Source organism: Lucilia sericata, unplaced genomic scaffold, assembly GCF_015586225.1.
Source record: "Lucilia sericata isolate MDLA Ls3-8-SP2 unplaced genomic scaffold, ASM1558622v1 Contig001294F_arrow, whole genome shotgun sequence".
Lineage (NCBI taxonomy): Eukaryota > Metazoa > Arthropoda > Insecta > Diptera > Calliphoridae > Lucilia > Lucilia sericata.
Window position 1 is genome coordinate 1 of NW_023995242.1, and position 125,847 is coordinate 125,847.

Consider the following 125,847-nt stretch of genomic DNA (forward strand, 5'->3'; position numbering starts at 1 on the left):
AGTTCTGTTCTAGTTCAGTTCTAGTTCATTCCTATTTCAGTTCTAGTTCTATTCTAGTTTTGTTCTTTTCTGTTCTAGTACGGTTTTAGTTCAGTTCTAGTTCACTTCACTTAAGTTCAGTTCTAGTTCTGTTCTAGTTCAGTTCCAGTTCAGTTCTGTTCTAATTCAGTTTTAATTCAGTTCTAGTTCTGTTCTAGTTCAGTTTTAGATCAGTTCTAGTTCAGTTCTAGTTCAGTTCTAGTTCTGTTCTAGTTCAGTTCCAGTTCAGTTCTGGTTCTGTTCTAGTTCAGTTCTAGTTCAGTTCTAGTTCAGTTCTAGTTTAGTTCTAGTTCTGTTCTAGTTCAGTTCTAGTTCTGTTCTAGTTTAGTTCTGTTCTAGTTTAGTTCTGTTCTAGTTCAGTTCTAGTTCAGTTCCAATCCAGTTCAGCTCTAGTTCTAGTTCAGTTATGTTCAGTTCTAGTTAATTTCTAGTTAAGTTCTAGTTCAGTTCTAGGTCACTTCTAATTCTGTTCTAGTTCTGCATTAATTGTGTTCTACTTCAGTTTAGTTCGAATTCAGTTCTAGTTCAGATTTAATTCAGTTCTAGTTCTCTTCTAGTTTAGTTCTAGTTCAGTTCTAGTTCCCTTCTAGTTTAGTTCTAGTTCAGTACTAGTTCTAGTCTAGTTTAGTTCTAGTTCAGTTCTAATTCTTCAGTTCAGATCTATTTTAGTTCAGTTCTAATGCAGTTCAAGTTCAGTTCTGGTTTAGTTCTAGTTCAGTTCTAGTTCAGTTCTAGTTCTGTTCTAGTTCTGTTCTAGTTCTGTTCTAGTTCAGTTCTAGTTAAGTTCTAGTTCAGTTCTAGTTAAGTTCTAGTTCAATTCTATGTCACTTCTAATTCAGTTCTAGTTCAGATTTAATTCAGTTCTAGTACTGTTCTAGTTCATTTCTAGTTCAGTTCCAGTACAGTTCTAGTTCATTTCTAGTTCAGTTCTAATTCGGTTCTAGTTTAGCTCTAGTTCAGTTCTAGTTTAGTTCTAGTTCAGTTCTAGCTCAGTTCTAGTCGTAACTCAGTTTTAGTTCAGTGCCAGTTTAATTCTTGTTCAGTTGTTGTCGTTGTTGTAACAGATTGGCGTAACTGGATGTTCTTCCCTGGGGAAAAAAACTTCCGGTTGATACAGTTGTTGCTGAGTTGACAATCTTTGGCCGATTGAGAATCGGATCGTTCCGGAGCGGGGATCCAATTGTCCTGGGAACTTAGTTCAGTTGTAGTTCAATTCTATGTCAGTTCTTATTCAGTTATTCTTGTTCAGTTCAGTTCTACTTCAGTTCTGGTTCAGTTCTAGTTCAGTTCTACTTCAGTTCTGGTTCAGTTCCAGTTCAGTTCTAGTTCAGTTCTATTTCACTTCTAGTTCAGTTCTAGTTCAGTTCTAGTTCAGTTCGAGTTCAGTTCTAGTTCACTTCTTGTTCAGTTCCAGGAGTTGTAGTTGTTCTAGTTCAGTTCTTCTTCAGTTCTAGTTCAATTCTAATTCAGTTCTAGTTTATTTTCAGTTCAGTTTCACTTTAGTTCTAGTTCAGTTCTACTTCAGTTCTAGTACAGTTCCAGTTTAGTTCTAGTTCCGTTCTAATTGTGTTCAAGTTATCTGCTAGTTCTGTTCAAATTCTGCCAGGTTCTGTTCTAATTCTGCTTTAGTTCTGTCTAGTCCTGTTTTAGGTCTGTTTTAGTTCAGTTCTAGTTCTATTCTAGTTCTCTTCAGGTTCTGTGCTTGTTCTGTTCTAGTTTAATTCTAGTTCTGTTTTACTTCTATTCTTCTTCTTCTTGTTCTAGTTTTGTTCTAGATCTATTCTAGTTCTATTTTAGTTCTCTGCTAGTTCTGTTCTAGTTCTCTTCTACGTCTATTGTAGATCTGTGTTAGTTTTGTTCTAGTTCAATTCTGCTCCAGTCCAGTTTCAGCTCAGTTTTAGTTCTGTTCAATTTCAATTCTAGTAATTTGCTGGTACTATTCTAGTTCTTTCCTTTCATTTCTTTCCTGTTCTACTTGTGTTCTAGTTCTAGTCCTCTTCTAATTCTGTAATTTTATATCAGAAGATCCTCAGCGGTCTTTTTGTTGTAGTTGCCGGAATATTTATATATTTTAAATAGTTTAAAATTGTAAAAAACATTTTCTTAAAATTTAATTTTTATTTTAAAATTTTCAACTTTTTCAAAACCTGATTTATTGAAACATTATATGATTTTGTGTATGTATTACTTGTGGTGTTATTAATTAAGTACTTAATTCGGTAAGTAGGTAATTAGCATCATATTTTATTTATTTGTTTGTATATATATACTATATGTATGTCCAATTAACAAGAGTATATTTTGACTTAAAAAATAACTCTTTTTTTTTTTTTTTTTGAGAGCAAATACTAATTATCTATACAAAAGTGAATTAGTAATTGCATTTATAATTTTAAGAGGCATATCCAGAAGGATATGTCACAAGACTAACTATAACGACTAAGGTAATGATAATTAAAAGTTTATGAAACAAATTACTTGCAATATGATTTTTTACTATTGTAATAAAATTAACTTTTTTGAAAAAAGGCTACAAATTAAATGTAGGGGGGCAATTATATATTAAAAATTAAAGAAAAACGATAAAAAAACAAAAAAATAATAATAAAATTCAAAGAAAATTTAAAATAGAATTGCTACCATTATTTTAAAAATTGGTTTTTCAGTTAAGAACATAAATTAATTATAAGGTTTAAGGGTTGGTAGTGTTTATGTTGGAGGTGTTGGTGTTGTTGTGGTGGTTGGTACAGGCTGCTTAAGCGGTAAGTATTATTTCAGCAGAACTTCCAGCGATTACCGCATTCATTACACATGACAAAAGTGGTCATAGGTTCATCAGATGAACGTGTTTGCAGTTGATTATAGGTACAATTACGTTTCTTACATTTGCCACACTTAAGCAGATCCGTTTTTGGTGCCCTGTACTGTGGCCAATTGGGCATCATTAATAGCTTCTTTGACAAATTTCTCTCTTAGCTTTTTCATTTCATCACTGGCCATTTCTTCGGGCGTCATTTTAGCCAATTGCTGAGCAGTAATGGCACCACACATGTAATTGCCACGCAAGGTGCGATTTTTGGGATCTTTCAAATTGGCCACCCGAGAGCGTATGCGATTTTTGTATTTCATATCGGTATTTCTGAATTCAGCATAAATGGCTTCCTCCAGCTCTATGGCCATTTCTTCCGGTTCCGGCCAACCCTCCATGGCTTCACCCACTTTCAGGGCATTGCAAAGCATTTCACGGCATTTCAAACGCACCGCATCCGTCATGCCCGACGAAGCGGGAAAAGAGGTTTGTGTCGGCCGACGTTCATCTTTGGTTGACGACGATGAGGAGGAGGAGGAAGATTTTTTCTCATCTTTTTTATCTTTGTCTTTAGAGGAGGAGGAGTTGTTGGAAGAGGATTTCTCTTTATCTTTGCTGGATGAGGAACTAGACTTGCTAGCCGAGGAGGATTTGCTGTCACTGCCGGATTTGCTAGAATCTTTGCCCGCCGTCGAACCGGGTGCAGCTAAGAAACGTTTCCAGTTTTTGATTAAAGTCTTAGCCAAGGCTATAACCTCTTCGTCTTTGCTGCTTTTGCGTAACTCATTGACGGTCATGCCAATGCGGGTTTTTGTCAAAATTTCCAAATTAATATTGAGCGACTGTAAAGCCTTTAGTAGGTCCAAGGCTTGTTCTTGACCCTAGGAATATAAAACAGTTAATATCTCATTTAAATTTATAAATTAAAACAAATGTTCTTTATAACAATTTGAAATTTAGTCTGGTTACAAACCCTCTACCTAAAACAGCATAAGTCATTATTGTTCGAACACACAAATTTTAAGAAACACCGGCTGCTGGCTGGCTGTACTAGGTTTTAGCAACAGCACAACAACAACAGCAAAAATAATAAAAGGCGCGCATGAGACTCACACACATTGTTGAACTCTGCTAATTGCATTTTTAGTCCACAAACACCTTTCAATGCATTTTACTTTTATTTCCCTAACATTTCTATCATCTTAGATTCCAAATTAATACATACCGTGCCATCATTTGTTGTGATTTTGCTCATTTTCTTTTGTATTTTAAAAACTTCCTCTTCTACACTCATTTTTGTTCACGTTTATTTTTAGCTGCAAATTATAATACAGTTATTAGTTATTTTCACTTAAAACTAAAGTTTATTTCATAATCTATCGATTTCTAACTTACTTTTTGAAAGTTTTGTTAATTTATTAGTTAAATTTAGCGATTTTTGTGAAGAAAAAAATCTGGTGTGTTCTCGTTGCAGAAAAATTACAACCTTTTTTTCTTATTTTTACTTTGCACTGAAATTCGCTTTTTTTCTGTATTGACAAGTAGCGGCCACAGAGTGATGCCATATCATGTGCTTAAATAAACAATGCAGGGTTGCACGGAAAAGTAGTAAGCACATGAAAAGTGTTTAACAGCAAGTTGCCATATGTGAAGAGAAATAATTTTTTTTAGTTGGTTGGTTAGTTAGTTAGTTAGTTAGTTAGTTAATTAGTTAGTTAGTTAGTTAGTTAGTTAGTTAGTTAGTTAGTTAGTTAGTTAGTTAGTAGTTAGTTAGTTAGTTAGTTAGTTAGTTAGTTAGTTAGTTAGTAGTTAGTTAGTTAGTTAGTTAGTTAGTTAGTTAGTTAGTTAGTTAGTTAGTTAGTTAGTTAGTTAGTTAGTTAGTTAGTTAGTTAGTTAGTTAGTTAGTTAGTTAGTAGTTAGTTAGTTAGTTAGTTAGTTAGTTAGTTAGTTAGTTAGTTAGTTAGTTAGTTAGTTAGTTAGTTAGTTAGTTAGTAGTTAGTTAGTAGTTAGTTAGTTAGTTAGTTAGTAGTTAGTTAGTTAGTTAGTTAGTTAGTTAGTTAGTTAGTTAGTTAGTAGTTAGTTAGTTAGTTAGTAGTTAGTTAGGTTAGTTAGTAGTAGTTAGTTAGTTAGTTAGTTAGTTAGTTAGTTAGTTAGTTAGTTAGTTAGTTAGTTAGTTAGTAGTTAGTTAGTAGTTAGTTAGTTAGTTAGTTAGTTAGTTAGTTAGTTAGTTAGTTAGTTAGTTAGTTAGTTAGTTAGTTAGTTAGTTAGTTAGTTAGTTAGTTAGTTAGTTAGTTAGTTAGTTAGTTAGTTAGTAGTTAGTTAGTTAGTTAGTTAGTAGTTAGTTAGTAGTTAGTTAGTTAGTTAGTTAGTTAGTTAGTTAGTTAGTTAGTTAGTTAGTTAGTTAGTTAGTTAGTTAGTTAGTAGTTAGTTAGTTAGTTAGTTAGTTAGTTAGTTAGTTAGTTAGTTAGTTAGTTAGTTAGTAGTTAGTTAGTTAGTTAGTTAGTTAGTAGTTAGTTAGTTAGTTAGTTAGTTAGTTAGTTAGTTAGTTAGTTAGTTAGTTAGTTAGTTAGTTAGTAGTTAGTTAGTTAGTAGTTAGTTAGTTAGTTAGTTAGTTAGTTAGTTAGTTAGTTAGTTAGTTAGTTAGTAGTTAGTAGTTAGTTAGTTAGTTAGTAGTTAGTTAGTAGTAGTTAGTTAGTTAGTTAGTTATAGTTAGTTAGTTAGTTAGTAGTTAGTTAGTTAGTTAGTTAGTTAGTTAGTTAGTTAGTTAGTTAGTTAGTTAGTTAGTTAGTTAGTTAGTTAGTTAGTTAGTAGTTAGTTAGTTAGTTAGTAGTTAGTTAGTTAGTTCATTTCATTATCTTATTTTTTAAAACTAATTAATTTAATTATACTACCTGAATTCCTCCTACAACTGCATCTGGCAACACTATTTTTTAACAAATGCAACCCTGCACCAAACTCACACAGCTGTTTTTTTCTTTTCACGTTCTTGCGCGAGGCGAATTTATTTATTCGCTTTATTTTTGTGTTTTCTTTTTCGGGCTGGTAGGAATTTTGAAATTTTTAACAAAAATTACAAAATTATAACAGAAAATACAAAAATTTAATATGAATAATCTTTGTAAATTAATACCCTCCACCTGGCGTCAAGTAATACCAAAACAACAAAGTCTAATCAAACGTTTTTATGGTAAGAAAACCTGCTGCCGGCTGAGCCTCCTAAAAAAGTGTTATTTAACTATTCCTTGTACAATTTTACAGCCTCACCACCCAAACGTTTCTATAAGAAAACCTCCGTGCTCTTCAATGATGGTAAATATGAAGTGACCTTAGATCATCGTAAATTGAAAACTCCCAAGGGAGCACCGTTTACCCTGAAAAGTGAACCCTTAGCCATAGCCGTTGCCACTGAATTTGAAAATCAAAAAGAACACATAGAACGCTCTAAAATGCATTTGTCCGCCTTGTGCTTTACCGCCATCGATAATCCCAATAATCATTCAAAAATCGATATGGTTAATTATTTGTTAAATTACATACCCACTGACACGGTCTTATATCAATATGATGATGAAAAGGATTTGCATGATTTACAGCGCAATGAATGGGATCCTTTGATACAGTGGTTTAATGAACGTTATGGTACTAATTTACAAAAGACCATGGATATAACACCTCCCGAGATATCAAGTGAAGATAAAATGAAAATTTCCAAATATTTACTCTCACACTCCGATGATGTTTTGTATGGTAAGTCTAAAACAAAATAAAGGAATATAATCTCTTCAACCTAATGCCCTTTTAAAGGTTTTGTTTTTGCTGTTGATACTTTAAAATCCATTATATTGGCTTTTGCTGCCATTGATCAGCGCATATCGGTGGATAAGGCCGTCACTTTGGCCCGTTTGGAGGAGGAATATCAATTAAAATTTTGGGGTCGTGTAGAATGGGCTCATGATTTGGCCCAGCAGGAACTGCAGGCACGTTTGGCTGCTTCTGTTTTATTTGTTCATCTTAATCGTTCGGAATATTTTGTTAAAGAAAAGACTTTAATCTAAAAACATTATTTTTAAATTCCTAAACATATACGTCTATAAACGCTGACTGCAGTGGATTTATTTATTGTAAATTGATAATTTAAAGTTGTTATAGTTAATCTACAAATATAAAACTTGTAAAATCGAAGGTAAGCAAAACTTAAAAAAAAAGTTTTTAAACTTGAAAGAACAATGTTAATAAAAAAGAAATTTCGTGAAAAAATTTACGACATTTTTAAAAACTAAAAAATACTGAAAGTTTTCTAAATTTAAACTCCAAACTCAATTTCTTTTAATTTTATAAACATTTTCTTTTTTGCAAAATTTAACATTTTTTTTAAATTATTTTCACTTGCATTTATTTAACTTTATTTTATTTGCCTTTAGATAATATTCATTAAAATATCGCCAAAAACTCATTACTATAACATTAATTTGGATCATTATCTACTAACAAGAATTCTAAATCGGGATAAAATCATTACAAAATAACATAAGATTACTAACCTACAATTCCATAGAAACTAAATAACACCAAGACAATCTACATTTTCAAAATCCATACATTTTCAACTAACTCTCTATCAGGATATCATTTACAGCAGGAAATGGAAAACAAGGTAAAATTTTTAAATTTCTTTTAGTTAAGCTTAAGATAAAAGAAAATGTGGAATTCTTAGTCGAGATCAGTTCTAGTTTAGACCTAGTTGAGTTCTACATCAGTTCTAGTTGTAGTCAATTTCAGTTTTAGTTCTGTTCTAGTCCTGTTCTAGTTCTGTTCTAGTTCTGTTCTAGTTCTGTTCTAGTTCTGTTCTAGTTCTGTTCTAGTTCTGTTCTAGTTCTGTTCTAGTTCTGTTCTAGTTCTGTTCTAGTTCTGTTCTAGTTCTGTTCTAGTTCTGTTCTAGTTCTGTTCTGTTCTAGTTCTGTTCTGTTCTGTTCTAGTTCTGTTCTAGTTCTGTTCTAGTTCTGTTCTAGTTCTGTTCTAGTTCTGTTCTAGTTCTGTTCTAGTTCTGTTCTAGTTCTGTTCTAGTTCTGTTCTAGTTCTGTTCTAGTTCTGTTCTAGTTCTGTTCTAGTTCTGTTCTAGTTCTGTTCTAGTTCTGTTCTAGTTCTGTTCTAGTTCTGTTCTAGTTCTGTTCTAGTTCTGTTCTAGTTCTGTTCTAGTTCTGTTCTAGTTCTGTTCTGTTCTAGTTTTGTTCTAGTTCAATTCTAGTTCTGTTCTAGTTCTGTTCTAGTTCTGTTCTAGTTCTGTTCTAGTTCTGTTCTAGTTCTGTTCTAGTTCTGTTCTAGTTCTGTTATAGTTCTGTTCTAGTTCTGTTCTAGTTCTAGTTCTGTTCTAGTTCTGTTCTAGTTCTGTTCTAGTTCTGTTCTAGTTCTGTTCTAGTTCTAGTTAGTTCTGTTCTAGTTTGTTCTAGTTCTGTTCTAGTTCTTTCTAGTTATGGTCTAGTTCTGTTCTAGTTCTGTTCTAGTTCTGTTCTAGTTCTGTTCTAGTTCTGTTCTAGTTTTTTCTAGTTCTGTTCTAGTTCTGTTCTAGTTCTGTTCTAGTTCTGTTCTAGTTCTGTTCTAGTTCTGTTATAGTTCTGTTCTAGTTCTGTTCTAGTTCTAGTTCTGTTCTAGTTCTGTTCTAGTTCTGTCTAGTTCTGTTTCTAGTTCTGTTCTGTTCTAGTTTCTGTTTCTAGTTCTGTTCTAGTTATGGTCTAGTTCTGTTCTAGTTCTGTTCTAGCTCTGTTCTAGTTCTGTTCTAGTTCTGTTCTAGTTCTTTTCTAGGTTCTGTTCTAGTTCTGTTCTAGTTCTGTTCTAGTTCTGTTCTAGTTCTGTGTCTAGTTCTGTTCTAGTTCTGTTCTAGTTCTGTTCTAGTTCTGTTCTAGTTCTGTCTAGTTCTGTTCTAGTTCTCGTTCTAGTTCTGTTCTAGTTCGGTTCTAGTTTGTTCTAGTTCTTGTTCTAGTTCTGTTCTAGTTCTGTTCTAGTTCTGTTCTAGTTCTGTTCTAGTTCTGTTCTAGTTCTGTTCTAGTTCTGTTCTAGTTCTGTTCTAGTTCTGGTTCTAGTTCAGTTCTAGTTTTGTTCTAGTTCTGTCTAGTTCTGTTCTAGTTCTGTTCTAGTTCTGTTCTAGTTCTGTTCTAGTTCAGTTCTAGTTTGTTCTAGTTCTGTTCTAGTTCTGTTCTAGTTCTGTTCTAGTTCTGTTCTAGTTCTGTTCTAGTTCTGTTCTAGTTCTGTTCTAGTTCTTTCTAGTTCTGTTCTAGTTCTGTTCTAGTTCTGTTCTAGTTCTGTTCTAGTTCTGTTCTAGTTCTGTTCTAGTTCTGTTCTAGTTCTGTTCTAGTTCTGTTCTAGTTCTGTTCTAGTTCTGTTCTAGTTCTGTTCTAGTTCTGTTCTAGTTCAGTTCTAGTTTGTTCTAGTTCTGTTCTAGTTCGTTTAGTTCTGTTCTAGTTCTGTTCTAGTTTGTTCTAGTTCAATTCTAGTTCTGTTCTAGTTCTGTTCTAGTTCTGTTCTAGTTCTGTTCTAGTTCTGTTCTAGTCTGTTCTAGTTCTGTTCTAGTTCTGTTCTAGTTCGTTCTAGTTCTGTTCTAGTTCTGTTCTAGTTCTGTTCTAGTTCTGTTCTAGTTCTGTTCTAGTTCTGTTCTAGTTCTGTTTCTAGTTCTGTTCTAGTTCTGTTCTAGTTCTGTTCTAGTTCTGTTCTAGTTCTGTTCTAGTTCTGTTCTAGTTCTGTTCTAGTTCTGTTCTAGTTTCTGTTCTAGTTCTGTTCTAGTTCTGTTCTAGTTCTGTTCTAGTTCTGTTCTAGTTCTGTTCTAGTTCTGTTCTAGTTCTGTTCTAGTTCTGTTCTAGTTCTGTTCTAGTTCTGTTCTAGTTTCTAGTCTGTTCTAGTTCTGTTCTAGTTCTGTTCTAGTTCTTTCTAGTTATGTTCTAGTTCTGTTCTAGTTCTGTTCTAGTTTCTGTTCTAGTTCTGTTTCTAGTTCTGTTCTAGTTCTGTTCTAGTTCTGTCTAGTTCTGTTCTAGTTCTGTTCTAGTTCTGTTCTAGTTCTGTTCTATTTCTGTTCTAGTTCTGTTCTAGTTCAGTTCTAGTTTTGTTCAGGTTCAGTTTGTGTTATATTCTCTTAATTTGACTTTCTTACCTTTTGTGACTCGAAAAACATTTCCATAATAAAACTCCTTGTTTTTTGTTTGCATTCAAATGTTTTTTAGAAAGTCTTTTTTATATTTCTTTATTGCGTACTCCGTTCTTCAATTTCTTAACGTTTCTTTTGTATTTAATCAGCATTTTATTTGATTTTTCTTAAAAAAAAAAGAAAAAATTAATATAATATTATTTTGCTAAAATATTTTTTACTTCTGGTTATTGTTGTAATGAAATTGGTTCTTTAAAAATGGTAACAACTATAATTAATTATTATATATCCCGTTTTGTGTTTAATTATTTCATAATATTTTGGTTTTGTTTTAAAAGATTAGAAATAAACAATTCCAAAAATTTATTTATATTATAATTTCATTAAAATAGTGGTATCCAAATAATGGGCGAGGTTAGTTTTGTTTATTATTGTTAAAACTTAATGCAAGGAAGGCCTAGCTATCAAAAATAAGCCAAAATATTAAAGGTCTGAAAGACCAACAGTGGGGTTAAGCAATAAAGCGAGTAATCGATTAATCTTAATTATAAAATTTTTGAAAACTCAGTTTGAAAATTTATTGAGAATAATGATTGATTTTTGGATGAAGGTCAATTAAAATGAAAGAAAATAAAAGAGAATGAATAATTTTAAGAATGAAGGTTAATAAAATGAGGTCAATTACAGGGTTTTTATGGTAATTTTTTCAATTTCCCTCTTTAAGGAATTCCGAATTTTCTGTTGCGAATTCGTCGGTATCCTCTTCTCCAACTGATGGTTTGCTTCAGATGTTACATATTATATGATAATCTTGTTGTATATTCTCTCTCTTTTTTGTGGTTTCAGTTTCCTTCTAAATGTTAATCGTGTAGATCTATTTCCACGCTCATATATGAAAATATTTTCCCCAATCTCTCTACTTTCTAATGGTTACGATTTTGGTGATTGTTTGTGGAAAAAAACGAAAAAAACATGACATTAAAATGAGTAAAAAAACGATTACTCGTTAAATTTTTCACTTTTTATTCGATTAATAAAAATTTATTAAATAATAGCAAAAAATTGTTATTAATTAAAATAAGAACAACAGTGGTTTTATTTATTATTACTTTTTTGTTTTGATTAATTAAAATAATGCGGTTAAGCACAGTGTTGCGCCAAGGTATAAAATATTGGGGAGAGGGGAAAATAATAAATCTTTTTAAAACAGAACATTTTGCAAGAAAATAACTGGAACTGAACTAGAACTGAACTAGAACTGAACTAGGACTGAACTAGAACTGAACTAGAACTGAACTAGAACTGAACTAGAACTGAACTAGAACTGGACTAGAACTGAACTAGAACTGAACTAGAACTGAACTAGAACTGAACTAGAACTGAACTAGAACTGAACTAGAACTGAACTAGAACTGAAATAGAACTGAACTAGAACTGAACTGGAACTGAACTAGAACTGAACTAGAACTGAACTAGAACTGAACTAGAACTGAACTAGAACTGAACTAGAACTGAACTAGAACTGAATAGAACTGCACTAGAACTGAACTAGAACTGAACTAGAACTGAACTAGAACTGAACTAAAACTGAACTAGAACTGAACTAGAACTGAACTAGAACTGAACTAGAACTGAACTAGAACTGAACTAGAACTGAACTAGAACTGAACTAGAACTGAACTAGAACTGAACTAGAACTGAACTAGAACTGAACTAGAACTGAACTAGAACTGAACTAGAACTGAACTAGAACTGAACTAGAACTGAACTAGAACTGAACTAGAACTGTACTAGAACTGAACTAGAACTGAACTAGAACTGAACTAGAACTGAACTAGAACTGAACTAGAACTGAACTAGAACTGAACTAGAACTGAACTAGAACTGAACTAGAACTGAACTAGAACTGAACTAGAACTGAACTAGAACTGAACTAGAACTGAACTAGAACTGAACTAGAACTGAACTAGAACTGAACTAGAACTGAACTAGAACTGAACTAGAACTGAACTAGAACTGAACTAAACTGAACTAGAACTGAACTAGAACTGAACTAGAACTGAACTAGAACTGAACTAGAACTGAACTAGAACTGAACTAGAACTGAACTAGAACTGAACTAGAACTGAACTAGAACTGAACTAGAACTGAACTAGAACTGAACTAGAACTGAACTAGAACTGAACTAGAACTGAACTAGAACTGAACTAGAACTGAACTAGAACTGAACTAGAACTGAACTAGAACTGAACTAGAACTGAACTAGAACTGAACTAGAACTGAACTAGAACTGAACTAGAACTGAACTAGAACTGAACTAGAACTGAACTAGAACTGAACTAGAACTGAACTAGAACTGAACTAGAACTGAACTAGAACTGAACTAGAACTGAACTAGAACTGAACTAGAACTGAACTAGAACTGAACTAGAACTGAACTAGAACTGAACTAGAACTGAACTAGAACTGAACTAGAACTGAACTAGAACTGAACTAGAACTGAACTAGAACTGAACTAGAACTGAACTAGAACTGAACTAGAACTGACTAGAACTGAACTAGAACTGGACTAGAACTGGACTAGAACTGAACTAGAACTGAACTAGAACTGAACTAGAACTGAACTAGAACTGAACTAGAACTGAACTAGAACTGAACTAGAACTGAACTAGAACTGAAAGAACTGAACTAGAACTGTACTAGAACTGAACTAGAACTGAACTAGAACTGAACTAGAACTGAACTAGAACTGAACTAGAACTGAACTAGAACTGAACTAGAACTGAACTAGAACTGTACTAGAACTGAACTAGAACTGAACTAGAACTGAACTAGAACTGAACTAGAACTGAACTAGAACTGAACTAGAACTGAACTAGAACTGAACTAGAACTGAACTAGAACTGAACTAGAACTGAACTAGAACTGAACTAGAACTGAACTAGAACTGAACTAGAACTGAACTAGAACTGAACTAGAACTGAACTAGAACTGAACTAGAACTGAACTAGAACTGAACTAGAACTGAACTAGAACTGAACTAGAACTGAACTAGAACTGAACTAGAATGAACTAGAACTGAACTAGAACTGAACTAGAAACTGAACTAGAACTGAACTAGAACTGAACTAGAACTGAACTAGAACTGAACTAGAACTGAACTAGAACTGAACTAGAACTGAACTAGAACTGAACTAACTGAACTAGAACTGAACTAGAACTGAACTAGAACTGAACTAGAACTGAACTAGAACTGAACTAGAACTGAACTAGAACTGAACTAGAACTGAACTAGAACTGAACTAGAACTGAACTAGAACTGAACTAGAACTGAACTAGAACTGAACTAGAACTGAACTAGAACTGAATTAGAACTGAACTAGAACTGAATTAGAACTGAACTAGAACTGAACTAGAACTGAACTAGAACTGAACTAGAACTGAACTAGAACTGAACTAGAACTGAACTAGAACTGAACTAGAACTGAACTAGAACTGAACTAGAACTGAACTAGAACTGAACTAGAACTGAACTAGAACTGAACTAGAACTGAACTAGAACTGAACTAGAACTGAACTAGAACTGAACTAGAACTGAACTAGAACTGAACTAGAACTGAACTAGAGAAACTGACTAAGAACTGAACAACTTTACCTAGAACTGAACTAGAACTGAACATAGAATGAACTAGAACTGAACTAAGAACTGAACTAGAACTGAACTAGAACTGAACTAGAACTGAACTAGAAATGAACTAGAACTGAACTAGAACTGAACTAGAACTGAACTAGAACTGAACTAGAAACTGAACTAGAATTGAACGAGAACTGAACTACAACCGGAAGTCAAAATTTATTGAAAATTCGAAAATTGAATAAAAATTTAGTATAAAATCAATATTTATCGAAAATTCTAAATAAGTTTAAAATTTATAAAAATTCAAAATTTTTTTAAAATTAAATTTCTGGAAAATTCAAATTATATCGAAAATTTGAAAAACTTCAAACTTTATCGAAATTTAATAAAAGTTCTAAAACCTGTTTTTTATTTTCCCCTCCCAACACTTATCCCTGGTTTAACACCTTAAAGTGTGTGTTTTTCTTTGGTTTTGAATTTTAAAATGAGTATTTTTTGTTGGTTCGGTTTTAATTTAAATGATTTTTCTTTTAATTATTACACAGCTTGTTTTTCTTTCTTTAAAAACTTAATGACATTTGTTTTTAAATTTTATTTTGTTTGTCCTACTTATAATAATAATAAATTTTGAAAATAAATTATAATTACAATTTGTTGTTATTTGGTTTTTCCTTATTATTGTTTTAATTAAATAAAATAATTTTTTTTGTTCTAAGCCTTTTTTCTATTTATACTTATTTTCAGATTTAATTTTTGCTTAAATTTTTAAAGGGGCTTTTTTGTTGTTGTTTTTGAATTTGTTTTCCTTTTGTTTTAAGTACAATTTTATTATCAATTATTTTTTTTTTTGCTTAATTTTTTAGCTCTTAATGGCAAAACATCATATTTATATTCTATAGAGAGGGATTTGTGGGTGAATTCTTTGATGTTTTCTTGTCAGGCTGGGCCTATTTTTATTTTAGATTTCCTTCTTTTTAGTTTCGTTTTTTTGTTTTTTTGTAATGTTTAGTTGATTTTACATAGTTTTTTGTTTTTATTTATTTTTTAATTTAATGTTTAACAAAGTAATGTTTACTTATGCTGATATGCTACAATTAAAAAGCTTAAAAACTAAAGCTTCTTAGAAGCTGAACTTAATAAAAAGCCTCTTCTCTTTTTTTTTTGGTTTTGATGTTTTTTTATTATTATTAATATTTTAAATTTGTTTTTATACAAAAATTAAAGGTGAGGAGTGTTTGAAAATTAAAAATGTTTGAATTTTTTAAGGTTATGCTTAACATTGAGAAATATTTCGGAAAGAAATTTTTAAGTTTTGAAGGATTCAATAGATTTTATTAGAAATTGACTTAACTACTACAACAGAACTAGAACTAAAACAGAACTAGAACAGAATTAGAACAGAACTAGAACAGAACTAGAACAGAACTAGAACAGAACTAGAACAGAACTAGAACAGAACTAGAACAGAACTAGAACAGAACTAGAACAGAACTAGAACAGAACTAGAACAGAACTAGAACAGAACTAGAACAGAACTAGAACAGAACTAGAACAGCACTAGAACAGAAACTAGAACCGAACTCGGACAGAACTAGAACAGAACTAGAACAGAACTAGAACAGATCTAGAACAGAACTAGAACAGAACTAGAACAGAACTAGAACAGAACTATAACAGAACTAGAACAGGAACTAAAACAGAATCTAAAACAGAACTAGACAGAACTATAACAGAACTAGAACAGAACTAGAACAGAACTAGAACAGACCTAGAACAGAACTAGAACAGAACTGAACAGAACTAGAACAGAACTAGAACAGAACTAGAACAGAACTAGAACAGAACTAGACACAGAACTAGAACAGAAACTAGAACAGAACTAGAACAGAACTAGAACAGAACTAGAACAGAACTAGAACAGAACTACGAACAGAACTAGAACAGAACTAGAACAGAACTAGAACAGAACTAGAACAGAACTAGAACAGAAACTAGAAATAGAACAGAACTAGAAAACAGAACCAACTAGAACAGAACTAGAACAGAACTAGAACAGAACTAGAAACAGAACTAGAACAGAACTAGAACAGACAGAACTAGAACTGAACTAGAACAGAACAGAAATAGAATTAGAACTGAACTAAAACTAAACTAGAACTGAACAGAATTGAACTAAAACTAAACTAAAACTGAACTAGAACTGAACTAGAATAGAACTAGAACAGAACTAGAACAGATCTAGAACAGAACTAGAACTAGAAATAGAACAGAAATAGAATAGAACTAGAACAGAACTAGAACAGAACTAGAACATAACTAGAACAGAACTAGAACAGAACTAGAAATAGAACAGAAATAGAACAGAACTAGAACAGAACTAGAACAGAACTAGAACAGAACTAGAACAGAACTAGAACAGAACTAGAACAGAACTAGAACAGAACTAGAACAGAACTAGAACAGAAACTAGAACAGAACTAGAACAGAACTAGAACAGAACTAGAACTAGAACTGAACTAGAACTGAATTAGAACAGAACTAGAACAGAAACTAGAACAGAACTAGAAACAGAACTAGAACAGAACTAGAACAGAACTAGAACAGAACTAGAACAGAACTAGAACAGAACTAGAACTGAAATAGAACAGAACTAGAACAGAACTAGAACAGAACTAGAACAGAACTAGAACAGAACTAGAACAGAACTAGAACAGAACTAGAACAGAACTAGAACAGAACTAGAACAGAACTAGAACAGAACTAGAACAGAACTAGAACTGAAATAGAACAGAACTAGAATAGAACTAGACTCCAAAGTCTAGAGACAATAGTCTCCATATATTACAGACTTTACCCTCTTTAGTTTACAGACTGTAGTCCCATAGATTCTATACAATAGTTTCTATATATTAAAAGTTTTATTCAAATCCATTGATCCCTTTAGTTCTTTCCGAAAATTCCTTCCAAGGCAGTAAATCTAGGCCGATTGCTTTAAAATGTATGATTTAGCTTAATTTAGCTAAAGTGCTGCCAAGTTCACTGCATGTCATCTAACATAACCTTATTTATTTAGAAATTAAAAGAGAACATTTTAAAATAAATAAAATAAAATATTACTCAATTGCTAGATTGCTTAATTGTTGTTTTCATAATTATATTAAGGAGCGAGCAGGTTTTGTTTTTTTTTTTGCTTTAATTTGCTTTTTAAGTATTTTGAACGAGTAATCGGTTTTTTTGTTATTAAACTTATGCGAGTAATTTTGTTTGTATTTTTGTTTTTGTTATAGAAGGGGGGAGTTTTCATTTCTTTTTTTTTTGTTTAAACAATGCAAATATATTTACATAAATTGCCTCAAAAAATTTGTTATTGTGTTTTGAAATTTATAAACTTGTTACAGTATTATTATTATTATAATTATTATATTTTATTTAATAAATTTGTTTTAAATTATTAACAATTTTTAGCTAAAGTAACTGTTATTGGTTTTTTGTTTTGTTTTTTTTTTTTTATATATTATTTATAATTTAATTATTATGCAATTTCAATTTTGAGGTTATAAAGTTACTTAGTTAAAAAATAACTTTTTTTTTGGTAATTTCATATAATTATTTCAATTATTTTATTATTATTTTTTTATATATATAAAACTAGCCTTAATATTTAATTAAATTTAGCGGTTTGTTTTTAACTAGGCCAAAAGAAAATCTTTTGTTTTTTCTTTAAATATAATTCTTTATACGTATAAGAGTTTTGTTGTTTTTGTAAGCAAAAGTAATCGTTTTTAAATTTTCTGGTTTTGTTTTTGTTGAGGTAAAAATAAACGCTTTTTGTAACTTTGAAGCCTTTTTTAAATTTTGTTGTTTAAAAAATAAGCGGTTTTTTGGTTACAATTGTTTTTATCATTTATTATTTTTATATTTATTGCTTGTTTTCAAAACAAACCGGTTTTTTTTTCTTTAAATATCAGTAATGGTTACTTTTGTTACTTTGTTGTCTTTTTGGGGGGGGCAAAAGTTTGAAAAACACTTGGTTTTCAATTTTTTCATTATTTTTCTTTTGTAAATGGTAATTTTGATCTTGTTTTGAGTATAGAGTTTTGAGAGATTATCTTTAGTTAGCCTTTTTTAAGTACATTTCTTTTTTTTTTGAGTAACCGGTTATTTAATTAATTTTAAATATATCCTATAATATAATTATTATCATCACTACTTTATCTTTATTTTGTTATTATTATTATTTTAAATTTATTTAATTTTATTATTAAATAACACGCGTCTTTATTGTTTTTGCTCTACTTTGTTTTGAAGATTTTTTAAATTTTGTTTTGTGGGGGCTGTTTTGAATACTCGGTAGTTGTTTTGAAAGTAGTGGGTGTACATTTGAATCACTAAAATCTGCTTCAAAAGTTATAGACTATACTCTCTATAGTCAGTAACATCTAGACTCTATAAACATAGGACTATGGTTTCTTTTAACCACAGTCTCTGAACAAGAACTGAACTAGAATTGAACTAGAATTGAACTAGAACTGAACTAGAATTGAACTAGAATTGAACTAGAATTGAACTAGAACTGAACTAGAACTGAACTAGAACTGAACTAGAACTGAACTAGAACTGAACTAGAACTGAACTAGAACTGAACTAGAACTGAACTAGAACTGAACTAGAACTGAAAGAACTGAACTAGAACTGAACTAGAACTGAACTAGAACTGAACTAGAACTGAACTAGAACTGAACTAGAACTGAACTAGAACTGAACTAACTGAACTAGAACTGAACTAGAACTGAACTAGAACTGAACTAGAACTGAACTAGAACTGAACTAGAACTGAACTAGAACTGAACTAGAACTGAACTAGAACTGAACTAGAACTGAACTAGAACTGAACTAGAACTGAACTAGAACTGAACTAGAACTGAACTAGAACTGAACTAGAACTGAACTAGAACTGAACTAGAACTGAACTAGAACTGAACTAGAACTGAACTAGAACTGAACTAGAACTGAACTAGAACTGAACTAGAACTGAACTAGAACTGAACTAGAACTGAACTAGAACTGAACTAGAACTGAACTAGAACTGAACTAGAACTGAACTAGAACTGAACTAGAACTGAACTAGAACTGAACTAGAACTGAACTAGAACTGAACTAGAACTGAACTAGAACTGAACTAGAACTGAACTAGAACTGAACTAGAACTGAACTAGAACTGAACTAGAACTGAACTAGAACTGAACTAGAACGAACTAGAATAGAACTAGAATAGAACTAGAACTGAACTAGAACTGAACTAGAACTGAACTAGAACTGAACTAGAACTGAACTAGAACAGAACTAGAACAGAACTAGAACAGAACTAGAACAGAACTAGAACAGAGCTAGGACGAGCTAGAACAGAACTAGAACATAACTAGAACATAACTAGAACAGAACTAGAACAGAACTAGAACAGAACTAGAACAGAACTAGAACAGAACTAGAACAGAACTTGAACAGAACTAGAACAGAACTAGAACAGAACTAGAACAGAACTAGAACAGAACTAGAACAGAACTAGAACAGAACTAGAACAGAACTAGAACAGAACTAGAACAGAACTAGAACAGAACTAGAACAGAACTAGAACAGAACTAGAACAGAACTAGAACAGAACTAGAACAGAACTAGAACAGAACTAGAACAGAACTAGAACAGAACTAGAACAGAACTAGAACAAAACTAGAACAGAACTAGAACAGAACTAGAACAGAACTAGAACAGAACTAGAACAGAACTAGAACAGAACTAAACAGAACTAGAACAGAAACTAGAACAGAACTAGAACTAGAACAGAACTAGAACAGAACTAGAACAGAACTAGAACAGAACTAGAACAGAACTAGAACAGAACTAGAACAGAACTAGAACAGAACTAGAACAGAACTAGAAACAGAACTAGAACAGAACTAGAACAGAACTAGAACAGAACTAGAACAGAACTAGAACAGAACTAGAACAGAACTAGAACAGAACTAGAACAGAACTAGAACAGAACTAGAACAGAACTAGAACAGAACTAGAACAGAACTAGAACAGAACTAGAACAGAACTAGAACAGAACTAGAACAGAACTAGAACAGAACTAGAACAGAACTAGAACAGAACTAGAACAGAACTAGAACAGAACTAGAAAATAACTAGAACATAACTAGAACAGAACTAGAACAGAACTAGAACAGAACTAGAACAGAACTAGAACAGAACTAGAACAGAACTAGAACAGAACTAGAACAGAACTAGAACATAACTAGAACATAACTAGAACAGAACTAGAACAGAACTAGAACAGAACTAGAACAGAACTAGAACTAGAACAGAACTAGAACAGAACTAGAACAGAACTAGAACAGAACTAGAACAGAACTAGAACAGAACTAGAACAGAACTAGAACAGAACTAGAACAGAACTAGAACAGAACTAGAACAGAACTAGAACAGAACTAGAACAGAACTAGGACAGAACTAGAACAGAACTAGAACAGAACTAGAACAGAACTAGAACAGAACTAGAACAGAACTAGAACAGAACTAGAACAGAACTAGAACAGAACTAGAACAGAACTAGAACAGAACTAGAACAGAACTAGAACAGAACTAGAACAGATCTAGAACAGAACTAGAACAGCACTAGAAAATAACTAGAACTAATATAAAACTGAACTAGAACTAGTATTCAGCAGACTATAGACTCTGTAGTTAGTAAACTTTAGTCTCAATAGTCAATAGATTTAAGTCTCTATTGTCGACATTTCATAGTCTTATACAGTCAGCAGACTATAATCCCTATAGTCATAACAATATAGTCTCTATAGTCGGTAGACTATTGCCTCTATAACTAACAGACTTTAGTCTCTATAATCACCAGTCTATAGTCTTTATAGCCTAGTTTCTTAAGACATCAGACTATAGTCCCTAAAACTTACAGACAATTGACTCCATAGTATGCAGACTATAATCTGCAGAGTACACTGACTATAGTTAGTATAGTGTTTATACTTTTAGACTATATTCCGTATAAGGGTTAATATTATGTTTAAGGTATAATCCCTATTGACTTTAGAATCAGGTCCCTATTATCTTTAGACTATAGTCTTTATTGTATTTAATAGCGCTTTTCGCAATTGAAGTTCTGTAGAAGTTGTAACGACAAAGACTTCAATAGGTTAACTTCATCCATATCTCGTGTTTCTCTGTTATTCTAAATTTATTCTAATCGCTAAGAAATATGTAATGCGACTAAATATTCTGTTGAATAGACTAGGGACTACTTAATCTACAGTAGAGCTTATGTAGTAGTCCATCTTCTTTCAAAATCATTTGAGTATAAAAGTGGCTTAAATGGGACATAGAAAGCGAATTAGCGCACTCGTGAAATAATGACCTTTTAGACAAAATCTCAAAAGAGAAAATTGCGATAAAATTCACTCAGATCAAAATTGTTATAAAATTTACTCGATCTCGAACGTGATAATTCCCTTTGGTTGGTCATTGTTTTGCTGAACTAATCGAAATTCTTTCTGCACACTTATTAAACCTCTACAGCCCCCTTTTTATTTTCTTTCAAATAATAAATATTTCCAATTTTTATAATAATTTTTAAGTGAGATTCTAAATATATTTGTCTTTCCGCCTTCTTAAGGTGTGTTTTTTATAAATTAGAAAAAAAAAATTGTCTTCTTTTTAACTCATTATATCCCTAATTATTCACTTTTAGCTTCATTAATTTAGTTAATTATTTAAATATTTCTTATCAAGTTTAAATACAGTTTACACTTAAATTTGTTGTAGTAAAGTTATCTTTAACTAGGGAGGGAGTACTTCATATTATTTTGTTGTTGTTGTTGTTGTTGTTTGTAGTTCCTTTTAAATTTTGTGTTTGGGATTGTGTGTGTGTGAGTGTCAATTACCTTTACACCTCTGTATCCAGTATATTGCCATAGGTTTCTTCCATAAATTTTGGTGCTATATAGTCTTCATAATAGTTAATAAAGATCTCCTTGTACTCATCGGGTATATATTCGAGGGCATGTAACATTTGCATAAGTTCCTTATCACCGCACTTATAATTGCTTAAAGCCATAACATCCCAAAAATACGACATATATTGAACATATTCAATGCTAAAGGTGCGATATTGGGCCGATACTATATGCAAAGCACTACGCATAATAGAGCCCAATTTATTAAGCTCCCATTCATCGAGTTGTTTTGAACCCTCTGTTTATAGTGTTGAGTTGAATTTTGTAAATAAAAGAGAGAAAGAAGGAAAACGAAATTAATATTTTAATGTCGGTTCAGTTATAGGTTTTAACTTAAAGTTAAAATTTGATATTGTATTAAATTTATTTTTGTTTTTTAATTAAAAAGTGTGAAATTTTAAAAATTTGTTTGAAATGATTCCACTGGCCAAAAGATTATAAATAACTACTAGACTACAGAATAGACTAGGGTTTTCTCTATAAGTAAGCCTTTAGAATATACTAGGGACTAGTCTATAGAGTAAACTAGGGTCTAGTCTATAGAATAGACTTGGGACTAGTCTATAGAATCGACCAGGGACTAGTCTCTAGAATAGACTAGGGACTAGTGTACAGAATAGACTAGAAACTATTCTATAGAATAGACTAGAGACTATTCTATAGAATATACTAGTCTAGTCTAAAGAATAGACTAAGGACTAGTGTATAGAATAGATTAAGGACTAGGGACTAGTCTATAGAATAGACTAGGGACTAGTCTATAGAATAAACTAGGGACTAGTCTATAGAATAGACTAGGGACTAGTCTATAGAATAGACTAGCGACTAGTCTATAGAATAGACTAGCGACTAGTCTATAGAATTTACCAGGGACTAGTCTATAGCGTAGACTAGCGGCTAATGTATTAGATAGACTAGTGACGAGTCTATAGTCTATAGAATTGACAAGGGAATAGTCTATAACATGGACTAGGGACGAGTCTGTAGAATAAACTAGCGACTATTCCATATAAAAGACTAGTCTCTAGTCTATATAATAGACTTGGAACTGGTCTATATAGTAGACTAGAAACTAGTCTATAGAATTTACCAGGGACTAGTCTATAGCGTGGACTAGCGACTAATGTATTAGATAGACTAGGGACGAGTCTATAGACTATATAAAAGACTAGGACCTAGTCTATATTATAGACTTGGAACTCGTCTCTACACTAGACTATAGACTAGTCTATAGATTAAACTATAGACTAGACTATAGATTAGACTATTGACTAGACTATAGAGTAGACTATAAACTAGACTATAAACTAGACTATAAACTAGACTATAGACTAGACTATAGACTAGACTATAGACTAGACTATAGACTAGACTATAGACTAGACTATAGACTAGACTATAGACTAGACTATAGACTAGACTATAGACTAGACTATAGACTAGACTATAGACTAGACTATAGACTAGACTATAGACTAGACTATAGACTAGACTATAGACTAGACTATAGACTAGACTATAGACTAGACTATAGACTAGACTATAGACTAGACTATAGACTAGACTATAGACTAGACTATAGACTGGACTATAGACTAGACTATAGACTAGACTATAGACTAGACTATAGACTAGACTATAGACTAGACTATAGACTAGACTATAGACTAGACTATAGACTAGACTATAGACTAGACTATAGACTAGACTATAGACTAGACTATAGACTAGACTGTAGACTAGACTATAGACTAGACTATAGACTAGACTATAGACTAGACTATAGACTAGACTATAGACTAGACTATAGACTAGACTATAGACTAGACTATAGACTAGACTATAGACTAGACTATAGACTAGACTATAGACTATAGACTAGACTATAGACTAGACTATAGACTATAGACTAGACTATAGACTAGACTATAGACTAGACTATAGACTAGACTATAGACTAGACTATAGACTACACTATAGACTAGACTATAGACTAGACTATAGACTAGACTATAGACTAGACTATAGACTAGACTATAGACTAGACTATAGACTAGACTATACACTAGACTATAGACTAGACTATAGACTAGACTATAGACTAGACTATAGACTAGACTAGACTAGACTATAGACTAGACTATAGACTAGACTATAGACTAGACTATAGACTAGACTATAGACTAGACTATAGACTAGACTATAGACTAGACTATAGACTAGACTATAGACTAGACTATAGACTAGACTATAGACTAGACTATAGACTAGACTATAGACTAGACTATAGACTAGACTATAGACTAGACTATAGACTAGACTAGACTAGACTATAGACTAGACTATAGACTAGACTATAGACTAGGGACTATAGACTAGACTATAGACTAGACTATAGACTAGACTATAGAACTAGACTATGACTAGACTATAGACTAGACTATAGACTAGACTATAGACTGACTAGACTATAGACTAGACTATAGACTAGACTATAGACTAGACTATAGACTAGACTATAGACTAGACTATAGACTAGGACTATAGACTAGACTATAGACTAGACTATTAGACTAGACTATAGACTAGACTATAGACTAGACTATAGACTAGACTATAGACTAGACTATAGACTAGACTATAGACTAGACTATAGACTAGACTATAGACTAGACTATAGACTAGACTATAGACTAGACTATAGACTAGACTATAGACTAGACTAGTAGACTAGGACTATAGACTAGACTATAGACTAGACTATAGACTAGACTATAGACTAGACTATAGACTAGACTATAGACTAGACTATAGACTAGACTATAGACTAGACTATAGACTAGACTATAGACTAGACTATAGACTAGACTATAGACTAGACTATAGACTATAGACTAGACTATAGACTAGACTATAGACTAGACTATAGACTAGACTATAGACTAGACTATAGACTAGACTATAGACTAGACTATGGACTAGACTATAGACTAGACTATAGACTAGACTATGGACTAGACTATAGACTAGACTATGGACTAGACTATAGACTAGACTATGGACTAGACTATAGACTAGACTATGGACTAGACTATAGACTAGACTATGGACTAGACTATAGACTAGACTATGGACTAGACTATAGACTAGAGGGCACTATAGACAGATTTAGAGGGTAGTCCTTTTAAAGACAAATGACTAGACTATAGACTAGACTATAGACTAGACTATAGACTAGACTATAAACTAGACTATAGACTAGACTATAGACTAGACTATAGACTAGACTATAGACTAGACTATAGACTAGACTATAGACTAGACTATAGACTAGACTATAGACTAGACTATAGACTAGACTATAGACTAGACTGTAGACTAGACTATAGACTAGACTATAGACTTGACTATAGACTAGACTATAGACTATAGACTAGACTATAGACTAGACTATAGACTAGACTATAGACTAGACTATAGACTAGACTATAGACTAGACTATAGACTAGACTATAGACTAGACTATAGACTAGACTATGGACTAGACTATGGACTAGACTATGGACTAGACTATAGACTAGAGGGCACTATAGACAGATTTAGAGGGTAGTCCTTTTAAAGACAAATGCCTTATGATCATAATGGTCATAATCTTGGCCAGTGTTATATTCCAAACAAAATATGTGAGTGTAAAAATCGAAACTAAAACTTTTTTTAGGCGGAATAACCTTAAAAAATACTGGTTAAATACTGTTTACTTGTAAACTAGCGAGTAGATAGTTTATTTTATTTAATAGTTTTAATTAATGAAATAAAATCTTATGAATAAAAAATGTTTAATTACAAGAGTTATTGCTGTAAACGAGTATGTAAGGAAACCTTTAACAAGATATATTTATATACATTTTTTTGATAACGAGTAGCGAGTAACGAATTATTACGTTTGTTTTTAATCGTACTAGTCTGTAAATAGTTATAAAATGGGGTAAAAAAATTATTTATATATTTTTTTTAAATATTACACCATAAAACAATAGATACTTTTTAAACTTAAGACAAAAAAAAAGAAAAATTCTAAAGAAATTCTTTAAATATTTAAACTAGCGAGTAGTTATTAGTTAAATATTGTTTAATAACCTAAACTATAGCTACAAGTAATTAAAAAATTTTTAAAAACTAGCAAAATCTACTTAATATTTTAAATTGTATTTAATACATTATTTTTTTTAATTTTAAAGAATTTTCTAACAGTTGAAAAATCTTTAAATTAAACATAAATATTTTGTTTGTTTTTTTTTGTAATTTAACCATATTTTTTAAAGGGGGTTGGGAGAGAAATAATATACGAAAGAAAATTTACAAAAATATAAATGAATTTAAAATAAAAAATATAATAAAAAAGAAAAAAAATAATAGACAAAATTAACCCAACCTACCTCTGTGTATTAACAAACATTGTTCGACTAATTGACGTGCTAGTGCCACTTTCAATTCGTGTGTATCGACGAGTTGTTTATCGGCTCGTTCAATCGCCGCATATAGTTTGCAACGCTCCTCAATTGTATCACAGTCCATCAGGGCAGCGGTGAATGTCCAAAACCATTCGAGTTTTTGGGTCTGTTCACATTCGGTACAAACTAGCAATTCGGAACCATTATTTTCGGGTCTTCGATAATAATCGGATTTCCACCATTGTAGATTACGGGTGCGTTTAAGATTTGATGGTGTAAAGATTTGTTTGCAATTCGGATTATCACAGCGGTAACGATGAAATTTATGCTGAAATTTTTGTGTCAAGTGGTATTGGTTGCAATATGTTTTCATTTCGATTTTTGTTTTGTTTTAATTGATTTTTTTTTCTTTAAATTTGTTTATAGTATGTATAAATTAACTTTAAATTACATTTAATATACAACAGTTAAATGTTAAAAAAAACGGAAATTATTTGAAAATAAAAAGCGTGTTAATGATAAATGATTTGAAATTTTTAGTTAAGAGTGTAAATAAAATGATTAAAAAGTGAGTTAAAGTTAAAGATTCATACTACTAACTTCATTATACCCGAAAAATGGGTCCAATTCCTGAGAGGCTTTACTTCAGACGATTTTAATTTCAAAAATGATTCAATTATTCTGCTATCGGTCTACAGCTTTGACAATAGGTCAGTCTATAGATTTAGCTATTGATCAGTCAATTGTCTTGACTAATGATTAGTTTATAGTATTACTATAGATCGGTCCATAGTCATGACTAATTAATAGTCTTATCTATAGATCAGTCTATAGTCCATGCTTTAGATTAGTCTATAGTCTTAACAGATTTATAGTCTATAGTTCTCGCTATAGATCAATCAATAGTATTCAGACGATTTTAATTTCAAAAATGATTCAATTATTCTGCTATCGGTCTAGAGCTTTGACAATAGGTCAGTCTATAGATTTAGCTATTGATCAGTCAATTGTCTTGACTAATGATTAGTTTATAGTATTACTATATATCGGTCCATAGTCATGACTAATTAATAGTCTTGTCTATAGATCAGTCTATAGTCCTTGCTTTAGATTAGTCTATAGTCTTAACTGATTTATAGTCGCTATAGATCAATCAATAGTATTGACTATATTATACCCGAAAATGGGTCCAATTCCTGAGAGGCTTTACTTCAGACGATTTTAATTTCAAAAATGATTAAATTATTCTGCTATCGGTCTACAGCTTTGACAATAGGTCAGTCTATAGATTTAGCTATTGATCAGTCAATTGTCTTGACTAATGATTAGTTTATAGTATTACTATAGATCGGTCCATAGTCATGACTAATTAATAGTCTTGTCTATAGATCAGTCTATAGTCCTTGCTTCAGATTAGTCTATAGTCTTAACTGATTTATAGTGTATAGTTCTCGCTATAAATCAATCAATAGTATTGACTATATTATACCCGAAAAAATGGGTCCAATTCCTGAGAGGCTTTACTTCAGACGATTTTAATTTCAAAAATGATTCAATTATTCTGCTATCAATTATTATCTGCTTTGACAATAGGTCAGTCTATAGATTTAGCTATTGATCAGTCAATTGTCTTGACTAATGATTAGTTTATAGTATTACTATAGATCGGTCCAACAATTATGAAGGGCAATGACCACAAAAATAACTCGTCCACCTTATAAAACATTTATTTGAAATTATAAAATGGAAGTGATTTTGATGTTGCAAATTAAAATAATCAAACTTAAATGAAGAATGACAGTTTAGACTTTTGACAGATGAAAAAATTTCACAATTTTTTACAACAAAATTTAACATGGATAGCTTAGAAGTAAGAGTATCGGCTGATATTATAGTCTTGTCTGACAGATCTGTAGTCCTGATTAGAGCGGTCTATATAAAATGGACTATAGTCTCGACTATAATCAGACTATAGTATTGACTATAGATCAGTTTGTTGTCTCTACTATAGATCAATCCATATTCTTGACAATAGATCAGTCTATAGTCTAGACTATAGATCAGTCTATTGTTTAGACTATAGATCTATATATAGACTTGACTATAGATCAGGGAATAGACTATAGTATAGACTATAGGTCAGTCCATAGTCTTGACTAAAGATCAGTCTATAGTCTTGACTATATATTAGTCTATAGTCTTGACTATAGATCAGTTTATAGTCTTGACTATAGATCAGTCTATAGTCTTGACTAGAGATCAGTCTATAGTTTTGAATATTGATCAGTCTATAGTCTAGACTATAGATCAGTCTTTAGTCTATCTATAAATAGACTCTATAGATCTATCTATAGTCTTGCCTATAGATCAGTGAATTATGTTGATAGTCTTGAGATTAGTGAATCTATGGTATAAGTTAGTCTATGGTATTAACTATATATTAGTTTATAGTATGGACTATATACTATAAATAAGTCTATAGTTTTGACTAAAGATCAGTCTATAATCTTGTCTAAAGATCAGTCTATAGTCTTGACTATAGATCAGCCTATAGTCTTGGCTGTATATCAGTCTTTCGTATGGACTATAGATCTGTATATAGACTTGGCTATATATCTTTCTATAGAACAGTTTGTAGTCTTTACTATAGATCTCTCTATAGTCTTGACAATAGATCAATCTATAGTCTTGACTATAGATGAGGCTATAGTCTTGACTACAGATCAGTCTATAGTCATGACTATAGATCAGTCTATAGACTATAGATCAGTCTATAGTCTTGACTATAGATCAGTCTATAGTCTTGACTATAGATCAGTCTATAGTCTTGACTATAGATCAGTCTATAGTCTTGACTATAGAGCAGTCTATAGTCTTGACTATAGATCAGTCTATAGTCTTGACTATAGATCAGTCTATAGTTTTGACAAAGAATCAGTCTATACTCGTGACTATGGATCAGTCTATAATCTTAATTATAGATCGGTCTATAGTATTGACTATAGATCATTTTGTAGTTTTGACCGTATACTAAAACAAGTTGTCGCCAAAGAAGACCAATGAAATATATATGAAATATGAACAATTAAACTTAAAACACAATTTAAAATAAAACATTTCCTTAGTGATAGATTAAACTTAAAACAAAGGGACACTAACAAATAAAAACCCAAAAACATTCAGTTTTTCACTACCTTTACTAAACAAATGACATTCGCAATTAACCAAAAAAAAAAAAAAGAAAGAAAAAACAACTGAAAACTTTTAATAACAACTTTCATTCCGTTTCCTTTAATAAAGTGAAAAAAAAACATTATTTATATTGGACATTTAAGTAACGAGTAAAGCATTCTTCCAACATTTTAATGGTTGTTTTGAGGTGTCTGTTGGAGGAGCATGTTTGTTTTAACTGTTTGCTTAACTGTGTCTTTGAGTAGCAGTGTTTAGTAAATATATTTTGAATATTTCATACAATTATATTGTTAAAGTTTACAAGAGAAAAATACAATAAACTAAACACACACATACACGCTTTCAAAACAAAGTTCCGCCACATTTTCCAAAAAAAAAAAATCAAAATGTATTTAAGTATTAGGTTAAAGTGGTATGAGTATTTAAGAAAATAATAATACAAATCCATCAATCAAAATCACAACACCAAAAAAAAACAAAAAAACAAAATTAACATTAAATCACAAGAACACCCACAACAACAATGAAATTGTAAAATTAAAAAGAAAACAAAAAATAATAATAATTTAAACTAACATTATTATAGCGTTAAATGAGGTAAATATTTTTTTTGGTGGGGGACGAGGGTAGGATGAGTTCTTTTGAGGAGCTATTCAAAAAAAATACTTACAAAATCCTCATCAGGATATGGACGAAAACATTTTTCGCATTTGCAATCAATGCCTCGTGTTGCCAGTTCCAATTTACGTTGACTGTACAGCGATTGTCGATAGTTCCCACTAACAAAACAATTGCAAATGCAAGCATCTGCTGGTATTTCACTTGTGGCATAGGCGGTCAGCTTGCAACCGTTGATCTTGCGATAGATCATATCGACACAGGAGTGACGACAGTGACTAAGGGTCTGGGGGAATACGGCATACGCTACAGTCGTTACATCACCGGCTATTAGATGTAAATAACCGCGACGTACATGACGCACCGTTTCCCACAGGGTAAACTCATCGTTGGGCGAGAGTACGTGCGGATCGGAGGGCAGCACAAAGGATGGGCAGTGAACGAGATTTTTGTGCCGCAACTGGCAAATGTGACGCAACAGCAAAGCGGACGCGAGCAATTCCCATTCCTGACGCGCTAGCTTTGCTGCTGCGGGCATTGTCAGCTCGAGTAGTTCGAAAAAGTCGGTGTACTCGCCCAAATAGATGGCAAGTATGTGTGCGACAATGGCAAAAGAAACCATACTTGGCTTTTCCTCCTTATCTAAGTGGGATTCTAAACGCAATAGGGCAGAGTACGATGTGGAGGAGGCAGCTAGCGAGGCGGACGAAGAGTTGCAATTGCGTTCGGTCAGTATGCTATTGAAGGCATTCCACATCTTGCTGACCGTGGGTTTTTTGCGACAGTGTGGCACCACCTGAGGTAGGCCGTTGATGAGCATGCGAAAGGCGAGCTGTAGTAGGCGTGGCTTTGAGAACTCAACACCGAACTCTTCGAAAAGTTCGATCTGATGGGCATAACATTCGAGAGCATGTATGGAAGCGTGTGCCGCACGGCACTTGCGTGAACAGTAGACGGCTGTACGATTAGAGCAAAAAATGCATGGAAACGGTACGAATTGTGTGACGCCACAGTGATCACATATGCGTGCTGCGCCACTGGGCACAAAAACGGCGGCTTCCTCTTGAAATATGGGTGTATTATTGGGTATATCAGCAATGGATCTAAGATAGGCGCTTTTTGTTGTTGTTATAACATTAGTATTGTCCAACCAAGCCCTAGAAGAACAAGCAATTTAATTCGTTATAACTAAAATAGTAAAATCATTATAAAAAAAACTTACACTTCATAGATTTTAGTACCATTAGTTATTAAATCGTTGTCTGTTTGTACACCCATCTCAATCTTTTCGGCTTTTTGTACTTCACATTCATGCCACAGCTCGTGGGTGCGTGCTTCAAAGGTTTCCGAGAGTTCCATGTGTAAGAGTTCATGCAAATGTTGTTCGCATAAAGAAAAATTACGCATTTTTAAGGCACAAGAGGCTTGACGCAGTTTTATCAATGGATGATACTCTTCCGGATAGCCTAAATCTAAGGCGCATAAACAATCATCATAGGATTGCTGAAAATAGGAGATATAAAGAAACAATTTAGACTTTAATATTTCACCAATAAAATTGTTCTTCTGTGTAATTAGTGTTAGTCATATTCAGTGATGTCAACTTTTTTTACACCATTTCCCGTCAAATCAAGCTTGAAAATCTACTAGAAACTAGACTATAGACTAGACTATAGACTAGACTATAGACTAGACTATAGACTAGACTATAGACTAGACAATAGACTAGACTATAGACTAGACTATAGACTAGACTATAGACTAGACTATAGACTAGACTATAGACCAGACTATAGACCAGACTATAGACTAGACTATAGAATAGACTATAGACAAGACTATAGACTAGACTATAGACTAGACTATAGACTAGACTTTAGACTAGACTATAGACTGGACTATAGACTAGACTATAGACTAGACTTTAGACAAGACTATAGACTAGACTTTAGACAAGACTATATACTAGACTATAGACTAGACTATAGACTAGACTATAGATTAGACTATAGACTAGACTATAGACTAGACTATAGACTAGACTATAGACTAGACTATAGACTAGACTATAGACTAGACTATAGACTAGACTATAGACTAGACTATAGACTAGACTATAGACTAGACTATAGACTAGACTATAGACTTGACTATAGACTAGACTATAGACTAGACTATAGACTAGATATTAGACTAGACTATTTACTAGACTACAGACTAGACTATTGACTAGAATATAGACTAGACAAGGGACTAGACTATAGACTATACTATAGACTAGACCATTGTCTAGACTATTTACTAGACTATTTACTAGGCTATAGACTAGACTATAGACTAGGCTATAGATCAGACTATACACCAGACTATAGACTAGACTATAGACTAGACTAGACTATAGACTAGACTTTAGACTGGACAATAGATTAGACTATAGTCTAGACTTTAGACTGGACTATAGACTAGACTTTAGACTAGACTATAGACTAGACTATAGACTAGACTATAGACTAGACTATAGACTAGACTATAGACTAGACTATAGACCAGACTATTGACTAGACTATAGACTAGACTATAGACTAGACTATAGACTAGACTATAGAATAGACTAGACTAGACTATAGACTAGACTATAGACTAGACTATAGACTAGACTATTGACTTGACTATAGACTAGGCTATAGACTAGACTATAGACTAGACTATAGACTAGACTATAGACTAGACTATAGACTAGACTATAGGCTAGACTATAGACTAGACTATAGACTAGACTATAGACTAGACTATAGACTAGACTATAGACTAGACTATAGACTAGACTATAGACTAAACTATAGACTAGACGATAGACTAGACTATAGACTAGACTATAGCCTAGACTATAGACTAGACTATAGACTAGACTATAGATTAGACTATAGATTAGACTATAGATTAGACTACAAACTAGACTACAAACTAGACTATAGACTAGACTACAGACTAGACTATAAACTAGACTATAGACTAGACTATAGACTAGACTACAGACTAGACTACAGACTAGACTATAGACTAGACTATAGACTAGACTATATACTAGACTATAGACTAGACTATAGACTAGACTATAGACTAGACTATAGACAAGACTATAGACTAGACTATAGACTAGACTACAGACTAGACTATAGACTGGACTATAGACTAGACTATATACTAGACTATAGACTAGACTATAGACTAGACTATAGACTAGACTAAAGACTAGACTATAGACTAGACTATAGACTAGACTATAGACTACACTATAGACTAGACTATAGACTAGACTATAGACTAGACTATAGACTAGACTATAGACTAGACTATAGATTAGACTATAGAATAGACTATAGACTAGACTATAGACTAGACTATAGACTAGACTATAGACTAGACTATAGACTAGACTATAGACTAGACTATAGACTAGACTATAGACTAGACTATAGACTAGACTATAGACTAGACTATAGACTAGACTATAGACTAGACTATAGACTAGACTATAGACTAGACTATAGACTAGACTATAGACTAGACTATAGACTAGACTATAGACTAAACTATAGACTAGACGATAGACTAGACTATAGACTAGACTATAGCCTAGACTATAGACTAGACTATAGACTAGACTATAGACTAGACTATAGACTAGACTATAGACTAGACTATAGATTAGACTACAAACTAGACTACAAACTAGACTATGAACTAGACTACAGACTAGACTATAGACTAGACTATAGACTAGACTATAGACTAGACTATAGACTAGACTATAGACTAGACTATAGACTAGACTATAGACTAGACTATAGACTAGACTATAGACTAGACTATAGACTAGACTATAGACTAGACTAGACTATAGACTAGACTATAGACTAGACTATAGACTAGACTATAGACTAGACTATAGACTAGACTATAGACTAGACTATAGACTAGACTATAGACTAGACTATAGACTAGACTATAGACTAGACTATAGACTATACTATAGACTAGACTATAGACTATACTATAGACTAGACTATAGACTAGACTATAGACTAGACTATAGACTAGACTATAGACTAGACTATAGACTAGACTATAGACTAGACTATAGATTAGACAATAGTAAATTTGGCCACAGTGGTCTTGTTATTTGTTTGAATTTGTCACGATGAAAGGAAATATTTATTCACACTCCACTCTCTTCTCCCTTCTAATTATTAATAACTAATAATAGGGAATTTATAATTATATACATGTTACTTATTTACACGTACCACTGCACTCTCTATACACTTCACTCCACTCCAATGCACTTCATTCGCTTTAAATAACGACAACATTGCTGTCATCAGCAACACCAGCCAAACTAATCACAGCCACATCCGTAAATGTAACTGCAGTGTGTGTTAGTGTTTATTTGATAGTGTGAGTCTGAGTGCAAGTGTGTGTGTGTGTGCGTTTGTGATAATTTTCTAGTTGCCTTACCTCATACATGCCGCAGTCATGCAATACTGTGGACCTATTTGCGTGCGCCATTGCGGCTGCTATACTATCTTGTGATGGCGCCAAAAATATTGCTTCCGTATAGAGGTCACATGCTTTAAGTGCATGTCGTTCTTTACGATAGGAATCATTGCCGGCTTCTCGCATTCTTCTCGATTCTTCATCGGATTTGAAATCTTCAGTTCTGGCGCGTAGCTGTTGAAACCATTCAATTACCAGTGATCTAAAGAGAGATGAAAAGAGAGAAGATTAGTAAGTTATAAGATTAATTGGATGTAAAATAGTTCAATAATGATGGTAACCCTAAAAGCATTCCAAACTTAAATTGCATCTTTACATTTGAAGGCTTAATTCAAAATTTTCGAGCTTTATTCGAGGAGTATTTTCTCTGATAAAATCCATTACAGTTTCAGACGTAATAGAGTTGAAGGGAGTTTAAAGCTGATAAACATCAATTTCTTCTGAGTAATTTTCCACATTATCAAACTTGTCTAAAAGGACAATGACTTTCTCCTTTTCTGGAATTATTAAGCATTATTATTCTATAATTTGTTGCCAGGGTTTTCAAGATGTTCCAATGACTTTCAATAATCTTGAAGTCTTAATAAAAATTCTTTATTAATCATCTAGAATTGATTTCACAAAAAAGATTAAGAAAAAGATGACAAACACTTGAAGTAATTAATTAATATCGTCATTCCGGGATGCAACGCCCTTTTAAATGATAATCAAAAGGATTACGATGTATAGTTCAGAAACTGACAAGTGTTGATGACCAAGATAATGACATAACCATGACAATAAAAAACTGATAGAGGAATTATTTGATTGCTTTTGTGGCAATATGTAATATCACAAAGTGTGGAGTCAAGGAAACAGTTATAGAAAGGATATTAAGGTATTCTTGAAAGATTAATAAAATTTTATTAAAAAAAAACACACCATACACAGGTATAAAGTGACAATTGCTGAGTGAAGAGGAAATCATATTAAAATACACTTTTAAGGGAAATCAGTTGGAATATGGCAAATAGAGAGGAAATAAAAAACACTTTTTAAAGCATTCAAGAGGAAATAGAATGCTAAAATATTAACGTTATATGTAAAGCTTTCAGAAATGACACTAACATGCTGATTATCCCTGTTATACTGAAACCGGGCAACAATAAGGAAATCACCAAGTATAGGAAAAAGGATAAGATAAGCAAGCAGATTACATTTAAAAAAAAAAAAGGAAATTTCAATAGTTTATAAAGATATTAATACATATCAGACATGGAAAGTTGAAATTTTAAAATATTAACTTACTATTAGTACTTTTTAAACTAATTTTCAAGACTATAGACTCGTCTAGAGTCTAGAACGCAGACTAGACTATAGAACAGTATATCACTCCCTAATAGACTAAACTATAGACCAGACTATACACTAAGCTATAGTCTAGACTATAGACCATATTATAGACTAAACTATACACTTGGCTATAGACTAGACTTGACTATACACTAGGCTATAGACTAGACTTTACACTAGGCTATAGACTAGACTATACTGGACTATAGATAGACTAGACTATTGACCAGACTGTGGATTAGACTATATAATAGGCTAGAATAGATTATGGATTAGAATATAGACTACACTATTGACTACTCTATGTACTAGACCATAGATTAGACTATAGACTAGAAAATTGACTACACTATAGACTAGACAATAGAATAGACTATACACTAGACTATACACTGGACTATACACAAGACTATACACTGGACTATACACTAGGCTATAAATTATGCTATAGGCTATAGAATAGACTATAAACTAGACTATAGACTAGACTATAGACTATGCTAAGACTAGACTATAGACTGCACTATATACTATAGACTAGACTTTACACTAGACTATAGACTATACAAGACTATGCCTAGACTATAGACTCGACTATAGACTAGACTATAGACTAGACTATAGACTAGCCTATAGACTAGACTATAGACTAGACTATAGGACTAGACTAAGACATATACTATAGACTAGACTATAGACTAGACTATAGACTAGACTATAGACTAGACTATAGACTAGACTATAGACTAGACTATAGAATAGACTAGACTAGACTATAGACTAGACTATAGACTAGACTATAGACTAGACTATAGACTAGACTATAGACTAGACTATAGACTAGACTATAGACTAGACTATAGACTAGACTATAGACTAGACTATAGACTAGACTATAGACTAGACTATAGACTAGACTATAGACTAGACTATAGACTAGACTATAGACTAGACTATAGACTAGACTATAGACTAGACTATAGACTAGACTATAGACTAGACTATAGACTAGACTATAGACTAGACTATAGACTAGACTATAGACTAGACTATAGACTAGACTATAGACTAGACTATAGACTAGACTATAGACTAGACTATAGACTAGACTATAGACTAGACTATAGACTAGACTATAGACTAGACTATAGACTAGACTATAGACTAGACTATAGACTAGACTATAGACTAGACTATAGACTAGACTATAGACTAGACTATAGACTAGACTATAGACTAGACTATAGACTAGACTATAGACTAGACTATAGACTAGACTATAGACTAGACTATAGACTAGACTATACTAGACTATAGACTAGTCTATAGACTAGACTATAGACAGACTATAGACTAGACTATAGACTAGACTATAGACTAGTCTATAGACTAGACTATAGACTAGACTATAGACTAGACTATAGGCTAGAGTATAGACTAGACTATAGACTAGACTGTAGACTAGACTATAGACTAGTCTATAGACTAGACTATAGACTAGACTATAGACTAGACTATAGGCTAGAGTATAGACTAGACTATAGACTAGACTGTAGACTAGACTATAGACTAGACCATAGACCAGACCATAGACTAGACTATAGACTAGACTATAGACTAGACTATAGACTAGACTATAGACTAGACTATAGACTAGACTATAGACTAGACTATAGATTATACTACAGACTAGACCGTAGACCATACACTGTAGATTAGAATATAGGCTATACATTAGACTTAATTATGGACTAGATTATTGACTAAGCTATAGACTGGTCTATAGACTAAATTATAGACTAGACTATAGACCAGACTATATACTAGTCTATAGACTATACTAGACTATAAATTGGAATGTAGACTATACTACACACTAACTATAGACTTGATTATAGACTTGACTATAGACTAGACTGTTGACTATTTTATAGATTAGACTACAGACTAGACCATACACTAAATATACTGTAGATTAGAATATAGGCATTAGAATATAGACATTAGACTTAATTATGGGCTAGATTATATACTAAGCTATAGAGTAGTCTATAGACTAAATTATAGACTTGACTATAGACTAGTCAATAGACTATACTAGGCTAAAAATTTGGAATGTATACTATACTACAGACTAACTATAGACTTGATTATAGACTTGACTATGGACTAGACTGTTGGCTATTCTATAGATTAGACTATAGTCAATACTAGATTAAAAAATATTAAAGGACGCAGTTTTCCATGTCTGATACATACACACATATTTAAGCTGAATATAACATTTTATAAGTAGGATGCTTGAGGAAAAGGAAATGAACTGCAATTCGTGGGAGAGAAGGTGAAAGATGGAGAGCGGAAAAGAGCCTAAAGAAAGAGAGCTTGAAGCATAAACTAAGCTAAACTAGGAAAGCAAGGATTATTTAGTAATAAAATCCTTATAAATAGTTAAGTTTACAATGAAAGAGGGGGAGGAGATATAAAGAAAACAATAATTTAAAGCAATCTAGACATTTGCGATAACACGAGCCAAATCTTCAAAATGAACTTCCTGCAGTAAATGTCAAATTTAAAAATTGGCAGTGATTCATTCTCTACTACCTGCTACTAGCAGTATAAGTAGTTTGTGTGTTTTCTACTCAAATTTACGCTAAAAAAGGAAATTGAAAAAAAATTTAGCTAAAATACACAAGAGGAATCAATTAAAAATTGTGTTCAACACGAAACCAACAACCGCCAACTATAGAAAAAATTTGAAAAAAAAAAAAAAAAAAAAAAAATATGATAAAGTCAAAACCATTAATTAAGTATCGAAATGTTAGTTTGCCAAATTCTGTTACAAGACACAAAATTTATTACACTGTCTTACTTTTTACGTTTACACGTTTTAAAGTTTCACCAAAAGAGTATAATAAACCTATAGCAAAAAGCGCCAATAATTGTGGTGGATGTTTTTGGTAAAGGCTACAATATTGTTGGATTACAGGCAACCAAAAGTAAAACGTATATCCTGAAATCAATTTTAATTAAACAAAAAAAAAAACACAAAAAAAAACAACACAAACATTAATGAAAAATTCAAAACACGCCAATGAATGCATGTGAAATCTACAATATTTTCCTTTTTATTTATGTTCGTTCACGACACACGTGACCTTATTTTAAAGGCATAACAAAACAAGGAAGAGAGAGGAAGGACGAGAGAGAGAGCGACAGAAAAAGAGTAAGAAAAGTAGTAAACTAAAGTCTAGAGAGATAGAGGAGATTGTGTGCTAAATGTAAAAAAGAGGATAGTAATTTGAAAGAGTTGCCAAATTAAAGGATTTATTTCAGATATAAAAAGGATTTGGTATTGAGAATATTGATTAAGGATAATATACAAAAGATTGCCACAGATTTAGCGGTAATATCACAAAATTATCTTTAAAAAATGTTTTACTGTTTGATTATTTGAATGAAATCTAAAACATTTATATCACCTGATCCTCCTCTGATCAATATATAAGCGAGGATCAGCAGTTCATCTCAGCATTCTTCATACAAGATGTTTTATTGATCGATCGCCTAGATCATCAGATAGCCATTATCTCAAATGTTAAACATTTAAGTTAACTGATCTTTACTAGACTTTCTACATACGGGATGTTTAAAGGATAATTTTAATTAATGATCTTTAATTTCTGAAGTAAACGAGGATCAGCAGTTCATCTCAGTATTCTTCATACAAGATGTTTTATTGTTCGATCGCCTAGATCATCAGATAGCCATTATCTCAAATGTTAAACATTTAAGTGGACTGATCTTTACTAGACTTTCTACATACGGGATGTTTAAAGGATAATTTTAATTAATGATCATTAATTTCTGAAGTAAACGATCAGTTGATTATCTGATTATCTCAAATTTGAAACATTTTTCTCACCTGATACTCTTGCATGATCCAAATTTCTGGATTCTCAACATACAGTTTGTTTTAATTAATCTTTTGATCTCTCAGTTATCAGATGGATAAACATAATCCCAAAAGTTTAAATTTTCAAGGCGCTTGATTCTTTTCCCTGAAGTATTTCACTTCAAAATTTGGATCAAGAGACTATCAACGATATTTCTATACTCTTCATACAGAATGTTTTATTGTTCGATCAATCAGATCATCAAGTAGTCATTATACCATATCTAATACCTTTATGTCATCTGATCCTCTTTCCTGATAAAAAATATCTGGAATCTCGACATGCTGAAGATTTTAATGGATCATTGCAATTAACGATCTTTAATATCCAGAAAATGGATCAGTTGTTAGTGTTAATGAGAACGTTCTATTATAGATAGGTACTCTAGGATGTCTTAAAAGATTTAAAGTGGCTGACACTGTCAAAGATAGGTGCCAGATAAAGTGGTAATCGTCGATACTGATAGATATCGGAACAGTTGCGGGAGAAGAACTGTTTTAAGTTTGTTTGCAATAGAAAACTTTGAAGTGGAAAAAAACCCTCACTCATCATTGATCGGCTCGATCTCTTGAGAGAGAGAGAAAAAGAGGGAGAGAGCGATTGAAACGTAGAACTCAACTCCTGAATATAAGTTGTCCTCTTTTAAGTAATCTCTCAGAATTTCTATAAACATTCAACCTGTTGATATCACAGTTTAACTGAGCATTTCTTAAGTTTAAGGTTTTTAAGGTAATATCCAATGATTTGTAAACTTGATCGATCCTTGCTTCAGGTTCTTATTCACAGTGTTTAAGAGAGACGGGATGAAATCATAGCTCTCATCTCCTGAATATATCATCCTGATGATACCACAATTTAGCTGAGCATATCTTAAGGTTAAGTTCTTCGAAATTTTAGTGATCTTTTCTAAAGAAATTTGTGTTGTTATTTAAGGAACTTTGAGACCTTTTCAAAGATCTTTAGAATCTCTTCTGAATTTTGTTAAGATGTTTTATAAAGATCATTGAGATTTAAAAAGATCATTGTGATCTTTTATAAAGATTGCTACGATCTTTTATGAAGCTCTTTGAGATTTAAAAAGATCGTTGAGATCTTTTATAAATATATTTGGGATTTTTCTAAAGATCTCTAAAGATCATTGGGATATTTTCTAAAATCTTTGAGAACTTTTCTAAAAATCATTGGGATTTTTCCTAAAGATCATTGGAGTCTTCTCTAAAGATCATTTTTAAATATCTGAAATTTCTGAAGATCTTTGCAATCATTTCTAAAAATCTTTAAAGTACTTCCTAAAGATTTTTGGAATGTTTTCCAAAAAGATATGAGGTTATTATCTAAAATCTTTGAGGACTTTTCTAAAGATCATCATGACTTTTTCTAAAGATCTGAGATCTCCGGAGTCTTCTCTAAAGATCATTGGGAACTTTTTTTAAAGATCTTTAAGGTATTTTCTAAAGATCTTTGGGATGTTCTCTAAAGATCTTTAAGATCCTTTCTAAAGATTTTGGTGATGTTTCTATTCTAAAGATCTTTGCAGATATTTCCCATAGATCTTTCCTAAAGATCTTTGGGTTCATTCCCAAAGATCAGTGTGATATTTTCTTAAGATCTTTTTGGAGTCTTTCTTGAAGATCTTTAGGATATATTCCAAAGATATTTGGAATATATTCTAAACATTTTAGGGATGAAGTTCAAGTTCTTTGGGATATTGCCTTAAAATATCAAATGTTTTCTAAAGATCTTTGTAATCTATCGGATCATTGGGGTATTTTCTATTCTTACAGCTCTTTGAAATCTTTTTACTTTGTTTCAAAAAATCTTTGGAATCTTTTCTAAAGATCTTTGAGATTTTCTGTAAAGATTTTTGAGATCTTTTCTAAAGATCATTAGAATCTATTGGATCATTGGGGTCTACTCTAAAGATCTCTGAGATCTGTTTGTAATATATTCATGATCGTTTCTAAAGATCTTTGGGATCTTCTTTAAAGATTTTTGAGAACTTTTCTAAAGATCTTTGGATTCTATTGGATCATTGTGGTCTATTCTAAAGATCTCTGAGATCTTTTTGTGGTGATCTTTTCTAAAGATCTTTTGGATCGTTGTGGTCTATACTAAAGATCTCTGAGATCTTTTTGTGGTAATCATTTCTAAAGATCTTTGGGATAATTTCTAACGATTTTTTGAATCTCTCGTGAAGATCTTTGAGAACTTTTCTTAAGATCTTTGGCATTGAAAGATAGGATTATGGGTTTCAAAATACGATCAGCAAATGCTCAAGTCTAAAAAAGTCTTTCCTTCCTAAGACACACCAATAAGCTATAGCAATAATACAACTTTTAATCTCTATAATATTTTTTTGATAAATTAAAGCTTAATTATTGACATTTAAAAGAATATTCATAATTTTCGAATAGATTTGTTGAATATTTTTCTAAACAAATGTCATCATAAAAAATAATCGCTAAAAACAACTTAAAAAAACATTTTAATCCATATACTGAACCATAATGGGATTGTGGTGATTTGTCTTCTTTCGAAATCTCACTACAAAGGCAGTTCGTTAACTCAAAAGGAAATAGTAAAAAAAACCCAAAGAGACTCTCTCACTCTACCCAGTGGTTAACTACGAAAATAAATGTGTAGCTAAGAAACAAAGTTAAAGAGCACAACATAAAAACAAGCAGAGAAATAGCAGTGGGAAAAACCAAAAAACGAAATGTCATATTATTTCTTTTCTAAACAAGAAAGAGAGGGTGACAGAGAGAAAGAAAGAGAGAGCTTAAGAAGAGGTGAACGAAAATGCAAGAGGGTTGAGTTGCTTTTTTTAGTAGTAAAAAAACAACAAGAACAATACATTTAGCTTTTAAAGTGGTTAAGAATTTACGTATAAAGTACTAAAAAAATGCATTTCATTATAAATGATTTAATGAAATTCCTTTGAAAGATTATGCAAATTTAATGATGGAATATATGGCGAACAGCAAAAAAAAAAAAACACTTTAAAATATTAATAAACCATGAGTACACATATACATACAAACATATGAGTGTATAGAAATTTGTAATAGAAAATATTTATTTTTAAAAATTTTTTTAAATAAATAAAAGGGTTTGTTTAACATTTAATTAATTTGAGCTTTTCAAGTGTTAATGCTTTTACAGAATAAAAAAAAAAAAAAATATTTGAAAAAAATTCTACAATCGCTAATGACTTAAGTCGACTTAAGTATATGTTTCCGATGATATTTAACTAACAAAACTCTTTATTAAAGTTTAAATCCCATTATTCGAGTTAACCTCTTATTGCTTATTATCACACATACTATGAACTTTTATTTTGTTGCTTAGTAGTTCAATTTAGTTAGATTTTAATTAGTTGTGAGTAAACATTACTACTTCTGTCGTCTTTACCACAATCTCTCTCTCTCTCTTCTTAGCATCATTGCTAATACACATCATGCATAAATGCAATCCCCTGAGTGCATGTTTCGATGTGAAAAATAATTGTTATTAATCCCGGTATTGTTAAAATACCGCTACAGTTCATTTCGAGATTCAAGATATTTTCTAGAGATCTTTAGAATGCCTTAGGAAGAGCTTTGAGATGTTATCTTAAGATCTTTAAAATATTTTCTAAAGATCTTTGTGTTTTACTCTGCAATTTTTTCAAATGATCTATTAGATTTTGTCTTAACATTTTAGGGATCTTTTCTAGGAAAATTTTTACTGGGATTTTTTCTAAAGATCTTTGGAATCTTTGTGACTTTTCAAAAGATCATTGCGGTATTTTCTAATGACCTTTGGTAACATTGGGATATTTTCTGGCATCTTTTTAAAAAGTTCTAAGATATTTTCTTAACACATTTGAGATCTTTTCTATAGACTTTTGGTATCATTTCTACAGATCTTAACTAAAGAATATTGAAATCTTTTCTGAAGTTTTTGGTATATTTTCTATGGACTTTGTGATTTTTTAAGAGCCGTGGGATGTTTTTTAACGATCTTTGGAATCTTTTCTGAAGATATTTTCCTAAGATTCTTCAGATCTTAAGAATGTATTCTAAACATGTTTCAAACTTTTTTAAGGATCATCTTCTAAAGAAATTTGTATTCGAAAAATTTTTGCGATCTTTTTTAAAAATCATTATTTTCTGAAAATCTCAATATGTTTGGAACCTATTTTAATCATCCTTGGGATCTTTTCTAGCTAACTTTCGAGTCTTTTCTAAATCTTTGGGGTATTTTCTAGTAATCTTAAGAATGTTTTCTTATGATGTTTGATATTTTTGTTGTGATCCTTTCTAAAGATGTATCGAATCTTTTCTAAAAAGCTATGATATGTTTCCTTAAAATAATTGGAATCTTTTATAAAGATTTTTTTTCTAACGAACTTTGGAATATTTTTTTTTTTTTGATCTAAAAGAACTTTTCTTATGATTTTTAGGATTATTATATTATCTAAAGATAACTGAAGTCATATTTAAAGAGTCTTGGTATCTTTTCAAAAGATCTTTAGCATCATTGTGGTATTTTCTAAAGTTTTCTAAAGACATTTGGCGTATTTTCTAAAGATCTTTGAGATATTTTCTAATGATCTTTGGAATGTTTTCTTAGAATCTTTTTTTTTTTAAATCTTTGAAATCTTTGCGTAATATCGTTGAAAAATTTTGATGAAGAAGACTTATATAGTGATGTAAGAATGATCGAGAATTTTCAAATCATTGTACCCGAGGAGAAGACTCCCGATCTAATTTTGATGAAAGCCTGAAAATGACAGAAATTGTTCTAGTTTCTAGTCTAGTCAATGCTCAAGTCTGTAGAAGACTATAGTTAAGTCTAGTCTATAGTCTAGGCTATAGTCCAGCCTAGTTTATAGTTTAGTCTATATTTTAGTCTATAGTCTTGGCTATATTTCAGTCTATAGTCTAGTCTATAGTCAAGTATACAGTCTAGTCTATTACATAGTCTATAGTGTAGTCTATTGTCTACACTATAGTCTAGTGTAGGCTAGACTAGTCTACAGGCTATCCTATGGTCTAGTATATAGTTTGGTCGATAGTCTAGTCTATTCTATAGTTTAGTCCACAGTTTTTTCTTTAGCCTCGGTTATAGTCTAGTCCATATCCTACTCTGTAGTCTAGTCTATAGTTTAGTCTATAGTCTAGTATATAGTCTAATCTATAGTGTAGTCTAGGCTATAGTCTAGTTTACTCTATAGTCTTGTCTATAGTCTAGTCTATAGTTTAGACTATAGTCTAAACGGAAGTCTGGTCTATTGTCCAACTTATAGTTTAGTCAATAGTCCAGCCTATAGTCAAGACTATAGTCGAATCTACAGTCTAGTCTACAGTCTAGTCTACAGTCTAGTCTACAATCTAGTCTACAGTCTACAGTCCAGCCTAGTCTTTAGTTTAGTCTATATTCTAGTCGTATAATCTATCTATAGTCTATAGTCAAGTATATAGTGTAGTCTATTACCTAGTTTATAGTGTAGTCTATTGTCTACACTATAGTCTAGTGTAGGCTAGACTAGTCTACAGGCTATCCTATGGTCTAGTATATAGTTTGGTCGATAGTCTAGTCTATTCTATAGTTCAGTCCACAGTTTTTTCTCTAGCCTCGGTTATAGTCTAGTTCATTTCCTACTCTGTAGTCTAGTCTGTAGTCTAATCTATAGTGTAGTCTATAGTCTAGTCTATAGTGTAGTCTATAGTCTAGTATATAGTGTAGTCTATAGTCTAGTCTATAGTCTAATCTATAGCGTAGTAAATAGTCTAGTCTGTAGTCTAGTATATAGTTTAGTCTTGTCGATAGTCTGTTCTATACACAGAGGGAAAAGAAATATACGCGCCTGGTACCCAATTGACACTAAATTGTTTATAATTTTTCAATACCAACCGTTGTCAAAGTATAAATACAACCCTATGTAATGTTGACAACATTGCAACAATTCATTGTCGAAATCTAAATTTTATACACATCCGCTGTCTAAATGTTAACAAATGTGGTAAGCTCACTATTGACAAACAATCCGTTGCCAATAGTGTTGTCGTACGTATATATATACTTTGACAACGGATGTTGTTGAAAAATTATAAACTCTTTTGTGTCAATTTGGTACCAGGCGTGTATATTTCCTTTTCCCTCTGTGTAGTCTAGACTGTAGTCTAGTCTAGAGATTAGTCTGTAGTGCGATCTATATAGTTTATTCTATAGTGTAAACTATAGTCTCGGGTATACTTAGTCTAGTATTAGTATTGACTAATCCATTGTTTAGTTTATATTCTAGTCTATAGTCTAGTCTATGCTTTTGTATATAGTCTATATATATCTAGTATATAGACTAGTCTAGCCTATAGTCTAGTCATATATTAGTCTATAGTCTAGTCTATAGTCTAGCCTATAGTCTAGCCTATAGTCTAGTCTATAGTCTAGCTAAGCTAGCCTAGTTATATTCTAGCCTATAGTCTAGTCTATGTCTACTAGTCTAGCCATAGTCTAGTCTATAGTCTAGTCTAGCTGTCATAGGAGTTGTCTAGTCTATAGTAGTCTATAGTCTAGTTATAGTCTATCTATAGTTGTCTATAGTCTAGTCTATAGTCTAGTCTATAGTCTATCTATAGTCTAGTCTATAGTCTATCTAGTCTAGTCTATATAGTCTAGTCTATTTTTAGTCTAGTCTATAGTCTATAGTCTAGTCTATAGTCTATAGTCTAGCTATAGTCTAGTCTCTAGTCTAGTCTATAGTCTAGATAGTCTAGTCTATAGTCTAGTCTATAGTCTAGTCATAGTCTAGTCTATAGTCTAGTAGTTTCTAGTCTATAGTCTAGTCTATAGTCTAGTCTATAGTCTAGTCTATAGTCTAGTCTATAGTCTAGTCTATAGTCTAGTCTATAGTCTAGTGCTATATGTCTAGTCTAAGTCATAGTCTATAGTCTAGTCTATAGTTAGTCTTAGTTCTAGTCTATAGTCTAGTCTATAGTCTAGTCTATCAGTCTAGTCTATAGTCTAGTCTATAGTCTAGTCTATAGTCTAGCTCTAGTAGTCTATAGTCTCGTTATAGTCTAGTCTATAGTCTAGTCTATAGTCTAGTCATATAGTCTCAGTCTATAGATCTAGTTCTAAGTCTAGTCTATAGTCTAGTCTATAGTCTAGTCTATAGGTCTATAGTCTAGTCTATAGTCTAGTCTATAGTCTAGTCGATAGTCTAGTCTAGTCTATAGTCTAGTCTATAGTCTTAGTCTATAGTCTAGTCCTATAGTCTGGCTCTAGTCTAGTTCTATAGGTCTAGTCTATAGTCTAGGTTCTATGAGTCTGGTTTATATTAGTCTAAAGTCTAGTCTATAGTCTAGTCTATAGTCTGGTTTATATAGTCTAGTCTATAGTCTAGTCTATAGTCTAGTCTATAGTCTAGTCTATAGTCTAGTCTATAGTCTAGTCTATAGTCTAGTCTATAGTCTAGTCTATGCTTTTGTCTATAGTCTAGTATATATCTAGTATGTAGACTAGTCTATAGTATAGTCTAGCCTATAGTCTAGCCTATAGTCTAGTCTATAGTTTGGTCTATAGTCTAGCCTATAGTCCAGTCTATAGTCTAGTCTATATTCTAGTCTATAGTCTAGCCTATAGTCTAGGCTATAGTCTAGTCTATAGTCTAGTCTATAGTCTAGTCTATAGTCTAGTTTATAATCTATTTTATAGTCTAGTCTATAGTCTAGTCTATAGTCTATTCTATAGTCTAGTCTATAGTCTAGTCTATAGTCTAGTCTATAGTCTAGTCTATAGTCTAGTCTATAGTCTAGTCTATAGTCTAGTCTATAGTCTAGTCTATAGTCTGTCTAGTCTAGAGTCTAGTTTATAGTCATTCATAGTCATGTCTGTAGTCAAGTGTATATTTTGTTCTAAAGGGTAGCCTATAGTCTAGTCTATATTCTAGTCTATTGTCTAGTCTATAGTGTGATGTTTGTAAATTTTCAAAAGATCTTTGGGGTCTATAGACAAGACTACGTCTATAGATTAGTCTGTAGTGTAATATGTAGTCTATAGTTTAGTCTATAGTCTTGTCTTTAGTCTCGGGTATTGCTTAGTCTATTGACTAATCTATAGTCTATTCTATAGTTTAGTTTATAATCATGTATATAGTCTAGTTTGTAGTGTAGTCCATAGTGCAGCCTATAGTCTAGTCTACAGTCTAGTGTATAGTCTAGTATATATTCATGGCTATAGTCTAGTCTACAGTCTAGTCGATAGTCTAGTTGTTAGTCAAATCTGTAGTCTATTCTACAGCCTAGTTTGTGGTCTAGCCTATAGTCTAATCTATAGTGTAGTCTATAGTCTATTCTGTAGTCTGGTCTAGTCGAGTCTAGTCTACAGATTAGTGTGTAGTGTAATCTATAATCTAAAGTTTAGCCTATAATGTGGTCTTTAGTATCGGGTATTGTCTAGTCTATTGACGAATCTATTGTCTAGTCTATAGTTTGGCTTATAATCTAGTCTATAGTTTAGTTTATAGTTAAGTCGTACAGTCTTGTGTATAGTCTATAGTTTAGTTTATAATCTATTCTATAGTTTTGTCTACAGCCTAGTCTGTAGCCCAGTCTATATTCTACACTATAGTCTATATTATAGTCTATAGTCTGATCTTGTCTATGATGTAGTCTAGCCTATAGTATATGGTTTTATCAATAGTCTACTCTATAGCCTAGTCTACATTCTAATCTATACTCTACTTTATATTATACTATATAATCTAGTCGGACGAATGAACGGTGGTTATAAATATAATAAAAACATTTGTATTTCCTTACCTAAATTCCTTTTGTTGATCTATGTTGAAGGCCTCCTCCTCACTATCACTAAAACTAGGCAAACTAATATTGCCGCGCAGCACACCACGACCATTCTCACCACCCACCGCACCGGGCCCTAAATCTTCCATAGCTATTTCTATACTACCATTGGCAATATTTTGAACACTACCACCCACTGGCGCCACATCACGGCCCTTAGAGCGACGACCGCTACTGCTGCGGGCAATGGCACCTGTACTACTGCTGCTATGGTTGTTGTTATTATTATTATTATTGTTATTACTATTATTGTGATGATGTGGTGAAGGACCTAAAGTTTCACCACCAGCCGCCAGTGAGGAGGGTAAATCTGTGCATGATGAGGCCTCCGGTACCTGTAAAGCCTGATGTTGTTGATTGGCTAAAGTTTTTGTTAGGGTATGTTTGAGACGACGTTGCGAGCACTGTAAAGCATCCAAATCCAAAAGTTGACGTTGTAATTGTAATTCATCTTTATAGTTGAGATCATCAAAATTAAGACGTTCCAATTGAAATTCTATTAAATCATCTAAATCCAATAACGAAGAAGCCATTGTTTGATGTAACAAGAAGGTGTGAAATTTAAAGGGGGGGGGAGGCGTGACAGAGAGAGAGAGAGAGAAGAGCAGCAATAGTATAAAGTTTCTGTAGAAAAGAGTTGATGTTGTTGTTGTTAGTTGTTAAAGAAGTTTTGGTTAATTTTTTTTGTGTGGCAAATTTTGTTTAAGGGTTTTGGAGATGAAGATTTTATAAAAATTTCATTTTTTTTTTAATTTTTTGAAATTTTTTTTGAAATTTTTTTTTAATTATTTTAATTTAAAGTATACATTGAACACAGCCCTATAAACATTTACTTTTCACTTTACATTTTTTATTGAAGAACATTTTTTTTAAAACACACATACACTTATACACACTCTTTTTTTATACTCTTTTCATTTTTTAGAGATAAATTTTATATATATTTTTTTTTAAATTTTTTTATAAATTTGCTGTAGTGGGGTTTTATCTCTTTAGATTTTAATTTGCTGCTGATGCTGTTTTGTTGTCTCCATGGGGGGGGGGGGGGGGGTTTGCTGTTGATGTTGTTTTAACTGCTGTTGTTTTTGTTGTTATTGCTGTTTCCTCTGTTAATAAATTTTCCTTATTTGTGTTGTTGCTGTTGTTCTCCTATTATTTATATAAAATATGAATATTTAGGTTATTTATTTGAAAAAATTGATTTTCTGAAATTTTGTTTGTTGCTGTAGTAGTTGTGAATGTTGCTGTTGTTGTTGTTGTTGTTGCTGCTAGTGTTGTTGCTGTTGTTGTAGTTATTTTTTGTAGCCATTTTATTGATTTTTAACACTAGCATTATATATATATATATATGTATATATTTTCACAGCCTTTTGGCTGCCTTTTTGGCTTAAATGCTCTTCTTCACTGGCTTAGTGGAAAAGTGGCAAATTATAAACTATTTTTTTTTTCTTTTCAACTCAACACATTTCTATAATAAGTATATTTCTAGCTGTTGGAAAAATGAAAATGAAAAAAAAAATCGGAAAAATCGTTTTTTTTTTATTTCTTAATTCTTGTTTTGTTGCTGTTGTTTTTGTAGTATTTTATCCACGATGTTACGAACCTTAAAACGAAAACCAACCAATTTTTTTCTCGCGTTTTTTTTCTTCTTTTTTTAATATTTTATTATGCCATAATAAGTTTTATTTTAAGCCATTTTTTCATAAATTTTTCAATACTTAACTAAAATTAAATTTAAGGAAAATTTTATTATTTTTTTTTCTCCAACTTTTCACTTAAAATTTCTATACATATACATATAAATTTTTTTTAGGAAAATTTTTTATAAAAAAATCACTAAAGCAAAAAACACACTTTTCATCTCCTTTCTTAAACTTTGAACGTTTTTTTTTTTTAAATAAATTACACTCAAAACCTTTAAAAGCAAGATTTTCTTTATAGTTTTTTCTTAAATAAATTTTTCTTTTTTTTTTTTTTTTTTTTCAAATTTTATCATATAATTTAAGTAACGTCTCGTTGTTTAAATATATACTATAGATATCTAATAGTATGTAGTAGAAATATCCCGTTACTAATATATATGTACAACAATCGTTACAACCGTTCAACGTTTTGTCGTTGTATGAATTTAAGTAGAAAATGTTAAAGTGTAATAGATTTTCGTGTCTGTGTTTCTTTTTTCTTCTTCTTCTTCTTCCTTTCTTGCTTTACCTTCATCTTGTTTTTCTTGTATTTTACTCTCGTTTTTTTTTTAGTGCTTAGCCGAATACTCTTGTTTGGTTGTGTGTGTGTGTCATTTTTCCCATAATCATTTACCGTTAAATGTATGGTTCCGTTTTTCTCTCTTTATTGACATTTTGCCATGTTGTGGTAACACAATGTGAGCCACCGGACGTTAGAACTACAGACATATTTATTTAAATTAGATTAAACCAGACTATACACTAGACTAGACTTTAGACTTATTATAGGCTAGACTGCACACTAGACTATAGACTAGACTATATACTAGACTATAGAGTTGACTATAGAATATGCTAGACTATAGACTGGCATATTTAAGATCTAGTTCAGTTCTAGTTCTGTTCTAGTTCTGTTCTAGTTCTGTTCTAGTTCTGTTCTAGTTCTGTTCTAGTTCTGTTCTAGTTCTGTTCTAGTTTGTTCTAGTTCTGTTCTAGTTCTGTTCTAGTTCTGTTCTAGTTCTGTTCTAGTTCTGTTTAGTTCTGTTCTAGTTCTGTTCTAGTTCTGTTCTAGTTCTGTTCTAGTCTGTTCTAGTTCTGTTCTAGTTCTGTTCTAGTTCTGTTCTAGTTCTGTTCTAGTTCTGTTCTAGTTCTGTTCTAGTTCTGTTCTAGTTCTGTTCTAGTTCTGTTCTAGTTCTGTTCTAGTTCTGTTCTAGTTCTGTTCTAGTTCTAGTTCTGTTCTAGTTCTTTCTAGTTCTGTTCTAGTTCTGTTCTAGTTCTGTTCTAGTTCTGTTTTAGTTCTGTTCTAGTTCTGTTCTAGTTCTGTTCTAGTTCTGTTCTAGTTCTGTTCTAGTCTGTTCTAGTTCTGTCTAGTTCTGTTCTAGTTCTGTTTTAGTTCTGTTCTAGTTCTGTTCTAGTTCTGTTCTAGTTCTGTTCTAGTTCTGTTCTAGTTCGTTCTAGTTCTGTTCTAGTTCTGTTCTAGTTCTGTTCTAGTTCTGTTCTAGTTCTGTTCTAGTTCTGTTTCTAGTTCTGTTCTAGTTCTGTTCTAGTTCTGTTCTAGTTCTGTTCTAGTTTCTGTTCTAGTTCTGTTCTAGTTTAGTTCTAGTTCTGTTCTAGTTCTGTTCTAGTTCTGTTCTAGTTCTGTTCTAGTTCTGTTCTAGTTCTGTTCTAGTTTTGTTCTAGTTCAGTTCTAGTTCTGTTCTAGTTCTGTTCTGATTTTGTTCTAGTTCTGTTCTAGTTCTGTTCTAGTTCTGTTCTAGTTCTGTTCTAGTTCTATTCTAGTTCAGTTCTAGTTTTGTTCTAGTTCTGTTCTAGTTCTGTTCTAGTTCTGTTCTAGTTCTGTTCTAGTTCTGCTCTAGTTCTGTTCTAGTTCTGTTCTAGTTCTGTTCTAGTTCTGTTCTAGTTCTGTTCTAGTTCTGTTCTAGTTTGTTTCTAGTTTTGTTCTAGTTCTGTTCTAGTTCTGTTCTAGTTCTGTTCTAGTTCTGTTCTAGTTCTGTTCTAGTTCTGTTCTAGTTCTGTTCTAGTTTCTGTTCTAGTTCTGTTCTAGTTCTGTTCTAGTTCTGTTCTAGTTCTGTTCTAGTTCTGTTCTAGTTCTGTTTCAGTTCTGTTCTAGTTCTGTTCTAGTTCTGTTCTAGTTGCTGTTCTAGTTCTGTTCTAGTTTGTTCTAGTTTGGTCTAGTTCTGTTTCTAGTTCTGTTCTAGTTCTGTTCTAGTTCTGTTCTAGTTCTGTTCTAGTTTTGTTCTAGTGCTGTTCTAGTTCTGTTCTAGTTCTGTTCTAGTTCTAGTTCTGTTCTAGTTCTAGTTCTGTCTAGTTCTGTTCTAGTTCTGTTGTTCTGTTCTAGTTCTAGTTCTGTTCTAGTGGCTGTTCTAGTTCTGTTCTGTTCTAGTACGATTTTCTGTTCTAGTTCTGTTCTAGTTCTGTTCTAGTTTTGTCTAGTTCTTTCTAGTTCTGTTCTTTCTAGTTCTGTTTCTAGTGCTGTTCTAGTGTCTGTTCTAGTTCTGTTCTAGTTCTGTTTCTAGTTCTGTTCTAGTTTCTGTTCTAGTTTTGTTCTAGTTCTGTTCTAGTTCTGTTCTAGTTCTGTTCTAGTTCTGTTCTAGTTCTGTTCTAGTTCTGTTCTAGTTCTGTTCTAGTTCTGTTCTAGTTCTGTTCTAGTTCTGTTCTAGTTCTGTTCTAGTTCTGTTCTAGTTCTGTTCTAGTTCTGTTCTAGTTCTGTTCTAGTTTCTGTTCTAGTTCTGTTTAGTTCTGTTCTAGTTCTGTTCTAGTTCTGTTCTAGTTCTGTTCTAGTTCTGTTCTAGTTCGTTTAGTCTGTTCTAGTTTCTGTTCTAGTTCTGTTCTAGTTCTGTTCTAGTTTGTTCTAGTTCATGTTCTAGTTCTGTTCTAGTTCTGTTCTGATTTTGTTCTAGTTCTGTTCTAGTTCTGTTCTAGTTTGTTCTAGTTCTGTTCTAGTTCTGTTCTAGTTCTGTTCTAGTTTGTTCTAGTTCTATTCTAGTTCAGTTCTAGTTTGTTCTAGTTCTGTTCTAGTTCTGTTCTAGTTCTGTTCTAGTTCTGTTCTAGTTCTGTTTCTAGTTCTGTTCTAGTTGTTCTAGTTCGTTCTAGTTCTGTTCTAGTTCTGTTTAGTTCTGTTCTAGTTCTGTTCTAGTTCTGTTCTAGTTCTGTTCTAGTTCTGTTCTAGTTCTGTTCTAGTTCTGTTCTAGTTCTGTTCTAGTTCTGTTCTAGTTCTGTTCTAGTTCTGTTCTAGTTCTGTTCTAGTTCTGTTCTAGTTCGTTCTAGTTCTGTTCTAGTTCTGTTCTAGTTCTGTTCTAGTTCTGTTCTAGTTCTGTTCTAGTTCTGTTCTAGTTTGTTCTAGTTTTGTTCTAGTTCTGTTCTAGTTCTGTTCTAGTTCTGTTCTAGTTCTGTTCTAGTTCTGTTCTAGTTTGTTCTAGTTCTGTTCTAGTTCTGTTCTAGTTCTGTTCTAGTTCTGTTTAGTTCTAGTTCTGTTCTAGTTCTAGTTTAGTTCTGTTCTAGTTCTGTTCTAGTTCTGTTCTAGTTCTGTTCTAGTTCGTTCTAGTTCTGTTCTAGCTGTTCTAGTTCTTCTGTTCTAGTTCTGTTCTAGTTCTGTTCTAGTTCTGTTCTAGTTCTGTTCTAGTTCTGTTCTAGTTCTGTTCTAGTTCTGTTAGTTCTGTTCTAGTTCTGTTCTAGTGCTGTTCTAGTTCTGTTCTGTTCTAGTTCTGTTCTAGTTCTGTTCTAGTTCTGTTCTAGTTCTGTTCAGTTCTGTTCTAGTTCTGTTCTAGTTGTTCTAGTTCTGTTCTAGTTCTGTTCTAGTTCTGTTCTAGTTCTGTTCTAGTTCTGTTCTAGTTCTGTTCTAGTTCGTTCTAGTTCTGTTCTAGTTCTGTTCTAGTTCGTTCTAGTTCTGTTCTAGTTCTGTTCTAGTTCTGTTCTAGTTCTGTTCTAGTTCTGTTCTAGTTCTGTTCTAGTTCTGTTCTAGTTCTGTTCTAGTTCTGTTCTAGTTCTGTTCTAGTTCTGTTCTAGTTCTGTTCTAGTTCTGTTCTAGTTCTGTTCTAGTTCTGTTCTAGTTCTGTTCTAGTTCTGTTCTAGTTCTGTTCTAGTTCTGTTCTAGTTCTGTTCTAGTTCTGTTCTAGTTCTGTTCTAGTTCTGTTCTAGTTCTGTTCTAGTTCTGTTCTAGTCTGTTCTAGTTCTGTTCTAGTTCTGTTCTAGTTCTGTTCTAGTTCTGTTCTAGTTCTGTTCTAGTTCTGTTCTAGTTCTGTTCTAGTTCTGTTCTAGTTCTGTTCTAGTTCTGTTCTAGTTCTGTTCTAGTTCTGTTAGTTCTGTTCTTGTTCTAGTTCTGTTCTAGTTCTGTTCTAGTTCTGTTCTAGTTCGTTTAGTTCTGTTCTAGTTCTGTTCTAGTTCTGTTCTAGTTCTGTTCTAGTTCTGTTCTATTCGTTCTAGTTCTGGTTCTAGTTCTGTTCTAGTTCTGTTTCTAGTTCTGTTCTAGTTCTGTTCTAGTTCTGTTCTAGTTCTGTTCTAGTTCTGCGTTCTAGTTCTGTTCTAGTTCTTTTCTAGTTCTGGTTCTAGTTCTGTTCTAGTTCTGTTGCTAGTTCTGTTCTAGTTCTGTTCTAGTTCTGTTCTAGTTCTGTTCTAGTTCTGTTCTAGTTTCTGTTCTAGTTCTGTTCTAGTTCTGTTCTAGTTCTGTTCTAGTTCTGTTCTAGTTCTGTTCTAGTTCTGTTCTAGTTCTGTTCTAGTTCTGTTCTAGTTCTGTTCTAGTTCTGTTCTAGTTCTGTTCTAGTTCTAGTTTTGTTCTAGCTCTGTTCTAGTTCCGTTCTTGTTCTGTACTAGTTCTGTTCTAGTTCAGGATACTAGGATATTTGTATAGGATATATGTATTTTGGAATATGGTATCGATTTTATTTTACTCTACATTCCACATTTAATATTCTTCTACATTTTGCCAAAAATGAAAAATATATAGTTTAACTATTTTCCCATTTCAATATATCCTAAATTCCCATTCTTAATAAAATTTAAAAAATTCCTTGACGCCATATCGCCTACCGCTTTCCTTTAAAATTCGACTACTGTCGCCATCTAGTTAATATTAAAGCCAAAGAGTGTTGTTTTTTATTTATTTTTATTTCACATAATCTGACTATACACTTGACAAAAGTTTATGATGAATAATTCTCTTCTCTCTTTCTTTTGCCTTTTGTTAGTTGAGTTTGGTTTAATTTTATTCTTTATAAAAATCATTTTATTCTACTAACCACTTCCTTTTAACACAAATTCAATTCATTCACATGCATATACACACACATACTTAAGCAAAGGCTTTATATTATAATTGCTGTTGTTGTTGGTTTTGTTGTTTGTGTTTTGTTTGTTCAACGTAGCCATATAACAAAACAAATCAGGAAAATATAATCACGAAAAAACCCCTTGAAAATATACTAAGCTACACTCGAATTACAACATAGCGCCTAATAATAGGCAAAAGTAAATGTCAAAAACATGAAACACACAAAACTGAGACACACATATACACAAACCAACAAACACTGGCACTCTCATATGAAAATTGACACACAAGCGCACATTCAAGTTTTAGTTGAAAAAAAGAGGCAAAGGAAGAAAATTGAAAATCTACAACAACAATTACAACAAAACTTAGCACATGTTTTGTTTAAGCTTGTTTTTTTCGTGCTCATTTTAATTTTTTTTTAGAAAAGTGTGATGTTTTATTCTGCTTCTTCTTTTTTATTTGATATGTTTTCTTTTAGAACAAAACAAAAATTTACTACTACACAAACAGAGTAAAAATTCATACGTATTACAAATAGCAGTAAAATTTAAAAGAACCGTTAGTTTTACTGAGTGATTTGTTCAGAAGAGAACGGAAGAGGGTTAGTGGGAGAGAGAGAAGGTAGGAAGTAGGCTTATTTATTTATTTATTTATTATGAGTGCATGCTTGCGTGTGTGTATATGCATGCATGAGTTTGTTTTTTTGGATCCAAAAAAATGTATGTCATTTCAACGAACACTCTATAGTTTATTATGTTTTTTATTAATTACACGGCGTAAATGATGTAAAAGAACAAGCTGAGTAAAAAAAATCCCACTTGTAAATGAAAGATTATAAGTCATACACACTGAAACACATCACTCTCACTCACCATTCACGACATCTAACGTCTAGTATTCAAAGCAGAGATGTGGTAAAGGGAAAATTAGGGAAATTGAGACAGGGAACTGAACTAGAACAGAACAAGAATAGAACTAGAACAGAACAGGAATAGAACTAGAACAAGAATAACTGAACTAGAACAGAATTCGAACAGAACTAGAATAGAACTTCAACAGAACTAGAACAGAATACAACAGAACTAGAACAGAACTAGAACAGAACTAGAACAGAACTAGAACAGAACTAGAACAGAACTAGAACAAAACTAGAACAGAACTGGAACAGAACTAGAACAGAACTAGAACAGAACTAGAACAGAACTAGAACAGAACTAGAACAGAACTAGAACAGAACTAGAACAGAACTAGAACAGAACTAGAACAGAAGTAGAACAGAACTAGAACAGAACTAGAACAGAACTAGAACAGAACTAGAACAGAACTAGAACAGAACTAGAACAGAACTAGAACAGAACTAGAACAGAACTAGAACAGAACTAGAACAGAACTAGAACAGAACTAGAACAGAACTAGAACAGAACTAGAACAGAACTAGAACAGAACTAGAACAGAACTAGAACAGAACTAGAACAGAACTAGAACAGAACTAGAACAGAACTAGAACAGAACAGAATAGAACAAGAATAGAACTAGAACAGAACTAGAACAGAACTAGAACAGAACTGAACAGAACTAGAACAGAACTAGAACAGAACTAGAACAGAACTAGAACAGAACAAGAACAGAAGTAGAACAAACTAGAACAGAACTAGAACAGAACTAGAACAGAACTAGAACAGAACTAGAACAGAACTAGAACAGAACTAGAACAGAACTAGAACAGAACTAGAACAGAACTAGAACAGAACTAGAATAGAACTAGAACAGAACTAGAACAGAACTAGAACAGAACTAGAACAGAACTAGAACAGAACTAGAACACAGAACTAGAACAGAACTAGAACAGAACTAGAACAGAACTAGAACAGAACTAGAACAGAACTAGAACAGAACTAGAACAGAACTAGAACAGAACTAGAACAGAACTAGAACAGAACTAGAACAGAACTAGAACAGAACTAGAACAGAACTAGAACAGAACTAGAACAGAACTAGAACAGAACTAGAACAGAACTAGAACAGAACTAGAACAGAACTAGAACAGAACTAGAACAGAACTAGAACAGAACTAGAACAGAACTAGAACAGAACTAGAACAGAACAGAAACAGAACAGAACAGAACAGAACTAGAACAGAACTAGAACAGAACTAGAACACGAACTAGAACAGAACTAGAACAGAACTAGAACAGAACAGAACAGAACAGAACTAGAACAGAACTAGAACAGAACTAGAACAGAACTAGAACAGAACTAGAACAGAACTAGAACAGAACTAGAACAGAACTAGAACAGAACTAGAACAGAACTAGAACAGAACTAGAACAGAACTAGAACAGAACAGAACAGAAGAACAGAACTAGAACTAACTAGACTAGAACGGAACTAGAACAGAACTAGAACAGAACTAGAACAGAACTAGAACAGAACTAGAACAGAACTAGAACAGAACTAGAACAAACTAGAACAGAACTAGAACAGAACTAGAACAGAACTAGAACAGAACTAGAACAGAACTAGAACAGAACTAGAACAGAACTAGAACAGAACTAGAACAGAACTAGACTAGAACAGAACTAGAACTAGAACAGAACTAGAACAGAACTAGAATAGACTGGAACGAACTAGAACAGAACTAGAACAGAACTAGAACAGAACTAGAACAGAACTAGAACAGAACTAGAACAGAACTAGAACAGAACTAGTACAGAACTAGAACAGAACTAGAACAGAACTAGAACAGAACTAGAACAGAACTAGAACAGAACTAGAACAGAACTAGAACAGAACTAGAACAGAACTAGAACAGAACTAGAACAGAACTAGAACAGAACTAGAACAGAACTAGAACAGAACTAGAACTAGAACAGAACTAGAATAGAACAGAACTAGAATAGAACTGGAACAGAACTAGAACAGAACTAGAACAGAACTAGAACAGAACTAGAACAGAACTAGAACAGAACTAGAACAGACTAGAACAGAACTGAACTAAAACTGAACTAGTATTGAGGTACTTTTTTACATTTTTAAGCTATTTTCCCAAAAGTTCCAATTTTTCAACCCTGCTACAAACTAAATTTTAAAACACATGCTAAATAGAGTATTAGAGCACAAAATCTACTGTTTCATTTCAATTGTAATGTAACAAAAGTATTACAAGAATAATATAAAAACTAACCACAAATAATTCTAATAGCGTTTGTTAAATCAAAATATGAAGGGAGTTTAGTTGTAGAATATTATTAAAAGTAAAAACAAAAGTGAAAAACACGAAAAAAAAAAAAAACAAAATAATCAGAGATGATGATTGCAATTACAAGGGTTGCCGCAATCAGTAATTGTGTTAAACACGTAATTGTGTTTAAAAGACTAATAAATTGTAAATTAACAATTAATTCGAAACAATTTATAAGAAAAACGACAAAAACCCATTAAAGAAACGAACTATTTAATTATTTAGGCAGTTAACTAAATATAGATGAAAATCAAAGCATTTTGTATACGTTTTGGGGGCATATTTGTTAATTAAGTTAAAAGGAAGCACAATATTTGTTTTAGTAAATTACTAGTAAAGAGGGAATTTTTAATTAATTGGGATATAATTTATAATACTTTGAAAGGATTACATAGAATATGTACCCGTATAGTACTTTTTAATTCTTGAATAAATAATCGTTAAATAAAAACGCTTCAAAATACTTTGTAAATTATTGTACACAAAAGCTTAAGTTTGCAAAAGAGCTTTTGTTGTATAAAGTTTCTTGTATTTTCATTTTATAAGGTTTACATCATTGATGTCCTTTTTACAATATGCTGTTACTAAAAATTTCAAAAAGCTATGCTATGAAGGTTGCCATACTTTTATTTATATTAAATGTTGCCACTACATTTTGCTATAAGATTAGTTTGTTCACAAACCATAAAAGCAAATGCCGTTGGTATTACCATTCTGAAAAAGTTTCTTCTCTGCCGATATAACAAGACTAGAGTATATACTAGACTATAGACTAGACTTTAGACTAGACTATAGACTAGACTATAGACTAGACTATAGACTAGACTATAGACTAGACTATAGACTAGACTATAGACTAGACTATAGACTAGACTATAGACTAGACTATAGACTAGACTATAGACTAGACTATAGACTAGACTATAGACTAGACTATAGACTAGACTATAGACTAGACTATAGACTAGACTATAGACTAGACTATAGACTAGACTATAGACTAGACTATAGACTAGACTATAGACTAGACTATAGACTAGACTATAGACTAGACTATAGACTAGACTATAGACTAGACTATAGACTAGACTATAGACTAGACTATAGACTAGACTATAGACTAGACTATAGACTAGACTATAGACTAGACTAGACTAGACTATAGACTAGACTATAGACTAGACTATAGACTAGACTATAGACTAGACTATAGACTAGACTATAGACTAGACTATAGACTAGACTATAGACTAGACTATAGACTAGACTATAGACTAGACTATAGACTAGACTATAGACTAGACTATAGACTAGACTATAGACTAGACTATAGACTAGACTATAGACTAGACTATAGACTAGACTATAGACTAGACTATAGACTAGACTATAGACTAGACTATAGACTAGACTATAGACTATAGAGACTAGACTATAGACTAGACTATAGACTAGACTATAGACTAGACTATAGACTAGACTATAGACTAGACTATAGACTAGACTATAGACTAGACTATAGACTAGACTATAGACTAGACTATAGACTAGACTATAGACTCGACTATAGACTAGACTACATTTTGCTATAAGATTAGTTTGTTCACAACCATAAAGCAAATGCCGTTGGTATTACCATTCTGAAAAAGTTTCTTCTCTGCCGATATATAACAAGACTAGAGTATAGACTAGACTGTAGACTAGACTATAGACTAGACTATAGTAGACTAGACTAGACTATAGACTAGACTATAGACTAGACTATAGACTAGACTATAGACTAGACTATAGACTAGACTATAGACTAGACTATAGACTAGACTATAGACTAGACTATAGACTAGACTATAGACTAGACTATAGACTAGACTATAGACTAGACTATAGACTAGACTATAGACTAGACTATAGACTAGACTAGACTATAGACTAGACTATAGACTAGACTATAGACTAGACTATAGACTAGACTATAGACTAGACTAGACTATAGACTAGACTAGACTATAGACTAGACTATAGACTAGACTATAGACTAGACTATAGACTAGACTATAGACTAGACTAGACTATAGACTAGACTATAGACTAGACTATAGACTAGACTATAGACTAGACTATAGACTAGACTATAGACTAGACTATAGACTAGACTATAGACTAGACTATAGTCTAGACTATAGACTAGACTATAGACTAGACTATAGACTAGACTATAGACTAGACTATAGACTAGACTATAGACTAGACTATAGACTAGACTATAGACTAGACTATAGACTACTAGACTAGACTATAGACTAGACTATAGACTAGACTATAGACTAGACTATAGACTAGACTATAGACTAGACTATAGACTAGACTATAGACTAGACTATAGACTAGACTATAGACTAGACTATAGACTAGACTATAGACTAGAATATAGACTAGACTATAGACTAGACTATAGACTAGACTATAGACTAGACTATAGACTAGACTATAGACTAGACTATAGACTAGACTATAGACTAGACTATAGACTAGACTATAGACTAGACTATAGACTAGACTATAGACTAGACTATAGACTAGACTATAGACTAGACTATAGACTAGACTATAGACTAGACTATAGACTAGACTATAGACTAGACTATAGACTAGACTATAGACTAGACTATAGACTAGACTATAGACTAGACTATAGACTAGACTATAGACTAGACTAGAGACTAGACTATAGACTAGACTATAGACTAGACTATAGACTAGACTATAGACTAGACTATAGACTAGACTATAGACTAGACTATAGACTAGACTATAGACTAGACTATAGACTAGACTATAGACTAGACTATAGACTAGACTATAGACTAGACTATAGACTAGACTATAGACTAGACTATAGACTAGACTATAGACTAGACTATAGACTAGACTATAGACTAGACTATAGACTAGACATAGACTAGACTATAGACTAGACTATAGACTAGACTATAGACTAGACTATAGACTAGACTATAGACTAGACTATAGACTAGACTATAGACTCGACTATAGACTAGACTACATTTTGCTATAAGATTAGTTTGTTCACAAACCATAAAAGCAAATGCCGTTGGTATTACCATTCTGAAAAAAGTTTCTTCTCTGCCGATATATAACAAGACTAGAGTATATATAGACTATAGACTAGACTTTAGACTAGACTATAGACTAGACTATAGACTAGACTATAGACTAGACTATAGACTAGACTAGACTAGACTATAGACTAGACTATAGACTAGACTATAGACTAGACTATAGACTAGACTATAGACTAGACTATAGACTAGACTATAGACTAGACTATAGACTAGACTATATACTAGACTATAGACTAGACTATAGACTAGACTATAGACTAGACTATGACTAGACTATAGACTAGACTATAGACTAGACTATAGACTAGACTATAGACTAGACTATAGACTAGACTATAGACTAGACTATAGACTAGACTATAGACTAGACTATAGACTAGACTATAGACTAGACTATAGACTAGACTATAGACTAGACTATAGACTAGACTATAGACTAGACTATAGACTAGACTAGACTAGACTATAGACTAGACTATAGACTAGACTATAGACTAGACTATAGACTAGACTATAGACTAGACTATAGACTAGACTATAACTAGACTAAGACTAGACTATAGACTAGACTATAGACTAGACTATAGACTAGACTATAGACTAACTATAGACTAGACTATAGACTAGACTATAGACTAGACTATAGACTAGACTATAGACTAGACTATAGACTCGACTATAGACTAGACTACATTTTGCTATAAGATTAGTTTGTTCACAAACCATAAAAGCAAATGCCGTTGGTATTACCATTCTGAAAAAAGTTTCTTCTCTGCCGATATATAACAAGACTAGAGTATAGACTAGACTGTAGACTAGACTATAGACTAGACTATAGGCTAGACTATAGACTAGACTATAGACTAGACTATAGACTAGACTATAGACTAGACTATAGACTAGACTATAGACTAGACTATAGACTAGACTATAGACTAGACTATAGACTAGACTATAGACTAGACTATAGACTAGACTATAGACTACTATAGACTAGACTATAGACTAGACTATAGACTAGACTATAGACTAGACTAGACTATAGACTAGACTATAGACTAGACTATAGACTAGACTATAGACTAGACTATAGACTAGATAGACTAACTATAGACTAGACTAGACTATAGACTAGACTATAGACTAGACTATAGACTAGACTATAGACTAGACTATAGACTAGACTAGACTATAGACTAGACTATAGACTAGACTATAGACTAGACTATAGACTAGACTATAGACTAGACTATGACTAGACTATAGACTAGACTATAGACTAGACTATAGTCTAGACTATAGACTAGACTATAGACTAGACTATAGACGACTATAGACTAGACTATAGACTAGACTAGACTAGACTATAGACTAGACTATAGACTAGACTATAGACTAGACTATAGACTAGACTATAGACTAGACTATAGACTAGACTATGACTAGACTATAGACTAGACTATAGACTAGACTATAGACTAGACTATAGACTAGACTATAGACTAGACTATAGACTAGACTATAGACTAGAAGATATACTAGACTATAGACTAGACTATAGACTAGACTATAGACTAGACTATAGACTAGACTAAGACTAGACTAGACTAGACTATAGACTAGACTATAGACTAGACTATAGACTAGACTATAGACTAGACTATAGACTAGACTATAGACTAGACTATAGACTATAGACTAGACTATAGACTAGACTATAGACTAGACTATAGACTAGACTATAGACTAGACTATAGACTAGACTATAGACTAGACTATAGACTAGACTATAGACTAGCTATAGACTAGACTATAGACTAGACTATAGACTATACTATAGACTAGACTATAGACTAGACTATAGACTAGACTATAGACTAACGATAGACTAGACTATAGACTAGACTATAGACTAGACTATAGACTAGACTATAGACTAGACTATAGACTAGACTATAGGACTATAGACTAGACTATAGACTAGACTATAGACTAGACTATAGACTAGACTATAGACTAGACTATAGACTAGACTATAGACTAGACTATAGACTATACTAGACTAGACTATAGACTAGACTATAGACTAGACTTAGACTAGACTGTAGACTAGACTATAGACTAGACTAGACTAGACTAGAGACTAGACTATAGACTAGGACTATAGACTAGACTATAGACTAGACTATAGACTAGACTATAGACTAGACTATAGACTAGACTATAGACTAGACTATAGACTAGACTATAGACTAGACTATAGACTAGACTATAGACTAGACTATAGACTAGACTATAGACTAGATATAGACTAGACTATAGACTAGACTATAGACTAGACTATAGACTAGACTATAGACTAGACTATAGACTAGACTATAGACTAGACTATAGACTAGACTATAGACTAGACTATAGACTAGACTATAGACTAGACTATAGACTAGACTATAGACTAGACTATAGACTAGACTATAGACTAGACTATAGACTAGACTATAGACTAGACTATAGACTAGACTATAGACTAGACTATAGACTAGACTATAGACTAGACTATAGACTAGACTATAGACTAGACTATAGACTAGACTGTAGACTAGACTGTAGACTAGACTATAGACTAGACTATAGACTAGACTATAGACTAGACTATAGACTAGACTATAGACTAGACTATAGACTAGACTATAGACTAGACTATAGACTAGACTATAGACTAGACTATAGACTAGACTATAGACTAGACTATAGACTAGACTATAGACTAGACTATAGACTAGACTATAGACTAGACTATAGACTAGACTATAGACTAGACTATAGACTAGACTATAGACTAGACTATAGACTAGACTATAGACTAGACTATAGACTAGACTATAGACTAGACTATAGACTAGACTATAGACTAGACTATAGACTAGACTATAGACTAGACTATAGACTAGACTATAGACTAGACTATAGACTAGACTATAGACTAGACTATAGACTAGACTATAGACTAGACTATAGACTAGACTATAGACTAGACTATAGACTAGACTATAGACTAGACATAGACTAGACTATAGACTAGACTATAGACTAGACTATAGACTAGACTATAGACTAGACTATAGACTAGACTATAGACTAGACTATAGACTAGACTATAGACTAGACTATAGACTAGACTATAGACTAGACTATAGACTAGACTATAGACTAGACTATAGACTAGACTATAGACTAGACTATAGACTAGACTATAGACTAGACTATAGACTAGACTATAGACTAGACTATAGACTAGACTATAGACTAGACTATAGACTAGACTATAGACTAGACTATAGACTAGACTATAGACTAGACTATAGACTAGACTATAGACTAGACTATAGACTAGACTATAGACTAGACTATAGACTAGACTATAGACTAGACTATAGACTAGACTATAGACTAGACTATAGACTAGACTATAGACTAGACTATAGACTAGACTATAGACTAGACTATAGACTAGACTATAGACTAGACTATAGACTAGACTATAGACTAGACTATAGACTAGACTATAGACTAGACTATAGACTAGACTATAGACTAGACTATAGACTAGACTATAGACTAGACTATAGACTAGACTATAGACTAGGTTATAGACTAGACTATAGACTAGACTATAGACTAGACTATAGACTAGACTATAGACTAGACTATAGACTAGACTATAGACTAGACTATAGACTAGACTATAGACTAGACTATAGACTAGACTATAGACTAGACTATAGACTAGACTATAGACTAGACTATAGACTAGACTATAGACTAGACTATAGACTAGACTATAGACTAGACTATAGACTAGACTATAGACTAGACTATAGACTGGACTATAGACTGGACTATAGACTAGACTATAGACTAGACTAAAGACTAGACTATAGACTAGACTATAGACTAGACTATAGACTAGACTATAGACCAGACTACAGACTGGACTATAGACTAGACTATAGACTAAACTTTATATAAGAATATAGACTGGACTATAGACTAGACAATAGGTTAGACTAAAGACTATATAATAGACAACAATAAATAATAGATTAAAGATTTAAGGTTGTTGAGTTACTGATTTGTATTTACAATGCTCTGGCAACCTTGTTACCATATAAAATATACAAAAGATGTAGAGCTTTCCATTAACAAAAAGCTTTAACATTAATTTTTAACATTTCTGTAAATAAACACATTGCAGACCTTCACCATGTTAATCATTTGTCTCATTATCTTTAGTTTAATGAAAACAACAAAGAAAATATAAGATATTATTATTAAAAAGTAAATAAACAATTAAACAAACATTAACATCACATCAGTATTATCATCAGCGCATTGGTGCCGGCTAAAATACCACATGGTTCAAGTATTTAATTTAAAGAAAAGAAAAACGTTTTTAAATTTATTGTAAAATTGAGATAAAATAAAGCAGTAATGCATACTTGCATTACTTGTTTACTTATTTAGTAATTATACATTTCATAATAATAAATCTACGTTCACAATGATACATTCCATAATACTAACAATTAAATTATTTAAAACTTCTTTCATTACTTGATTTTTAAGTAAATAGCGCTTAATAGGCCGGCTCAAGCAAGAAAAGTCTTGTTAAGGCAAGAAGTAAATAAATGATAATTTTTTTACTTTCAACATTTACAAAATAGTTTGACATGTAAATGAGATTAGAGTGAGATATAAATAAGATTAGCGGCAGCAACAACAAGAGTTAAGGTACAGTAATTGAGATCTTTTTGAATTACATGCATTTACGCACTTTTTCGTGTGTTTTGCCTTATCTTTGGTTGTTTGGAGGTAAGTGTTTTGTTAGCATCATCTCTCTGTTTGTTTTCCTTGATAAAGACTGTTGTCAATTTAGCGGGTTTTTGTGAAAACAGTTTTCGGTTCTAGTTCTGTTCTAGTTCTGTTCCAGTTCTATTCTAGTTCTTATCTAGTTCTGTTCTAGTTCTGTTCTAGTTCTGTTCTAGTTCTGTTCTAGTTCTGTTCTAGTTCTGTTCTAGTTCTGTTCTAGTTCTGTTCTAGTTCTGTTCCAGTTCTGTTCTAGTTCTGTTCTAGTTCTGTTCTAGTTCTGTTCTAGTTCTGTTCTAGTTCTGTTCTAGTTCTGTTCTAGTTCTGTTCTAATTCTGTTCTATTCTGTTCTAGTTCTGTTCTAGTTCTGTTCTGGTTCTGTTCTAGTTCTGTTCTAGTTCTGTTCTAGTTCTGTTCTAGTTCTGTTCTAGTTCTGTTCTAGTTCTGTTCTAGTTCTGTTCTAGTTCTGTCTAGTTCTGTTCTAGTGTTCTAGTTCTGTTCTAGTTCTGTTCTAGTTCTGTTCTAGTTCTGTTCTAGTTCTGTTCTAGTTCTGTTCTAGTTCTGTTCTAGTTCTGTTCTAGTTCTGTTCTAGTTCTGTTCTAGTTTGTTCTGTTCAGTTCTAGTTCAGTTCTAGTCAGTTCTAGTTCAGTTCTAGTTCTGTTCAGTTCTGTTCTGTTCTGTTCTAGTTCTGTTCTAGTTCTGTTCTAGTTCTGTTCTAGTTCTGTTCTAGTTTGTTCTAGTTCTGTTCTAGTTCTGTTCTAGTTCTGTTCTAGTTTTTTAGTTCTGTTCTAGTTCTGTTCTAGTTCTGTTCTAGTTCTGTTCTAGTTCTGTTCTAGTTCTGTTCTAGTCTGTTCTAGTTCTGTTCTAGTTCTGTTCTAGTTCTGTTCTAGTTCTGTTCTAGTTCTTTCTAGTTAGTTCTAGTTCTGTTCTAGTTCTGTTCTAGTTCTGTTCTAGTTCTGTTCTAGTTCTGTTCTAGTTCTGTTCTAGTTCTGTTCTAGTTCTGTTCTAGTTCTGTTCTAGTTCTGTTCTAGTTCTGTTTTCTAGTTCTGTTCTAGTTCTGTTCTAGTTCTGTTCTAGTTCTGTTCTAGTTCTGTTCTAGTTCTGTTCTAGTTCTGTTCTAGTTCTGTTCTAGTGTTCTAGTTCTGTTCTAGTTCTGTTCTAGTTCTGTTCTAGTTCTGTTCTAGTTCTGTTCTAGTTCTGTTCTAGTTCTGTTCTAGTTCTGTTCTAGTTCTGTTCTAGTTCTGTTCTAGTTCTGTTCTAGTTCTGTTCTAGTTCTGTTCTAGTTCTGTTCTAGTTCTGTTCTAGTTCTGTTCTAGTTCTGTTCTAGTTTGTTCTGTTCTAGTTCTGTTCTAGTTTGTTCTAGTTCTGTTCTAGTTCTGTTCTAGTTCTGTTCTAGTTCTGTTCTAGTTCTGTTCTAGTTCTGTTCTAGTTCTGTTCTAGTTCTGTTCTAGTTTGTTCTAGTTCTGTTCTAGTTCTGTTCTAGTTCTGTTCTAGTTCTGTTCTAGTTCTGTTCTAGTTCTGTTCTAGTTCTGTTCTAGTCTGTTCTGTTCTAGTTCTGTTCTAGTTCTGTTCTAGTTCTGTTCTAGTTCTGTTCTAGTTCAGTTCTAGTTCTGTTCTAGGTATGTTCTAGTTCTGTTCTAGTTTTGTTCTAGATCTGTTTTCTTGCTCCAGTTTAGTTCTTTTCCAGTTGAAGCGGTTTTTCTTCTGAAAATTCCAGTTGGCATCACTGTTCTGATCTTCAATTGTTCTGAGATTATTCTCATTGTCTTCATTAATAATTATCTTAACTTTGCACATTTCACCACTGCTTTTAAATTATTATTGTTATTGTTTAACATTTTTATGATATTTTCTTTTACTACGTATTTATTTGCCCACAAACAAACACACTCACTTTTACACTCTCCACCACTAATGATAATCGGTCTGCTGTTCTTCTTAAAATTCTCTATTCTGGCTTATCTTGACTTCAATTGTCTAGCTTGACACTTGTAGGAGAAGAAAGTAATAAAATTTAGTTTTTTTTCAACATTTTAGAAATTTATCTTATTTTCTTTAAAATACATATGATTTAGGATCATTTCATTTAAAACTAGTAACGCGTTAAGTTGTCTTGTGGAAAATTACGTAAAATCCATGAAATAAAAACATTCATTCAGGAATACCAAAAATTCATTGAATTAATTCATAAGCTGATTTACAAAAAACGTGTTGTGTTACGTGTTTGTTCGTTTTGAAACGTTTACTTTCGGTTTTTATTGAAAAAATATTTTATACTAAAAATTGTACTATAATTGTCAAAACTGCCTTTGTTTGAAAAGTTTAAACAAAATAATTAATTATAAAAAATAAGTGTAAAAAGTTTGTCGTTTTTATTTTGTTAAATATTTTAAAATTTTGCCTAAAAATTTGGAATTCAATAGCTTGGAGTTGGTCAAATTTCATCAAAATGTCGAATAAAGAGGATACACCATTTGTAATGTAAGTAAAACTTCAATCCTTAAGACAAATTTATACGGATTTGTTTTTAAATATCGTTTTGGGATGAACTTACAAAGTTGTGGATATCAAGTTCTAGTCCAGATCTAATTTAATTTATGTTTATTTGTAGTACGGTTCCAGTTCAGTTCTAGTTCAGTTCTTTTTCGATTACAGTTTAGTTCTAGTTCGGCTCTAGTTTCTGTTCTAGTTCTGTTCTAGTTCTGTTCTAGTTCTGTTCTAGTTCTGTTCTAGTTCTGTTCTAGTTCTGTTCCAGTTCTGTTCTAGTTCTGTTCTAGTTCTGTTCTAGTTCTGTTCTAGTTCTGTTCTAGTTCTGTTCTAGTTCTGTTCTAGTTCTGTTCTAGTTCTGTTCTAGTTCTGTTCTAGTTCTGTTCTAGTTCTGTTCTAGTTCTGTTCTAGTTCTGTTCTAGTTCTGTTCTAGTTCTGTTCTAGTTCTGTTCTAGTTCTGTTCTAGTTCTGTTCTAGTTCTGTTCTAGTTCTGTTCTAGTTCTGTTCTAGTTCTGTTCTAGTTCTGTTCTAGTTCTGTTCTAGTTCTGTTCTAGTTCTGTTCTAGTTCTGTTCTAGTTCTGTTCTAGTTCGTTCTAGTTCTGTTCTAGTTCTGTTCTAGTTCTGTTCTAGTTCTGTTCTAGTTCTGTTCTAGTTCTGTTCTAGTTCTGTTCTAGTTCTGTCCTAGTTCTGTTCTAGTTCTGTTCTAGTTCTGTTCTAGTTCTGTTCTAGTTCTGTTCTAGTTCTGTTCTAGTTCTGTTCTAGTTCTGTTCTAGTTCTGTTCTAGTTCTGTTCTAGTTCTGTTCTAGTTCTGTCCTAGTTCTGTTCTAGTTCTGTTCTAGTTCTGTTCTAGTTCTGTTCTAGTTCTGTTCTAGTTCTGTTCTAGTTCTGTTCTAGTTCTGTTCTAGTTCTGTTCTAGTTCTGTTCTAGTTCTGTTCTAGTTTGTTCTAGTTCTGTTCTAGTTCTGTTCTAGTTCTGTTCTAGTTCTGTTATAGTTTTGTTATAGTTTTGTTATAGTTTTGTTATAGTTTTGTTATAGTTCTGTTCTAGTTCTGTTCTAGTTCTGTTCTAGTTCTGTTTGTTCTACTTTTGTTCTAATTTTGTTCTACTTCTGTTTCAGTTATATACTAGTTCTGTTCTAGTTCCATTTTATTTCTTTTTCCAGTTGAAGCGGTTTTTCTTCTTCTGTTCTCGTTCTGTTCTAGTTCTGTTCTAGTTCTGTTCTAGTTCTGTTCTAGTTCTTCTATCTGTTCTGTTCTAGTTCTGTTCTAGTTCTGTTCTAGTTCTGTTCTAGTTCTGTTCTAGTTCTGTTCTAGTTCTGTTCTAGTTCTGTTCTAGTTCTGTTCTAGTTCTGTTCTAGTTCTGTTCTAGTTCTGTTCTAGTTCTGTTCTAGTTCTGTCTAGTTCTGTTCTAGTTCTGTTCTAGTTCTGTTCTAGTTCTGTTTAGTTCTGTTCTAGCTCTGTTCTAGTTCTGTTCTAGTTCTGTTCTAGTTCTGTTCTAGTTCTGTTCTAGTTCTGTTCTAGTTCTGTTCTAGTTCTGTTCTAGTTCTGTTCTAGTTAGTTCTGTCTAGTTCTGTTCTAGTTCTGTTCTAGTTCTGTTCTAGTTCTGTTTAGTTCTGTTCTAGTTCTGTTCTAGTTCTGTTCTAGTTCTGTTCTAGTTCTGTTCTAGTTCTGTTCTAGTTCTGTTCTAGTTCTGTTCTAGTTCTGTTCTAGTTCTGTTCTAGTTCTGTTCCTAGTTCTGTTCTAGTTCTGTTCTAGTTCTGTTCTAGTTCTGTTCTAGTTCTGTTCTAGTTCTGTGTTCTAGTTCTGTTCTAGTTCTGTTCTAGTTCTGTTCTAGTTCTGTTCTAGTTCTGTTCTAGTTCTGTTCTAGTTCTGTTCTAGTTCTGTTCTAGTTCTGTTCTAGTTCTGTTCTAGTTCTGTTCTAGTTCTGTTCTAGTTCTGTTCTAGTTCTGTTCTAGTTCTGTTCTAGTTCTGTTCTAGTTCTGTTCTAGTTCTGTTATAGTTTTGTTATAGTTTTGTTATAGTTTTGTTATAGTTTTGTTATAGTTCTGTTCTAGTTCTGTTCTAGTTCTGTTCTAGTTCTGTTCTACTTTTGTTCTAATTTTGTTCTACTTCTGTTTCAGTTATATACTAGTTCTGTTCTAGTTCCATTTTATTTCTTTTTCCAGTTGAAGCGGTTTTTCTTCTTTTTCCAGTTGAAGCGGTTTTTCTTCTTCTGTTCTCGTTCTGTTCTAGTTCTGTTCTAGTTCTGTTCTAGTTCTGTTCTAGTTCTGTTCTAGTTCTGTTCTAGTTCTGTTCTAGTTCTGTTCTAGTTCTGTTCTAGTTCTGTTCTAGTTCTGTTCTAGTTCTGTTCTAGTTCTGTTCTAGTTCTGTTCTAGTTTGTTCTAGTTCTGTTCTAGTTCTGTTCTAGTTCTGTTCTAGTTCTGTTCTAGTTCTGTTCTAGTTCTGTTCTAGTTCTGTTCTAGTTCTGTTCTAGTTCTGTTCTAGTTCTGTTCTAGTTCTGTTCTAGTTCTGTTCTAGTTCTGTTCTAGTTCTGTCTAGTTCTGTTCTAGTTCTGTTCTAGTTCTATTCTAGTTCTGTTCTAGTTCTGTTCTAGTTCTGTTCTAGTTCTGTTCTAGTTCTGTTCTAGTTCTGTTCTAGTTCTGTTCTAGTTCTGTTCTAGTTTTGTTCTAGTTCTGTTCTAGTTCTGTTCTAGTTCTGTTCTAGTTCTGTTCTAGTTCTGTTCTAGTTCTGTTCTAGTTCTGTTCTAGTTCTGTTCTAGTTCTGTTCTAGTTCTGTTCTAGTTCTGTTCTAGTTCTGTTCTAGTTCTGTTCTAGTTCTGTTCTAGTTCTGTTCTAGTTCTGTTCTAGTTTTGCTCTAGTTTTGTTCTAGATCTGTTCTCTTGCTCCAGTTTAGTTCTTTTTCCAGTTGAAGCGGTTTTTCTTCTGAAAATTCCAGTTGGCCTCACTGTTCTGATCTTCAATTGTTTCTGAGATTATTCTCATTGTCTTCATTAATAATTATCTTAACTTTGCAATTCACCACTGCTTTTAAATTATTATTGTTGTTGTTTAACATTTTATGATATTTTCTTTTACTACGTATTTATTTGCCCACAACAAACACACTCACTTTTACACTCTCCACCACTAATGATAATCGGTCTGCTGTTCTTCTTAAAAATTCTCTATTCTGGCTTATCTTGACTTCAATTGTCTAGCTTGACACTTGTAAAGAGGATACACCATTTGTAATGTAAGTAAAAACTTCAATCCTTAAGACAAAATTTATTACGGATTTGTTTTTAAATATCGTTTTGGATGAACTTACAAAGTTGTGGATATCAAGTTCTAGTCCAGATCTAATTTATTTTATGTTTATTTGTAGTACGGTTCCAGTTCAGTTCTAGTTGAGTTCTAGTTCAGTTCTTTTTCGATTACAGTTTAGTTCTAGTTCGGCTCTAGTTCTGTTCTAGTTCTGTTCTAGTTCTGTTCTAGTTCTGTTCTAGTTCTGTTCTAGTTCTGTTCTAGTTCTGTTCTAGTTCTGTTCTAGTTCTGTTCTAGTTCTGTTCTAGTTCTGTTCTAGTTCTGTTCTAGTTCTGTTCTAGTTCTGTTCTAGTTCTGTTCTAGTTCTGTTCTAGTTCTGTCTAGTTCTGTTCTAGTTCTGTTCTAGTCTGTTCTAGTTCTGTTCTAGTTCTGTTCTAGTCGTCTAGTTCTGTTCTAGTTCTGTTCTAGTTCTGTTCTAGTTCTGTTCTAGTTCTGTTCTAGTTCTGTTCTAGTTCTGTTCTAGTTCTGTTCTAGTTCTGTTCTAGTTCTGTTCTAGTTCTGTTCTAGTTCTGTTCTAGTTCTGTTCTAGTCTGTTCTAGTTCTGTTTTCTAGTTCTGTTCTAGTTCTGTTTCTAGTTCTGTTCTAGTTCTGTTCTAGTTCTGTTCTAGTTCTGTTCTAGTTCGTTCTAGTTCTGTTCTAGTTCTGTTCTGTTCTAGTTCTGTTCTGTTCTGTTCTAGTTCTGTTCTAGTTCTGTTCTAGTTCTGTTCTAGTTCTGTTCTAGTTCTGTTCTAGTTCTGTTCTGTTCTAGTTCTGTTCTGTTCTAGTTCTGTTCTAGTTGTGTTCTAGTTCTGTTCTAGTTCTGTTCTAATTCTGTTCTAATTCTGTTCTAGTTCTGTTCTAGCTCTCTATTCTAGCTCTATTATTCTAGTTCTGTTCTAGTTCTGTTCTAGTTCTGTTCTAGTTCTGTTTTAGTTCTGTTCTAGTTCTGTTCTAGTTCTGTTCTAGTTCTGTTCTAGTTCTGTTCTAGTTCTGTTCTAGTTCTGTTCTAGTTCTGTTCTAGTTCTGTTCTAGTTCTGTTCTAGTTCTGTTCTAGTTCTGTTCTAGTTCTGTTCTAGTTCTGTTCTAGTTCTGTTCTAGTTCTGTTCTAGTTCTGTTCTAGTTCTGTTCTAGTTCTGTTCTAGTTCTGTTCTAGTTCTGTTCTAGTTCTGTTCTAGTTCTGTTCTAGTTCTGTTCTAGTTCTGTTCTAGTTCTGTTCTAGTCTTTCTAGTTCTGTTCTAGTTCTGTTCTAGTTCTGTTCTAGTTCTGTTCTAGTTCTGTTCTAGTTCTGTTCTAGTTCTGTTCTAGTCTGTTCTAGTTTTCTAGTTCTGTCTGTTCTAGTTCTGTTCTAGTTCTGTTCTAGTTCTGTTCTAGTTCTGTTCTAGTTCTGTTTCTAGTTCTGTTCTAGTTCTGTCTAGTTCTTTCTAGTTTCTGTTCTAGTTCTGTTCTAGTTCTGTTCTAGTTCTGTTCTAGTCTGTTCTAGTTCTGTTCTATATTAATTCTAGTTCAGTTATACTTTCGTTCTTATTAAACTTTAGTATCCTTTTGTTGTTGTTGTTTTTGCATAAAAATTCGTTGACCCTGCTCTCCAATTTTCAACTTTTAACTTTTCGTTATTAATTTTTGTTGTTTTTACAAACTATTACTTTAGAAATCATTTTTATCTCATCGCATTATCCTCAATAGCAGCACCAACAACAACAACATCATCATCATTTTCAACAGTGTAAAACAATGTAAAGCGATTTTATCATAAATTCATGCTACATTTCCTCCTATCTGTCCAATACTCCTAAAAGTATACAACAGATTCCATTTACTAGAAGCAACTTGTGTTTGTGTATGTGCATTGATGTATTCACGTGTTCATTCATCTATCGAATCAATGACATTTTGTCATCATAATTATGCCCGCTGTAATGAATGGGTGGAATTTTATTGCTGGTGTTAGCGGTGGGGGTTTGGATGGTGGTTGTCGGCTGTGATCACATTATAAAGGAATCATTGAGAGCCACAACATTTAACCCGGCCATCAATTGTGTCAATTGGCTTGTGTGAGAGTTTTTGACTTGTTGGTCTTTGCTTGTTTACAAATTGATGGAATGGAAAAAAAAGTTTTTGTTTAATATTTTTGCTGTTGATGCTGCGATTTTACTACTTGGCTGGGCTGATGTGGTGGAAGAGCAGCAGCGGTAGCTGCCGCATTGACTTGTGGCCTGTGTTTATGCATAATATCCGAGTTGCAATTATGATTGTTGGCTGACAGTTTGGATTGACAACACAAACAAATATTTTGTTTTTGTTTTTGTTTTTCATAGTTTTAATGGTTCTGCAATAATTTAAAAAAGTTTATTGATTATTAACATTTTGTTCAGACATCATTAAAATTTATGTTGCTGCTTTTGTTATTGTTGTTTTTTTTTTGTTTCATTCTCTCATTTTGATTTAAATCCTTTTGCAAGTTGGATTATGTCAATCAAACGCTTAAGCCTTAATGTTGTTTTAGTCCTTTTAACATTTTACTGCAACATTTAAGGCACGTGATTTTTCTTCACACCATCATCATTATCATCATGATCATCAAACTGTGTTCCTGCCATCCGTCTTAGCTTCACACTTTATTCCTAGCAAACAGGAGCACAACACACCTCTATTCGGTTACGCTTGGGTGTGTGCAATATTCAGTTTTTTTTTTTACTTAAATGTGTCAGTCAAAGTGCCTCAACTGTTCGTGTGTTTCTTATGCTGTTAGCTGTTGTATCTGGCAGATTTTTCTGTGTATTTTTTTCCTTCCCCAGCATATTGCTTCTTAGTTTATTATTTCTATTTTGTAGCTTAATCCTTTCAAGAATATCACGCGCTTGGCGTCAACATAAACTTTTCAACATTAAGAAAAATGAAAAAGTTTGTTTGTCTTCTTCTGCAGTTGCTTTTCTGGTTTAATATTGTTAGGCTGGTGCGAAAGGAGGAACACCAGTTGTTATCTTTTTCTTTTGTTTATTTAACTCATTCTTTAATTATATTTGTCACAGGAAAAAAGCCACAGGGAAGGTATAATTAGTTGGTTGAGGTCCTGGAGACGTGTTGCTAAAATCAGGCAACAATAGTCTACACTATATAGTCTAGTCTATAGTCTAGTCTATAGTCTAGTCTATAGTCTAGTCTATAGTCTAGTCTATAGTCTAGTCTATAGTCTAGTCTATAGTCTAGTCTATAGTCTAGTCTATAGTCTAGTCTATAGTCTAGTCTATAGTCTAGTCTATAGTCTAGTCTATAGTCTAGTCTATAGTCTAGTCTATAGTCTGTCTATAGTCTAGTCTATAGTCCTAGTCTATAGTCTAGTCTATAGTCTAGTCTAGTCTAGTCTATAGTCTAGTCTATAGTCTAGTCTATAGTCTAGTCTATAGTCTAGTCTATAGTCTAGTCTATAGTCTAGTCTATAGTCTAGTCTATAGTCTAGTCTATAGTCTAGTCTATAGTCTAGTCTATAGTCTAGTCTATAGTCTAGTCTATAGTCTAGTCTATAGTCTAGTCTATAGTCTAGTCTATAGTCTAGTCTATAGTCTAGTCTATAGTCTAGTCTATAGTCTAGTCTATAGTCTAGTCTATAGTCTATAGTCTTCTATAGTCTAGTCTATTCTTCTATAGTCTAGTCTTTTTTTTTTTTTTTTTTTTTTTTTTGATATGGGGTGCGGAATCTTCATAGATATGAATAACTGTTAATTATCCATTATGTGAGATTCAACTATGTTTTGCGTCACCTACTCACTAAACCGCCTTCCCATCGTCAACCGCAATCCCCGCGGAACTGCCTTTAGGTACTACGTCGCGGGGCTGGTCAGCATTTAAGCTGTCTCCTGTTGCACTGTGCTTGCTCTATGCGCTTTTCGCAGCTTTTCCTCCGTTTGTAACATAACATTTATTTCATTTATGAAGGTTGATATTAACTGCCAGTTTCTCTCTGATGCTAACATGATATCTATTACATTTTGCGGACTGATATCGTCTCCTATTTCTGTCTCCAATACACGTCTCTTGTCATTGAATCTTGAGCATTTGAAGAATACGTGTTGTGCGTCCTCCGTCTCCATACAATTTGGACAATTTGGTGATCATCATGTCCACATTTGAACAGATACCCTCTATAACCACCGTGGTTTGACAGAAATTGGGTAAGATGATAGTTCACCTCCCCGTGTTTTCGGTCGATCCATTTTGGATTACTGGGATCAGCCTGTACGTCCATCTTCCATTTTGAGTGTGTTCCCATCTTCTTTGCCATTTAATTATGGTTTCGTTGCGCTCTATTAACTTTCTTTCTCTTCTATTCTCATTTACATTAGCTTCCTTCGCTACATAAAGTCTATACAACTCATCAGCTGCTAAGTCTATTGGGATTATTCCTGCTATTACACATATTGCATCTGAGGATATAGTCCTATATCCACTGCATACTCTAAGGCAACTCTGCCGAAATAGGGACAGTATATTTTTGCGGGATGTGCTCCTAATTGATTTCGCCCAGATAGGTGCTCCATATAGTAAGACAGATGTCGTTACTCGGGATAACAGTTTCCTTCGAGATTGTGTCGGGCCTCCAACGTTTGGCATCAAGCGACTTAGGGCATTATTTACTCCTGCAGCCTTTTTGCATGCATACTCCATGTGATTTTTGAAGTTAAGTCTTTCGTCAATAATAACACCGAGGTATTTTATTGCCGCAACTGATTTGATATCTACAGCTCCTACTTTGATTGTTACAGTTTCATGTTTTCTTCGATTACTATAAGTACTACTTCGGTTTATGGTCCGCGAGTTCCAAGCCGGACTTCTTAAGCCATTTTTTTATAATCTTGACGGTGTCGTTTGAGTACATTTCTACTTCATCTAAGAACCGCGCCGTAACTATATAGCGATATCGTCCTGCGAATCCGATAATACTGGCTTCTTCGGTATGTCGAGCTCTAGCACCTGGTTATACATAATGTTCCACAAAAGAGGGCCAAGAACAGATCCTTGTGGAACTAACTAGTCTATAGTCTAGTCTATAGTCTAGTCTATAGTCTAGTCTATAGTCTAGTCTATAGTCTAGTCTATAGTCTAGTCTAGTCCAGTCTAGTCTAGTCTAGTCTATAGTCTAGTCTAGTCTATAGTCTAGTCTATAGTCTAGTCTATAGTCTAGTCTAGTCTATAGTCTAGTCTATAGTCTAGTCTATAGTCTAGTCTATAGTCTAGTCTATAGTCTAGTCTAGTCTATAGTCTAGTCTATAGTCTAGTCTATAGTCTAGTCTATAGTCTAGTCTATAGTCTAGTCGTTAGTCTAGTCTATATTCTAGTCTATATTCTAGTCTATAGTCTAGTCTACAGTCTAGTGTATAGTCTAGTCTATAGTCTAGTCTATAGTCTAGTCTATAGTCTAGTCTATAGTCTAGTCTATAGTCTAGTCTATAGTCTAGTCTATAGTCTAGTCTATAGTCTAGTCTATAGTCTAGTCTATAGTCTAGTCTATAGTCTAGTCTATAGTCGAGTCTATAGTCTAGTCTATAGTCTAGTCTATAGTCTAGTCTATAGTCTAGTCTATAGTCTAGTCTATAGTCTAGTCTATAGTCTAGTCTATAGTCTAGTCTATAGTCTAGTCTATAGTCTAGTCTATAGTCTAGTCTATAGTCTAGTCTATAGTCTAGTCTATAGTCTAGTCTATAGTCTAGTCTATAGTCTAGTCTATAGTCTACTCTATGGTCTAGTCTATAGTCTAGTCTATAGTCTAGTCTATAGTCTAGTCTATAGTCTAGTCTATAGTCTAGTCTATAGTCTAGTCTATAGTCTAGTCTATAGTCTAGTCTATAGTCTAGTCTATAGTCTAGTCTATAGTCTAGTCTATAGTCTAGTCTATAGTCTAGTCTATAGTCTAGTCTATAGTCTAGTCTATAGTCTAGTCTATAGTCTAGTCTATAGTCTAATCTATAGTCTGGTCTATAGTCTAGTCTATAGTCTAGTCTATAGTCTAGTCTATAGTCTAGTCTATAGTCTAGTCTATAGTCTAGTCTATAGTCTAGTCTATAGTCTAGTCTATAGCCTAGTCTATAGTCTAGTCTATAGTCTAGTCTATAGTCTAGTCTATAGTCTAGTCTATAGTCTAGTCTATAGTCTAGTCTATAGTCTAGTCTATAGCCTAGTCTATAGTCTAGTCTATAGTCTAGTCTATAGTCTAGTCTATAGTCTAGTCTATAGTCTAGTCTATAGTCTAGTCTATAGTCTAGTCTATAGTCTAGTCTATAGTCTAGTCTATAGTCTAGTCTATAGTCTAGTCTATAGTCTAGTCTATTGTCTAGTCTATAGTCTAGTCTATTGTCTAGTCTATAGTCTAGTCTATAGTCTAGTCTATAGTCTAGTCTATAGTCTAGTCTATAGTCTAGTCTATAGTCTAGTCTATAGTCTAGTCTATAGTCTAGTCTATAGTCTAGTCTATAGTCTAGTCTATAGTCTAGTCTATAGTCTAGTCTATAGTCTAGTCTATAGTCTAGTCTATAGTCTAGTCTATAGTCTAGTCTATAGTCTAGTCTATAGTCTAGTCTATAGTCTAGTCTATAGTCTAGTCTATAGTCTAGTCTATAGTCTAGTCTATAGTCTAGTCTATAGTCTAGTCTATAGTCTAGTCTATAGTCTAGTCTATAGTCTAGTCTATAGTCTAGTCTATAGTCTAGTCTATAGTCTAGTATATAGTCTAGTCTATAGTCTAGTCTATAGTCTAGTCTATAGTCTAGTCTATAGTCTAGTCTATAGTCTAGTCTATAGTCTAGTCTATAGTCTAGTCTATAGTCTAGTCTATAGTCTAGTCTATAGTCTAGTCTATAGTCTAGTCTATAGTCTAGTCTATAGTCTAGTCTATAGTCTAGTCTATAGTCTAGTCTATAGTCTAGTCTATAGTCTAGTCTATAGTCTAGTCTATAGTCTAGTCTATAGTCTAGTCTATAGTCTAGTCTATTGTCTAGTCTATAGTCTAGTCTATAGTCTAGTCTATAGTCTAGTCTATAGTCTAGTCTATAGTCTGGTCTATTGTCTAGTCTATAGTCTAGTCTATAGTCTAGTCTATAGTCTAGTCCATAGTCTAGTCTATAGTCTAGTCTATAGTCTAGTCTATAGTCTAGTCTATAGTCTAGTCTATAGTCTAGTCTATAGTCTAGTCTATAGTCTAGTCTATAGTCTAGTCTATAGTCTAGTCTATAGTCTAGTCTATAGTCTAGTCTATAGTCTAGTCTATAGTCTAGTCTATAGTCTAGTCTATAGTCTAGTCTATAGTCTAGTCTATAGTCTAGTATATAGTCTAGTCTATAGTCTAGTCTATAGTCTAGTCTATAGTCTAGTCTATAGTCTAGTCTATAGTCTAGTCTATAGTCTAGTCTATAGTCTAGTCTATAGTCTAGTCTCTAGTCTAGTCTATAGTCTAGTCTATAGTCTAGTCTATAGTCTAGTCTATAGTCTAGTCTATAGTCTAGTCTATAGTCTAGTCTATAGTCTAGTCTATAGTCTAGTCTATAGTCTAGTCTATAGTCTAGTCTATAGTCTAGTCTATAGTCTAGTCTAGTCTATAGTCTAGTCTATAGTCTAGTCTATAGTCTAGTCTATAGTCTAGTCTAGTCTATAGTCTAGTCTATAGTCTAGTCTAGTCTATAGTCTAGTCTAGTCTATAGTCTAGTCTATAGTCTAGTCTATAGTCTAGTCTATAGTCTAGTCTATAGTCTAGTCTATAGTCTAGTCTATAGTCTAGTCTATAGTCTAGTCTATAGTCTAGTCTATAGTCTAGTCTATAGTCTAGTGTATAGTCTAGTCTATAGTCTAGTCTATAGTCTAGTCTATAGTCTAGTCTATAGTCTAGTCTATAGTCTAGTCTATAGTCTAGTCTATAGTCTAGTCTATAGTCTAGTCTATAGTCTAGTCTATAGTCTAGTCTATAGTCTAGTCTATAGTCTAGTCTATAGTCTAGTCTATAGTCTAGTCTATAGTCTAGTCTATATTCTAGTCTATAGTCTAGTCTATAGTCTAGTCTGTAGTATAGTCTATATTCTATTCTCTTAGCTACTTGCTAATGTTAGATTGCAATTATTTTCTTGGAAATATATTTTCTTTAATATTTTATCTTTAAAGTTTACTGTGTTGCTAACAAATTCGTAGTCGTTCTTAGTTTTGGACTTTCTTTCTACATATTGAACAGGCACAAGAAAATAACGCAGAGAAAATTGTGGAAAAACTAATTTAAAGTTTGCATTAATCACACGAAGCTCGTATAGATGCAGCTAAATCTTTACCCCAACGAAGATTAAGGAACATCTTGGAGTAAAGAGTGAATAAACGAATGACTGACTGACTGAATGAGTGCACATGACATTTTTCCCCGCTTAAGTTTAGCTGGTTGGGTGGATGATGGTTTGAATTTTAAGTTTTTAAGGCCTTAACAATTATTTGGATATTACTTTTTGCTGTTGGTTTAGCGGCAGCAGCAGTATGATGATGTATTGTATAAAATTTAAAATTATTTTCGGGTTTTCTTCTATTTTCACACTTTTTGTTGGTTCCTCTGCTATATGACCAAAATAGTTTTCCTTGAGAAGTTTTTCTATCTATTTCTTGTTGGGCTGCTGTTTTGTATTTTAATGAACACTTTTCGTCAAATATTTTCGTTGTTGCTTTTTTTTAGGTTTTGTGCAAAATAGTTTGAATTTTATAAATTTATATGTATATTTTTGGGGGGGGTTTCTGGGTAGTGTTTCGCTTTGTTTAATACTTTTTTGGCAGCGGTTTTAATTAAAAATCAGCTTAAGACACAAAGTCTGAACTGTTCAAAACAATTTAGAATTATAAATACAAAACTATAAATAATTAAATGTGGACGCAGGCGAAATGCGTAAAGTATTCTTATTGAACGAAATTTGAATTATAATAAGTAATAATATAAGGATCTAACTCAAAGATTTGACTAACGACTAGACTAGACTATAGACTAGACTATAGACTAGACTATAGACTAGACTATAGACTAGACATAGACTAGACTATAGATTAGACTATAGACTAGAGTATAGACTAGACTAGAGACTAGACTATAGACTAGACTATAGACTAGACTAGACTAGACTAGACTATAGACTAGACTAGACATATAGACTAGACTATATACTAGACTATAGACTAGACTATAGACTAGACTATAGACTAGACTATAGACTAGACTATAGACTAGACTATAGACCTAGACTATAGACAGACGTATAGCTAGGATAGACTAGACTATAGACTAGACTATAGACTAGACTATAGACTAGACTATAGACTAGACTATAGACTAGACTATAGACCAGACTATAGATTAGACTATAGACTAGACTACAGACTAGACTATAGACTAGAATATAGACTATTCTATAGACTATTCTATAGACTAGACTATAGACTAGACTATAGACTAGTCTATAGATTAGACAATAAACTAGTCTATAGACTAACTATAGACTAGACTATAGACTAGACTATAGACTAGACTATAGACTGGACTATAGACTAGTCTATAGTCTCGTCTATAGTCTAGTCTAGAGTCTAGACTATAGACTAGACTGTAAACTAGACTATAGACTAGACTATTGACTAAATTATTGACTAAACTATAGACTAGACTATAGATTAGACTATAGACTAAACTGTAGATTATACTATAGACTAGACTAGACTAAAGACTAGAACTATAGACTAGACTAAAGACTGGACTAATAGACTAGTCTATAAATAGACTATAGACTAGACTATAGACTAGAATATAGACTAGACTATAGACGAAACTATAGACTAGACTAATAGACTAGACTATAGACCTAGACTATAGACTAGTCTAGACTATAGACTAGACTATAAGTACTAGACATAGTCTAGACTCTAGACTAGACTATAGACTAGACTATAGTCTAGACTATAGACTAGACTATAGACTAGACTATAGTCTAGACTATAGACTAGACTATAGTCTAGACTATAGACTAGACTATAGACTAGACTATAGACTAGACTATAGACTAGACTATAGACTAGACTATAGACTAGACTATAGACTAGACTATAGACTAGACTATAGACTAGACTATAGACTAGACTATAGACTAGACTATAGACTAGACTATAGACTAGACTATAGACTAGACTATAGACTAGACTATAGACTAGACTATAGACTAGACTATAGACTAGACTATAGACTAGACTATAGACTAGACTATAGACTAGACTATAGACTACACTATAGACTAGACTAGACTATAGACTACACTATAGACTAGACTAGACTAGACTATAGACTACACTATAGACTAGACTATAGACTAGACTGTAGACCAGACTATAGACTAGACTATAGACTAGACTATAGACTAGACTATAGACTAGACTATAGACTAGACTATAGACTAGACTATAGACTAGACTATAGACTAGACTATAGACTAGACTATAGACTAGACTATAGACTAGACTATAGACTAGACTATAGACTAGACTATAGACTAGACTATAGACTAGACTATAGACTAGACTATAGACTAGACTAGACTATAGACTAGACTATAGACTAGACTATAGACTAGACTATAGACTAGACTATAGACTAGACTATAGACTAGACTATAGACTAGACTATAGACTAGACTATAGACTAGACTATAGACTAGACTATAGACTAGACTATAGACTAGACTATAGACTAGACTATAGACTAGACTATAGACTAGACTATAGACTAGACTATAGACTAGACTATAGACTAGACTATAGACTAGACTATAGACTAGACTATAGACTAGACTATAGACTAGACTATAGACTAGACTATAGACTAGACTATAGACTAGACTATAGACTAGACTATAGACTAGACTATAGACTAGACTATAGACTAGACTATAGACTAGACTATAGACTAGACTATAGACTAGACTATAGACTAGACTATAGACAAGACTATAGACTAGACTATAGACTAGACTATAGACTAGACTATAGACTAGACTATAGACTAGACTATAGACTAGACTATAGACTAGACTATAGACTAGACTATAGACTAGACTATAGACTAGACTATAGACTAGACTATAGACTAGACTATAGACTAGACTATAGACTAGACTATAGACTAGACTATAGACTAGACTATAGACTAGACTATAGACTAGACTATAGACTAGACTATAGACTAGACTATAGACTAGACTAGACTAGACTATAGACTAGACTATAGACTAGACTATAGACTAGACTATAGACTAGACTATAGACTAGACTATAGACTAGACTATAGACTAGACTATAGACTAGACTATAGACTAGACTATAGACTAGACTATAGACTAGACTATAGACTAGACTATAGACTAGACTATAGACTAGACTGTAGACTAGACTATAGACTAGACTATAGACTAGACTATAGACTAGACTATAGACTCGACTATAGACTAGACTATAGACTAGACTATAGACTAGACTATAGACTAGACTATAGACTAGACTATAGACTAGACTATAGACTAGACTATAGACTAGACTATAGACTAGACTATAGACTAGACTATAGACTAGACTATAGACTAGACTATAGACTAGACTATACTAGACTATAGACTAGACTATAGACTAGACTATAGACTAGACTATAGACTAGACTATAGACTAGACTATAGACTAGACTATAGACTAGACTATAGACTAGACTATAGACTAGACTATAGACTAGACTATAGACTAGACTATAGACTAGACTATAGACTAGACTATAGACTAGACTATAGACTAGACTATAGACTAGACTATAGACTAGACTATAGACTAGACTATAGACTAGACTATAGACTAGACTATAGACTAGACTATAGACTAGACTATAGACTAGACTATAGACTAGACTATAGACTAGACTATAGACTAGACTATAGACTAGACTATAGACTAGACTATAGACTAGACTATAGACTAGACTATAGACTAGACTATAGACTAGACTATAGACTAGACTATAGACTAGACTATAGACTAGACTATAGACTAGACTATAGACTAGACTATATAGACTATAGACTAGACTATAGACTAGACTATAGACTAGACTATAGACTAGACTATAGACTAGACTATAGACTAGACTATACACTAGACTATACCCTAGACTATAGGCTAGTCTTTTTAACTCTTACAAAATTGTTTAAGGAACCCATTTTTTCCACATTTCTTAAACGAAACCATAAACTAAAATTTTAGCTGCAATAAAATGTTTATTGCATAAACCTTGAAATGAAAAATGCGTTGCATATGTATCCTCCATGGATTGAATGCGAATGAAAACAAAAACATACAGATGTCGTAAAATCTCCTACAAAAAACAAGAAATGTTTCATGAAATATAGAAATTATTCTTTTAGTTTTTTTGTTTGATTTCCATTTTACTATTTTATTGCTGTATGCAGATTTGTTAGTTGGCCTTCAATGTTGCTTTGCTCACGGCAGTTTGCACTGATAATGCATGCATTTTTTTCCAAGATACAATTGCACCGGGCATGACAATAGAATGGAAAATTCTGCCATAAAAATACCTGGTGGGAGAATAAACGTATGTGCTCTAACTATGCCATTTTTCTTTCAAGTCCTTAAGCTACTTTCGTCTAATATAGAAATTTATCTATTTTGTTTTTTTCGCAACACATTTGCTGTGAAAATCCTTTTTGTTAGATTTTAAGATTTAAAAGTTTGGGGAAATGTATTTTATTTGGTTCGCAAAACACATCGACACATATTCAAGGCTTTCGCAAAAAGCTTTAGCATTTGTGAAGAGATTTAACAAAATTTTAAAGAATATTTATTATGATTAAATGGCTACCATTAAGACAATATACTTATGTCTACATTCTAGACTATAAAGTCTAGTCTATAGTTTAGTCTGTAGTCTAGTCTATAGTCTAGTGTATAGTCTAGTGTATAGTCTAGTCTGAAGTCTATAGTTTAATCTATAGTCTAGTCTATAGTCTAGTCTATAGTCAGTCTATGGTCTAGTCTATAGTCTAGTCTATAGTCTAGTCTATAGTCTAGTCTATAGTCTAGTCTATGGTCTAGTCTATAGTCTAGTCTATAGTCTAGTCTATGGTCTAGTCTATAGTCTAGTCTATAGTCTAGTCTATAGTCTAGTCTGTAGTCTAGTCTATAGTCTAGTCTATAGTCTAGTCTATGGTCTAGTCTATAGTCTAGTCTATAGTCTAGTCTATAGTCTAGTCTGTAGTCTAGTCTATAGTCTAGTCTATAGTCTAGTTTATAGTCTAGTCTATAGTCTAGTCTATAGTCTAGTCTAGTCTAGTCTATAGTCTAGTCTATAGTCTAGTCTATAGTCTAGTCTATAGTCTAGTCTATAGTCTAGTCTATAGTCTAGTCTATAGTCTAGTCTATAGTCTAGTCTATAGTCTAGTCTATAGTCTAGTCTATAGTCTAGTCTATAGTCTAGTCTATAGTCTAGTCTATAGTCTAGTCTATAGTCTAGTCTATAGTCTAGTCTATAGTCTAGTCTATAGTCTAGTCTATAGTCTAGTCTATAGTCTAGTCTATAGTCTAGTCTATAGTCTAGTCTATAGTCTAGTCTATAGTCTAGTCTATAGTCTAGTCTATAGTCTAGTCTATAGTCTAGTCTATAGTCTAGTCTATAGTCTAGTCTATAGTCTAGTCTATAGTCTAGTCTATAGTCTAGTCTATAGTCTAGTCTATAGTCTAGTCTATAGTCTAGTCTATAGTCTAGTCTATAGTCTAGTCTATAGTCTAGTCTATAGTCTAGTCTATAGTCTAGTCTATAGTCTAGTCTATAGTCTAGTCTATAGTCTAGTCTATAGTCTAGTCTATAGTCTAGTCTATAGTCTAGTCTATAGTCTAGTCTATAGTCTAGTCTATAGTCTATAGTCTATAGTCTAGTCTATAGTCTAGTCTATAGTCTAGTCTATAGTCTAGTCTATAGTCTAGTCTATAGTCTAGTCTATAGTCTAGTCTATAGTCCAGTCTATAGTCTAGTCTATAGTCTAGTCTATAGTCTAGTCTATAGTCTAGTCTATAGTCTAGTCTATAGTCTAGTCTATAGTCTAGTCTATAGTCTAGTCTATAGTCTAGTCTATAGTCTAGTCTATAGTCTAGTCTGTAGTCTAGTCTATAGTCTAGTCTATAGTCTAGTCTATAGTCTAGTCTATAGTCTAGTCTATAGTCTAGTCTATAGTCTAGTCTATAGTCTAGTCTATAGTCTAGTCTATAGTCTAGTCGATAGTCTAGTCTATAGTCTAGTCTGTAGTCTAGTCTATAGTCTAGTCTATAGTCTAGTCCATAGTCTAGTCTATAGTCTAGTCTATAGTCTAGTCTATAGTCTAGTCTATAGTCTAGACTATAGTCTAGTCTATAGTCTAGTCTATAGTCTAGTCTATAGTCTAGACTATAGTCTAGTCTATAGTCTAGTCTATAGTCTAGTCTATAGTCTAGTCTATAGTCTAGTCTATAGTCTAGTCTATAGTCTATCTATAGTCTATAGTCTAGTCTATAGTCTAGTCTATAGTCTAGTCTATAGTCTAGTCTATAGTCTAGTCTATAGTCTAGTCTATAGTCTAGTCTATAGTCTAGTCTATAGTCTAGTCTATAGTCTAGTCTATAGTCTAGTCTATAGTCTAGTCTATAGTCTAGTCTATAGTCTAGTCTATAGTCTAGTCTATAGTCTAGTCTATAGTCTAGTATATAGTCTAGTCTATAGTCTAGCCTATAGTCTAGTCTATAGTCTAGTCTATAGTCTAGTCGATAGTCTAGCCTATAGTCTAGTCTGTAGTCTAGTCTATAGTCTAGTCTATAGTCTAGTCTATAGTCCAGTCTATAGTCTAGTCTATAGTCTACTCTATAGTCTAGTCTATAGTATAGTCTATAGTCTAGTCTATAGTCTAGTCTATAGTCTAGTCTATAGTCTAGTCTATAGTCTAGTCTATAGCGTAGCCTATAGTCCAGTTTGTAGTCATGTTTTTAGTCTTTAGCCTATTCTATACTCTAGTCTATAGCTTGTTCTAGTCTTTATTTTGTTCTATAGTCTAGTCTATTGTGTTCCTTTTGTGTAATTTCTTATTTGTTAATAAATTTAGGTTAAAACTTATTTTCCTTTTAAACATTTGCTTATTTTTACAGTTTCCAAATTCCCTGCAACTTTTAAGAAAAGTTCTTAATTTCTTCCTAAGAATTTTTTTTCTCGTAAAAATGTTGCAAAAGTTTTACCTTTTTAAGCCTGCAACTATTGGCCCCATTTTCCAAATACTTATCGATGAAAAAAAAAGTTCAAAATCAATAATAAAATTTAGACAATTACTTTCTTTTGAAAATAACAAAATTGTTAAGGGAAATTTTCTACTTATATTTTTTCTTAAACGAGCAAAAGAAAAGTTTTTTTTGTTGTTGTGTGTGCCATATTTTTAATATTTCTGCTTATTTTCGTTTTTGGAAACAATTTGCATGAAAATTTCTATTTGTTTTTAACATTGGCTACGTTTATGTTACATTTTGTTGTTGTTGCTTTCCTGTGGTGTTTTGCTGCAACTTCCTGTATTTATGCAAAAGTTTTTAGTGTGCCAACAAACATCTTTGCAGCAATTCAATGTGAATATGCATACATTTAAACATGTCATAGTGTTTGTGTTAAAGTATTTTTTGGCTTAAACTGTTTTTGAGATTGAAGAGAAGTGCAGTGCAGCAGTGGCTGTGCCAGTTCGTTTGTGAATCGAAGGAATTTCTAAGTAGAAACTTGTTTACCATTGTGATGTGCTAATTTTGCAATCAACATGAAAATTTTCCAATTTTTTTTCAACGTTTGAGAAAAAATAAGAAGTGATGACGAAAATTCAAATTTGTTTAAAACTAAAAAAAGTTTAAACAACTTCTGTTTTCTACGGGTTTTTGATTATTTTTTGTTGTAGTTTTGCAACAAATAAACATTGTTGAAGTGAAAGCAATTTGTAGTAGAAATTTTATAGAAAAAATATGCAAAACTTAAAATTTATATAAAAGAAAATATGTATATATTTCATTAAATTCCCCACATACTTATCTATTCTTCCTTAATGTATGCTACATTTTATTTAAAATAAAAATTCTAAATTCTATTCTTTTTCTTCATTTCAGTGATTTTAAAACAACGTAAATCGGGTAATTATGGCTCAGCTACTACCGCAGCTGGCGGTACTACTCCCCATACCCCCACTACCAGCAATGGTAGCAATAATAACAACAATAATCCGGAACCAGTTAGACAAGGACCTTCGGTTTCTGTTTACATGGCCAGCGTAATATTGAGGGTAAGTTGTTGTTGTTGTTGAAACTAAATTTAAAATAAAAAAACTCAACCGAAAACTATTCTAATCAAGTGGCCAAAATTATGTAAATCAGATTAAGGCAAATGTGTAAAAGACACGCAGAGAAATAAAGGAACTGACTTTAGATCAGACTGTAGTCTGGTCAATAGAGGAAAGGCTATAGTCTATATCATAGTCCTGGGTATATTTACGTTCATAGTCCAATATATTGGCAACACTTTTGTGCAGCTATAAACGAGACTGTAGACCTGACTATAGATGAGACTATGGACTATACTATACTCTAGACAATAGATCAGACTATGGGCCAGACTATAAACAAGACTATAACAGCTTCTATAGACCATACTATGGATCAGACTAGAGACTAGTCTATAGACCAGATCACACTATAATCTAGACAATTAACAAGACTATTGAAAAGACTGTAGACCTGGATATATATGAGATTATATATTGGATTATATATTGGAATTTAGATCAGATAATAGATGACAATAGATACTAGGCATCAGATCATAGACCAGACTTGACCCCAGACTAGAGTACAGAATAGAGACCAGACTATATACTAAAGAATAGACGAGACTATAGACCAGACTATAGACTAGACCAAAGATCAGGCTATAGTGCAGACCGTTGACCATACTATAGAATAAACTATAGACCGGTATATAGATCAGACTATAGAGCAGATTATAGGCCAGACTATAGTCCAGACTAGAAACCAGACTATAGACGGAACTATAGATCAAGACAAGACTATAATATATCAGACTATAGATCTGACTATATTCCATACTATTGTCTGCCAAATGTCATATCAGACTACAGATCTGTCTAAAAACCAGACTACATACATTACTATAGACTATATACCAGGCTACATAGTAGACTACAGACTAGTCTACAGATCAGACTATAGACCATATGGTAAACTTTTCTAGAGATGAGATTATGAACCAGATTTTAAACCAACTTTATAATTTTATAACTTATACTATAGACCTGACTATTGACTAGACCAGGCTATAGTACAGACCATTGACTATACTATAGACTGGTATGTAGAGCAGATTATAGGCCAGACTATAGACCAGACTATAGACCAAGACAAGACTATAATATATCAGACTATAAAACTGACCATAGTTCTGATTATAGACCAAACTATTGTCGTCCAAATGTCATATCAGACTAAAGATTTGTCTATAAACCAGACTACAGACATCACTATAGACTATAACTAGGCTATAACTAGACTACAGACTAGACTACAGATCATACTATAGACCAGATGAAAAGCTATTGTAAAGATGAGATTATGGACCAGACTTTAAACCAACTTTATAACTTGATAACTTTATAACTTTATAACTTCATAACTTTATAACTTTATAACTTTAATAACTTTATAACTTTATAATTTTATAACTTTATAACTTTATAACTTTATAACTTTATAACCTTATAACTTTATAACTTTATAACTTTATAACTTTATAACTTTATAACTTTATAACTTTATAACTTTATAACTTTATAACTTTATAGCTTATAACTTTATAACTTTATAACATTATAACTTTATAACTTTATAACTTTAATAACTTATAACTTTATAACTTATAACTTTATAACTTATACTTTATAACTTAAACTTTATAACTTTATAACTTTATAACTTTATAACTTTATAACTTATAACTTTATAACTTTATAACTTTATAACTTTATAACTTTATACCTTTATAACTTTATAACTTATAACTTTATAACTTATAACTTATAACTTTAATTAACTTTATAACTTTATAACTTTATAACTTTATAACTTTATAACTTTATAACTTTATAACTTTATAACTTTATAACTTTATAACTTATAACTTTAATAACTTATAACTTATAACGTTATAAACTTTATAACTTAAACTTATATAACTTTTATAACTTTATAACTTTATAACTTTATAACTTTATAACTTATACTTTGTAACATTATAGACTATGTTCAGGCTTAGTCCAGGCTATAGAGGATACTAAAGTCCGACCATAGACTAAACTGTTGGCAAGATTATATTCCAGATTCTAGATCAAACGATAAATCAGACTATAGACCAGATCATAGACTATATACCACACTATGGACCAAAATATATACCAGACTATAAACCAATTTATAGATTATACTATAGATCAGACTGTAGACTAGACTAGAGACCAGACAGTATACCAAAGAATAGACCAGGCTAGAGACCAAACTATAGATCAGACTCTAGACCTGACTAGAGACCTGACTAGAGACCTGACTAAAGACCAGATTATAGACTTGTCTGGAGACCCGTTCATAGAGAAGACTATATACCAGATAATAGATTAGAGACTAGACTTTAGATTAGACTATGAGACTATTAAATTAGAATAAAAACTAGACTATAGTCCAGACTATAGTCTAGTCTATTGTCCTGACTATAATCCAGTCTATTGTTCTGACTATAGTCCAGTCTATAGGCCAGACTATAGTCCAGAGCATAGTTAATGCTATTGACTATAGTTCAGACTATTTTCCAAACTAAAGTCAATGCCAGACTATAGGCCAGACTACGATCGAGACTATAGTCTGAACTATGTTTTAGAGTATAAACGAGACTACTTGTTTTGTGTCTTTTCCTTTTTAAATATTTTTTCAGTGTATAACTTAATGTTTTATTAAAATGTTGTTGCAATTGTACATGCAATATGTAGATTTTTTGGGGGTATTTTTAGTTTTACTTTTATCCTCAGATTTAGTAAAACAGTTTTTATTTATTTTTATTATATTTTTTTTTGTTGTATTCTTTACTACCGCAAATACGCTAAAATATGATGATAAAATGAAATACATTTGACATAATAAAGTTTTGTTTTACACACACAGACACACTCAGCTGCCGGAAATAGATTGAATCTATGAAATTTCAAAGGTTTCCCTCACATTTCAGATTAGAATTTCAAAACAACAACAAAATTTTGTGGGAGCGCAGAAAAACAATTTTTTTGTTGTAGAGTAGAATTTAAATTTTAATTAAAAATACTATAGAGATTAGGATTTAGTATAAAGACACATGTGTATAGAGCAGTGTTGCTCAAACACATACTACCTTAGACTACCATAGTTTTATTTGTGTTGGTAAAGCAGCAGAGAACAGAATTCAATTCAAAATAAAAGTATACTAATAAAATGACTACAAACTATAAAGTATATGCTAACTGTCAAATATTTATTATGGATTTTGACAGCCAGCGTATAGCAACGTCTATATATAAAAAACTATCAACTGTTCTCTCATGTTTTCCTACATTAATTCGGCTTTCTCAAAATTTTGTTGTTGTATTTCTGTGTGTATTTTAAAAACGTCGCGCACAGACCTTGCTTTGACAAGTGCTGATCAGCAACTGATTTGAGTTTGTTTTTCAAGTTGAGAGCAAACCAACTGATATTGCTCATTATAAAAAGAAGAAGTATTAAACCTATAGTGTATGTGTATCAACTTAGCGTCAGCAGAATTTTCTTACCCTATCACGCGTGCTATGACACGGCCATATTGAGCTTCTCTGGTATAGAGATAAAGTTAAACTATAGGAGAGTATTTGGAATAAAAGCCATGAAATGCAATTAAAATGAACAGTTAACATAAAGGGTAGATTTTAAAGTTTTTTTTTTTTTTTTACTTTATAATACATAGTATAAAATTAAATTTGTAAATTTGTTGTGATTTAATTTGGTTGTCTTAATTATATTTTTGTTGAAGTTTGTTGCCAATTTACTGTTTGTTGCCTGTTATTAGACACGCAACATTTTATTAGTTTTTTTGTTTAGGAGCTGCTGCTGCTATAACTTTTTTGTGTATTATTTCCTTTTATTATCGCTCATTATAGAAATTGTTAACAATTTTGTTTATCAAACCAGAAATTGCTTAAACAAATAACAAATTTGAACTTATTTACATTTTAAAGTGTTTGCAAGCGCTTTTGGCTGGCAACTTTACAAAAAAAAAAAAAAAAAAAAAAACAACAAAAAAAAAAGTTGAATGTATTTCGCTGTAAATAAACGACATTTAGTTGGCAGTTAGAAGAGACGTTAATGTGAAAACAAATTATAAATAATTCGCAAAAAGCATGTGCATAAATAATTTGCAAACGAAATATTGTGAAAATAAACTAAAACGTAATTTTAAAAATGGGAAATTAAATAAAAGTTTGTTTTTATTATAAATTAGTTAAAAGTTTAGCAACATGTTGCCTAAAAAAAAAGTTGTAGAATATTTAAATAGTTTTCTTTTTTGTTAATATTAATAAACTTTATAAGTTAGTGTTTTTAATTACAAAATTTTGTTTAAGCAACATTTAGCTAGCTTGGCAACATGTTGCCAAATAATGTTTCTTATAATATTTCTACATATTAGTTTAATAATTATTGTCTTATAAGTAAATATTTTAGGTTTTAAAATCATATTTCTTAAAGCTTATTTTTAAAGGTCTGGCAACATTGTTTAAAAACTTGGGGCAACATTTATAAGTCAAAGAAAAATTTTCTTTTAGTTTACCGGCTTATGATAAGCTGCTAAAATTTATTAATTTTACAGGCTTAAGTGTGTATATTGTACTATAAACATTTTAATAGCTTAGCAACATTTAATGTTTTCTAGCAACATTTAAAAAATAAAGCTGAATAATTAAGTTAAAAGTTATTTTCAACAATGTTTAGACAACCTTAGTTTAATAAAATTTTATTTTCGAAAAATTTTACAGCAACATGTTGCTCAACATTTGTTAAACAATAAAAATTAAGAGATTAATGCTTAAAAAAACATTTTGTTCAGACATATTAAAATAAGTTTAGAAATGAGTTTTTTGCTTTAAATAAATGTTGCAACATGTTGCTAGACTTCATAAACTAACAATAAAAGAAGTTTTTTCTGTTAAAATAAGTTAAATTTCTCATTTTAAATTTCGCATTTGGGAAAATTTTTTGCAAAATTTGTTTTGCAACATGTTGCAAAACATCAAGAAAAGCAAAGAAAAGTTTTACGACAATGTTTTTAAGGTTTTCCCGCTGTAATGAGCCCAAAATTCTATAAATTATGATAGATATTGCATTAGCAACATTTAAAAAGTTCAGCAACATTTACATATAATTCAATATTTATGAAAATCTTTAAGAATTTGTTAATTTTATTATATTAATGGCGTAGTATTTTAAAATTCAATAAATTTGGAATAAATTGTAAAACAAATGTTCTTAGTAACATGTTGAGAAACATAAAAAAAAGCTGGAAAATATTAAATATCAATATCTGTGAGATTTTCCTGTTATAACGACTACGAAATTCTGTAAAATGTGAAATAAATTTCATTAGCAACATTTTGAAAGTTCTGCGACATTTTCGTTTACTTCAATATTTATGAGAATTTTTAAAAAATTCTTTGTTTAACCTATAAATTATGAATTTTTATTTAAAATTTAATAATTTTGAATAAGTTTTTATATTAAATATTCCAAGCAACATGTTGCGAAACATTAGCAAAAGCTAGAAAGATTTGTATATTAATGTTTTGAAGGTCTTCCTGCTATAATGGGCCCAAATGGGCTTTAGCAACATTTAGAAAGTATAGCAACATTTTCAAATTCTTCGGTATTCATAATAATTTTGAAAGAATTATTTGCTTTAACATGAAAATAGTGAAGTTTTACTTAAAATTTAATACATTGGACATTTTTTTATGATAAAAATTTCCAGCAACATGTTGCTAACCAAATTTTAAGTCCGGCAAGCATACATTATATTTGCTATGCTTCAGTAATTTTTTTATGTTTTGATTTTAAATAAAATAAAACTTAATCTAAAAAATGTTTGGCAACATGTTGCATAACAAAATAGACGTGCTTTAAAGGTTTTTGAAACATTTAGCAGTTTCATTTGATGAAGATTAATGATATTTAAGTTAAAAAAAATTATGAAAAATGTTTAGAAACATGTATCTAAACTTAAAAGAACAATAAAATAAAGAAAAGCAACATATGGTTAAAATACTTTTATTACCTAATTTACCTCTTCAAAAACATTTAATCACATATAAAGATAATAAATACCTAGCAACATTATTTTTCTCATTAGCACATTTTTCCAAATAAAATAAATCACAATTTTGAGGACTTTTTAGCAATTTTTTAATAGTTTTTTAAACATTTTATACTATTATAGCTTTTTTTGTCAAATCTTTTTTATCTCTAACTAACGGATTTGATTAGCAACATTTTTACTCTAACATCAAGCTCTTCGTGAGTGTGTATGTGTGTATTATCACATTTACCAAACAATTTACTTGACCATTATTATCCTCTTCATTTCATTTTGTTGGTCATAAATATAAATTTTCATTTTGTTTGAAAACTTACTCTCATATGTCATCAGTTGGTAATTTTTGTACATTTTTGTTTGACTTCATATAACATGTTTATTTTTTCTGCAACATTTTTGTGAAATATTTTAGCAGACATAGTACATGTACTATATACATACATTTCTCTAGCTACATTCATACACATATATATTCTTTATTAATGACCATAGATACTCTATTTATGGTGTAGAGTATGTAATAAATGTTGCATTTTCTATCACAGACAGCTAATCTAAATTTATGTATTTTGAATGATGAAAAAATAGCATATCCAAACCTTATAAACAGTAAAAGACTGGAATACTCACTGGGTTTATGTAGGAGTATAAATGCTTTCAGAGAAGTCATTCAGTTTTGAAACAAACAAAAAAATTTACTTCACATTTTAAAGTAGCCACAAACTATGTTTTGGTATATATCAAATCATTGTGGTCATTCATTTCTATATACAAATGAGATTGCATTTGGTATGTATGAAAAACATTTGCAGCAGTTTTTTTCGTGTTGCATATGTGTTTTAAGTGGCAAAATCGAGGGTGGTTTTATTTAAATTTCGGAATTTATCAATAGTCAAATGTTTCTTATATAAACATTTAGAGCTTTTCCTCAAATAGAACAGAACAAGAACAGAACTAGAAACAGAACTAGAACAGTACTAGAACAGACTAGAACAGAACAGACTAGAACAGACTAGAACAGAACTAGAACAGAACTAGAACAGAACTAGAACAGAACTAGAACAGAACTTGAACAGAACTAGAACAGAACTAGAACAGAACTAGAACAGAACTAGAACAGGACTAGAACAGACTGAACAGACTAGAACTGAACTAGAACTGAACTAGAACTGAACTAGAACAGAACTAGAACAGAACTAGAACAGAACTAGAACAGAACTAGAACAGAACTAGAACAGAACTAGAACAGAACTAGAACACAACTGCAACACAACTGCAACACAAGTAACAACATAACTACAACACAACTAGATTAGTTGTTAGTTAGTTGTTAGTTTGTTCGCTAGTTAGTTAGTTAGTTGTTTGTTAGTTTAGTTATTTGTAGTTAGTTAGTTTGTTTTAGTTAGTTTAGTTAGTTAGTTAGTTAGTTTCGTTAGTTCGTTTCGTTCGTTCGTTCGTTTCGTTCGTTCGTTCGTTCGTTCGTTTCGTTCGTTCGTTCGTTCGTTCGTTCGTTCGTTCGTTCGTTCGTTCGTTCGTTCGTTCGTTCGTTCGTTCGTTTCGTTCGTTCGTTCGTTAGTTCGTTTCGTTCGTTCGTTTCGTTCGTTCGTTCGTTCGTTTCGTTCGTTCGTTCGTTCGTTCGTTTCGTGTCGTTCGTTCTTTCGTTCGTTCGTTCGTCGTTCTTTCTTCGTTGTTCGTTTTCGTTTCGTTCGTTCGTTCGTTCGTTGTTCGTTCGTTCGTTCGTTCTTCTTCGTTCGTTCGTTCGTTCGTTCGTTCGTTTCTCGTTCGTTGCTTCGTTCGTTCGTTATTCGTTCGTTCTTCGTTCGTTCGTTCGTTCGTTCGTTCGTTCGTTCGTTCGTTCGTTCGTTAGTTCGTTCGTTCGTTCGGTTCGTTCGTTCGTTCGTTCGTTCGTTCGTTCGTTCGTTCGTTCGTTCGTTCGTTCGTTCGTTCGTTTCTTCGTTCGTTCGTTCGTTCGTTCGTTTCGTTCGTTCGTTCGTTCGTTCGTTCGTTCGTTCGTTCGTTCTTCGTTCGTCTCTTCGTTCGTTTCGTTCGTTCGTTCGTTCGTTTTTCGTTCGTTCGTTCGTTTCGTTCTTCGTTCGTTCGTTCGTTCGTTCGTTCGTTTCGTTCGTTTCGTTCGTTCGTTCGTTCGTTCGTTCGTTCGTTCGTTCGTTTTCGTTCGTTCGTTTCGTTTTTCGTTCGTTCGTTCTTCGTTCGTTCGTTCGTTCGTTCGTTCGTTCTTCGTTCGTTCGTTCGTTCGTTCGTTCGTTCGTTGTTTCGTTAGTTCGTTCGTTCGTTTCGTTCGTTCGTTCGTTCGTTCGTTCGTTCGTTTCGTTCGTTCTTTCGTTCGTTCGTTCGTTCGTTCGTTCGTTCGTTCGTTTTCGTTCGTTCTTGTTCGTTCGTTTCGTTCGTTTAGTTCGTTCGTTCGTTCGTTCGTTCGTTCGTTCGTTTCGTTCGTTCGTTCTTCGTTCGTTCGTTCGTTCGTTCGTTCGTTCGTTCGTTCGTTCGTTTCGTTCGTTAGCGTTCGTTCTTTCGTTCTTCGTTCGTTAGTAGTTAGTTAGTTACGTTAGTTAGTTAGTTAGTTAGTTAGTTAGTTTAGTTAGTTAGTTAGTTAGTTAGTTAGTAGTTAGTTAGTAGTTAGTTAGTGTTTAGTTAGTTAGTTAGTTAGTTAGTTAGTTAGTTAGTTAGTTAGTTAGTTAGTTATTAGTTAGTTAGTTAGTTAGTTAGTTAGTTAGTTAGTTAGTTAGTTAGTTAGTTTAGTTAGTTAGTTAGTTAGTTAGTTAGTTAGTTAGTTAGTGTTAGTTAGTTAGTTAGTTAGTTTGTTAGTTAGTTAGTTTTAGTTAGTTAGTTAGTTAGTTAGTTAGTTAGTTAGTTAGTTAGTTAGTTAGTTTTTAGTTAGTTAGTTAGTTAGTTAGTTAGTTAGTTAGTTTTTAAAAATGTTATTTATATGTGTGTTTTGCTTGTGGCAACATGTTCTAACGTTTACAAAACTTCTCTGCAACATGGAAATGTATTTTTTTTTAGATTTTTTTCCTGTATGTGTGTTATATGTTCCTGTCCTTGTTTTCCTATGTATCAATTTTAATGATTATATATCTGTTTAGTTTTTGGGAGGTATTCCGATTTACTATCCAATTTTTGCTTTCTCTTGCTTCTGTTTGTGGTGAAACTTTTTCCCATTTGCAACATTTTGCTGTTCTGTCCAAGTGTGTCATAAATCGTAATACATGCTCATAATTCATAATTAAACAGGGTCATATAGACAATCGTATGGAGAGTACAATACATTTACCATAAATAGTTCAATTTTTGTGGAATTTTTAAGGTCTTTTAAGGCCTCCAGACTGGAAAACTTATTTGTTTTGTAAGAACCTTAGGTGTTTCATTAGCAACATGTTGCAAATGAAATGATTTAGGCATGAAGTTCGATTATACTTAAAACTAATTTTAAAAGTATTTCTATTATTATACACATTACTATCAATTATTGACTAGCTAAACAACTGCTTAGTAGTTGTTTTTTAAACTCATAAATATTTAAATAATTTGTTCGTCCCCGTTTTAAACCACTTATATAGAATGTTTGATGAATACTTTATCAACATTTTGCACACGTTACGTTACACTTTTAGCAACAATAATAATAATAAAACCTACAACTATTAAATTGTTATTGAGTTGACACATTTTGATCAAAGGGTCCCCCTTTTTACACTGACAGCTAATTGTAACAAACTATTACAATTATTTGAAATTCTTTTATTTAAATTCATATATTTTTACATCATCATTTTCGTTATGCAAATTTTGTATAAATAAAAAAAAAAAAAAAAAATTCAAATGTTTATTTATATTTTCTATTGCAAGTTTCTTGAACTAAGAATTGTTTAACAAAAGAACATGTTTTACATTATAAAATAGTAATTGCTAAATAAAGTAATGAGAAAAGCGAGAAATGTAGAAAGAAAAAAATATCGCGTGCTAAATTTGCATAAAAAGATAAAGGGAATATTATTATTTTTTACTTTTTTTTCTTCTTTCAATTGAATTCAAATTTACTTACTTACTTGTCTTTTCATCATCATTCAATTTCAATTTCAGTTTTTCAGTTCACTAAACATTTACAATTTAATTTAAACACATTAATTATATTATTTGCTTATAAACCAGTGTTGCTCAAACACATACTACCTTAGACTACCATAGTTTTATTTGTGTTGGTAAAGCAGCAGAGAACAGAATTCAATTCAAAATAAAAGTATACTAATAAAATGACTACAAACTATAAAGTATATGCTAACTGTCAAATATTTATTATGGATTTGACAGCCAGCGTATAGCACGTCTATATATAAAAAACTATCAACTGTTCTCTCATGTTTTTCCTACATTAATTCGGCTTTCTCAAAATTTTGTTGTTGTATTCTGTGTGTATTTTAAAAACGTCGCGCACAGACCTTGCTTTGACAAGTGCTGATCAGGCAACTGATTTGAGTTTGTTTTTCAGTTGAGAGCAAACCAACTGATATTGCTCATTATAAAAAGAAGAAGTATTAAACCTATAGTGTATGTGTATCAACTTAGCGTCAGCAGAATTTTCTTACCCTATCACGCGTGCTATGACACGGCCATATTGAGCTTCTCTGTTATAAACACACAAAATTACACTTGGCTACGCCTTTAGTAAGTTTATGTTTAAGACAATTATTTGTTTAGTTTAAAACGCTAATAGAGTTTAGATTCATTGAATATGTATATTCATTAATTTTAGTTAAAGGAAAATTAGCATTACAAATAAATAAAAATGAATAAGAAAATTAAAATAAAGAATAATTAAAAATGTAATTAACTAATGTGAAAAAAATACCAGTTCAAGCTGTAGTTCAGTTCTAGTTCTGTTTCTGTTCTGTTCCTAGTTCTGGTTCTAGTTCTGTTCTAGTTCTGTTCTAGTTCCTGTTTTCTAGTTCTGTTCTAGTTCGGTTCTAGTTTCTTTCTAGTTCTGTTCTAGTTCTGTGCTAGTTTCTAGTTCTAGTTCTGTTCTAGTTCTGTTCTAGTTCTGTTCTAGTTCTGTTAGTTCTGTTCTAGTTCTGTTCTAGTTCTGTTCTAGTTCTGTTCTAGTTCTGTTCTAGTTCTGTTCTTGTTCTGTTCTAGTTCTGTTCTAGTTCTGTTCTAGTTCTGTTCTAGTTCTGTTCTAGTTCTATTCTAGTTCTATTCTAGTTCTATTCTAGTTCTATTCTAGTTCTGTTCTAGTTCTGTTCTAGTTCTGTTCTAGTTCTGTTCTAGTTCTGTTCTAGTTCTGTTCTAGTTCTATTCTAGTTCTGTTCTAGCTGTTCTAGTTCTGTTCTAGTTCTGTTCTAGTTCTGTTCTGTTCTGTTCTAGTTCTGTTCTAGTTCTGTTCTAGTTCTGTTCTAGTTCTGTTCTAGTTCTGTTCTAGTTCTGTTCTAGTTCTGTTCTAGTTCTGTTTCTAGTTCTGTTCTAGTTCTGTTCTAGTTCTGTCTGTTCTGTTCTAGTTCTGTTCTAGTTCTGTTATTCTGTTCTAGTTCTGTTCTAGTTCTGTTCTAGTTCTGTTCTAGTTCTGTTCTAGTTCTGTTCTAGTTCTGTTCTAGTTCTGTTCTAGTTCTGTTCTAGTTCTGTTCTAGTTCTGTTCTAGTTCTGTTCTAGTTCTGTTCTAGTTTGTTCTAGTTCTGTTCTAGTTCTGTTCTAGTTCTGTTCTAGTTCTGTTCTAGTTCTGTTCTAGTTCTGTTCTAGTTCTGTTCTTGTTCTTGTTCTGTTCTAGTTCTGTTCTAGTTCTGTTCTAGTTCTGTTCTAGTTCTGTTTCTAGTTCTGTTCTTCTAGTTCTGTTCTAGTTCTATTCTAGTTCTTTCTAGTTCTATTCTAGTTCTGTTCTAGTTCTGTTCTAGTTCTTCTAGTTCTGTTCTAGTTCTGTCTAGTTCTGTTCTAGTTCTGTTATAGTTCTGTTCTAGTTCTGTTCTAGTTCTAGTCTTCTAGTTCGTTCTAGTTCTGTCTAGTTCTGTTCTAGTTCTGTTCTAGTTCTGTTCTAGTTCTGTTCTAGTTCTGTTCTAGTTCTGTTCTAGTTCTGTTCTAGTTCTGTTCTAGTTCTGTTCTAGTTCTGTTCTAGTTCTGTTCTAGTTTGTTCTGTTCTAGTTCTGTTCTAGTTTTTCTAGTTCTGTTCTAGTTCTGTTCTAGTTCTGTTCTAGTTCTGTTCTAGTTCTGTTCTAGTTCTGTTCTAGTTCTGTTCTAGTCTGTTCTAGTTCTGTTCTAGTTCTGTTCTAGTTTGTTCTAGTTCTGTTCTAGTTCTGTTCTAGTTCTGTTCTAGTTCTGTTCTAGTTCTGTTCTAGTTCTGTTCTAGTTCTGTTCTAGTCTGTTCTAGTTCTGTTCTAGTTCTGTTCTAGTTCTGTTCTCTAGTTCTGTTCTAGTTCTGTTCTAGTTCTGTTCTAGTTCTGTTCTAGTTCTGTTCTAGTTCTGTTCTAGTTCTGTTCTAGTTCTGTTCTAGTTCTGTTCTAGTTCTGTTCTAGTTCTGTTCTAGTTCTGTCTAGTTCTGTTCTAGTTCTGTTCTAGTTCTGTTCTAGTTCTGTTCTAGTTCTGTTTCTAGTTGTTCTAGTTCTGTTCTAGTTCTGTTCTAGTTCTGTTCTAGTTCTGTTCTAGTTCTGTTCTAGTTCTGTTCTGTTCTAGTTCTGTTCTAGTCTGTTATGTCTAGTCTTCTAGTTCTGTTCTAGTTCTGTTCTAGTTCTGTTCTAGTTCTGTTCTAGTTCTGTTCTAGTTCTGTTCTAGTTCTGTTCTAGTTCTGTTCTAGTTCTGTTCTAGTTCTGTTCTAGTTCTGTTCTAGTTCTGTTCTAGTTCTGTTCTAGTTCTGTTCTAGTTCTGTTCTAGTTCTGTTCTAGTTCTGTTCTAGTTCTGTTCTAGTTCTGTTCTAGTTCTGTTCTAGTTCTGTTCTAGTTCTGTTCTAGTTCTGTTCTAGTTCTGTTCTAGTTCTGTTCTAGTTCTGTTCTAGTTCTGTTCTAGTTCTGTTCTAGTTCTGTTCGTTTGTCTAGTTCTGTTCTAGTTCTGTTCTAGTTCTGTTCTAGTTCTGTTCTAGTTCTGTTTAGTTCTGTTCTAGTTCTGTTCTAGTTCTGTTCTAGTTCTGTTCTAGTTCTGTTCTAGTTCTGTTCTAGTTCTGTTCTAGTTCTATTCTAGTTCTGTTCTAGTTCTGTTCTAGTTCTGTTCTAGTTCTGTTCTAGTTCTGTTCTAGTTCTGTTCTAGTTCTGTTCTAGTTCTGTTCTAGTTCTGTTCTAGTCTGTTCTAGTTCTGTTCTAGTTCTGTTCTAGTTCTGTTCTAGTTCTGTTCTAGTTCTGTTCTAGTCTGTTCTAGTTCTGTTCTAGTTCTGTTTTCTAGTTCTGTTCTAGTTTGTTCTAGTTCTGTTTTAGTTCTGTTCTAGTTCTGTTCTAGTTCTGTTCTAGTTCTGTTCTAGTTCTAGTTCTGTTCTAGTTCTGTTCTAGTTCTGTTCTAGTTCTGTTCTAGTTCTGTTCTAGTTCTGTTCTAGTTCTGTTCTAGTTCTGTTCTAGTTCTGTTCTAGTTCTGTTCTAGTTCTGTTCTAGTTCTGTTCTAGTTCTGTTCTAGTTCTGTTCTAGTTCTGTTCTAGTTCTGTTCTAGTTCTGTTCTAGTTCTGTTCTAGTTCTGTTCTAGTTCTGTTCTAGTTCTGTTCTAGTTCTGTTCTAGTTCTGTTCTAGTTCTGTTCTAGTTCTGTTCTAGTTTCTGTTCTAGTTCTGTTCTAGTGCTGTTCTAGTTCTGTTCTAGTTCTGTTCTAGTTCTGTTCTAGTTCTATTCTAGTTCTGTTCTAGTTCTGTTCTAGTTCTGTTCTAGTTCTATTCTAGTTCCGTTCTAGTTCTGTTCTAGTTCTGTTCTAGTTCTGTTCTAGTTCTGTTCTAGTTCTGTTCTAGTTCTGTTCTAGTTCTGTTCTAGTTTAGTTCTAGTTCTGTCTAGTTCTGTTCTAGTTCTGTTCTAGTTCTGTTCTAGTTCTGTTCTAGTTCTGTTCTAGTTCTAGTTCTAGTTCTTTTTAGTTCTGTTCTAGTTCTGTTCTAGTTCTGTTCTAGTTCTGTTCTAGTTCTGTTCTAGTTCTGTTCTAGTTCTGTTCTAGTTCTGTTTTCTAGTTCTGTTCTAGTTCTGTTCTAGTTCTATTCTAGTTCTGTTCTAGTTCTGTTCTAGTTCTGTTCTAGTTCTATTCTAGTTCTATTCTAGTTCCGTTCTAGTTCTGTTCTAGTTCTGTTCTAGTTCTGTTCTAGTTCTGTTCTAGTTCTGTTCTAGTGTTCTAGTTCTGTTCTGTTCTGTTCTAGTCTGTTCTAGTTCTGTTCTAGTTCTGTTCTAGTTCTGTTCTAGTTTGTTCTAGTTCTGTTCTAGTTCTGTTCTAGTTCTGTTCTAGTTCTGTTCTAGTTTGTTCTAGTTCTAGTTCTGTTTAGTTCTGTTCTAGTTCTGTTCTAGTTCTGTTCTAGTTCTGTTCTAGTTTGTTCTAGTTTAATTCTAGTTCAGTTCTAGTTCAGTTCTGGTTCAGTTTTACTTAATAACGAAAAAACCTTTTGAACTTTCGCCTATGTCCAGTTGACACTTCTACCCCACCCATTTAGATTTTTCTTTTTGTCATTGGGGTTAAACAAAATTACATCAATTTAGAATTTATAAATGTGGGGTGTGTCCGTAAATGTTTGCTCACCAAGTGATGGTTAGACAATCTATTAGAAAACTGAAAAAAACTGTCATTTATCGAATGAATATGCAGATTTTCTTTTTACCATCCACAATTTCTTCAATTCCATCATTCTTTTTGTGGTCACTTGTCGAAAGAGAAGTGTGTCTACAAGAGCCAATGTAAAACGGAAAAAACAACATGAATTATTCTAGGTTCTTTTACTAAAATTTAATTGTTTGGAAAATTGCAAGTTAGAAAAAAAACATGGTTAGAAATTGGAAATTGGTCGAGAAAAAACTCTAAGCTGTAAATGTTTAGAATAACAATTTACAATTATATACGAGCGAAGAGGGAGGAAATGAAAATCTGCCCATAGACAACAAACGGAAATAAAGTGCTGACTGTTATATGTGAAACTAGGTATTTGTGTTGTCAATTGTAGATTTAAATATATGTATGTATGGGGGTATTGATTGATGAATGGTTAAATATTTTTATGGTTTAGTTTTCATTGTTATTTCACTCATATGTTTATTGTCTCTAAAATGGTTTTAGGTTTTTTCGCCTTTTAACCATTTGTATATATTTTTATTTTTTATTGATGTGGGTTGGGTGTAAATGACACTTTATTTTTGCACTTTATAAATAAAACATTGATTTATGTAATAGTTTCTCTATAAAACTGTCAACTTTCTGTTGGATGTTATTTTATTTTTTCTTTTTTTTGTTGGACTGTGTATCAAATTTTTATTTAGCCATAAATTAAACATAACAAATAACATTTTTTTATATAAATATTTTAATACATTTTTAAATAAGAATATAGAAGAGAACTTAAGCCGAAAGTGAACTAGAACTGATCCAGAACAGAACTAGGACAGAACTAGGACAGAACTAGAACAGAACTAGAACAGAACTAGAACAGAACTAGAACAGAACTAGAACAGAACTAGAACAGAACTAGAACAGAACTAGAACAGAACTAGAACAGAACTAGAACAGAACTAGAACAGAACTAGAACAGAACTAGAACAGAACTAGAACAGAACTAGAACAGAACTAGAACAGAACTAGAACAGAACTAGAACAGAACTAGAACAGAACTAGAACAGAACTAGAACAGAACTAGAACAGAACTAGAACAGAACTAGAACAGAACTAGAACAGAACTAGAACAGAACTAGAACAGAACTAGAACAGAACTAGAACAGAACTAGAACAGAACTAGAACAGAACTAGAACAGAACTAGAACAGAACTAGAACAGAACTAGAACAGAACTAGAACAGAACTAGAACAGAACTAGAACAGAACTAGAACAGAACTAGAACAGAACTAGAACAGAACTAGAACAGAACTAGAACAGAACTAGAACAGAACTAGAACAGAACTAAACAGAACTAGAACAGAACTAGAACAGAACTAGAACAGAACTAGAACAGAACTAGAACAGAACTAGAACAGAACTAGAACAGAACTAGAACAGAACTAGAACAGAACTAGAACAGAACTAGAACAGAACTAGAACAGAACTAGAACAGAACTAGAACAAACTAGAACAGAACTAGAACAGAACTAGAACAGAACTAGAACAGAACTAGAACAGAACTAGAACAGAACTAGAACAGAACTAGAACAGAACTAGAACAGAACTAGAACAGAACTAGAACAGAACTAGAACAGAACTAGAACAGAACTAGAACAGAACTAAACAGAACTAGAACAGAACTAGAACAGAACTAGAACAGAACTAGAACAGAACTAGAACAGAACTAGAACAGAACTAGAACAGAACTAGAACAGAACTAGAACAGAACTAGAACAGAACTAGAAACAGAACTAGAACAGAACTAGAACAGAACTAGAACAGAACTAAACAGAACTAGAACAGAACTAGAACAGAACTAGAACAGAACTAGAACAGAACTAGAACAGAACTAGAACAGAACTAGAACAGAACTAGAACAGAACTAGAACAGAACTAGAACAGAACTAGAACAGAACTAGAACAGAATAGAACAGAACTAGAACAGAACTAGAACAGAACTAGAACAGAACTAGAACAGAACTAGAACAGAACTAGAACAGAACTAGAACAGAACTAGAACAGAACTAGAACAGAACTAGAACAGAACTAGAACAGAACTAGAACAGAACTAGATCAGAACTAGAACAGAACTAGAACAGAACTAGAACAGAACTAGAACAGAACTAGAACAGAACTAGAACAGAACTAGAACAGAACTAGAACAGAACCAGAACAGAACTAGAACAGAATAGAACTAAAAGAAGAAAACATCAAGAACAAATTAAATTGAAGTACAGCATTGTTGTTGGGATAAAAAACTTGTCTACTTAATTAAAAAAATCTCTATGGAAACTTTGTAATCCCACTATGGCTATCCCCTCTATTTGATCATTCTACAGTCAGCTTATAATTCCATTTTATTGATAAGGAAGTTCAACTACATTAAATAACCTGGGGAGAGTTATCTACAATAACTGTTTGATAAAAAGAAAAAAATTAAAAATAATTTCCTATTAATTCCTTTTGTGTTTCCTGTTTCCTTCTCCACTAAGCATACCACCATAAAGGAATACCTGTAACTACATTAAAACGATTTTAATTGAAATTTTATCAGCTTATATTTCAATTTAGATCATTTACATAAATTATACACATACATATTTGCATACATACATACTATTTATAATAATACAAAAAAAATTAAGCACGAGTTTCTAGAGATAAAAATCAATATTTCATATGGAAACAAAAAGCTGCCAACATACCGCCAACATCATTCTAGAATTGCTTCATCATTGTTTCAATTTACATTTCCTTTTTATTTTATTTTGGTCTTATTCATGGTATTTTATTGTTTTTCTATATAAGAGATATTTTTATGCCACTCTTTTTATTTACATATACATTTCTTAATTTAAAGTCTAGACATGTATAAAGTGATTTATTTATAAAAAATTTATATGAAACTGTTCTTTTTTTTGGAAAACTGTATAAATATGAAGGCGAGAAAGTTATTTTAAAAATTTATCAGGTTTAATGATGTGTAATTAAAACGGCACATGGAACATATTTTTAACACAAGATGGAAATTTTCTGCTTTACATTGTGGGATTTGAAATTAAGATTGTGTGTTTCTAGCAGTTGTTGTTCAGTTCCTGTTCATTTTAATTCAGTTCTAGTTCAGTTCTGTACTAGTTCTGTTCTAGTTCTGTCTAGTTCTGTTTCTAGTTCTGTTCTAGTTCTGTTCTAGTTCAGTTTCTAGTTCAGTTCTAGTTCAGTTCTAGTTCTAATTCTGTTCTAGTTCTGTTCTAGTTCTGTTCTAGTTCTGTTCTAGTTCTGTTCAGTTCTGTTCTAGTTCTGTTCTAGTTCTGTTCTAGTTCTGTTCTAGTTCTGTTCTAGTTCTGTTCTAGTTCTGTACTAGTTCTGTTCTAGTTCTGTTCTAGTTCTGTTTTAGTTCTGTTCTAGTTATGTTCTAGTTCTGTTCTAGTTTTGTTCTAGTTCTGTTCTAGTTCTGTTCTAGTTCTGTTCTAGTTCTGTTCTAGTTCTGTTCTAGTTCTTTCTAGTTCTAGTTCTGTTCTAGTTCTGTTCTAGTTCAGTTCTAGTTCAGTTCTAGTTCAGTTCTAGTTGAGTTCTAGTTCAGTTCAGTTCTAGTTCAGTTGTAGTTCAGTTCTAGTTCAGTTCTAGTTCAGTTCTAGTTGAGTTCTAGTTGAGTTCTAGTTCAGTTCTAGTTCAGTTCCAGTTCAGTTCTAGTTCAGTTCTAGTTCAGTTCTAGTTCAGTTCTAGTTCAGTTCTAGTTCAGTTCTAGTTCAGTTCTAGTTCAGTTCTAGTTCAGTTCTAGTTCAGTTCTAGTTCAGTTCTAGTTCAGTTCTAGTTCAGTTCTAGTTCAGTTCTAGTTCAGTTCTAGTTCAGTTCTAGTTCAGTTCTAGTTCAGTTCTAGTTCAGTTCTAGTTCAGTTCTAGTTCAGTTCTAGTTCAGTTCTAGTTCAGTTCTAGTTCAGTTCTAGTTCAGTTCTAGTTCAGTTCTAGTTCAGTTCTAGTTCAGTTCTAGTTCAGTTCTAGTTCAGTTCTAGTTCAGTTCTAGTTCAGTTCTAGTTCAGTTCTAGTTCAGTTCTAGTTCAGTTCTAGTTCAGTTCTAGTTCAGTTCTAGTTCAGTTCTAGTTCAGTTCTAGTTCAGTTCTAGTTCAGTTCTAGTTCAGTTCTAGTTCAGTTCTAGTTCAGTTCTAGTTCAGTTCTAGTTCAGTTCTAGTTCAGTTCTAGTTCAGTTCTAGTTCAGTTCAAGTTCAGTTCTAGTTCAGTTCTAGTTCAGTTCTAGTTCAGTTCTAGTTCAGTTCTAGTTCTGTTCTAGTTCTGTTCTAGTTCTGTTCTAGTTCTGTTCTAGTTCTGTTCTGATCTAGTTCTGTTTGTTCTAGTTCTGTTCCAGTTCTTTTCTAGTTCTGTTCTAGTTCTGTTCTAGTTCTGTTAGTTCTGTTCTGTTCTAGTTCTGTTCTAGTTCTGTTCTAGTTCTGTTCTAGTTCTGTTCTAGTTCTGTTCTAGTTCTGTTCTAGTTCTGTTCTAGTTCTGTTCTAGTTCTGTTCTAGTTTCTGTTCTAGTTCTGTTCTAGTTCTGTTCTAGTTCTGTTCTAGTTCTGTTCTAGTTCTGTTCTAGTTCTGTTCTAGTTCTGTTCTAGTTCTGTTCTAGTTCTGTTCTAGTTCTGTTCTAGTTCTGTTCTAGTTCTGTTCTAGTTCTGTTCTAGTTCTGTTCTAGTTCTGTTCTAGTTCTGTTCTAGTTCTGTTCTAGTTCTGTTCTAGTTCTGTTCTAGTTCTGTTCTAGTTCTGTTCTAGTTCTGTTCTAGTTCTGTTCTAGTTCTGTTCTAGTTCTGTTCTAGTTCTGTTCTAGTTCTGTTCTAGTTCTGTTCTAGTTCTGTTCTAGTTCTGTTCTAGTTCTGTTCTAGTTCTGTTCTAGTTCTGTTCTAGTTCTGTTCTAGTTCTGCTCTAGTTCAGTTCTAGTTCAGTTCTAGTCAGTTCTAGTTCAATTCTAGTTCAGTTCTAGTTCAGTTCTGTTCTAGTTCAGTTCTAGTTCAGTTCTAGTTCAATTCTAGTTCAGTTCTAGTTCAGTTCTAGTTCTGTTCTAGTTCTGTTCTAGTTCTGTTCTAGTTCTGTTCTAGTTCTGTTCTAGTTCTGTTCTAGTTCTGTTCTAGTTCTGTTCTAGTTCTGTTTTAGTTCTGTTCTAGTTCTGTTCTAGTTCTGTTCTAGTTCTGTTCTAGTTCTGTTCTAGTTCTGTTCTAGTTCTGTTCTAGTTCTGTTCTAGTTCTGTTCTAGTTCTGTTCTAGTCTGTTCTAGTTCTGTTCTAGTTCTGTTCTAGTTCTGTTCTAGTTCTGTTCTAGTTCTGTTCTAGTTCTGTTCTAGTTCTGTTCTAGTTCTGTTTAGTTCTGTTCTAGTTCTGTTCTAATTCAGTACTATTTCAGTTCTAGTTCACTTCTAGTTCACTTCTCGTTCACTTCTAGTTCACTTCTAGTTCAATTCTAGTTCAATTCTAGTTCAGTTTTAGTTAAGTTCTTGTTCTGTTCTAATTCAGTTCTAATTCAGTTCTAATTCAGTACCCAGTTCAGTTCTAGTTCAATTCTAGTTCAGTTTTAGTTAAGTTCTAGTTTAGTTTTAGTTCAGTTCTAGTTCAGTTCTGGTTCAGTTCTAGTTCAGTTGTAGTTCAGGTCTAGTGTGTTTTCAATATTTAGAATTGTCATTTTTCTAAAAAAAGTTCTATTAAAATTCTTTAATTCATTGCATTAATTCAATTAATTGAATAATGCAATTATTTTACTTCATTATTTATATAGATTTTTGCCTACGCGCTTAATTCTCCTCTAAGTGTTGTTAATTGTGTAAATCTGTTTATAATTTATTTATTATTACAAAAAAAAAAAAAAAACATACACTTCTATCTTATTGATATTATACCATCCAATTATTCTAATTACTTTATGCTCAAAGTCGCAAAATTGTAAATTGAATGCCACACCACCACCTCCATGTAAATATTTATAACACAAGTCAGGTAAGAAACGAAGAAAACAAAGTAAAACAATTTCATTTAACTATTACTTTCCGTGAGTGTTTTTTTTTTGCAATTTTTTCTAATTTTCGTTGTAATTCAGTTCAGTTTAATATGGTTTTTTATTTCAGCTTTTTTTTTTGCCTTACTCGTCATTACTATTATTTTTATTGAGTTTCATTTTCTTGTTTTCCTCGTTATAAAAATCGCGTTTTATTCGGTGGAGAGTTAAAATAGGGACTGTTTAAAGGAAATGTTAAATTTTTTTAAAAGAAGAAGAAAATAAGAGAACTTTTAGTGGCAGATTTAGTGGTGCCAATAAAATATTGTAGGCTTAACTAACTAGTTTGTTTGCTGGCATTAAGATTTTGGAAAAATATGCTATAACAAAATGTTCGTAAATAGAGCAAAATAATATTTAAGTTTGGTTGTATGAACCATATTTGATAACCACAACTAAGAAATTTGATCCCTTCGAACAAAATCTGTTCTCTCATTTGATATTTACAACTCTTTCTAAAAGAAGAGAAAATTAAAGAACTTTTAGTGCAGATTTAGTGGTCCCAATAAAATATTGTAGGCTCAACTAAGTAGTTTGTTTGCTGGCATTAAGATTTTGCAAAAATAGTCGCTATAAACAAGATGTATCTTTGCTACAACCAAATGTTTGTAAAGAGAGAAAATAATATTTAAGTTTGGTTGTATCAAACATATTTGATAACCACAACTAAGAAATTTGATCCCTTCGAACAAAATATGTTCTCTCATTTGAAATTTACAACTCTTTTCATAACACTCTGTTCATATTCCCATATTGTAATGTGTTGTAAGTGTAATAGCGCGGTAATAGCAAATGGCAACATTAATAACAACAACTACTACAATAACAACAACCCACAGTTTGCCTCTATTCATTCAGTCAATAACGCCAGTCAATTCAGTCATTAACATTAAACAAAAAAATAGTCATAGATGAGTTGAAAACACTGGCAGTACAATAGACTTAAGGGCTATTTTTCAATTCTATACGAAATCAAGCATTGTTGCTGCTGCTGTTGTTGTTGTAGTAGTCGTCGACATCATTATCATCATCAGCATTCTCATAATCAGCTGTGTAGTCGACGTTTGTATTTCAAAAAGCTTTTAACATTTACAATTTTCCTACAAGTTTTTTTTTTTTCAGTTCATTCTTTTCGAAATGTCGACGTTTATAATCACAACCAGACGAACTAAGTATTATGAGGCAAAACGTTAAATTGACCCTAAATGTTGGCAATTTAGAAGGTGGTAATAGTAACAATATTAAACTCAATTGGCTAAGGTTAGTTAAGTGCAAATATATCAAAACACACAAACAGCAGCAAATGCCAAAAAGGAATAAAACTTTTCTAGTGAAATTATAACGATAATAACGACAAGTGTTCATAAACACCGAAAGAAAAAAAAAAAAAAAAAAAAAAAATAAATAAAATACCAAAATCAGCCATAAATGTTTAATGGATTTATGTCTCCATGGCGTAGAGATAATGAAAAGTAAGTGAGTGAAAGTGTCAAAACTAAATTAAGGTTAAAAATGTAATTAAAGTAAGAATTTGTTAACGGGATATTATAAGTGTTTAAATGTGTTTGACATGAAAGGATATTTCCGGATGTTTATTAAAGGAAATGCAAATCATTAAAAATTACAAGGTTTCTAAATGGTGGTTATAAAAAAGTAGTTAAAATTACAGAATTTAGAACTACTTCAATATCAGTTTAATGCAGTTCTAGTTCTGTTCTGGATGTGTTTAAGTTGTGTTCTAGTTGTGTTCTATTTCTATTCTAGTGCTGTTTTAGTTCAGTTCTAGTTCTGTTCTAGTTCTGCTCTAGTTCAGTTCTAGTTCAGTTCTAGTTCAGTTCTAGTTCAGTTCTAGTCAGTAGTTCAGTTCTAGTTCAGTTCTAGTCAGTTCTAGTTCATAGTTCTAGTTCAGTTCTAGTTCAGTTCTAGTTCAGTTCTAGTTCAGTTCTAGTTCAGTTCTAGTTCAGTTCTAGTTCAGTTCTAGTCAGTTCTAGTTCAGTTCTAGTTCAGTTCTAGTTCAGTTCTAGTTCAGTTCTAGTTCAGTTCTAGTTCAGTTCTAGTTTCAGTTCTAGTTCAGTTCTAGTTCAGTTTAGTTCTAGTTCAGTTCTAGTTCAGTTCTAGTTCAGTTCTAGTTCAGTTCTAGTTCTGTTCTAGTTCTGTTCTAGTTCTGTTCTAGTTCTGTTCTAGTTCTGTTCTAGTTCTGTTCTAGTTCTGTTCTAGTTCTGTTCTAGTTCTGTTCTAGTTCTGTTCTAGTTCTGTTCTAGTTCTGTTCTAGTTCTGTTCTAGTTCTGTTCTAGTTCTGTTCTAGTTCTGTTCTAGTTCTGTTCTAGTTCTGTTCTAGTTCTGTTCTAGTTCTGTTCTAGTTCTGTTCTAGTTCTGTTCTAGTTCTGTTCTAGTTCTGTTCTAGTTCTGTTTAGTTCTGTTCTAGTTCTGTTCTAGTTCTGTTCTAGTTCTGTTCTAGTTCTGTTCTAGTTCTGTTCTAGTTCTGTTCTAGTTCTGTTCTAGATCTGTTCTAGTTCTGTTCTAGTTCTGTTCTAGTTCTGTTCTAGATCTGTTCTAGTTCTGTTCTAGTTCTGTTCTAGTTCAGTTCTAGTTCAGTTCTAGTTCAGTTCTAGTTCAGTTCTAGTTCAGTTTTAGTTCAGTTCTAGTTCAGTTCTAGTTCAGTTCTAGTTCAGTTCTAGTTCAGTTCTAGTTCAGTTCTAGTTCAGTTCTAGTTCAGTTCTAGTTCAGTTCTAGTTAAGTTCTAGTTCAGTTCTAGTTCAGTTCTAGTTCAGTTCTAGTTCAGTTCTAGTTCAGTTCTAGTTCAGTTCTAGTTCAGTTCTAGTTCAGTTCTAGTTCTGTTCTAGTTCTGTTCTAGTTCTGTTCTAGTTCTGTTCTAGTTCTGTTCTAGTTCTGTTCTAGTTCTGTTCTAGTTCTGTTCTAGTTCTGTTCTAGTTCTGTTCTAGTTCTGTTCTAGTTCTGTTCTAGTTCTGTTAGTTCTGTTCTAGATCTGTTCTAGTTCTGTTCTAGTTCTGTTCTAGTTCTGTTCTAGTTCTGTTCTAGTTCTGTTCTAGTTCTGTTCTAGTTCTGTTCTAGTTCTGTTCTAGTTCTGTTCTAGTTCTGTTCTAGTTCTGTTCTAGTTCTGTTCTAGTTCTGTTCTAGTTCTGTTCTAGTCTGTTCTAGTTCTGTTCTAGTTCTGTTCTAGTTCTGTTCTAGTTCTGTTCTAGTTCTGTTCTAGTTCTGTTCTAGTTCTGTTCTAGTTCTGTTCTAGTTCTGTTCTAGTTCTGTTCTAGTTCTGTTCTAGTTCTGTTCTAGTTCTGTTCTAGTTCTGTTCTAGTTCTGTTCTAGTTCTGTTCTAGTTCTGTTCTAGTTCTGTTCTAGTTCTGTTCTAGTTCTGTTCTAGTTCTGTTCTAGTTCTGTTCTAGTTCTGTTCTAGTTCTGTTCTAGTTCTGTTCTAGTTCTGTTCTAGTTGCTGTTCTAGTTCTGTTCTAGTTCTAGTTCTGTCTAGTTCTGTTCTAGTTCTGTTCTAGTTCTGTTCTAGTTCTGTTCTAGTTCTGGTTCTAGTTCTGTTCTAGTTCTGTTCTAGTTCTGTTCTGTTTCTGTTCTAGTTCTGTTCTAGTTCTGTTCTAGTTCTGTTCTAGTTCTGTTCTAGTTCTGTTCTAGTTCTGTTCTAGTTCTGTTCTAGTTCTGTTCTAGTTCTGTTCTAGTTCTGTTCTAGTTCTGTTCTAGTTCTGTTCTAGTTCTGTTCTAGTTCTGTTCTAGTTCTGTTCTAGTTCTGTTCTAGTTCTGTTCTAGTTCTGTTCTAGTTCTGTTCTAGTTCTGTTCTAGTTCTGTTCTAGTTTCTGTTCTAGTTTCTGTTCTAGTTCTGTTCTAGTTCTGTTCTAGTTCTGTTCTAGTTCTGTTCTAGTTACTGTTCTATTGTTCTAGTTCTGTTCTAGTTCTGTTCTAGTTCTGTTCTAGTTCGTTCTAGTTCTGTTCTAGTTCTGTTCTAGTTCTGTTCTAGTTCTGTTCTAGTTGTTCTAGTTCTGTTCTAGTTCTGTTCTAGTTCTGTTCTAGTTCTGTTCTAGTTCTGTTCTAGTTCTGTTCTAGTTCTGTTCTAGTTCTGTTCTAGTTCTGTTCTAATTCTGTTCTAGTTCTGTTCTAGTTCTGTTCTAGTTCTGTTCTAGTTCTGTTCTAGTTCTGTTCTAGTTCTGTTCTAGTTCTGTTCTAGTTCTGTTCTAGTTCTGTTCTAGTTCTGTTCTAGTTCTGCTCTAGTTCTGTTCTAGTTCTGTTCTAGTTCTGTTCTAGTTCTGCTCTAGTTCTGTTCTAGTTCTGTTCTAGTTCTGTTCTAGTTCTGTTCTAGTTCTGTTCTAGTTCTGTTCTAGTTCTGTATAGTTCTGTTCTAGTTCTGTACTAGTACTGTTCTAGTTTTTTTCTAGTTCTGCTGTAGTCCTGTTTTAGTATTGTTTTAAGTTATTTATATATGTTACTCTTATTTAGCAGATCCTAGCAACATGTTGCTCTTTGTATTATTTACAGTTTATTAATTAACTCTCTTATTTAAAAAAATGTATTTAAAAATTTAATTTTTTAAATGCATTTCTTTTAGCTTTATTTAACCAAGTGTTTTTCTGTTGTTGTTTTTTTTTTCATACAAAATTTTGTTGGCAACATTTTCTGCTTTACATTCATATACTACATGATATTTTTTTCCACCCAAAATTGTTTATATTCATTTATCTCTGTTATAGTTTTTCTGTGTAATTTTAATAACCCCAAACATGTTTTGAGTGTATTAAACTATAGTATTTTTTTATGTTTGTGTTGTGAGAAAAAAAAAAAAAACAACAAGAAATTGGAGCTCAATTTTATTCAATTGTATGCGAGCGAGTCAGTGGACAGGGAAACGGAATATGTGTATTAAAAAAATAGACTTTTGTTATTTAAATTTGTAGGTTTTTATGTAGATGTATGTATGTATGAATGAGTAGTAGTGCAAGAGGATGTAGTAGTCGTGGCCAGGTTTAACCTAAAAATGGCTTTAGTTAAAAGTTTTATTTGTTTGTTGTTGTGTTGTTCTTATTTAAAAAAATGTAAAAAAAAAATTGTAGCTTTTAAGTTGAAAAAATATAGGAAATAAAGTGGTAAACAGTAGAGCTGAAAGTTGGGAAAATCATGGTTATGAAAGAATACATATAGAGTTATTTCTGGTTAAGTTGTTAAGTTAATCTTGCTTAAATCTGAAATCTTAACTTTAGCTTTTTAGTGTTTTTAGAAAGTCCTCATTAGTTAGTAGTTCTACCCACAGTACAGTGCAATTGTACCTTCTACTGCATATTATTGTTAAAGGCAATGTTATCATGTTCTTTTTGTATGATTGAGGCTGTGTGTGTGTGTGTGTGTGTTTGTTTGTTTGTGATGTTGTTGGTTGCAACAATTTACATACAGTTGTTATATTTGTCTACCCATCCGTCCGTCTATCCTTCCATCCTCCTGTCTGTCCATCCAATCGTCGTTTCATTTTACAAACAACTACTACAACTACTTCTACAATTTACAAATGACTGTCGTCGTGGTCACTTCCGGTGCGTAGTAATATCATTGTGTGCAAGCGTGAGTATGTGCATGTGTTTAAGTATGTGTTTGTGCTTAAGTGTGTATGTTTCAGTTCATGTTTGTGTGTCTGTCTGTCTGCATAAGTGTGTTTATGAAATTCTATAAAACCCCATGTGGCAAAGGCTCAACAACAAGCACTTTTAATGGCCTACAACCGCGTCCGCAATTGGTTTTTTGTACCGATTCCTTTTTTGCTTTTTTTTTGCTCGTTGCATTCACTATGCTTCAGTTTGTTGTTGTTACGCTGGTGTTTTTAGTTGCAGAGTTTGCCAGGCTTTGGTTTTGGCTGAGTTTGTGTATAAGTTTGTTTTGTATGCAGAACCATACACATTTTTCTTTTCCCCCCAAAAAAAGCAAACCAAAGGCGAAAAAAAGAAATAAAAACCAAAAAAGAACAACAAATAAATATTGTTGTATTTGTATTGTTAAGCCTTTACAACATTTTGCAATTGTTTCTATATTGCCACTGCAACGTACATACATACAGCCAATTGTTGTAGTCAATTTGCATTTGTATGCTTAATGTTGCTGTTGTTGTAGTTGCTGATGGTGTTTTTTTGTATAAATTGAAAATAAAAATAAATATCAAAACATTATTATAAACAATTCTGGAAAAAATATATAAACTTGATACTTTTTAAGGTACTAAAAGGCCAAAAGGACCACTTTACCTTTTAACAAATAAATTCCATTTTCTGGCTAAACTAGAAGAGCTAGGGCCAAAAGGAAGAAAATCTGTGATCACTTTTGTTTCCTATTAAAATTAAATTTTTGAGTGAAAACCTAAAAATCCATTTTCTGGCTAAATAAGAAGAGCTAGGGCCAAAAGAAAGAAAATCTGTGATCACTTTTATATCCTACCAAAATTCGATTTTTGAGTGAAAACATAAAAGTCCATTTTCTGGCTAAACTAGAAGAGCTAGGGCTAAAAGGAAGAAAATCTGTGATCACTTACATTTCCTACCAAAATTCGATTTTTGAGTGAAAACATAAAAGTCCATTTTCTGGCTAAACTAGAAGAGCTAGGGCCAAAAGGAAGAAAATCTGTGATCACTTACATTTCCTACCAAAGTTCCATTTTTAAGTGAAAACTGTGATCACTTACATTTCCTACCAAAATTCGATTTTTGAGTGAAAACATAAAAGTCCATTTTCTGGCTAAACTAGAAGAGCTAGGGCCAAAAGGAAGAAAATCTGTGATCACTTTTATTTCCCACCAAAACTCGATTTTTGAGTGAAAACATAAAAGTCCATTTTCTGGCTAAACTAGAAGAGCTAGGGCCAAAAGGAAGAAAATCTGTGATCACTTTTATTTCACACCAAAATTCGATTTTTGAGTGAAAATATAAAAGTCCATTTTGTGGCTAAACTAGAAGAGATAGGGCCAAAAGGAAGAAAATCTGTGATCACTTTTATATCCTACCAAAATTCGATTTTTGAGTGAAAATACAAAAGTCCATTTTCTGGCCAAACTAGAAGAGCTAGGGTCAAAAGGAAGAAAATCTGTGATCACTTACATTTCCTACCAAAGTTCCATTTTTGAGTGAAAACATAAAAGTCAATTTTCTGGCTAAACTAGAAGAGCTAGGGCCAAAAGGAAGAAAATCTGTGATCACTTACATTTCCTACCAAAATTCGATTTTTGAGTGAAAACATAAAAGTCCATTTTCTGGCTAAACTAGAAGAGCTAGGGCCAAAAGGAAGAAAATCTGTGATCACTTTTATTTCCCACCAAAACTCGATTTTTGAGTGAAAACATAAAAATCCATTTTCTAGCTAAACTAGAAGAGATAGGCCCAAAAGAAAGAAAATCTGTGATCACTTTTATTTCTCACCAAACTAGAAGAGCTAGGGCCAAAAGGAAGAAAATCTGTGGTCACTTTTATATCCTACCAAAGTTCCATTTTTAAGTGAAAACATAAAAGTCCATTTTCTGGCTAAAGTAGAAGAGCTAGGGCCAAAAGGAAGAAAATCTGTGATCACTTTTATTTCCCACCAAAATTCGATTTTTGAGTGAAAACATAAAAGTCCATTTTCTGGCTAAACTAGAAGAGCTAGGGCCAAAAGGAAGAAAATCTGTGATCACTTACATTTCCTACCAAAGTTCCATTTTTAAGTGAAAACTGTGATCACTTACATTTCCTACCAAAATTCGATTTTTGAGTGAAAACATAAAAGTCCATTTTCTGGCTAAACTAGAAGAGCTAGGGCCAAAAGGAAGAAAATCTTTGATCACTTTTATTTCCCACCAAAACTCGATTTTTGGGTGAAAACATAAAAGTCCATTTTCTGGCTAAATAAGAAGAGCTAGGGCCAAAAGGAAGAAAATCTGTTATCACTTTTATATCCTACCAAAATTCACTTTTTGAGTGAAAATATAAAAGTCCATTTTCTGGCAAAACTAGAAGAGCTAGGGCCAAAAGTAAAAAAATCTTTGATCACTTTTATTTCCCACCAAAACTCGATTTTTGGGTGAAAACATAAAAGTCCATTTTCTGGCTAAATAAGAAGAGCTAGGGCCAAAAGGAAGAAAATCTGTGATCACTTTTATTTCCCACCAAAACTCAATTATTGAGTGAAAACATAAAAGTCCATTTTCTGGCTAAACTTTAAGAGCTAGTTCCAAAAGGAAGACAATCTGTGATCACTTTTATTTCCTACCAAAACTAGATTTTTGAGTTAAAACATAAAAGTCCATTTTCTGGCTAAACTAGAAGAGCTAGGGCCAAAAGGAAGAAAATCTGTGATCACTTTTATATCCTACCAAAATTCACTTTTTGAGTGAAAATATAAAAGTCCATTTTCTGGCTAAACTAGAAGAGCTAGGGCCAAAAGGAAGAAAATCTGTGATCACTTTTATTTCACACCAAAACTCGATTTTTGAGTGAAAACATAAAAATCCATTTTCTGGCTAAATTAGAAGAGCTAGGGCCAAAAGGAAGAAAATCTGTGATCACTTTTATTTCCCACCAAAATTCGATTTTTGAGTGAAAACATAAAAGTCCATTTTCTGGCTAAACTAGAAGAGCTAGGGCCAAAAGAAAGAAAATCTGTGATCACTTTTGTTTCCCATCAAAACTTGATTTTTGAGTGAAAACATAAAATTCCATTTTCTGGCTAAACTAGAAGAGCTAGGGCCAAAAGGAAGAAAATCTGTGATCACTTTTATTTCCCACCAAAACTCAATTTTTGAGTGAAAACATAAAAGTCCAATTTCTGGCTAAACTAGAAGAGCTAGGGCCATAAGGAAGAAAATCTGTGATCACCTTTATTTCCTACTAAAATTCGATTTTTGAGTGAAAATATAAAAGTCCATTTTCTGGCTAAACTAGAAGAGCTAGGACCAAGAGGAAGAAAATCTGTGAATACTTACATTTCCTACCAAAACTCAATTTTTGAGTGAAAACATAAAACTCCGTTTTCTGGCTAAACTAGAAAAGCTAGGGCCAAAAGAAAGAAAATCTGTGATCACTTTTATATCCTAGCAAAAATCGATTTTTGAGTGAAAACAAAAAAGTCCATTTTCTGGCTAAACTAGAAGAGCTAGGGCCAAAAGGAAGAATATCTGTGATCACTTTTATTTCCTACCAAAATTCGATTTTTGAGTGAAAACATAAAAGTCCATTTTCTGGCTAAACTAGAAGAGCTAGGGCCAGAAGGAAGAAAATCTGTGATCACTTTTATTTCCTACCAAAACTCGATTTTTGAGTGAAAACATAAAAGTCTATTTTCTGGCTAAACTAGAAGAGCTAGGGCCAAAAGGAAGAAAATCTGTGATCACTTTTGTTTCCCACCAAAACTTGATTTTTGTGCGAAAACCTAAAAGTCCATTTTCTGTCTAAATAAGAAGAGCTAGGACCAAAAGGAAGAAAATCTGTGATCACTTTTATTTCCCACCAAAACTCAATTTTTGAGTGAAAACATAAAAGTCCATTTTCTGGCTAAACTAGAAGAGCTAGGGCCAAAAGGAAGAAAATCTGTGATCACTTTTTTCCCACCAAAATTCGATTTTTGAGTGAAAACATAAAAGTCCATTTTCTGGCTAAACTAGAAGAGCTAGGGCCAAAAGGAAGAAAATCTGTGATCACTTTTATTTCCTACCAAAACTCGATTTTTGAGTGAAAACATAAAAGTCCATTTTCTGGCTAAACTATTTCCCACCAAAATTCGATTTCCCACCAAAATTTGATTTTTGAGTGAAAACATAAAAGTCCATTTTCTGGCTAAATTAGAAGAGCTAGGGCCAAAAGGAAGAAAATCTGTGATCACTTTTATTTCCTACCAAAATTCGATTTTTGAGTGAAAACATAAAAATCCATTTTCTTTCCAAGGAAGAAAATCTGTAATCACTTTTATTTCCTACCAAAATTCGATTTTTGAGTGAAAACATAAAAATCCATTTTCTGGCTAAACTAGAAGAGCTAGGGCCAAAAGGAAGAAAATCTGTGATCACTTTTTTTCCCACCAAAACTCAATTTTTGAGTGAAAACATAAAAGTCCATTTTCTGGCTAAACTAGAAGAGCTAGGGCCAAAAGGAAGAAAATCTGTGATCACTTTTATTTCCTACCAAAATTCGATTTTTGAGTGAAAACATAAAAATCCATTTTCTTTCCAAGGAAGAAAATCTGTAATCACTTTTATTTCCCACCAAAACTTGATTTTTGAGTGAAAACATAAAAGTCCATTTTCTGGCTAAACTAGAAGAGCTAGGGCCAGAAGGAAGAAAATCTGTGATCACTTTTATTTCCCACCAAAATTCAATTTTTGAGTGAAAACATAAAAGTCCATTTTCTGGCTAAACTAGAAGAGCTAGGGCCAAAAGGAAGAAAATCTGTGATCACTTTTATTTCCTACCAAAATTCGATTTTTGAGTGAAAACATAAAAATCCATTTTCTTTCCAAGGAAGAAAATCTGTAATCACTTTTATTTCCCACCAAAACTTGATTTTTGAGTGAAAACATAAAAGTCCATTTTCTGGCTAAACTAGAAGAGCTAGGACCAAAAGGAAGAAAATCTGTGATCACTTTTATTTCTTACCAAAACTCGACTTTTGAGTGAAAACATAAAAGTCCATTTTCGATTTTTGAGTGAAAACATAAAAATCCATTTTCTGGCTAAACTAGAAGAGCTAGGGCCAAAAGGAAGAAAATCTGTGATCACTTTTTTTCCCACCAAACTCGATTTTTGTGTGAAAACCTAAAAGTCAATTTTCTGTCTAAATAAGAAGAGCTAGGACCAAAAGGAAGAAAATCTGTGATCACTTTTTTTTCCCACCAAAACTCAATTATTGAGTGAAAACCTAAAAGTCAATTTTCTGTCTAAATAAGAAGAGCTAGGACCAAAAGGAAGAAAATCTGTGATCACTTTTTTTCCCACCAAAACTCGATTTTTGAGTGAAAACATAAAAGTCCATTTTCTGGCTAAACTAGAAGAGCTAGGACCAAAAGGAAGAAAATCTGTGATCACTTTTATTTCCTACCAAAACTCAATTATTGAGGGAAAACATAAAAGTCCATTTTCTGGCTAAACTAGAAGAGCTAGGACCAAAAGGAAGACAATCTGTGATCACTTTTATTTCCCACCAAAACTCAATTATTGAGTGAAAACATAAAAGTCCATTTTCTGGCTAAACTAGAAGAGCTAGGGCCAAAAGGAAGAAAATCTGTGATCACTTTTATTTCCCACCAAAATTCGATTTTTGAGTGAAAACATAAAAGTCCATTTTCTGGCTAAACTAGAAGAGCTAGGACCAAAAGGAAGAAAATCTGTGATCACTTTTATTTTCCACCAAAACTCGATTTTTGTGTGAAAACATAAAAGTCCATTTTCTGGCTAAACTAGAAGAGCTAGGGCCAAACGGAAGAAAATCTGTGATCACTTTTATTTCACACCAAAACTCGACTTTTGAGTGAAAACATAAAAGTCCATTTTCTGGCTAAACTAGAAGAGCTAGGGCCAAAAGAAAGAAAATCTGTGATCACTTTTTTTCCCACCAAAACTCGATTTTTGAGTGAAAACATAAAAGTCCATTTTCTGGCTAAACTAGAAGAGCTAGGGCCAAAAGAAAGAAAATCTGTGATCACTTTTTTTCCCACCAAAACTCGATTTTTGTGTGAAAACCTAAAAGTCAATTTTCTGTCTAAATAAGAAGAGCTAGGACCAAAAGGAAGAAAATCTGTGATCACTTTTTTTTCCCACCAAAACTCGATTTTTGAGTGAAAACATAAAAGTCCATTTTCTGGCTAAACTAGAAGAGCTAGGGCCAAAAGGAAGAAAATCTGTGATCACTTTTATTTCCCACCAAAATTCGATTTTTGAGTGAAAACATAAAAGTCCATTTTCTGGCTAAACTAGAAGAGCTAGGACCAAAAGGAAGAAAATCTGTGATCACTTTTATTTCCCACCAAAACTCGATTTTTGTGTGAAAACCTAAAAGTCCATTTTCTGGCTAAACTAGAAGAGCTAGGGCCAAAAGGAAGAAAATCTGTGATCACTTTTATTTCCTACCAAAATTCGATTTTTGAGTGAAAACCTAAAAGTCCATTTTCTGGCTAAACTAGAAGAGCTAGGACCAAAAGGAAGAAAATCTGTGATCACTTTTTTTTCCCACCAAAACTCGATTTTTGAGTGAAAACATAAAAGTCCATTTTCTGGCTAAACTAGAAGAGCTAGGGCCAAACGGAAGAAAATCTGTGATCACTTTTATTTCACACCAAAACTCGACTTTTGAGTGAAAACATAAAAGTCCATTTTCTGGCTAAACTAGAAGAGCTAGGGCCAAAAGAAAGAAAATCTGTGATCACTTTTTTTCCCACCAAAACTCGATTTTTGTGTGAAAACCTAAAAGTCAATTTTCTGTCTAAATAAGAAGAGCTAGGACCAAAAGGAAGAAAATCTGTGATCACTTTTTTTTCCCACCAAAACTCAATTTTTGAGTGAAAACCTAAAAGTCAATTTTCTGTCTAAATAAGAAGAGCTAGGACCAAAAGGAAGAAAATCTGTGATCCCTTTTTTTTCCCACCAAAACTCGATTTTTGAGTGAAAACATAAAAGTCCATTTTCTGGCTAAACTAGAAGAGCTAGGACCAAAAGGAAGAAAATCTGTGATCACTTTTATTTCCCACCAAAACTCAATTATTGAGGGAAAACATAAAAGTCCATTTTCTGGCTAAACTTTAAGAGCTAGTTCCAAAAGGAAGACAATCTGTGATCACTTACATTTCCCAAAACTCAATTTTTGAGTGAAAACATAAAAGTCCATTTTCTGGCTAAATTAGAAGAGCTAGGGCCAAAAGGAAGAAAATCTGTGATCACTTTTAATTCCTACCAAAACTCAATTTTTGAGTGAAAACATAAAAGTCCATTTTCTGGCTAAACTAGAAGAGCTAGGGCCAAAAGGAAGAAAATCTGTGATCACTTTTTTTTCCCACCAAAACTCAATTTTTGAGTGAAAACCTAAAAGTCCATTTTCTGTCTAAATAAGAAGAGCTAGGACCAAAAGGAAGAAAATCTGTGATCACTTTTATTTCACACCAAAACTCGACTTTTGAGTGAAAACATAAAAGTCAATTTTCTGTCTAAATAAGAAGAGCTAGGACCAAAAGGAAGAAAATCTGTGATCACTTTTTTTTCCCACCAAAACTCAATTATTGAGTGAAAACCTAAAAGTCAATTTTCTGTCTAAATAAGAAGAGCTAGGACCAAAAGGAAGAAAATCTGTGATCACTTTTTTTCCCACCAAAACTCGATTTTTGAGTGAAAACATAAAAGTCCATTTTCTGGCTAAACTAGAAGAGCTAGGACCAAAAGGAAGAAAATCTGTGATCACTTTTATTTCCTACCAAAACTCAATTATTGAGGGAAAACATAAAAGTCCATTTTCTGGCTAAACTAGAAGAGCTAGGACCAAAAGGAAGACAATCTGTGATCACTTTTATTTCCCACCAAAACTCAATTATTGAGTGAAAACATAAAAGTCCATTTTCTGGCTAAACTAGAAGAGCTAGGGCCAAAAGGAAGAAAATCTGTGATCACTTTTATTTCCCACCAAAATTCGATTTTTGAGTGAAAACATAAAAGTCCATTTTCTGGCTAAACTAGAAGAGCTAGGACCAAAAGGAAGAAAATCTGTGATCACTTTTATTTTCCACCAAAACTCGATTTTTGTGTGAAAACATAAAAGTCCATTTTCTGGCTAAACTAGAAGAGCTAGGGCCAAACGGAAGAAAATCTGTGATCACTTTTATTTCACACCAAAACTCGACTTTTGAGTGAAAACATAAAAGTCCATTTTCTGGCTAAACTAGAAGAGCTAGGGCCAAAGAAAGAAAATCTGTGATCACTTTTTTTCCCACCAAAACTCGATTTTTGAGTGAAAACATAAAAGTCCATTTTCTGGCTAAACTAGAAGAGCTAGGGCCAAAAGAAAGAAAATCTGTGATCACTTTTTTTCCCACCAAAACTCGATTTTTGTGTGAAAACCTAAAAGTCAATTTTCTGTCTAAATAAGAAGAGCTAGGACCAAAAGGAAGAAAATCTGTGATCACTTTTTTTCCCACCAAAACTCGATTTTTGAGTGAAAACATAAAAGTCCATTTTCTGGCTAAACTAGAAGAGCTAGGGCCAAAAGGAAGAAAATCTGTGATCACTTTTATTTCCCACCAAAATTCGATTTTTGAGTGAAAACATAAAAGTCCATTTTCTGGCTAAACTAGAAGAGCTAGGACCAAAAGGAAGAAAATCTGTGATCACTTTTATTTCCCACCAAAACTCGATTTTTGTGTGAAAACCTAAAAGTCCATTTTCTGGCTAAACTAGAAGAGCTAGGGCCAAAAGGAAGAAAATCTGTGATCACTTTTATTTCCTACCAAAATTCGATTTTTGAGTGAAAACCTAAAAGTCCATTTTCTGGCTAAACTAGAAGAGCTAGGACCAAAAGGAAGAAAATCTGTGATCACTTTTTTTTCCCACCAAAACTCGATTTTTGAGTGAAAACATAAAAGTCCATTTTCTGGCTAAACTAGAAGAGCTAGGGCCAAACGGAAGAAAATCTGTGATCACTTTTATTTCACACCAAAACTCGACTTTTGAGTGAAAACATAAAAGTCCATTTTCTGGCTAAACTAGAAGAGCTAGGGCCAAAAGAAAGAAAATCTGTGATCACTTTTTTTCCCACCAAACTCGATTTTTGTGTGAAAACCTAAAAGTCAATTTTCTGTCTAAATAAGAAGAGCTAGGACCAAAAGGAAGAAAATCTGTGATCACTTTTTTTTCCCACCAAAACTCAATTTTTGAGTGAAAACCTAAAAGTCAATTTTCTGTCTAAATAAGAAGAGCTAGGACCAAAAGGAAGAAAATCTGTGATCCCTTTTTTTTCCCACCAAAACTCGATTTTTGAGTGAAAACATAAAAGTCCATTTTCTGGCTAAACTAGAAGAGCTAGGACCAAAAGGAAGAAAATCTGTGATCACTTTATTTCCCACCAAAACTCAATTATTGAGGGAAAACATAAAAGTCCATTTTCTGGCTAAACTTTAAGAGCTAGTTCCAAAGGAAGACAATCTGTGATCACTTACATTTCCCAAAACTCAATTTTGAGTGAAAACATAAAAGTCCATTTTCTGGCTAAATTAGAAGAGCTAGGGCCAAAAGGAAGAAAATCTGTGATCACTTTTAATTCCTACCAAACTCAATTTTTGAGTGAAAACATAAAAGTCCATTTTCTGGCTAAACTAGAAGAGCTAGGGCCAAAAGGAAGAAAATCTGTGATCACTTTTTTTTCCCACCAAAACTCAATTTTGAGTGAAAACCTAAAAGTCCATTTTCTGTCTAAATAAGAAGAGCTAGGACCAAAAGGAAGAAAATCTGTGATCACTTTTATTTCACACCAAAACTCGACTTTTGAGTGAAAACCTAAAAGTCCATTTTCTGGCTAAACTAGAAGAGCTAGGACCAAAAGAAAGAAAATCTGTGATCACTTTTGTTTCCCACCAAAACTTGATTTTGTGTGAAAACCTAAAAGTCAATTTTCTGTCTAAATAAGAAGAAGCTAGGACCAAAAGAAGAAAATCTGTGATCACTTTTTTTCCCACCAAAAAACTTCGATTTTGAGTGAAAACATAAAAGTCCATTTCTGGCTAAACTAGAAGAGCTAGGGCCAAAAGGAAGAAAATTCTGTGATCACTTTATTTCCTACCAAAATTCGATTTTTGAGTGAAAACATAAAAATCCATTTTCTGGCTAAACTAGAAGAGCTAAGGCCAAAAGAAAGAAAATCTGTGATCACTTACATTTTTCCCACCAAAATTCGAATTTTTGAGGGAAAACCTAAAAGTCCATTTTCTGGCTAAACTAGAAGAGCTAGGGACCAAAAGGAAGAAAATCTGTGATCACTTTTATTTCCCACCAAAACGTGATTTTTGAGT

At 32.5% G+C, this 125,847-nt stretch overlaps 3 protein-coding genes and 1 long non-coding RNA gene across 5 annotated transcripts; 2 read left to right on the top strand and 2 right to left on the bottom strand.

Moving 5' to 3' along the window:
* Positions 1 to 2,254: 2,254 nt before the first annotated feature.
* On the bottom strand, positions 2,255 to 4,384 carry LOC119610870 (transcription elongation factor S-II-like). The gene is given in 4 exon segments (XM_037966267.1): positions 2,255 to 2,951; positions 2,953 to 3,729; positions 4,074 to 4,164; positions 4,244 to 4,384. Coding segments are annotated over 3 exon segments (984 nt in total). The 5' UTR covers positions 4,143 to 4,164; positions 4,244 to 4,384; the 3' UTR covers positions 2,255 to 2,813.
* Positions 4,385 to 5,836: 1,452 nt separating this feature from the next.
* LOC119610873 (ATP synthase mitochondrial F1 complex assembly factor 2) lies at positions 5,837 to 7,053 on the top strand. The gene is made up of 3 exons (XM_037966269.1): positions 5,837 to 6,035; positions 6,107 to 6,595; positions 6,653 to 7,053. Exons 1-3 carry the CDS (start codon positions 5,954 to 5,956, stop codon positions 6,901 to 6,903), a joined length of 822 nt encoding a protein of 273 aa, XP_037822197.1. The 5' UTR covers positions 5,837 to 5,953; the 3' UTR covers positions 6,904 to 7,053.
* Positions 7,054 to 20,298: 13,245 nt separating this feature from the next.
* On the bottom strand, positions 20,299 to 49,631 carry LOC119610871. 2 transcript variants are annotated; one of them, XR_005232022.1, is made up of 7 exons: positions 48,555 to 49,631; positions 34,424 to 34,664; positions 31,128 to 31,408; positions 29,958 to 31,062; positions 26,081 to 26,423; positions 25,489 to 25,607; positions 21,868 to 21,882 (listed from the first exon to the last, which is right to left on the bottom strand). XR_005232022.1 is itself a non-coding variant. In XM_037966268.1 (6 exons), the coding sequence occupies exons 1-6, from the start codon at positions 49,127 to 49,129 to the stop codon at positions 21,575 to 21,577; spliced, it is 2,853 nt and encodes a 950-aa protein (XP_037822196.1). In that variant the 5' UTR covers positions 49,130 to 49,631; the 3' UTR covers positions 20,299 to 21,574. The 2 variants fall into 2 exon arrangements, 1 of the variants encoding a protein (XP_037822196.1); XM_037966268.1 differs by lacking the exon at positions 25,489 to 25,607 and having other exon boundaries at positions 20,299 to 21,882.
* Positions 49,632 to 110,766: 61,135 nt separating this feature from the next.
* LOC119610869 lies at positions 110,767 to 111,251 on the top strand. The gene is made up of 2 exons (XR_005232021.1): positions 110,767 to 110,912; positions 110,973 to 111,251. It is a non-coding gene; the product is annotated as an uncharacterized LOC119610869 (long non-coding RNA).
* Positions 111,252 to 125,847: the final 14,596 nt, after the last annotated feature.

Bases quoted from the DNA above. Each gene is read 5' to 3' on its own strand.
- LOC119610873 (XM_037966269.1), top strand. From the start codon at position 5,954: ATGAATAATCTTTGTAAATTAATACCCTCCACCTGGCGTCAAGTAATA. The intron at 6,036-6,106 runs GTAAGAAAACCT...ACAATTTTACAG, and splicing joins TCTAATCAAACGTTTTTATG to CCTCACCACCCAAACGTTTC. The intron at 6,596-6,652 runs GTAAGTCTAAAA...GCCCTTTTAAAG, and splicing joins CTCCGATGATGTTTTGTATG to GTTTTGTTTTTGCTGTTGAT.
- LOC119610871 (XM_037966268.1), bottom strand. From the start codon at position 49,129: ATGGCTTCTTCGTTATTGGATTTAGATGATTTAATAGAATTTCAATTG. The intron at 31,409-34,423 runs GTAAGGCAACTA...TCCTATTTTCAG, and splicing joins ATGACTGCGGCATGTATGAG to CAATCCTATGATGATTGTTT. The intron at 26,424-29,957 runs GTAAGTATTTTT...CAAAAATTTCAG, and splicing joins CATATCCTGATGAGGATTTT to CATAAATTTCATCGTTACCG.